Source organism: Myotis nattereri (assembly GCF_964212035.1).
Source record: "Myotis nattereri genome assembly, chromosome: 3".
NCBI classification, from domain to species: Eukaryota; Metazoa; Chordata; class Mammalia; order Chiroptera; family Vespertilionidae; genus Myotis; species Myotis nattereri.
In genome coordinates, this window is record NC_138077.1 from 134822120 (window position 1) to 134966298 (window position 144179).

Consider the following 144179-nt stretch of genomic DNA (forward strand, 5'->3'; position numbering starts at 1 on the left):
GCAGGCCGGGCTGAGGGACCCCACCCCCAGTGCATGAATGTTGTGCACCAGGCCTCTAGTATTCCAATGATAGGCTGACCTTTCCAACAAAAACATAAAATCCATCAGTGTGTTTTCCTGCTAACCAGCACTAGGAAGCAACAATCTTTCTTTTTACTCTTCTTGTATTTCACAACAACATTGATTTACAGATGACATTTATGAAACCTATAGGAAAAATGATATCCCGAGTGTATTTAACCTATGCAAATTCATCTATATCCATTTAGGGGAGAAAGGTTGAAAGAGGGGGGTTGTACACAGTGTGAAAGTAAGGAGAGAAGAGGGGAAATTTTCCAAAGTGGGCAATTCTACCCCCATTTTATTCAGTGAGTGAGTGCCCTAAAGTGGTCAGGAGATAAGAGAGGTGACTTACTCTGCCCCAAGACCATCATTGTTCCTGCTGATCTCTCAGAGACTCTTGCTGAGACACTATTGTCTAAAGGCTTGGTACTGAAGAATTAAATGTTGCTTAGATAGTCTTAACTATATACACATTTTTATATATACTATACATACCCATGCAGTAAACTATGTGTATTGCACAAAATGATATCAAGATATTTTAAAGGTGATTTTTTAAAATATAGATTCTCTCTTTCCATGGTGACCTTAACCCTTCTATATGGTGTGATCCTGGTGCATAGACACTGGGATTGAAAATTCAGTTGAGAGATTGGTAATGGTTCAGGAAGAGAAGAAAAGTAGTTTCACAGTCTACCAAAGCAATTAGCTTCAGAGGGAGAGAGAGAGAGAGAGAGAGAGAGAGAGAGAGAGAGAGAGAAAGAGAGAGAGAGAGAGAGAAGGTCACTGCTGGAAATCACTATAGTTGCAGGATTTATCCTCATCGGCTGTTCCCAGGACACCCAGCTATAGCTTTGAGATTCATCATATAACTAAACCAGTTGCTTCCTTTCTCTATACCAGCTATCCCTCTCATAAAATTAAGGCAGAGTATCTGCTTCTTGCCTATTGTCACAAAAGAATATATAGGGATTAGATCTAATTACTAGGAAATCCATTCTCCAATAATGAAACATTTAGCACTCAAGAGAATGCAAGAAGACAGCCAAAATTTGGTTAGAATGACCCATTCTGGTTCTATTTACCTCAAAGATGAACCACACTTTGATGTGTTGGCATAACTACGGTAGTATGAACATCACTTTGCAGGACAAACATCATAGTGATGCTCTTACTTAATGTAATGTATCCTGAGAAAGTTTTTCCCAACCTTAATCCAAATCATTTTTTTCCACATCCAAACCTGAAATGCTACAGCTTCCTAATCACAACTGTGTAATGTCCAAAATACATAAACAACCAACCAAACCCGGGAAATCTTATATAAGCTCCTGCAGTCTGAAAAGCTGCCATTAGTAATAAGCCTTCCTGTGTTCACCCTACCCTGAACTCTGGCCCCCTCAGTGCTCCACAGTACAGCTCTCTCTAACATGCCAGGTTAATGCTGAGAAGGAACTGAAACCACAAAGGACCAAAAAGCAAATATTTTGCCCAAAGCTAATGTAGCAAATTACATGCAAGATCTAAACTCCAAGAACCTTTTAAATGGTGCAAGCCTACACAAACACACAGCATCCAGTTTGCCAAGATTTAAAAACTAAATTAAATCTAAGTCAAGCCCCACTGGGGGATTTATAGAACCAGTTAAAAGACCAAGTTCTGCTCTTGGCAGGACCACTGGCTTACATCGTACCCAGGTAAGTAATTTCTCTCACTGGGCTTCTGTTTGCCTGTCTATGAAGCTAACATTTGCCTTGAGTGCAGAGGAGTGGTGAAGTGAGAGAGTAGGCAGGGTACTCACAACTCAGTGCAAGAAAGGTGTGTGTGCATAATCAGAAATTCATACAGAATGGCTTCTGCCAAGTACTCTGTTCCCCTAACTGGGCTGCCACGTCACTGTGCAGTCTACAAACTGCGAAGGGGCTGAGGTCCAGTCCTCTTCCCCACCTTGAGCAGGCTGCATCCAACCAAGGGCACTGCCTTGACTTCACACAGGATGATGTCTGCGTCCAGGCCCAGAAGGCTCATCTGCTTAGAGGGGGTGCTTTTTAAAATTCCTTTAAAGACACCAAACCAGGAATGGAGCGGCTATCAGAGTTGATGTCATTTTGAAAAAAGCCAGATGAAAGAAGCATTTATTTTGGCAAGAGTCATATTCACAATGAACATTTGTGGTCAGAGGCTGGAAAAAAGCAGACATTGAATTGGGAGGCACCTTTGCACCATGGCCACATTACCAAGCAATGGACTAGTAGTCACTAGAATCACCACGTTTTGCCCTCCGCTTGCAGCTGTAACCCCAAGAAGCAATGCGGATGAAACTGAGGAAGCTCATTAGGGAAAATAAGTGCGGTGGGGAAACTGGCCATGGCAGTATTGCCTAAGAAAACCTGGAAGTTAATGGACTGCATCTGGCTTTGTTTTGCTCACACACTCAATTGGACACCAGACAGCAGTGGTAGGAATATTTTGAGCACTTAGGAGAAAAATTATTTTTTAAGTAAATGTGTGCCATTGGTGCTTCATCATTTTCATTCCTCACTTTCTTTATGCTTAGATTTCAAACTGTATTTTAACTGGGTATGCTCATCCTCATCTATTGGTAGGAAAATTAGTTATTAACAATGACCACAACTCCTGTGGCTACAAATGTCACCCTGATAAAACAGGCTAGTAGACTCTTCTCCAGTGCCTGGAATGAACAAGAGGAATCAGGCCACCAAGAGAAAGCCCAGTGGCCTAATCCAGAGTCAAGTGCAGAAACCTGACAATGAGGAAAATCTCACTCACTTGCTGGCCAAATACAGTCACTCCAGTCAACATGCAGATCTACAAACAAACAATCTTTTAAAAAAAAATCCCATGGATTTGAGGGTTTCTGAGCTGGGGAGCAAGAGAAGGAAAGGGAGGCAACAAAGGAAAGGTATTCCTCACTCCCTGACATAAACCATTATCAGGAAATGAGCATTCAGGATGATACCTCTGACAATTAATCATCTTTAGGATCTCTATTCTTTTCTGTATTTTCATCATTTTCTACAATAAATGAGTGGTTTCTAGTAAGCAAGAAGAAGGAAAAGTACCCCTCATTATCTAAATGTATTTGATGAGTAAATTCTGGTAGTGAGTGTTTAGAAAGTGACTTTGGAGAGGAAAAAATCTATTGAGTTTCAATAAACAAGAATTAAAATTTCAGATTTCAGATAATGATGCATTTATCTGAATCAATTTGCTTCCTAAGTTGTGAGGGGAAAATTTGGATGGCCAGAGATCAAATAGCAAGAGATGACTATAATGAACTTGTAATAAGCTACCTTTTCCCTCCCTTTTCTACACGTAAGCACCAAAATTATACCTCAATGGGCAATCTATATATATAAAAGGCTAATTTTCTAAGTGTCCATCCACCTGTCCAACTGGTCGCTATGATGCGCACTGACCACCAGGGGGCAGATGCTCAATGCAGGAGCTGCCGAGCTGCACACCCTGACACCAGAGAGGAGGGAGCCCGATTCCTCAAGGGGCTGGGTGATTGCACCTTCGGCCATGGGTTATGTTGTTGCTGAGGCACTGTCAGCCCGAATCTGGTTTACTACACACTTGCATTTTCGTTCCACACCCTGTACAACAGCAACTTTGCAGAGTGCCCTCTTGCACTATGGGACCCCTTGGGGGATGTCCAAGAGCCAGTGTCTAGATATCCCACCTGCCAAAGGGACCCCGCTCAATCCACAGATGCCCTTCAAGCCATGGCACCACCCCAGGTGTGGCCAGCTGGGGAGGGACCACAGGAGGTTGGCTCCAGGGCATTCCTGGCCCATCTTGCCCAGTCCTGGCCCTGCTGGACGTCTTCTAACTAATTTCCTTTATATGTGCATGAATCCATGCACTGGGTCACTAGTTTTGAAATGTTTGTCTTTGGAAAACTTTTATGCCACAGTGCTTTCATATGGCACACTTCATCCTCATTTTGTTTGCTTTAAAAAGTAAGGAAGTTTCCAGGCAAGTCATAGAAGAAAATACATTGAAAACAACACAGGATGTTTTCTTTACAAAATTTACACAATAGAAATACTTAAGTAAGGATTACTTTCTCAATGTAAATCTGTGTTCTCTCAACTACTCTGTCAATGAATTAAGAATCTGAGATCTATAGGCCAAAAGTGTTAGGCAAGTATGAGTATGATTTCTTGACTTCAGCGCATAAAGCAGGAGTGGTTAACCTTTTCTCCTCCAAGGGCCATTTGGATATTTATAACATCATTTGCGGGCCATACACAATTATCAACTTAAAAATTAGCCTGCTTTACTGGTATTTGGTCAAACATTTAATTAACTCACCCCTAATGCCTTGGCAAGGCCAGACCAAATGATTTTGTGGGCCTTATATAGCCCACAGGCCAGACATTCCCCATTCCTGCCATAAAATCTTCACTTGAGTTTTAGACAAATAAAATTAGAGGAAACAAAATCCTGGCCAAACCCATGACTATTACAGGCTTTTTATGCCAAGGCAATAGAACTTATCAAGGAACTAGAAAATAAAACTTCACCCTACGTACAATACTAGAAAGGAAATAGCATAGTTGTCAAATGAACACAGTATTGCTGATATGCCTCAAGAAAAGATATAACCAGAGAACCAAAATGTTTTATATGAAAAATGAAAGGTGAGATCAGATCTCTTAGAGAATTTTGTCCCTTTCTTTAATAGCCTCCAAATATTTTTGAATTTGTTTATGCCTACACTCATTTAATTTTCCCTGATCTCTTTCCCGGATGCCTCAGGGACTGCGTGGTTTCGGTCCATACCTTGAGCCCATGAAGCTCCTCCACAGTTTCCCCAGCATCTCGGTGTTCCCCACTAGTGCTGCCCACTTCCCCCCCAGCAAAGGGCCACGGTACTCAGCACACAGTGACTCCTAATTCAGTTCATGTGGGAAGAGACGGTCATCACTGACTATGTGAATCTAGGACAGAAATATCCCAGCTGACCTGGAAGACTGTTGGAACTTGACTAACAGCCCCAACTCATAGGGTTAATTCCCTTGTGCTTAACAGCAGCATGATTAGCAACTTGTTAAAGAAAATACTGGCTTATCAGGAAATATAGTCAATAACATTGTAATGACTCTGCAAATGACAGTCTAGATCTAATGTGGTGATCACATCATAAGGCGTATAAATGTCAAATCACTATGTTGTACACTTGAAATTAACAGGATATTGCATGCCAACTACACTTTAATAATAAAAAAAAAAAAACTTCTAAATACTAGCTTTCTTCTGGTTACTTGGGCTCAGCTTCCATATTTCCAGTCACAAATCTAAGTAGACATGTTTACTAAGTGTGTGAAGAGTTGAGAAAGAAAAAGAAGAAATGTGGTAGAAATGGGCAGGACTGAAAAAACAACTAACACTGAAACTCTCAAACTCCTCTGAAATTCTAATTTTAAAATAACAATAATCCCCATAAGAAAGGTCTTGCTATTCCACTTTACAAGTGAGAAAATCAAGAGTCGAAGGTTGAGCCTGGTCAGTGTAGCTCAGTGGTTGAGTATAACTATGGAACCAAGAAGTCACAGTTTGATTCCCCAACAGGGCACATGCCCAGGTTGTGGGCATTCAATCCCCGGTTGGAAGGTGTATAGAAGGCAGACATTCAGTGATTCTCTCTCATTATTGATGTTTCTTTATCTCTCTCTCCCTCTCCCTCTCTGAAATCAAGTTTTAAAAAATTGTGCTTTATTTTTTTAAAAGAGTGGAAGGTTGAGCAAGTTGTACAACATCTCACAATTAAGAAATGATAGAGCTGGGTTTCCAAACTAAATCTAATCCTGCTATTTGTCTCTCATCCACTTCCTGGCTCCTTTCCCCAGTGTAACTGGTACAAACCTTTTCATGTCGACTTTAATCCTGGCCAAATACCTATCTCCTTCTGCTCCAAGTAACCAGGGACATACTAGAGTTAGTTTTGTCCTTGAGCCCTCACTTTACCTACCATACATCTTCCTCCTGCTTCTCCTCCTCCCTCTTCCCTTTCCTAGAAGGTACCTATTCCCCTCGGAAAGCCTGCATGGGATGTTTCCTCCCTCCCTGAAGTCCTGAAGCACTCCTTGTTTATAACTTTCATTTGCCTTTTAAGGTCCAATTGCCAAGTCTTTCTTATCTTTTTTTTTTTTACTTTGAATCTTTTAAAAATATTTTAATTTCAAAACAACAGTCTGACTTATCTTTTATGCACATATCCTGTCTACCCAACCAGATTGGGTGTCCTCCAATGCTCTGTCCTTTCCCATCTGCTTAGCTCCCGCTCTAATGACTCCCTGGGAGAGAGCTCATCTACTTGTAATGGCCATGGACGCTGCACATATTCTTGCCACCAAGTCCCTGCTCAGGTTCCCCAGCTTTATGGTTCTTTCCCTTTTTCCTTATCAATGGAAATCCACAGTCTTCCCAAGGCCACTTCAAATTCCAATGACCCTTCTCCAGCAAACACAGGTCCACGATTATCTGTTCTTTCTCTGAGTTTCTATAAGACTCCTGTCTATACAGACATTTTTAAAATTTGTCTTTATCACTGAAAGTATTACAAATGTCCCCCTTTTTCCCCATTGACCCCCTCCACCCTACCTCCCCTCCCTACCCGTCCCCCCAGGCCTTCATCACACTATTGTCTGTGTCCATGGGTTATGCACATATGCATATAAATTAATCTCTTCCCACCCACCCCACCTTCCCTCTGAGATTCAATAGTCTGTTCCATGCTTCTATATCTCTGGCTCTACTTTGTTCATCAGTTTATTTTGTTCATTAGATTCCGCATATAAGTGAGATCATACGATACTTGTCTTTCTCTGACTGGCTTATTTCACTTAGCATAATATTCTTTATTGTGTCTGTACCTCATATTTCCCTAAATAGACTGGGAGTTTCCTAAGGACAGTAACAAGTCTTTGGCTTGCATTTCTCATTGTACCCAGCACAGTGCCAAGTATTCTGAAGGTGCTTATTAATTACCTCCAACCTACATTTCAAAAGTTAAAATAGAACTCAGATCTTTTGTTTGTTTGTTTCAAATATGTCACAGTAAACTAAGGCAGTAGTAGCTCTACACTGAGCAAAATACTGAGCCCAAAGTGAGACAACTTTAAACCCTTAGAGGGAGGGGCTTTGTGCTTAAGAATCTCCTTTCCCAGGACACCAAGTTCAGTGATGGTGTAGACAACACCCACTTCACAGGGTTGTCTTGATTGGTTATCCAAACCCAGAAACACAGCACCTTGAAAGAGTCTGTCTGGATCAAGAACTCAGTCCTCATTTGCCCAGATGGAAAGTTGGTTGTGGCCAAGGAAAGCCGACCTGATGAAAGCCAGTATGTTCAGCTTCCTTTCCAATCAGCAACCATAATTGCCACTAGCATTTAATATGGCACCAATCACACCTGTGTTCTGGGGCCAGGAAAAGTAGCCAGCTCAGCACCTTCTGAAACCCGGGTGGCTGAAATCCAAGGCAAACAAGACTGAGCAGATGAATCACAGCAGTGAGACCCAGCAGTTGCCATTGTAATCCAGGGAGTTTACCCACAATCCAGCAGAAAGGGTGTAGCCTATAATATGCTGGATTTAGGGTTGATTCAACCTTCACCCCTGTAAAGTTGGGCCTCTACTAATTGCTAATGTTAAGAAATTCTCTTGACATTTCCTGTTCTGAAAATGTTGTTAGCCCTCCTGGATTAGGGAGGTAGGCTCCATCTTAGAAGTGAGGTATGGCAACCTACAAACAGTCCATATACAGATGACAACGAAAAGCCAACAACCAACATTCCCAAGTTCCTTCATTATAAATTAAGCTCATAGGAGCTGGTGACGACTTAGAATGCTCCATAAAGCTCTCAGGATCATATTCTAGTAAGGCAGCCCCTCAGTGTCTATTAGTTCAAAAGCCAGTCAGAGTAGAAAATAGGGTAAAGTTCAGATACCATAGACTCAGCAGCTTTTAAATTTTGTTGTAGTTGTGTGTGTGTGTTTGTGAGTGTGTGTGTGTGTGTGTGTCTCTGTGTGTGTGTGTGTGTGTGTGTGTCATATCTAGCAATAGCAATTGGGATAAAAGAGAGTAAAAGAGAAAAGCCCATGTGCACTGTGGGTGCTAACACTGCCAATCCTGCTCTCCCTCAAAACCTAGTGCAGAAAGAGCCTATAGTCATTTTCCTATGAAGCCAGCATCCTCTGAGGATGACACATCACTGGTGATCTCATCCAATCACATGGCTTTAAAATCCATCTATATGATGAGGGAATCTCAAATTTGCATCACTAAATAGGCATTCTCCTGAGCTCTTGACTTGGGTATCCAACTGCTGATCAACACCTCAAACCTAATGTGCCCCACTTAGAGCTTCAGAGGGCCCTTTCCCTTCATAAGCGTGCTCCCGCATAGTCTTCTGCCCTCTCTGTAAATTTGTCTCCATTCAGTTATTTAGGCCAAAGTGTGGGAGTGGCCCTTGATGTCTCTCTTTCTTGCACAGCCCACATGCAAGTCATCAGCAAATCCAATGGAACTAATGATATCCAGAATCCAACCACCTCTTCCCACCTCCACTGCTCTTTCTCTCCTGCTGTCTATTCTCAACACAGCTGCCAGAATGACTCAGCTAATGTCACCCCCTGTTCAAAATCTTTGGTGACTTCCTGTCTCAGCCAGAGGGTGTCAGCTATTGTCATTGCCTCTCAACTCCAAATCCATCCTTCCATACTTGATCTTACGTTGCTGGGGCCGAACCCCTGAAAACCGCTGTTCTTTGTCAGCTGGCCCCTGTAGGGCTCATCCAGTAGGGGGCGCTAGAGGGAGAGAATACCTCTGGAGAAGGAGAGATAGAAACATCCATTGGGTGCCTCCTGCATGCTCCACATTGGTGATTGAGTTTACAACTGGAGCATGTGCCCTGACCTGGAATAGAACAGGCAACCTCCTGGTTCATGGAGTTGATGCTCAACCACTAAGCTACACTAGCCAGGCTAATATTTCTTTATATTAAATTAGTTCTGTAGAAATAACTGGTGTGGCTTCTGTCTCTCAACTGGGCCCTGACTGATATTCTGATTCAAAGCCAAAGTCCTTGAAATGGCTGGAAGAGCCTTACTATTTTTAGTTCTAATAATAGCAATAACAATAGCAATTCTGCATAGCTTCTCCTCTACCTCCTTAGTGGCTCTCTGAAATATCACTGTCACCATCTGATAGTCTAAGTATTTACCTGTTTACTTATTAATTGCCTATCTCCTCCTGACTAGAATACAAGATCCAAGAGAGCAGAGACTTTTTATACATCAATGATTGCTATACCCCTAGACTTTAGAACATGTGCCTTGCACCTAGTAAATGTTTGATAAATTTTTGCTTGAATAAAAAAAATTAATTGAGGTTCTAGGCTCTCAAAACTAAGTCTATGTGCCCTGAGCCTGGGTAGCTCTGATGTGTCAACATGGCTCAGACTCACAGGCTAGGAATAAGATTTGGAATCAGAATGATGTAGATTTGAATTCAATTTTACCAGCACTGGCTATTCCCAGGTAGGTCTTTACCACTCTAGGCCTTGAATCTCTAGTCTGTAAAATGAGATGATAACCATACTGACCCCACTGGTCCTATATGAGGATTAAATATGGCAATTAAAGCCCTTATGCCAGTGCCTGATACTCATTCTAAGCTAGAAATGGATAGCAATCGAGTTTGTTCTTTTCAATGAGAAAGCTACGGACAAAGGAAAGTAGAGAAGGAACCTGAGTACCTAAGGTAAAAGAACTTTTCCTCTTACTTGTGAATATCTGGCCAGGGAGTAAGAGGTGATACCAGACAACCATCAGATATGAAGAAAAATAAAAGACAGATTCACACAAAAAATTCTCAAAAGAAAAAACTTAGTGATCCTTTAAAATGCCAAAACTGAGCAGGAGGGCAAGACCCACATAGAAACAAAATCCTTGGCAGGAGATGACCTATTGTGACATCAGTGTGTGCCTGTCGTGAGCTGGGTGAGCTGTGGATGAGTCAGGATGTGCATCACCATGACTCTCAGCCCCCACACACCAGTCACCACTTGCTCCTACTCAGCCTGGGAACAGAGCCCCATTCTCCTCCCATTAATTGTTCACCTCTCATTAAGCATTTTCACATGAGGCAGGCGTTTTTTTCCAGAGCTCAATTGCAAGGTTATGTAAGGTTCTACTGTATTCCTGGCCCAGGAACTGAGACCAGCTGCCTTCACAGGGAGCTCCCTTCCTAGGGGGTAGGTCAATTTAGGAAAGCAAACTGCAGATCACAAAGCTTAAGAAATCCAGCAATGGAGTAAAAGATGCTGACTTTCCTCAGAGCTTGCTCTCCTCAAGTGTACTAAGCACCCTGCTACTGCACCCCAGTGTGTGAATCAGAGCTCCCCCCGCCCCATGGCCACCTTGTTTGGTATCAAAAGCTCTTCATGTTATTCTGCTGACAGCAGCCTTTCCCACACAAGTTCCCAACACTTTTACAAAGTAAAAACAAAACAAAACAAAACAAAAAAACAAAACTCTACAGTCCAGGGATTATATTCCAGACAGCTGTTTCTGGACACTAGGAGAGACCCATGTGAAATAGTGATTCTCAACCTCGGCTGCAATTGGAGTCTCCAGGGGAGACTGTAAAAGTGTTGATACCCACACCAATTGTGATGGTTGCCTGTGTTTCCCCAAATGCATATGTTGAAGTCCTGCCCCCCAGTATCTCAGAATGTGACCATATTTAGATGGGGTCTTTAAAGAAGTAATTAAGGTAAAAATAAATCATTAGGATGGGACCTAATCCAATCATGACTGATGTCCTTATAAGAAGAGGAGATTAAGACACAGACAAGTACAGAGGAAATACTATGTGAAGATGTAGGGAAAAGACAGCCATCAGCAAGCCAAGGAGAAAAGCCTCAAGAGAAACCAATCCTGCCAACCTCTTGATCTCTGACTTCCAGCCTCCAGAGCTATGAAATAATAAACCCCTGCTGTCTAAGCCCCTCATTCTATGGTACGTTGTTAGGGTAGCCTTAGGAAACTAATATATCAATGTAATCAAAATCCCTGGCAATGCGGCCAGGCATCATTACTGTTAAAGTTCTTCCAGGTGTTGTGACTGTGCATCTGAATTTTAGAACTCACCGTTCTAGACTACGAATTCCTTCCAGTCTGCTAACATCAGTGCTGACCCTTAGGTTGTCTTTCTAAAATGCATCATGTCTATTTGGCATTAGCTTCTTTCTGCCTTTCTTCTTTCCTGCCTCCCTCTGCCCCTCTCTCTCCTTCCCTCCATTCTTTTCTTCCTCAACAAAATGAACAGGAGAGATCACAGCCCTGACCTCAGCCTCAGGATAAAGGATGCTAAGTCCCATCTACCATCTTTCCATTAAAATCTGAACCACTACGTGGTCCCTAAGAAAATCCCTAAGAGAGCTGAAAATCTAGAAAAGGACTTTAATCTGATGAAAGACTCCAAGTGAGGGAAAAGACCTTGTGCAAAGGTTAATAGGAAAAGATGAGGCAATGCCTTCTTTTCTGGAGAATTCCCCTGTCAGGCAGAAAGCCTTTTTTAAACTTCTGCCTCATTTGGCTTTTTGAATGGCCATTGTCCATAGCCACATCTTGCTAGGAATGGTCAAATGGTGGAGCTGCAGGAAGATACTGGAGACAGATCTATGTGAGTGGCCAGACCTCATTTTCCTGCTAATGGTTGGTTCAAAATAAGCCACCAGCAGTGACCTGTCACTGCATCTCTTTAAATAATGATACCAATATGGACTTGCGAGTTTGCAGGCCTCCTTTCCTTCCCTGTGCCTCTGTTTCCCTCCCTGTACACACACACGGGAAATCTAGACATCTGAGCACCACTCTGGTGAAGGTGAACAATTAGGGTTTTAATCATCCTCATTTTCAGCATCCAAACCTCTTCTACATGTGTTTCCAGGCACTTGCTTGCCTTCTTTTCTTATTCCTTCCTGATAGCTTCTATTACCTGCATGTGGTAAATTTTCAAATCAGCAGTCAGAGTTTTTAAGCTGCGTGACTTCTATTACAGCTAAGACGAGGCAGGTGACCAATGCCAACGCAGTCTCAACTGCACAGCTTACCTCCTTCATGCTCATTTATTTATCCTCATGGCATGTATCAAGCCTGGGTTTTAACAAAGCCTTCTCCGAGAATGGTTCATCTCTCACAGCGGGCCCAGCGGGGAAGGGAAGTGAAGACACTGAACTAAAAGAGAGAATGGAAGGACAGGGGTTTGCAGAGCATTTTCTTAGGCATTTTGTCACATCTACCAGAGCCAGCTCTGCTAGGAAGGGACTTGTGTTGAGATTGGTATCTGGTTCTCCTTCCATCATTCTAGGTTCCCTTTTCCCAGTCACAGTAGTGGCCCAAAGCATGCTTTCCACCCACTGGCAAAGCCATCCCTACACAGGGAGTTCTGACCCTTGTTCCATCAGCTCAGGAGCCCTTGTGGCTCTGCCTGTGTATCCACTGGAAGTTCTGTCTTGGCCCCCTTCACACCGGTCTCCCGGTTTTTCCTCTCATTTGGATCAAACATTCATTTGTGCTGCAACTTTGGTATTGGACACCATGTTTACACCCAGACACTGCCCTTCCTATGACATCTGTAAGTTAAGTAAGACCACCCTGTCACTTAAAGATTCAGGTAACCTATAGGCCACCCAATTCTAGGCCACTAATGTCCAAAGTCTTCCCTGCAATTTCAGCCAGTTTGGGAGACAATCCCCTCTGCTGCTGGTTCTCACACCTTCACATATTGTTTCTAAGCCACATCATATTGACCCCGCCCCCCCCCAGTTTCAGCAAAAACTTGTAGACACAAGTGTTCAGCACAAAGGCCTTCCTTTATGATGTCCCACAGCCTTTCTCTGAGGAATAGTCTCACTTCAGGCAATTTTTTGTTCAAAGGCCACTATAATACAGCAGGGTTCTGTCTCCATCCCACCTGAGTCAAACAAGAGTTGGCCAGTGGCCTCTAACGAGGTGGGGCCATGGGCCAGAAAACTCTGCCAAAGGGGGAACGGTTACACTGTGTAGTAATCAATCAGGTCCCACCAGAGCTTCTCTCAGGAAGCTGGGTTTGAAGAGTCAGTCACAGCCAGCAGCAACAGTGGAAGCAACTGGTGTCACAGCAAGTAAGCCAGGAGCCATCACAAGAAGAGGCAATAAGCAGAAGCTGGGAAACCTAGAAGGCACAATGAAGCATTCTTGTGAGGTGCAGAAGAGATAGGAACGTTTGCAGGAGGTTGAAGCAGAGAAGGAGAGGGACAGCCCCACGAGACCAGTCAAGGCACTTTGGAGTGAAAGGAAGCACCACCTTCCCAGTATAGCTCAGTTACTCAGCTGCGGACTCAATGTTCTGTGCCTGCTGACTCCCTGTGTAAGCATGCGATCAGTCCTCATTGCCACAGGAACTCCAAGGCCTTCTCTTCTCCTTACAGCCTTAGTGGATTTGGGCCCCTGCTCTGTGCAAACTCTGCTTTCCTGTACGAGGGTCCTCACCACCTCCCCAACTCCCTGCCCTTTGGTGCAGGGAATCTGTCTTACCCAGATTCATAATCTCATCTTCACAGCCTCGAGGACAGAGCTCACACTCAAAGTTTGACTTCCTTCCAGCCCAGCCCTCTATGCTATGCTCATTGTGTTAGCATGATTTCCTCTATAGTTCCTCATAAGTCATTAGGCAAAAATAAACACTGCATAAAAACTGTCCAAATCAAGAATTTCAACTTTCCTTCTCACTGCTGATAAACTGCAAGGGACAGTTTAAATTAGAATGGCATCTGCCGGGGCCCATGGAAAGAAAGCTGGAAAAGACTCTGTGGTAAAGATAAAGGCTATTGATTCCTTCCCCAACACACTAATGGTGCCATCTCATCTTTGCATCTGCAAATTACAGTTAGGTGACTGCCAGGTTCTCCCATGTTCAGAAAAATTAAGGAATGGTCAAGCTTAAAGTTCTCAAGTTAAGTAGAAATTTCCCAGTTCGGGGAAGAGATTTTTAGTTCTACCATAGCCATTCTCCACAAAAACAACACACACACACACACACACACACACACACACACACACGTACACACACGACTAAAAACATCCACAAAACCACTACAAAGAAGTTGATTCTGTGAAAGTCAGAGAGAGAGAAAGAATGAATCAATGAAAGCTATGGAGCTAGGAAAAGAAAGCCCCGGCAACCTGCAAGGGTGACCCTTTCTGTTGAATGTGGGTGATGCCAAAAACTAAATGCCAGCTTTTGCCTCCTGTCAGAAATGGCTAGATGTATTAAAAGGACAATTTTCAGCTATTTTCTCTGAAGGAGGCTTCTCTTCTGTTTTCTTGTTAAAATTTTCTGACTCGGTGGATAACCAATGTCTGAATATAGCTTACATACATCCACTTCACATGGCAATTATATATGTAATAATCTCAACTGAGTCTCAACTTCTGAAACTCAGATTATTAAAGTGGGATTAAAGTCCATAGACCCATACTTCACTGCCACTGCCTTTCTCTACTCACCACTGGTCCAGTAGGTCACTCTCCAATGGAAACCAACCATATCCTCTGAAGGCATGAGTAGGCTTGACTTCTCATGGCAGGCCTCTGTGGTTTCTTATGACCCAACTCTGTGGTTTCCTATGACCCAGCTCATAACCAGATGATGTTCACACCAATATGGCCCCCTAGGCATGTCTGTGGGCCAGATGTATACCCAGCCCATCCTCTCCCACTCAAGAAAATATATTAAAATGCAAGAATCTAAGAACAGCATTATTATGGGTTCTGAAATGCATTTTAATTTATCAACAAAGTAAATTATTGAAAAATTTGATATTTCAACTATTATTAGTTAACCAACTCCATGGTTGAGAAGATTGACTTCTCAGACACCTTAAGATGCATACCACTAGAACTGTTGATGTTTGACAACTGAACAAAAAGAATAAATGCTACTGTTAATTGACTCATAGAAGATTTCAGCACTACAGAAGGAATCAAGGCACCTGTTTCTCAGAACACATTCATGAAAATTCCATAATCTCCAGTGACAATAACAAGTGTATGTTTATCCAATAAAGGCTCTGTCAACCTAAAAGGAAATAAGATAATATATGACAACTTAATCATCATTATGAACTATTTTTATTTTTTGTGGTTTTGTATACTTTCTAATTTGCTAATGAACATCCATCACTTTTTAAATGGGATATTGTTTAAAATATTATGTAAAGAAATAAAATATTTTCAATACCAGGAGTGGAAAGTCATGTGATTTTAGGAAATTCTATAGGGCACTGGCTCATCTCCGTATTTACTTAAAAATATACCTAAGGCAAGGAGAAGAGGGATACCTCTAAAGGAAGGGGGGAGGATATCAATAGCTATTATTTTTTTACTAAAATATTTCTTGATGGCCTCCCATCATGATAGATATTAAAACAGCACTCTGCCCTTCTCAACAAACAAGACACCTTTCTAAGTTCCTATAACATGAGATGACCTCTAGGATCTGCTATTTCAAATACATGTTTTACAAGTCTTCCATTGGCTATATTTCTATGAATAAAAGACACTGACCTCTAAAAAATAATGTCCCATGCTCACTTCGGCAGCACATATACTAAAACTGGAATGATACAGAGAAGATTAGCATGGCCCCTGCACAAGGATGACACACAAATTCATGAAGTGTTCCATATTTTCTAAGAAATACTACGCTGCTATAAAAAAGAAGGAATTCTTACCATTTGCAGCAGCATGGATGGAACTGGAGAGCATTATGCTAAGTGAAATAAGCCAGGCAGTGAAAGAAAAATACCACATGATCTCACTCATTATGGATAATAAAGAACATTCTATCTACTAAAAGAGAAACATGGTAATTAGCGTACGTCCGCTACCCTTCCCATTGGCTAATCAGGGCGATATGCAAATTAACTGACAGCCAAGACGGTGGCCAGCAGCCAGGCAGCTTGAAACTAACATGAGGCTTGCTTGCTTCAGTGACGGAGGACTCCAACGTTCCCCGCCTGCCTTGCCGGCCTCTGAGCCTGCAGTTTGAAGCATAGTTACAAATATAGAAGCTAAAAAAAACCCCAGAAACCTGCTTTCAGCGAGCCAGGATCTCAGAGCTGGAGTTGATACAGTGTTTCGATTATAGAACCCAAACAAATCAGATACCTGCTTTCAGCAGCAGAGGCCTCAGAGCTGGAGGCAGAGCTAAAGCTGGCCCAGAATTAAAAAAAAAAAAGAAAAAAAGGTGCCCCAACCCCCGAGTCAGCCCTACCCTGAGGTGACTGAGGGTGGCATCGCAACCTCCCGATCTTCCCTGCTCTGTGCATGACAGGGGGCTGCGCCCCAACTCCCCAATCGGCCCTGCTCTGAGCCCAACCAGGGGCTGCACCTAGGGATTTGGCCTGCCCTCTGCCACCCGGGAACAGGCCTAAGCCAGCAGGTCATTATCTTCCGAGGGGTCCCAGACTGCGAGAGGGCACAGGCCAGGCTGATGAACCCCCCTACCCCCTCAAGTGCACAAATTTTTGTGCACCGGGCCTCTAGTCCTATCTAATAAAAGAGAAACATGGTAATTAGCGTACGACCACTACCCTTCCCATTGGCTAATCAGGGCGATATGCAAATTAACTGCCAGCCAAGATGGCGCCGGCAGCCAGGCAGCTGGAAGCGAACATGAGGCTTGCTTGCTTCAGTGACGGAGGACTCCAATGTTCCCCGCCTGCCGCTGCCGGCCTCTGAGCTGCAACTCTAAGCAACTATGTTACAAATATAGAAGCTAAACAAAACCCCAGAAACCTGCTTTAGTCCCGGGCTTCAGCCAGCAAGATCGCAACATTTTTTCAAATACAGAAGGTAAACAAAGGCCAGAAACCTGCTTTCAGCAGCGGAGGCCTAGGAGCTGGAGCCAAGCCTGAGAGCTAAAGCTGGCCCAGAATTTTTAAAAAAGGGAAAAAAGGAGCAGTTGGGAGCTTCAGTGACCCGCCAGCCTGAAAACAGCCCTCAGCCCCTCACCCAGCCTGGCCCGGCACCCCAGTGGGGACCCCCACCCTGATCCAGGACACCCTTCAGGGCAAACCAGCTGGCTCCCACCCATGCACCAGGCCTCTATCTGATATAGTAAAAGGGTAATATGCCTCCCAGCACCAGGATCAGCTTGACAGGGGGAAGAGCCCAAACCCCCTGATCGCCCTGCGGCTCTGTGTGTGACAGGAGGCAGGGCCACAACCTCCCTATCGGCCCTGCTCTGTTCGTGACAGGGGAAGGCGCCCCAACACCCTGATCAGCCCTGCTCTGTGCCTGATTGCGGGGAGCTCCCCCACCCCCTGATCGCCCTGCAGCTCTGTGTGTGACAGGCAGCGGTGCCCCAACCCCCTGATCAGCCCTGCTCAGTTTGTGACAGGGTGCAGCGCCCCAACGCCCTGATCGGCCCTGCTCTGTGGATGATAGAGGGCGACGTCCCAAATGCCCCCCACGGTCCCTGCTCTGTGTGTGACGGGGTAGAGCCATAACCTCCCCATTGGCCCTGCCCTGAGTGTGACAGGGTGCGGTGCCCCAACCCCCTGATCCACCCTGCTCTGTGTGTGACAGGGGGCGGTGCCCCAACTCCCCTATTGGCCCTACTCTGTGAGTGACAGGGGAGAGCTCCCCACCCCCCTGATCGGCCCTGCTCTGTGTGTGACAGGCAGCGGTGCCCCAACCCCCTGATCAGCCCTGCTCTGTTTGTGACAGGGTGCAGTGCCCCAACGCCCTGATCGGCCCTGCTCTGTGGATGATAGAGGGCGACGTCCCAAACGCCCCCCACGGTCCCTGCTCTGTGTGTGACGGGGTAGAGCCATAACCTCCCCATTGGCCCTGCCCTGAGTGTGACAGGGTGTGGCGCCCCAACCCCCTGATCCACCCTGCTCTGTGTGTGACAGGGGGCAGTGCCCCAACTCCCCTATTGGCCCTACTCTGTGAGTGACAGGGGAGAGCTCCCCACCCCCCTGATCGGCCCTGCTCTGTGCGTGACAGGGGTTGGCGCCACAACCTGCCCATCGACCCTGCCTTGAGTGCGACAGGGGGCAGTGCCCCAACCCCCCAATCGGCCCTACCCTGAGTGTGACTGAGCGTGGCATCGCAACCTCCCAATCCGCCCTGCTCTGTGCATGACAGGGCGGCACCCCAACTCCCCAATCAGCCCTGCTCTGAGCCCAACCAGGGGCTGCACCTAGGGATTGGGCCTGCCCTCTGCCACCCGAGAGCAGGCTTAAGCCAGCAGGTCGTTATCTCCTGAGGGGTCCCAGACTGCGAGAGGGCATAGGCCAGGCTGAGGGACCCCCCTTTCACCCGGCCTCTAGTCCTATCTAATAAAAGAGAAACATGGTAATTAGCGTATGTCCGCTACCCTTCCCATTGGCTAATTAGCAAGATATGCAAATTAACTGACAGCCAAGATGGCAGCTGGCAGACAGGCAGCTTGAAACTAACATGAGGCTTGCTTGCTTCAGTGACAAAGGAAACCAATGTTCCCCGCCTGCCTTGCCGGCCTCTGAGCTTGCAGTTTGAAACATAGTTACAAATATAGAAGCTAAACAAAACCCCAGAAACCTGCTTTCAGCGAGCCGGGATCTCAGAGCTGGAGTTGATACAGTGTTTCGATTATAGAACCCAAACAAACCAGATACCTGCTTTCAGCAGCTGAGGCCTCAGAGCTGGAGTCAAGCCTCAGAGCTAAAGCTGGCCTAGAATTAAAAAAAAAAAAAAAAAAAGGAGCAGTTGGGAGCTTCAATCACCCACCAGCCTGAAAACAGCCCTCAGCCCCTCATCCAGACTGGCCAGGCACCCCAGTGGGGACCCCCACCCTGAAGGGTGTGTGACCAGCTGCAAACAGCCATCATCCCCTCACCCAGGCTGGTCAGGCACCCCAGTGGGGACCCCCACCCTGAAGGGTGTGTGACCAGCTGCAAACAGCCATCATCCCCTCACCCAGGCTGGCCAGGCACCCCAGTGGGGACCCTGGACACCCTTCAGGGCAAAACAGCCGGCCCCCTCCCATGCACCAGGCCTCTATCCTATATAGTAAAAGGGTAATATGCCTCCCAGCACTGGGATCAGCAGAGCCGCAAGGCCTCCTGGCCCCAGATCAGTGTGACAGGGGGCAGAGCCCAAACCCCCTGATCGCCCTGCGGCTCTGTGTGTGACAGGGGGTGAGGCCACAGCCTCCCTATCCGCCCTGCTCTGTTTGTGACAAGGGAAGGCACCCCAACCCTCCCACCCCACGGGCCCTGCTCTGTGTGTGACTGGGTAGAGCCATAACCTCCCCATCGGCCCTGCCCTGAGTGTGAGAGTGGCGGTGCCCCAACCCCCTGATTGGCCCTGCTCTGTGGGTGATAGAGGGTGGCGCCCCAACCTCCCCCCGCCCACGGTCCCTGCTCTGTGTGTGATGGGGTAGAGCCATAACCTCCCCATCAGCCCTGCCCTGAGTGTGACAGTGGCGGCGCCCCAACCCCCTGATACTCACAGCAAGAAGAAGAACAAGAATTAAGATAAAGAAAAGGTGGAGGATAGAGATAAAAATGAAGCCAAGGAGGTGCAGCATTCTTCATGACCAGGGTTTGGAAGATGATCTAGGTCTGCTCTTCAAACTCATCTGGAGCAGGAGCAGTGACTCACAAACATCAAAGGACAAGGGGAGGCCCCTTGGGTCACCTAGACTTTGCCACAAAAATGCACCAGGGAAGCAGACATTTATGCAACAAAGCTGGGCGAAGCCTCCACAATCTTTCCCATCAAATGACAAATGTCTCTTTTATGTAAGGATCAAACAGTGTCGGAGACAGTAACATAAGCAAACTTCAGTGACATTGATTTTGCATGTTGGTAGAGTTGTTTCTAAAGAGGAACTCCCACGACTGCCAGAGAGGATCTTCACCTGAAAACTGTGACTGTGCCGCTACTTAGCAGCCACGCATCAGCCAAGGGAACCCATTCCTGCAGCCCTCCTGACAGCAGCACGTTGACACTTCAATTACCTGATAACTACACAATGTTTTCCCAGCCGAGCAGGAAAACTTCAAAAAGAGCTTAACCTTTTTTCTTCTCCAGCCTTTGCTAACCTTTCACCTCCTTCTGCTTTCATGGCTAAATCTCCACAATAAGGTTTTTTTTGAAACACAAAAAAGAGTTCCAGACTTGAATTCAAATCCTGACACCAGAGTGGCATGACCTTAGGTAAGTTGCCTAGACGCTAATTAACTTCAGTTCCCTGGTCTATAAAATAGAAATGGCTGTGAGAAATCAAATACAAATTGTTTGGAACACACAGGTGGTGTGATGACTGGTTGTAATGCCAATAATATTAAGTAAATAAGGATTCAGCTTAGTCTAAAACCCATTTCTTTTCTCCTAAATCAGGGGTGGGCAAACTTTTTGACTTGAGGGCCACAATGGGTTCTTAAACTGGACTCAGAAGAAGGAGCTGCGGCCGTGTTTCCGGACGTTGCCATGTTAACACTGCTGCTGGTGAAGGAGCGGAGGGGAGAGGAGGAGAACCCTCTGCTCTTTCGGCTCCGCGGGCCAGATAGAACAGCCGAACGGGCCGAATCCAGCCTGCGGGCCGTAGTTTGCCCACGGCTGGCTTAGAATCTTACTGCTCACTGTGTGTGGCTTTCACTCCCAAGTTTACATCTTGCCTCAGATTACTCTGAAGCTCCAGACATTATCACTGCAATCCAGGTAAAAATAAGTGAAGAAAGGTAGCATAGAGAGCAAAATGGGTGAACTGTGTCAAAAAAAAAATGCAATTTTTCTGCCCAGCCAGTGTGGTTCAGTGGTTGAGCATTGATCCACGAACCAAGAGGTCACCTGTTAGATTCCTGGTCAGGGCACGTGTCCGGGTTGCAGGCTCAATCCCCAGTAAGGGGCATGCAGGAGGCAGCTGATCAATGGTGTTTCTCTCTCATTCATGTTTTTATCTCTCTATTCCCCCTCCCTTCTTCTCTCTCTAAAATCAATGAAAACATTTTTTAAAATGAAATTTTCCCCTCAATATTCATTTTTCCCCCTTTCAATATAGAATATCAATTTTTATTCCCTCCATAATAAATACTATGTTCCCCAGTATTTATTATAAGAAATTTCTGGAAGTTTCTCCTCTTTAAATGGAATAAGGCTGGAGCCCTAGCTGCTATCTTGCACCATAAAGATCAAGCTTCATCCTAACAATGACAGACTAATAAACTAGAAGGAATCTGAGTATCTGAAAACCTCAGGAGGAACATACCAGCCCTGACTGCCAACTATGAACACCTTTTATGTAAGGCAAAATTAACTTTTATCTTCTCTATGCCACTATCATGTTTCTGTCTCATATAAAGCCAAATCTGATCCTAATTAATATAGTACTGAAGTAATTTTTTTCTCCACCTTCCTATCTACCAGTTACCAACAGCATTACTGTCCACCAACAATGGCCAGCACTGACTCTTCTTGCTCTATCTTAACCTTTCTCACAGGGAGTAGCAAATAAAGGACATACGGCACATAACTTTTATTTTTACAAACTATGAAAATTTTATAACAAAAGGAAATAAAACATGAACCATCAACAATTCCCTATACAGCCATTGTGAGATTTAAAAAAAGTAAAAAAATTCACCTCTAAAATCACAGAAGCACTTCTGTTGCCATTTAATATCTATGGCCATGTTCTCAGCATGTACTTGATAAGGAAAATAACATATCTCTAGGTAAATGGCTCTTAACTAGCTAATGTACTTAAAAAATAAACTCAGCAGGAAAAAATAAAAAGTTTTTGTTCTATATCAAAGAAGCAGATCAAGACCTCTTTGCCATTTGACCTAAAACTCAGATAGACAAGAAGACTACTTATATTACTTCTTGTAAATCCCTCTAGTAGAAGTTCAAGGCATGTACATTAGCAAAACAACATTATAAATAAGCTGGTGCCAACACACCCATGAATACTAAAAATATTTTCTAGGCTAACAGTTGTCTTCTCTAAGATTCTATTGGAGACATGCCTATTTCAATAGCCTCAAATCTTATTTTATTACTAGTGGCCCAGCGCACGAAATTCATGCACTGGGGGAGTGTTCCCCTCAGCCCAGCCTGCACTCTCTCCAATCAGGGACCCCTTAGGGAATGTCCAATAGCCAGTTTAGGACCGATGTGAGATTGAGCCTAAACCAGCAGTCGGGCATCCCTCTTGCAATCTGGGACTGCTGGCTCCTAACCACTCACCTGCCTGCCTGCCTGATTGCCCCTAACTGCTCTTCCCTGCCAGCCTAATCTCACCCCAACTGCTCTCCCCTGCCAGCCTGATCTCACCCCCAACTGCCTCTGCCTGCCTGCCTGATTGCCCCTAACTTATCTTCCCTGCCAGCCTAATCTCACCCCAACTGCCCTCCCCTGCCAGCCTGATCTTGCCCCCAACTGGCCTCCCCTGCCAGCCTGGTCTTGCCCAGTCTGTCTCTCTTTGTTTTTCTCAGCAGTCCTCCAGGCCTCCCTCTTCCTCTTTCCCAGCTGGGAGGGGGCGGGGCCCGTGTGGGCCACTCCACCTTCTGCCGGCCCTCCCTTCCATCCAGGCCTCTTCAGGCCCAGTCTGTTTTGTTTCCTCATTCTGAGAGAGGCTCCGAGAGTGAACTGGGAGGGAGGGAAAGAAAAGGAGAAAAGGCTGTGAGCTGGTGGGCACTGTGTGTGTCTGTGTGTGCATGTGGTTGTGAGTGAGCGTGAGTGCCAGCCCCGCCTCCCCCGTCCCCATCCCCACTGCCACAAGTCAAGTCCCAACCCACCAGAGCCTGCTGCACACGCAGCCTGGGAGTTAGGTCGAGTCTCTGGTCGTTGTGGATATGACGGACCCAGGGTTTTTATATATTAGGATGTATATTTAAATGAATTCAGAGTGTCCACAAGTCTAAAATTAAGAGGTTTATAACCTGACACCATGAAGAGATCAAGGTAAGTTTTAGGAAGGTGGTGATGTAGTACCTTCTCTGAGTCATTCTGCAAAGTGATGTCTGGTCTTCAAGATCACTGCATACCTTATGGTTCAGGAGAATTTACTTCTCCTCTGTGAATACAGGGTTTGCTTAAAAGACCTTAATTCTTGTCCGAAATCCATTTCCAACATGTAGTGTAAATTTGAACAATTGTCCTGATCTCCTCAGGCTCTTTTCTGTTAAACTAAAATAATACCAACTTTAAATAAATTTGAAGAGGTTCCACAATATGTGAAAGCAGTTTATAATGGTAAAGGGTTGCATAAATGTATTATCTGTATGTTTGTATTAATAAGTAGTGTTTGGGCGCTAAGTAGTAGACACTAAACTGTGCAACCTCAAGCATTTGTGTGTATATATGTATATGTACATATACATGTAATGTACACGGGCCTTCTGGAAGAAAAAAATCTGTTAAATAATGCTTACCCTTTGGGGTAGAGCTTTTTCCCCTTTTTAAATGTTTTAGGTGGTAGTCATATATCAGTTTTAAAATTAAGAAAAATTATGTACTGTGACTGACTTTTTTTCACCATGATTAAATGAGGAAAAGCCAGAGCCAAGGGATTTAGAATAAGTAGGACATTCATTTAGCAATAATAATAAGTCGTCCCAGCCCTGCCTAGATGGTTCAGTTGGTTGAAACGTCCTCCCATACATCAAAAGGTTACAGGTTTGATTCCCGATCAGGGCACATACTGAGGTTGCGTGTTTGATCTCTGGTTGGAGCAGGTGCAGGAGGCATCTGATTGATGTTTCTCACATCTCTATCTCTTTCTCTCCTTCTCTCTCTCTCTCTCTCCTCTCTCTCTCTCTCTCTCTCTCTCTCTCAGCAAATAAATAAAAACATCATCATCATCATCATCATAAAATAATATGTCCCCCCAAATCTATAGTCCCGAAGTCCCTACTCTGGTGACCTACATAATGCTACTTCAAATAAATGTCAATGCCAGGTTGGTCTTAGCAATAAAGTGTCAAGATTTAGAAAACAAATACTTAGACTTGCTTGAGGAAGTTCCTGAATATCCAATAGAAGGGTGCTCTGGCACTAGGGGCCAGCACTAAACCCACACCACATCACCATATTTCCAAGGACTATCCTTTCATTCAGGTAGCATCTTTATCCTTCAAATCTCTATTGAGCAAAAAATATATGGCTTCCATGATTGTTTTGATGGCTGCTATTTTCTTCACTCTTTTTCACTGTCTGTTCTATAAATATTTCAGCACTTATACCTACAGTCCCCCCCCAAAAAAAAAATTTGGAGGTGATATACTGAACAAGTGTTAGGCCTCTGAATATCTGGTAATCAAGAACCCACATGCCCTTTACTCTCCCACAAACTAAGGCAAAATCATTTATCTTTGAGAAAAATAAGTTATTACCACTCTATTTACTGGAGTCTTCAAGTATCCACCATGGATTGCCTTCTTGTCAGCCCCTCCTGCCTCATTTGCTCTAAATTCCCCAGGGCAGGCATATAAAGAGTCCAGACCACCGTCTTAACAATGGTCACCACCTCAATTCACACATCACACTCCCTCTAATGCCCCCAGGAGGCTGGTAAGGAATAAACAGTCCAAATGAAAAGAATGTCAGAATGGTGTAGCTGCTGTGAAAAACAACATGGCAATTCCTCAAATAATTAAAAATGGAACTAACATATGATCTAACAATTCTATTTCTGAGTATATACTCAAAAGAATTGAAAGCAAGAGGTATTTGTATACTCATATTCATAGCAGCATTATTTACAACAGACAAGAGATAGAAGCAACTCAAGTATCCATTGATAGATGGATGAATGGGTGAACAAAAATGTGGCCTATACATACAATGGAATATTATTCAACCTCAAAAAAGAAGGAAATTTTAACACATGTTACAACCTTGAGGATGAACCTTTAGGACATTATACTAAGCACAATCAGCCAGTCACCACAGGAAAAATACTATATGATTTCACTTACACGAGATATCTAGAGCAGTCAAGTTTAAAGAGACAGAGAGTACAGTGGTGGGAGGGAGAAAGTGTGTGTTATTATTTAATGGCATAGAGTTTCAATTTGCAAGATGTAAAGAGTTCTGGAAATTGGTTGCACAATTATCTGAATATGCTTAACACTACTAACATGTACACTTAAATATGGTTAAGGTGGTAAATTTTATAGTAGGCATATTTTACCACATTTTTTAAAAGGATACCAGACCCTCCTAGGTTCTCTCTTTGATCCAAAAGCCCCACACATCCAGCCTACCTGGGTCCAACCTCAGGAAGTCACCAGGTCACACTCAAATCCTGTCATGAGCTACTCCCTTCCAGTCAATGGGAACCTTCCGTCTCCGAACTTCTATAGCCATGCAATTAAGAACTAAATCTCAGTTTCAAACTGTGTCATAGAAGAGTAGTTTCAGATGTAATGGAGTGGCCATATAGGTAGAAGTTTAAGACGGTTCCAGCTGTAAAGTTCTGTTTTTTGATCAGGGTGGTGGTTACATGAATGTGTTCATTTTGTGATAATTAACCTAGCTGTATACTTAGGATTTGTGCACTTTTCTGTAAGGCAGACTTTCAATTTAAAAAATGTTGCTCTATTTTGTTACTCCTTGCTTTATGCATACAATCCTGGCCTCTCACAAGATGAGGAGCTCCCCGAGGCCTCACAGAGACTATCAGACTGTGAGGCTTCCATTAGAGCTTCGTATTTGCCTACTGACTTCATTGACATTTGGAGATCCAGGGATATCAGAGGAAACAGGGCAGTGCACACAGCAGTGGGATAGTTTTCCAAAGCCCTTTAGCATTAGGTAAACAAAAGCGTCCTGAGCCCGGCTGGTGTGGCTCAGCAGTTGAGCATTGATCCAGGAACCAAGAGGTCACTGGTTTGATTCCTGGTCAGGGCACATGCCTGGGTTGCAGGCTCCATCCCCAGTAAGGGGCGTGCATGAGGCAGCCAATAGATGATGTTTCTATCTCTCTCTCCCTTCCTCTCGCTCTAAAAATCAATAAAATGTATATTTTTAAAAAGCTTTCTGACCCCAAAGCTGAAGGTCAACAATACAGCCATAGCAATCAGCACAAGCTCACAGACGGAGGAAGCACAGTCATACTGATGATAACCCACACCCAGGGAAAGTAACACTTTTGATTTTTAAAAGATACATGCATATACATATGCATGAATGCATACATATACATATACATATACATATACATATACATATACATATGCATATGCATATACATATACATATACATATACATATACATATACCAAAAGCACAGTGTCAGTAGGGGTCAACTCTTGATTCACCACGAGAAGAATTAACATGATGGGGTGAAAGTTATTGCCTGTATTGAGAAGTGGCTTAAACCAAAACACATTTGCAAGTGGCAAGCTCTATTGAACCCTGTGATAAGTATGTGATCGCTGATTCTCAAGGAAAGTCAAAGTTTGAGCCAGAGTTCCTTGATCTTCAAAATGCTGATGATTACCATTTACTTTAAGAAACACAAGGGCTAGTCCCAAAGCAGATGGGGCGTGAGATGGAGCCTGTGAAACCATGGTAGGAAAGAGTTAGTTTGAGCCCCCAGCTGGAGATCTTTGAACTCTTAGATTCTAAGCCTTAATACAATCTCATGCCCTTGGGGTTATTTTCATTTCAGCTATTTCTACATGTTCCAGAGAGAAGAGCCCTGTCTGGCAGAGCCGGGCTAGCAATATCTAACGCGCTCCACGCGAAGCCGGAAGCCTCGCCCATGTGCTGCTGTGGTCCCTCTGTACATGGGTGGAGGGAAGCAGCAGGAGGATCTGGTGCCAGGGAGATGACTAAGGTCTGATGCAAACACCTCGCATGTGTGGGACTCATGACACAAACAGGTCTGGAGGCAGACGGGTGTCCTAGTCATAGTGTGGGGAGGCCATGCGGCCCCCGAAGCTCATTAGGAAAAAATATATATTCTGTGTCTCGGTCAGTTTAAGATGGAAGGTGAAGCGAGATGCCCTTTGTTCTCATTTTTTCACTCTCTTTCCGGCTTTCCCTTGTTTGACAAACCAAACAGAATCCCAGAGGAAAAGCATGGGAGGAGGGAAGGCCTCTTTCTCCAGGCCGATTTATGGCATTCTGGATGCAGCTTGCGTCTGTCAGGTCAAAATGGTTAGGGTGGGCTAATAGAGTAGAATTACAGCTTCCTATAATGGGGAAAGTTAAATAGACAAGCTCTCCTGCCCTGAGGAGAACGAAGCAGAGGTCAGCACTGCTGGCTTGGAACATGAATGGCCCCTTCCCCTCCATTCCCTTTCACATGTGGCCCGGCAACAGTAGCAGACAGATGCAACACAAAGACAGACACACCTGATTAACCATGAATACAACAGCTGTCGTTTCCCCACTGCCACCACTACCCACCCACACCCTGGTTCTTTCCGCTTAGTTTTTTCCCTTTCTTTCAGCTAGCGTGAGGAAATTAAACCTACCATTAAAACCCAAGTTAGTGGGAGGGTGTCAGCAGCCCGGCCTTTGTTTCTCTGCTCACAGGCTTGTAATAGGTACCTTCTGACTTGTCCTTTCATCTGGAGAGAGTTGCTGCCTACTGCTGAGCGTTCAGTCAACTCAGAACCCGAGCCCCCAGAGAGGCCCATGGTGGGTGGGGTGAAAAGATAGCACTGACTCAAATGAGGACGGAGAAAGTGGACTGAAAGCAGCACAGTTTTGTGTGCACCTAAAAGGTTTGTCTCTCTTCTCCTCCCTCCTCCTTTTCACTCTCTTGCCTCCAGAATTCCCTGCTGCTACAAACACCCACCGTTAAGACAAACAGGCAGTCAGTCATGAACTTACCGATAGGAAGTGGAATGCAATGTGGCATTGTCTCTCTGTGGAAACTGACTTATTTTGCCCTATTTTGAGCTGGCCTTAACAAAAAAGAATCGGGGCAGGCGTTGTTCTTTCTCTTTAGCTAGCCAAATCCTTAAGTTCATGCTAACTTCCAAGACCTTGAGAATCAGGTAGAAGAGGAATCTAAGTGTTGAAATGCAAAGGATTTCTAAAGACATAAACAATGAGAAATGTGATTGTGTGAGCTTCCAGAAACCCACAGAGCAGCAATTAGCCCTGAATGTAGCTCTGATGTTATTCAGGTTTGTTCTTTTTTATTTTAAAAAAAATATTTGGTCATTTTTGAATTAATCACTTGACCTCTGTAAGCCTGAATTTCTATTTCTTAAAATGGCTCTCTCAATTGTTCAAAAAGTCCCTTAAATGGTTACAAAGAGAGACTAATAAAAATGACCACAAATTACTCAGCAAACACAATGCCTTGTAACAACAGGGTGATAACTGGGTAATTTAACTCAATCTCACAAAAATTCAACAAAAAGTACCTTATTTCCTCATAAGTGAAAAAATAATGGAACAATTCAACTGTGTCTAATGACGCCCAGGTCCTCTGCATACTTCTGACTTCTACTAATAACTCCTGGAGAATCTCAGTCAAGGTAATATGGAAGAAAGCTAACTAAAGTGCCTAGAAAATTTTGTTTCAGATTACATAGTAGAAGTCCCAAGAGCCATATTTGTGTAGGACATTGGAATTTGTTCTAGAACACAAAGGTAGCCTCCAGTGGCTGGTAGCTTTAGGCTCATTGTTCGTCTCATTGATGAATTTCCATAATCACTATCAAATCAACCTAGGGGATCCACCTCAGAGCAGTTTGAAAAGACCCTGTTCACTTTGCCATCAAACCATCTCCAGAACACTTCTTCTAGTATTCAAACATCTCTTTTTCTTGCTTCACAGAGCCCACAGTTTAAGCAGAGTAAGCCTGTCTGTTTTCAATTCTTAACTTTTCACACATGGCAAACCAGTGGAACTTTTGAACACTGTGATCATCTGGCCGATGAGCAAGCTGTTTTCCATTCCTGGCAACAACTACTTCTGGCTTATCTTGATGGAAAGAAAGAAGATGAAAATATACTCTGGTTGGATATCGTTGATAACATTTGTCATCTTTGCAGCAAAAAAAAAAAAAAGAAAAAGAAAGAAAGAAAAAAGAAGCTTAGAAAATTTTTCCCTTGGTGTTGCAGAAAATGGCAAAAGAATTGACACCATCAGTGAGACACCAATTTAATTGAGTTGATAAATGAAGTAGCCTACTGTGATCTTTCCCATAACAAAGGCAGTATCACATCATACTGGGATGAGGACTTTAGCAGGAATAAGGATCTTTGGGGCCTGGACCTGGAGCTCCATTGGTGGAGTTAGTAACCTTAAAGGCTCACTTCACATATCTGAGCCTGTCCCTATCTGTATTAGTTTGCTAGGGTTGTTGTAACAAAGTACCACAAACTGGGTGACTTAACCCACAGAAGTGTATTTTCTCACAGTTCTGGAGGCTAGAAGTAGGAAGTCAAAGTATTGGCAGGGTTGGTTTCCTCCTAGGCCTCGCTCTTTGGCTTGCAGATGACTACCTTTTCACTGTGTCTTCACATGGCCTTCCCTTTGTATGTGTCTGGGTCCTAATCTCCTCTTCTTATAAGGACACTAGTCATACTAGATTAGGGCCTACCGAATGATTTTATTTTAACTTGATTACTTCTCTAAAGACTCTATCTCCAAATACAGTCACATTCTGAGGTACTGGAGATTAGGACTTCAACGTAAGAATTTGGGGCTAACATAATTCAGCCCATAATACCCTTTGTGGGCCTTATTCAACTGAATAAACTCAGAGCTATCACAACTCTGACACAATTTAGACCTATGGCCTGGGTCCACAAGCAAAGTGATTCACTCACAACAAACATGAAGGAAGTGAAATGGATGGTCATATTGTTCAAAAGCAGGGAAGTCAATCTCATGGATTCCAGGAGCCCTGAGAATACTGATGCCACCTCTCAAAATAATCAGAAAGACTGATAAATGAGAGGACTGCTCCTCTAAGTTGAAAGTATTTTATGACTGCATTCTCTTACCCTCACTGAGTATGCTCATTCATCAAAGCCCTTATCTAAAGGGCTTTTCCCCCCTCTAACATTTAGAAATGGCAAAAAAACAAAGGAATGAATCATCAGAAAGGCAGAACAGTCTTCCTATGACTCTTTTACCTCAGCCAAAACATTACTTCCTGAAAGAGTAAAAAAGTAACAAAAGATGACTAACCCAGGTGACTGAGCTGATGCAAAGGATTTTAGGACAACACGAACTTCAGAAACAGGCAAGGTTAAATGCTCAAGTGAAGGTGGCTGAGCACATGCCCGCAGGGAAATAAGACTGGGAGCAGGGGAGAATTGTGAGTAAGAGGCTCCCAAAATAGACACGTGTGCTTAATAGTTCCACCAACGTGCAGCAGTGGGTTGGCTGTGATGGTTCTAAGTACCCTGTGACGTGTATTTACAAAGGAACTGGGTAGCTTTATTTTAAGTGACAAGTTCTTATTCTTAGTCATCACCCCCTCTGAACTCCAGTTTGCAGCACTGCTCGTCATCAGGGTTCTTGGCAAAGCACTGTTGAGTCATGAGCCATGTGCTGGCAGCAGCTGGGAGGTGATGGAAGGCCAGCAGCTCACGACTACAGCGTTCCATGGAGAGGAAGTAGCTCATGACAGTATGTTCTATGGGTTGACTAGTGCTTCATAAAAAGTATGTTGAAGTTCTAGCCCCCAATACTTCAGAAGGTGACCTTATTTGGACACAGGGTCATGTCAGGCATAATTAGTTAAGAAGCCTTCCCTTTTCTCCACTATAAAGCTTTCCCGCTCCTGCCTGCCTCTGAGTCTCTGCCAGAACACAAGTCATGGTAGCTGATTCCCTTGCTAGAGCAAGCTCTGAATAAAAACCCTTTGATTGTCCATATTTGGTTGGTGTTTGTTTATTTTCATACTTCAAATAAATTATATGCTAGACTCCTGGAGAGTAGGGAAAAATATAAGGAGGTGTTAGACATGGTCCTTACACTTAAACTTTAAAACTATTTTTAAAGTTTGAAGTCTTTGCCCAGCCAGTGTGACTCAGTGGTTGAGCGTCAACATATGAACCAGGAGGTCACGGTTTGATTCCCTGTCAGGGCACATGTCCAGGTTGTGAGCTTTACTCCCAGTAGGGGGCGAACAGGAGGCAGCCAATCAAATAGTCGATCTCATCATTAATGTTTCTATCTCTCCTTCTCCCTTCCTCTCTGAAATCAATAAAATATATATATATATATATATACTAGGGGCCCGGTGCACGAAATTCGTGCTCTGGGTGTGTGTGTGTGGGGGGAGAGTGTCCCTCAGCCCAGCCTGCCCCCTCTCAAATACTGGGAGCCCTCAGGCGTTGACCCCCATCACCCTCCGATCGCCTGATCGGCCCCTTGCCCAGGCCTGACGCCTCCGCCAGAGGTGTCAGGCTTGGACAGGGGACCCCCATCTCCCCCCGATCACTGGCTCTGGCTCCCGCCCAGGCCTGAGGCCTCTGGCCCAGGAATCATGCCTGGGCAGGGGACCCCCATCTCCCTCTGATCGCTTGCTCCAACCCCCGCCCAAGCCTGATGCCTCTGACCCAGGCTTCAGGCCTGGGCAAGGGGACCATCATATCCCCCCAACCCCTGGCTCCGCCCCCAACCCAGGCCTGATGCCTCGGCCAGAGGAGTTGACCCTCATCACCCTCCGATCACCAATCACCGGATCGGCCCCTTGACCAGGCCTGAGGCCTCCGTCAGAGGTGTCAGGCCTGGGCAGGGGACCCCCAGCTCCCCGCGGTTGCAGGCTCCGCCCCTGCCCAGGCCTAACGCCTCTGGCTGAGGCGTCCGGCTTGGGCAGCGGGGACCCGCAGCTGCAGCGGCCCCGTGATCGTGGGCTCCGCTTTAGGCCCAGGCAAGGGACCCCTAGCTCCCGGGACTGCCAGCTTCGACCGTGTCCAGCTCCCATCGCTGGCTCCACCCCTACTTCCTGCTATCACTGGCCAGGGCGGCAAAGGCGCCTGATTCTCCGATCATGGCTGGGGGGCAGGGCAAAGGCGGCCCCAGGGCCACCTTTGCCCTGCCCCCCAGCTCTTAGCTCCCCTCTGGGTTTCTGATCACTGTCAGTGGCAGGGGGCTTCTTCCTGCTTTCCCTTTTGCCTCCCTGCATTGTGCCTACATATGCAAATTAGCCGCCATCTTGTTGTCAGTTAACTGCCAATCTTAGTTGGCAGTTAATTTGCATATAGCCCTGATTAGCCAATGAAAACGGTATTGCCGTACGCCAATTACCATTTTTCTCTTTTATTAGTGTAGATATATATATATATATATATATATATATATATATATATATATTTAAATTTGAAGTCCTTAAACTTTAAAACTTCGAGATTTGAGATAAAATGCACAAAGCAAGAACAAATACCACAACAACTAAGCAAATAATTAAACCAGTCACGCAAACTGTAAACAGGACATTCTTACCCAGTAAGCCTCTTAAGTTAAGTTTGTCTGTATTCCCATTCCAAACTCTCCCTCAAATTCCGAGCTACCCACCAAGAGTAGATCTTTATCCACACCAAATCATTGTTGGAGGCCAAGCAGATGAGCCTTCCCTGAAGTTGAGGTTTTAGGGAACCCAGTAAATAGCACCCTCTTCCCTGCCCATGTTCTAAACCAACTAAGAGGCATAACCATTTGACAGATAGAGATAAAAATATCATAATTTTTTTAAACTGACAGTCTTACTTGGAGACTATTGACTTCAGGTCTGTGGGTTTGTTAATATTGTACCACTGAACCCAAGTCACTTAGTCAGGGCCCGCCAGAGCTGGAAGACAAGAAACTTTGCCACATGGAGAGCTGTCCCTTAAAACTTAAGGCTTAAAGGAGCAGAGAATGTTCACTTTCCCCAGGCAATTCCCAGAGAGAGAGGAGAGATGAGGCATGCATGTTTAGTAGCTTCTGCGAGACTGACCACTCTTCTTCTCCTCCAGCGAGGTGGAGAGCCCATGGGATCCACCCAATGGAAGCATGTCCCCTAGAAACATGAGCAGTGGGGAATAAATGTTCCCATGCAACATCTGCAACAGGCAAGGCTAAGTCTCTGCAGGGTTAAACCCTCTAAGACACACACACACACACACACACACACACACACACACACACTCAGCTACCAATGTTGTAGTTCTGCTTTGTAGTTATGGGATCAGTGACAACTTTAAGTTTGAGGGGAATGAATGCACTCATGGAGCAAATCTACCAAGTGAGGGATTGCCCTCCTCATGGAAGAGTGTCAGAGCTGTAGACCCACACCAGGAGTCCAGAATTCCTGTCCTAGCACTGGTATTAAGTGGATCTATAATTTATCCAAGGCCACTTGCCTCCAGGTGTTCTGTCCCCAGTTATGCACTCAGGATCAGAGCACCTGTCCTGCATATGTCAAATGGCAGGTAAAGGGGGAAAGGGTCACTGAATAACTCAGCCCTTCTCCACAGAGGCACCAAGGTAGTCCCATAGGAAGACAAAATAGCTTTCCTTTAAAAATGGAATAAATGTGAAGCAGCCTTCTGTGGCCATTCAGAGCTTTTCAGCACTAGGGAATTCACTGAGGAGGGAACCACATGAAAGTAGAACACTAGGGTAATCCCTGAACCTGAGAGCTGTTATTGACTCCATTTGGATAGCACATGGTACGAGTTTGTAATTAATTACACTGATAACTCCGAAACCTGGGACAGATTCCCTTTTCCCCTCAGGCAATCTTTACCTGAATTATTCCTTAGGAACAAGAGACCAGAACATCCCTACTCCAAAGAGTTATTCATCAGAGAATGGTATGAATGTGAAAAGGCATCCAACTTTTTCCCCTGCAGCTTCTTAAAGAAGAGTAACTATTGTTACATTAGCCCTTGGTCAGGACCTCTTTGTAAATCATTTGGCAACAAATTGGCCTTAGATCTAGTTTGGAAACATGGTGTGGGAAAATAGAGGAAAGAAGAAAGTAGGTAGGGTTAAGGAAGAAAGGAGAGTAGAATGGAAGGTTATGCTTGCAAATAAAAGACAAGAGAAAAAAAGAAGTGCAGATTTCTTTCTACTCCTAATTAAAATTTCCCAAGGTGCCCCTGGGTAGAAGCTTTGTGGGCTCTCAAAGTCAGAGCTTTGTTTATTGGTGGATACACAGGAAGCTCGGTAGGAAATGTAACTTCAGTTGGAAGGGTGTAGAAGGACCTGTGTTATTTCATTTGTCTCATTCAATTTCTCCATCTGTTATCCTCTCTACTATCTGCTTCCCTTTCACAGGTACTCATTAGACACATACTAGGGGCACTGTGACAAGTGCTGCAGACACAAGAGAAATGATACACTGCCTCCTACCTACAGGGAGATCCCAGTCAGGTGGGGGAGACACTAGGATTGTGGTCTGTTTCAATACACTGGGAGAGGTGCTAGAGTACAGATACAGAGCATTGGAAGAGCCCAGAGAATGGGGCTCCAACTTAGGGAGTAATGTAAGGGATCACAGGAAGGGTCCTCATTATGTTTCCCAAGAAATAGACTCAGAGATAGATTTGTGTGCAAGAGGTTTCCTGGAGAGTATTCACTTGCAAGGGGCTGAGGGGAGCATGACCAAAGAGGCCTGGGCTGATGCTCCAGCAATGCTAAAGCTGTGATTGATTGAGACAAGGGGCAGGTGTTGGTGCCCTACACTGACCACTCAATAGATGTAGGCAATCTCGGGGGAGGGGCATGAGCTCAGGCAAGGCTGCTCCCTGAGCCAAGAGAATTCCAGGGGAGGGTATCATCTCTGAGCCAGTGACAGGCAACACCCTGATGGTGGGGATACGAGAGCTTCAGGTACACCACAGCATCCATCACAGGAGGCTTTCCAAAAGAGAGGAGAGCTGAGCTGCATTTTGGAGTCTAAAATACTGACAATGAGAGAAAATGTGTCCTAGGCAGGAAGAAGAACAATGTGCCAAGGCAGGGAGCTCCAGAAAGCCTTGTCCATTTGGAAAAACTACCAGGAATTCAGCACACCAATGAGACCAGTGGAAGGCAGGGTCGAAGGAGAGGCATGGGGAGGGATGAGCTGAGAAAATAAGCAGCCAGGTTATAAAGACCTCCATGTGCTGTGCTAAAGAGTCTGGATTTTAGCCTGGCCAATGTGGTTTAGTGATTAAGTGTTGACCTATGAATCAGGTTTTATATCCGATCAGGATACATGCTTTAGGTTTCAGGCTTGAGTCTAGTAGAGGGTGTGCAGTGTGCAGGAGGCAGCCAATAGATGATTCTCTCTCATCATTGATGTTTCTATCTCTCTTTTCTTCTCCCTTCCTCTTTCTGAAATCAATTATACTAATAAAAGGGTAATATGCTAATTAGATCGAATAGACCAGCCATCTTCTAGACAAAGCCACAGTGGCAGGGGCCGAGGCAGAGGCAGTTAGGGGCGATCAGGCTGGCAGGGGAGAGTGGTTAGGAGCAATCAGGCCAGCAGGGGAGAGCAGTTAGGGGTGATCAGGCCAGCAGGCAGGTGAGTGGTTAAGAGCCAGTGTCCCGGATTGCGAGAGGGATGTCAGACTGCCAGTATAGGCGCAATCCCATAGGGATCCCATAGGGATCAGGCCTATACTGGCAGTCGGACATCCCCCAAGGGGGTCCCAGATTGCAGAGGGTGCAGGCCTGGCTGAGGGGACCCTCCCCCCCCCCGCACAAATTTCATGCACCGGACCTCTAATATATATATATATATATATATATATATATATATATATATATCCTATCTAATAAAAGAGAAACATGGTAATTGGTGTACATCTTTCCCATTGGCTAATTAGCAAGATATGCAAATTAACTGCCAGCCAAGATGGCAGCCGGCATCCAGGCAGCTTGAAACTAACATGAGGCTTGCTTGATTCAGTGACGGAGGAAATCAACGTTCCTCGCCTGCCTTGCCGGCCTCTGAGCTTGCAGTTTGAAACATTGTTACAAATATAGAAGCTAAACAAAACCCCAGAAACCTGCTTTCAGCGAGCCAGGATCTCAGAGCTGGAGTTGATACAGTGTTTCGATTATAGAACCCAAACAAACCAGATACCTGCTTTCAGCAGCAGAGGCCTCAGAGCTAGAACCAGAGCTAAAGCTGGACCAGAATTTTAAAAAAAGAAAAAAAGGAGCAGTTGGGAGCTTCAGTCACCCGCCAGCCTGAAAAGAGCCCTCAGCCCCTCACCCAGACTGGCCAGGCACCCCAGTGGGGACCCCCACACTGAAGGGTGTGTGACCAGCTGCAAACAGCCATCATCCCCTCACCCAGGCTGGCCAGGCACCCCAGTGGGGACCCCCACCCTGATCCAGGACACCCTTCAGGGCAAACCAGCTAGCCCCCACCCATGCACCAGGCCTCTATCCTGTATAGTAAAAGGGTAATATGCCTCCCAGCACAGGGATCAGCGGAGCCGCAAGGCCTCGCCGCACCGGGATCAGCAGAGCTGAGAGGCCTCCCGGGACTGGGATCAGTGTGACAGGGGCCAGCACCCAAACCCCCTGATCACCCTGTGGCTCTGTGTGTGACAGGGTGCAGTGCCCCCACCCCCTAATCGGCCCTGCTCTGTGTGTGACAGGGTGCGGCGCCCCAAGCATCACCCCCCCACGGCCCCTGTTCTGTGTGTGACGGGGTAGAGCCATAACCTCCCCATCGGCCCTGCCCTGAGTGTGAGAGTGGCGGTGCCCCAACCCCCTGATTGGCCCTGCTCTGTGCATGACAGGGGGTGGCACCGCAACCTCCCCAACGACCCTGCCTTGAGTGTGACAGGGGGCGGTGCCCCAACCCCCCAATCGGCCCTACCCTTAGGTGACTGAGGGTGGCATCGCAACCTCCTGATCTGCCCTGCTCTGTGCATGACAGGGGGCGGTGCCCCAACTCCCCAATCGGCCCTGCTCTGAGCCTGACCAGGGGCTGCACCTAGAGATTGGGCCTGCCCTCTGCCACCGAGGAGCAGGCCTAAGCCAGCAGGTTGTTATCTCCCGAGGGGTCCCAGACTGCGAGAGGGCACAGGCCGGGCTGAGGAACCCCCCCCTCCCCCCCAAGTGCACAAATTTTTGTGCACCGGGCCTCTAGTATATATATACATACATATACATATACATATATATATATATATATATATATATATATATATGTATATATATATATATATATATATATATATATATATATATATATATTTAAGTGTCTGGATTTTATCTTAGAAATAAGGAAGAAGCCAGTGAAGGATTTTCAATATTGCTTATACATTCGTTTTCTGATTTATACTCACAAAGTATGGAAAATGAATTAAGTACAAAGGAGAAAATAAAATACACCCATAATCCCACCACCAGAGATAACCATAATTAACATTTTAATGGTTTTCCTTCTGTTATTTTTCTATTTAGAGAGATATATATATATAGGCAGAGAGAAAAAATTTTAAAAACACCAGACAGATTATATCACAGGCACAGTTTTGTATCTTGCTCTCGTGATTTATATCACAAGTACCATCACATCATGAAATGTTTTTCAAACACATCCTATATAATAAAAGCCTAATATCCTAAGTGTCTAGTCGTCTGATCATCCATTCAACCAATCAAAGTGTAATATGCTAATGATATGCTGAGGCCGCTCAACCGCTTGCTATGACTTGCACTGACCACCAGGGGGTAGATGCTCTGACCAATAGGTTAGCTTGCTGCTGGGGTCCAGTCAATTGGGACTGAGCAAGATGGGCCAGACATGCCCTGGAGCTCTCTCCCGGTTTCTGCCAGGCTGGCCAACATCCCGTGTCCCTCCCCAGCCCCAGTAGTGCACCAATGGGGTCCATCGGCCTGAACTGTGCCCTCTCACAATCTGGGACCCCTCGGGGATGTCGGAGAGCCGGTTTCGGCCCAGTCCCACAGGGGGAGCACTGCTCAGCCAGAAGCCAGGCTCATGGCTGGCTCCCCTGAGGGCTCCTGGACTGCAAGAGGGTGCAGGCTGGGCTGAGAGAGCCCCCCGCCCCGACCCCAGGGGAATAAATTTCATGCACTGGTCCTCTAGTGATTTAAATAATGGCATAGAATTCTATTAATTAGATTTAACCAATGCTTTTCCTATTATTAGACAGTACGGTTTGTTTTCAGATCATTGTCTACAATTTTTATCCCTATGATAAATTTCCAAAAGGAAATCACTGTGTTAAAAGATATGAACATTTTGCGTGGCTGAGGTGGCTCAGTTGTTGAGTAATGACCTATGGAGGAGGTCACGGTTCAATTCTTGGCCAGGTCATATGCCTGGGGGGTAGGCTCAATCCCCAGTAGAGGGCATGCAGGAGGCAGCCAATCAATGATTCTCTCTCATCACTGATGTTTCTATCTCTCTCTCCCTCTTCCTTCCTCTCTGAAATCAATTTTAAAAAAAGTATATATGAACATTTTAAGGCTGAGAAAATCATCAATGTAGAAGGTTTAAGAGCTAAAGTTAGATGCATAGAAATTTCTTATTTTTATTTCCTCTATGTTCTGTTAATTTACCTCTTTGTCTTCAATGGAGAACAGGGGGGAAAATACAAGCAACTATCAGGTGTTTACGTTAATTGAAGGTTTGTCACGATGACTATGAAACTACGACACAAACCCATGGGAATTACACGGATGCTCTGACTCTATCAGTGTTGCAAAGATCACGTGGGGTAGTGCCTACTCACCTACCCAGCCTGGCGTCTGTCCTGACCCTCAAACAACTGAAGTATTCAGATTTCCCTTTTTCCTTCCTGTTGGAGAAAACCCAAATGTTCAAAGCCCCAAATCAGATGACCTTTAAGGTCCCTTTTCCTGCTAAAATTCTCTGAATGAACATGTCCTCTCGGCAAATGTTCCTCACAAGTGGGCTACATTATCAGCAGTGCTTTCAATATAATGCTCCTTCCCTGTAGGCAGACAAATGGAAGAAACTTTAGGCCTTCTATGGGCCTAACAGAAATTGTCCCAAATGCTCTCAAATTTATCTTTATTTGTGCTGCTGCCTATAAATTACTTTCTCGTGGGATGTGTATGGTTTGAATTACAGAAATAACCCATTCCTTCCCCCACTGGTAGCCAACCCTTCCCCAGGCTTACGGAATACTTCTTTTTGATGTTCATATCCTAATTTTAATCCAACTGTTTTGTTCTGTTGATGGTCCCTGGAGCCTACATCAGACATAATTCTCAGGCAATGGGAAGCTAATTTCCGGGAATGCGACCAATTCCGTTCGTTAGAACCCTTCTGACAATGGGCTCTCTCTAAACAGCCTTCCTGCCATGTGTTTATAATCACTTGGAGTTATCTACATGGCACTCAAGTTGCCCTCCCATCTGAAGTGGCCCTTGGGGTAGTGCACATTCATCTAGCCTGCCCTGGTTTTGTTGTTGTTGTTTTAATCTAACATCTCAGAAGGCAGAATGGCCTAATGAAAAAAGCACCAAATTTGTATCAAGAGGTCTAGATTCTTGGCATAGTTCTGCCACTAACAATCTAGGTGACAGAGAAGAATTTGCTTCCCGTCTACCCATCTCTCAGAGTTGTCATGAAGAAAAAACAAAGTAATATTCTTCAGAGCAGAAAACAACATGCACACTCGCCCAGATGACAATGGTATTTTATTGCAGTAATGTCGTTTATATGAAAGGAGCAAGAAATAATATAGTCCACAAAGAAAATGCAGTAATTCAAAAATGTTTATTAAGCCCATCAGAAACAAGAGCAGGCACTTGGAGAACAGAGGAAAACAGAGTACAATGCATGCACTGGAGGGGTTCAAAGACTGGTTGAATAACAGACACACAGGAACCAATACTTGTAGCGATGAGATGTGTGCATAATGTGGCCAGGGAGCACAGAGAAGGAGACAGCCCAGAAATGGCAGCAAAAGTCAACAGGTGACATTTGAGCAAAGACTTGAAGGATGAAAGAGACAATGCCTAGGCGGATAAATCAGGAAAGAGAGCAACACTTACAAAATCCCCAAGAAGAAACAGAACACAACATACTTAGAAAACCACAGGTCTGTCAGGGTGTGGGGTGCACAGTGGGTGTCAGGACCTAGCAAAGCTGAAATCTCATTCACCTCCGGTGGGATGCTGCATTTGTCCTCTGGGCAAACAGAGCCAGTGACATGCTTCAAGAATGGCTATATCAGTCATCGTCCAGGCAAGAATGAGGTGGTACACTGAAATCAGTAATTAAAGAAGTGTTTACAGAGGGATTATGTTCAAAGGTGTGGGCAGGGTGTAGGGAACCATGAGGAGGCCTGTTGCTATCTTTAGATCTGGAAGGGTGAGGGGAGGAGCAGTACTGAAACTTGGAAGTGGGAGTTGTGTGGAGAGGGCTGTGCGATGGGTGCTGTGAGCATCAGTTGAGGGAGGCAGTCAGTGTGCACTGATCTCCAGGGAATGAGTTAGGAGATAAATGCCCCTTCTCGTTGCTCCCACCCCCTCATCTCATCAGTTCCCCCACATTGGCCAAAACCAGCAAGAAGCCAGAGTGCAAAGGAGCTTTGGGGGAAGAAGGCAGGGAGAAGGATGGTTCTAGAAGGACAAATGGAAGCCATTAGGACTGAGCCAGTAATACCATATTAGAATTGTATGAAGCTCATCAGGCAGCAATATGGAGAAAGGAGCTGTGGAGAAAGTGGGAGAAGACAGACATAATCCAGGTGAGAAATGATGGGGATTTGATAAGATGGAGAGAGCAGCAGGGAAGGGGTGCAATAGATTCAGAGAATGTTTAGAAGATACATTTAAGAACTTTATGGTTGCTCACTGATGGATCTAAAAAGTTCTTTCTCATACATGTACAGTTCACCAGGCAATAAATAAAACAACCAAGAAACATGGCAATTCTGTGAGATATAGCTTGTAATTTCTGATGTCTAAGATCTGTCTTTTTTTTGAGCAGTTCATTTTGATGGTAGTACCAATGCTTGTATTTGGAAGCCAAGAACATATGAAAGGTGTTTCCATTCTTGTCAAATATCTCAATATGTATGCAGCATCTAAAAAAACATGGTGATTGGCCCAGCAAGTGTTGCTCAGTGTGGTTGAGTGTCAACCCATGCCTGGTCAGGGCATATGCCCAGGTTGCAGGCTCAATCCCCAGTAGGGGGCATGTGAGAGGCAGCTGATGGATGATTTTCATCATTGATGTTCCTATCTCTCTCTCCCCTCCCTTCATCTCTCTGGAATCAATAAAAACATATTCTAAAAAACATGGCAATTGTAGTGGGCTCAGTGGTGGCCCCCAAAAGATATGCCCATGTCCCAGAACCTATGAATATGCCCTTATTTGGGAAAACAGTCTCTGCAGATAGATGTAAAGTTAAGAATTTTGAGATGAGTTTATCCTGGGTTGTCTGATGGGCCCTAAAACCAATGACAAGTGTACTTAGGAGAAATAAAAGGGGAGACTATGTGGAAACACAGAGAGGGACATATGAAGATAAAGGCAGAGCTTGGAGTACTATAGCCACAAGTGAACGAACTCCCGGAGTCACCAGGAGCTGTAAAAGATAAAGAAAGATTCTCTCCTGGTGCCTCCAGACACCTTGATCTAAGAGTGCCAGCCTCAAGAACTGTGAGTGGACATATTTCTGTGTGTTAAGCCACCCAGTTTGTGGTCATTTGTAATGGCAGCTGTAGCACACAAATACAGCAATGAACCAAGGAAAACCATATTCTGATGGCATGTCTGGTCTATACACAAGATGAGGCCAAACTTCAATTCATTTTTATCCTGTGTCAAACCTATTTGGTGAGCTGAGGTAGTGCTTGGTTGAAATGGTACTTGTTTTAGATTGACCAAAACCAGGTGGCAAAGTTTTTAAATCCCACATTTACACCTCTAGATGTGTAGAACACTATGTGACATTCATGGCACAACTGGGTGAAACCAATTTACCTGCAGAAATTATGCCTTTATCTTCGCTTGCTAAAACGTTTGCCCCAAAAGAAAAACACAAGGATAACGTTTGCTTATTTGATGTCGCACATTCTGGATGCTGCAGTTGGCCTCAATGAAATGAAATTGCATTAAAGACATGTCAGGGTAGACATCTTAAAACATGCTTCAAAGTTGTACCAAGAATGTTAGTATTAACTTTCAGTTTGCCAATTAAGCTTCATCCCTGTGCATGAAAGAACTTCTGAGACCCTGTGGCATATAGAGGTAGAAGAGGTTGCGAGAAAATGTTTCAGTTTGTAGCCTGGGTGTACACATGGTGGCATCACTGGACAAACCAGAGGTTCCAACAGTAAGAGCATATTTGAGGAGGTGGAACGAATGAATGGATGCCGTTCTGAACAGATTGGATTGTAAGATGCCTAAGGCAATTTGAAATATGTCTAAGCTTAAAAGTGAAGTTTGAGAGGACATTCCAGATCATTGCTATTTTCCTACAAAAAAAGCAGAAATTGTTGTATTTTTTTTAATATGTCTCTTTCTAAATAATAGCACCCTATAAATCAAACACATGACCTATTTTCACTTCTATACAGCTCAGGATTTGTTCCTTTTTATCAAGAGCAAGATTTCCACTTTAATACATCTTGCCCCCATGCAGCCAGTTGGGCCTGTTTCTAGATCCCAGAGTATGCCCTTGTTAGTCTAAACCTCTAAGGGTAAGTCCAACCTTCTTATTAGAGTTGAAAATCGGCCATGTGACCCACTTCTGGACAATGGGCTGGGAGGCTAATGGGTTTCTGGGAAAGGAGGTTCATTGCTTTTCTGGACGAAGTACTGGAAACCAGCTCTCTGGACAGAATAAGGGAGCACTAGCACAGTGCTACTGGCCATCTTCCTGTACCCACCAGGAGAGCCAGCCCTGGGATCCAGTTAACACTGCACACAAAGATGGAGATAACTGGGTTCTATGACCATCGCTCAACCACGGCATCCACCTCTCCTGAGTCAATGCATGTCTATCACTTAGGCCACTATCACATTTTCTATTAACTGTCAATGTAAACACCCTAACCCATTCCAGTGTCTTCTGACACTTTGTTCCTAAACCCAATTACCCCAGACCTCCCCTGGTGAGGCTCCTGTTACTTGTCAGTTGTCATTTCTGTGTCACTTGTTAAAGCCCCTGGCCTGAAACTTAGCACACAATGGGCACCAGGTAAATGATAGTTCCTGGTACTTCATCCTGCTTCTCAGCTCTGAGCAATCTCTCTCCCAGATCCCACCACTGTTTCTGCAATGCCCTGTGCTAGAAGCTAGTTCCCAGCAGCCTCCAGCAGGCTGGACGGTGAGAAGTCTCGTTGCCCAAGAGGGTTGTAACTGGGAATCCAGTGATCCAGAAACACCAGCCAGTGAGCTGCCTTCTTTTTCAGACTGCCCCCTTGGCTAGTCACAGAGAGTCACTTTTCAAGGGATTCAGAATCAGTGGGATAGCACCAACACCACCACCACATAAGCTCAGTAAAATTTGGTTTCCGATCATTCAGAGCCAGCTCAAGATATTTCACACCTGAGTCATTGTTGCCAGTATCCATTCTCGCATTGCCGATGTGCAGAAAGACTGATTAATAAAGAATTCTCATTACTAGAACATTCGCAGTATTACTAATGGAGAGGCCAGAACTCAGACCAGTAAGTTCTTTAGAAAAAGAGACTGTCGGATTTCCCCTCCCTTTTACCTGAATGTCTTAGTTTTGGGACTTGGCCCATCAGAAGTTGCACAAATCTTCATTTAGAGCATGTCTCAAACTTTCTTGAGTAATGACACTGCCCTAGAATGGTCTATTCTATAACATGTCCTAAGTGACCTTCTGAAATCAGTTTTGTTTTTGTCCTTTTGCCTCTTTGGTTAAATTTGATATATGACTCTTACAGTAATTTAAGAGACACTGGAAGATACCTTGGGGCATTGTGAAAACGAATGTCAGAACGCTGGTCTGAGAACACTAGGTGGGGTGGAAAGTGCCCGCCCCTCTTGCTGGTGACTCACTTCTGTGACTCAGTGCTTGTCACACAGCTCAACAGCATCCACTGGGCCTGTCTGCAGCTCACTGTCCTCTGTTACCCAGAGGGAAAGTAAGGATTCATCGGATAAAGTATACGGCATGCTTTCAGATCTTCCAGATCTTCCGGATGCAGGTTACATCAACACAAGGCATTATCATCTCCCATGTGTTAAGGAGCATTTAGATGCAGGCAAAGGAGGGTGGGGAAGTTAGGGGTGAGATCTCAGTTTCACAAAGGTGTTAACTAAAACTGGATGCCTCAACAAAGCCAAGCCCTAGAAGCTTCATAGAATGGAGGAAATTCTTATTGTTGATTTAACTATTAAAATTCAAAATTTACCACAAACTTAAAGAAAGAATTGATGTGCCTGTCCAAATTTCTATTAAGTCCCCTTTCAACCCTGAAAGACTGTAAAGTAACTGGGGATATTTTAATATTTACACTTTCATTTCCCTGCCACATAATCACTTCAACTTGGACTTTATGCAAATATGTGAAATCTTCAAACATAAAAATGAAGCCAAGTTACTCACAGAGGGAAACCCTGTGTCAATTTTCATTACTGGACACCAAAAATGCCAGGCAAATCCAGTGATTTACTAGAACCAAGACAAAACCTGCCCACCAGAGCCAGGAGCTCCCTTGAAAACAGGTGCAGGGCTAACAGTATACTGAACCTCAAACTCATTTGGGAAATGAGCCTGTGAATTTTTTTCTTTAGCAAATGCCACTGGGTGACCCACCTTCAAGTTAAACAGTTGAAACTCAGCCTGTTCTGTTTTCCTTGAGTTCTAAAGACCACTGGTTTCAACACATTTTGCCAGAAATAACTTAAAGGTTTTCCTGAACGGGCACCAAAGCCCTTGTAATGATGTAGTCATTTCAAATTAACATCCCAACTTAAAGCAACTAAATCTGATTTTTGTTTGTGATCAAAATTTATATTGGAACACCTCTGTGGAATGTACTGGAGGTGAAATCCAGTACATTCACCCCAGGCAGGGCATTTACTAACAAGCATGAATGGGAACAGAGGCTTAAGTCCAGATGTCAAAAACCCAAGGCTGTTTCTGAAAAGGAAAGTTTATCTACATTGTCAATCACTCTGGCTTGGACCTAAGCCTCAAGTAGGCAAGAGAACCAATGGGTAAGTCTTTCTCTTTCAAAAGATTTTCTTTTCCTGAAAACATCAGCTAGAAAGTAGCAACCTGTAAGAAAAATGTCAAAAGAGAGAAAAGATTATTGGTAAGCCAAAAACTGAAAACCAAAATGTCCCTCTAGGTATGTGTATATTAATGCCTCACAGTACTACTCAGAGCTAAATAGGAACCAACTATCAACACATATAACAATTCGGATGGACTTCAAGGGCATTCTGGTGAATGAAAAAAGCCAGTCTCAATAGGTCATACACTGTACAATATCATTTGTATAGCACCCTCAAAATGGCAAAGTTACAGAATTAGGGGACAGATTAGTGGTTGCCATGGGGTTAGAATGCTGAGTGAGTATGATTGTAAAAGTAGCACGAGTGAGATCTCTATAGTGATGGAATTGTTCTTTATTTTGATGGCTACAGAAATCTACACATGTGATAGAATGGCACAGAACTCTATTCACACATTGTACTAATGTCAATATCCAGGTTTTTATATGGTACCATGCTTATGTAAGAAGTGACCATGAAGGAAACTGGTGAAGGGTATCCAGGACCACTCTGCTATCTTTGTTATCGTTGGAACTTTTTGCAAATCTAGAACTATTTAAAATATAAAAGTAAAGAGAGCAGAAAAGAATGAAGGAGGAAGTAAAAAAAGAATGAAAAAGAAACAATTTGAAATGAATACAGACAACTTGAGAGATTAAAGGTGACAGGGAATAGTTGGAGGAAGTAACAGCAAGAATAAATACTAGAGGTTACAGTCAGGCAAGTTGACAACCAGAAACTGTTTGGATTGTAAATTGCAAATGAACTCAGTGAACAGAGAAGGGGGAAGTTCATTGAACTGTTACTCCTGAATGACCAGTGTAGAAATGAAGCACAGTGAACAAGAAGACAGGGAGTGACTGTGGCAGCAGTAGCTGCAGGAAGGCTGCATGGTGGGTGGGGGGCTGCAGAGGGGGTGGATATAACAGCTGATATTGCTTAGGATGTGACACACATCAAATGAGAAAAAGAAGTGTAACTGGAGGAAATGTCTGACCTAGAAAGAAGTATTCATAAGGAAAATGCACCATAGAAATTAGTAAGTTGAGAAAGAAGAGACAAAATTCTTGGGCAAGAGCAAAATTACTGATCAAATAATGAAGAGCTAATCAAAGAACAGTTAAGTGAGTGAGAGGAGAAAATAACTCACTCAGGTTTGGAAAATTGACAGAAACCAGGTTTTCAGAAAATGTGCAGCAAAACCCAATGACCTCTGTGTTAGGTTAGGTGGCTCAGGAGACGGCGCAAGAAATAGAGTCCAGTGAATCAGAAAAGAAAGGAAAGGAAAAGGTTTATTCTGCATCCCCGGGAGACCCACGTACCCCAAGGACAGGGCACGTGGATTCACGCCAACAGAGAGGGGGGCGCTTTTTTTATACTGCTGCTGGGTGAGGGGCGGGGACATGAGCTGAGGGATTCTCTGCTGCAGGGGATAGGCGGGGGTATGTGGATTAAGGGAGAAGAAGCCTGTATCTGTGTCTGGCACCTTGATCTGTGAGAAATTCCAGGGGAAGTCCATTATCTTGTCATGTCTGCATGTATCCGATCCTGGGCTCTCTCCGACCTAACACTCTGGAAAAGTGTCCCCCTACACCAGTGATGGCGAACCTATGACACTCATTTTTTTGGTTGATTTTTCTTTGTTAAATGCCACTTAAATATATAAAATAAATATCAAAAATATAAGTCTTTGTTTTACTATGGTTGCAAATATCAAAAAATTTCTATATGTGACATGGCACCAGAGTTAAGTTAGGGTTTTTCAAAATGCTGACACGCTGAGCTCAAAAGGTTCGCCATCACTGCCCTACACGGCTCTAAAACCAACACATCCTGAATTTTTCAAATTGATTAATAAATAGCTTTGATAGCCTAGTACATACATGTCAAGCGTACATCCAGACTGAATTTCACTTCAGAAATATGACCTTAATGACCACTGTTCCTGTAAAAGTAACAACTGCAAAAGGGTGAATTGCTGTAAGGGAAGAAAGTTTGTAAGTCAGCTTTTGCGCAAACACCTTAGAGTCCACCAGGGCTATGGACCATATGCAGGATCAAAACATCCCAAGAAGCTCTAGCTGGTTTGGTTCAGCAGATAAAGCATTGGCCTGCGGAATAAAGGGTCTTCCATTTCAGCCAAGGGCACATGCCGTGGTTGTGGGTTCGATCCCCAGTAGAGGGCATGCAGGAGGCAGCCAGTCAATGATTCTCATCATTGATATTTCTATCTCTCCCCTCTCCCCTCTCCCTTCCACTCTGAAATCAATAAAAATATATTTTAAAAAAATACATCCCAGGAGCATAAGCAACCAATAATATTAAAATATGGAAATTAATACAGTGATTCTAAGATCTTAAAATCTGAAATTTAGTGTAGTCATAAAGGAATTCTTACCATGCATTGAAAACCCGAGTTTATGATTCCTATAAGAGCCACTGGAAAATTCCCAAGAAGGGCAGCCCCTAAAAGAAGAAAAGAAAGGAAGAAAGATAGTTGGCCACTCTTCATGGATGGAAAAGTTAAAAATCAACATAATGGTTTCTATTCCAGCTACTGGGTAAATATCAACTCAGATTTCTTCGGAAACACTCTCTCCACAGTAGGGACAAAACTGAAGTCATCCTGAAAATGTGGTTGAACAGGAACCTGTTTATCTCCACTGCCACCAAGCCCACCCTCTAACCTTGGGCAGGAAGTCAGTCAGCAAGTAACCTAAAAATTAAGAAATGCAAAGCACATGGTAAACGTTGCCAGATAATTGTTTTCTGATAAATTATGTTCCTGCAGCAATACAAAGAAAATCTAATTTTCTGTAACAGTTTTACACAAATCCCTTGCAAACAGCAGAGATGTGCACTTTTTAGAAAGAATGCTTTCATAAACCTGATTGAAGGGCCTGTGGGTGGCTGGTGCCAAGGACTGAGAGAGTGAGGAAAAACTAGTTTTTTCTACAAAAGTATCATGGTGGCTGGAGGGGAAAAATTCCTGAAAACAGAGAATTTGAGATGCTACTCTGTGGAACGATTAAAAGACCAACAGCTGAGAATAGAACTGGGAGAACTGGGAAGAGAAAGCTAATGGCAATTTGGAAAATAAAGCCTGAGCATTGTGAGTTATAAATTTCCTCTTCAGTCTCGCCTATAAAGTCTTCAGTAAAATCTGCATTCTCTACCTGGTGGAGTGAATTTTCACAGAGAGCCCTGCCTGCTTCAAGGCCGTGCAAGGGCAAAACCAGGGGCGGTAGTGGTGACCTTTTCATTAACTATTCATTATTTCATTTAAGATATGAAGAACCCGAGGAAAACAAGGCACAGGGGAAGAAAAGAGAGGGGGGAGAATGTAGGCTGAGTACCTTCTTTCACTAGATTTTTAAATTCTTTAGTCACTTACTCTTTCTTGGTTTCCAAACAGGCTCTGTTGGGAGGGCATTCTTACCTAAGAATATTATCTGGGTGTTATCTGATTCATTCCCTCCAAACCCTCATGCAGCTTTAAGTATCACGAAGATCCTTTTCAACTCTACTATCCTTCTCCCCTCCCAGTGTCTCAGAAGCCTTCTCATCCTCTTTGGAAACAAATGCAAGTGACATTAAAATGATTACCCATGTTGCTGTTGTGCGGTTGCTGCTTCTTCCTATAGGTTATCATCTGATTACTGTTCCTCTCTTTGTAAAACATTATGGTTAACTATTATCACCAGATAATCTCTTTGCTGCTGCCTTAAATAACTTTTTTTTTTCCAGAAGGGTTGGCCATTCTAGAAAGCTGAAAAATGGAAGTGAATCTGTGTGTTTATCCCTTTGTAAATAAATTATATCACAGAGACAGATTAGATTCTTATTATTTATGCTGAATCCTGACTGTAAGTTTCTTTTTGAACCAAACAGTAACATAAATAAGGTACAGTGCACGAAAGCAATAGACTGATGTGTTGGTTTCATCATCTCATGCAGCTGTGACATGGGAGAGGCAGTTTGCAGAGCAGCTTTTCAACACGGAGACAGCAGGCTGGGAAGTGAAACTGGAGCAAATCTTGGAGCAAGAAAGGCCTGTTCTCCAGTTCTGGCTCTGCCCTTGCTCCTGGACACTTTTGAGAAAGTGTCTTAACTGCTTGAAAAGTCATTAAAGTAAAGATGAAGGCTGCCTTACAGATAACAGAAACAATCATACAAGCACATAGCTCCTTATCCCCAGCCACACAATATCAATTGATCAGGAAAAAGAAAATTGACACACTGCTCCCCCCCAGCTCATCTGTTTTCTTCTCTAACTCACTCTTTTTAATGTCCTCTCTCTGCCACAATTCCATCTCTTATTTTTCCCATACCTTCTTCCTCCCTTATATACTCATTCTCAGAAGAAACTGAGCTACAGTAATCCTATCTAATAAAAGAGAAACATGGTAATTGGCGTACGACCGCTACCTTTCCCATTGGCTAATCAGGGTGATATGCAAATTAACTGCCAGCCAAGATGGCGGCCGGCAGCCAGGCAGCTTGAAACTAACATGAGGCTTGCTTGCTTCAGTGACAGAGGACTCCAACGTTCCCTGCCTGCCGCTGCAGGCCTCTGAGCTGCACCTCTAAGCAACTATGTAACAAATACAGAAGCTAAACAAAACCCCAGAAACCTGCTTTAGTCTGCCAGCAGGATCGCAACATTGTAAGCAAAGGCCAGAAACCTACTTTCAGCAGCGGAGGCCTAAGAGCTGGAGCCAAGCCTCAAAGCTAAAGCTGGCCCAGAATAAAAAAAAAAAAAGAAAGAAAAAAAGGAGCGGTTGGGAGCTTCAGTCACCCGCCAGCCTGAAAACAGCCCTCAGCCCCTCACCCAGACTGGCCAGGCACCCCAGTGGGGACCCCCACCCTGAAGGGTGTGTGACCAGCTGCAAACAGTCATCATCCCCTCACCCAGGCTGGCCAGGCACCCCAGTGGGGACCCCCACCCTGATCCAGGACACCCTTCAGGGCAAATCAGCTGGCACCCACCCGTGCACCAGGCCTCTACCCTATATAGCAAAAGGGTAATATGCCTCCCAGCACCGGGATCAGCGTGACAGGGGGCAGCGCCCAAACCCCCTGATCGCCCATGGGCTCTGTGTGTGACAGGGGGCGGGGCCACAACCTCCCTATTCACCCTGCTCTGTTTGTGACAGGGGAAGGCACCCCAGCCCCCTGATCAGCCCTGCTCTGTGCCTGATGGGGGGAACTCCCCAACCCCTTGATCGCCCTGTGCCTCTGTGTGTGACAGAGTAGAGCCATAACCTCCCCATCGGCCCTGCCCTGAGTGTGAGAGTGGCGGTGCCCCAACCCCCTGATGGGCCCTGCTCTGTGTGTGACAGGGTACAGAGCCCCAAGCCCCCTGATGGGCCCTGCTCTGTGCGTGACAGGGGGTGGCACCGCAACCTCCACATCCACCCTGCCTTGAGTGTGACAGGGGACGATGCCTCAACCCCCCAATCAGCCCTACCCTGAGCATGACTGAGGGTGGCATCACAACCTTCCGATCGCCCTGCTCTGTGCATGACAGGGGGCGGCGCCCCAACTCCCCAATCGGCCCTGCTCTGAGCCCGACCAGGGGCTGCACCTAGGGATTGGGCCTGCCCTCTGCCACCCGGGAGCAGGCCTAAGCCAGCAGGTCGTTATCTCCCGAGGGGTCCCAGACTGCAAGAGGGCACAGGCCAGGCTGAGGGACCCCCTCCCCCCCCCCCCGAGTGCACAAGTTTTTGTGCACTGGGCCTCTAGTCCTATACAATAATAGAGGTATATGCAAACTGTCTGTTATAGCGTCATGTCACAACCGGATCAGCAGGCTGCATCCCCACCTCAGGCAGCTGCAAGGCCCAGGGTAGGATAGGATATGATAGAGGATAAGAAAGGAGAGGGAGAGGAAGGCAGGCCTGCATGCAGACAGGCCGAGAGGAGAAACAGAAATACAGAAAGGGAATAATAAAAAGACGCAGGAATGGAAAAGGGAAGGAAACATGGATTGCATGTGAGAGGGGGTGGCAACCATGGTGGGACGGAGCAGGTGCTCCCAGAAAGGGGTGGGGTGCAGGTGGCTCAGAACAGGGAGCCCCACCAAGACATGGGAGGAGGGCAGTGGCCCCCGACGCAGTCCATTGGCGGGGAGCTGCCCAAGGGTCCAGGACAGGGTGGTGGATGGTCCGAGGCCTTCTGGGCGGAGGCGCTCCTGCTTCATGGCAGCAGCACCCGGGCCGTGTGGGCCTCGGCCACCCTCACTGGGCCGGGCGTCCCAGGCAGGGAATGGGAGCAGGACAGTAGGGAAGCCAGGAAAGGGGGGGACCAGGGCTGAGCCCTGGGCTGGGGGTTAATGCCCCCCCACCAATGGAAGCTTTAAGAAGGGAAGGAGGGAGTGAAGAACTTTATAAAGGAGTCAGTAGAGAACAGAGTTAAAGAAGGAAAGAGGATGTATGAGTGAACTGTAGGAGCTACAATGAAAATCAAGTATAGTTGTGTACTGGGGACAGATTTTAAAAGTAGGAGTCAGAAAAGAAAAAAGATAAATGATAGTGAATAATTAGGCAGGTATGATAGATATTAAAACAGTGGAAGTAAGTAGAGAAGAATGTATGAGAAAGGTAGGATGAGAGAAAAAGAGGGAGGGAAGAAAAGTTTTAAAGGGGAACTGGCAGAGCTTAAAAGGAGAATGGGAAGAAGGAAGAAATGGGGGAGGGAGCAAAGTAGGTCTGAGGGAAGAAGTGAAGAAAAAAATTAAGGTGGGAAGGAAGGAAAAAGGGACGGAGGGCAGGGGTAAAGATAAAGGAAAGAAAGAATGTGGGGAGAGAGGGAGAGGAAGTAGGAGAAAGATGGGAAGAAGGATGGAACAGAAGTAGGAAATAAGGAGGAAAGAAAGTTTATAAATGATGAGTCAGTAGGAAAAAGTGTTACATAAATGAGAGAGAAAAATTGTGTGAGAGGGAGAAGCCAGTAAGGAAGTCAGATACAATTGTGTGTAAAGGGGATAAGATTTTTTTTTAAAAAAGTTAATAGGGGTGACCAGGCCGGGTAGTTAGGGGAATCAGGCAGGCAGGCAGAGTGGTTAGGGCAGGAAGGCAGGTGAGCTGTTAGGAGCCAGAGGTCCCGGATGGCGAGAGGGATGTCCAACTGCCAGTTTAGGCCCAATCCCACAGGGGATCATGGCAGTTGGACATCCTCCAAGGGCTCCCAGATTGGAGAGGGTTCAGGTTGGGCTGAGGGACCACCCCCCAACACACACACACACACGAATTTCATGCACTGGGCCTCTAGTTTGCTGTAATAATCATAAGTTCTCAAGGCACCCTGAGCTCTGTGATGCTGGGTTATTGGGTGAGGAGGGATGGCAGTGTTAGCTGCAGATACTGAGGCAGGAACCACCCCATCAGAGTAGAGAGCTGATTTTTCTCCCAGTTATCAGAAGGGCTGTAGTCTCCATGTTCTCCAAAATAGTCTTGGTAAAATATCTTTCATCACACACTTGTTGATCGAAAATTTGTCAGTCATCCAATCCGTGAGTACCTATGATTGTTTCTCCCAGGCTCTTCCTCAATCATCAAGATGATGTTTGCTACCCCAGCAATAAAACTCTAAGGCCAGTGCTGTGCCACAGCTGTTTTTGCCTGTCAGAGAGCTTTTTTTGCCAGTCTCTCCAGCCTTTTCTGGAGCTGAAGCAAGACCCTGATTGCAAGAAGTCAACACAAAAGACTATAGATAAAGAAAACCACTAGAAACTATTTTTTAATACTATTTTGCTTTTCTATAGTTCTTGAGCCAAACATTTTGCACTATCACCGTAGTCTTTCTCTGGTCGGTGGCCAGTCTTCTGTTCAATTTTCTCCAGGTCTGTTTGCATCTCCCACAGCTGTGAGCACAGCACTTGCAAAATACCTCAGCTCAATATAGATATATTGTCTTGATTTGACTTCTCCCAGGATCTCAGTAGTTTGATTGGCTGGATTCATAGGCTTTTGGCTCACCTGATGGGTAGGATTGCCAGATTTGGCAAATAAAAATAGAGGAGGCCCAGTTAACTTTGAATTTCAGATAAAGGGTAAAAATTTTTATATGTTCCATGCAATATTTGGAGCATTTATACTAAAAAATTAATTGTTTATCTAAAATTCAAATATAACTAGGCATCCTGCATTTTATCTGGAAATCCTAATTATATGTCACCCAAAACTGAGCAAGGGAGTGATGCATATATTCAGTGGGTGGCACTTGGACAACAGAGATGGCTTCTATGCAACACAACTCTTAACAATCCCTGACTGAGGAAGACAGAAGGGAAGGAGAATATAGCAACTCTGGCATCTTAGCACATAGAAATAATCTACATGGCAAAGAGAGCTTCGTCCCATTCTGTTGAGTCAAGATGGCCAATGGCATTTTAGTGATGGTGCAAGGTGGTAGGGTAGGAAGGTATAGAGGTGAAAATTATTGCAAAAGAGTGGCATAGAGCAACTGCTGCCCTCCTAAGAATGTGAATTCCTCCACAAAGACTCCACTGGCTCTGACTTGCAAACACGTCTTAAATCAAGGTTGAGTGGAGGCAGGCAAGTGGTCCAGTAGGCTCCCTGGAAAGCCGTCACTGCCCACTAAGCCACCCCACTGGACAGAGTCACGGCCTTGGGTATTTTTAGACAATAGAAAAATAAACACCCATGCCCAGAATTCAGTAACATCTCCAGAGATTCTGGGCAACTCCTTCAGTAGCCAAGCAAGTTGGCAGCCCATTTTCCACCTAGCAAATACGGGCACTTTTTCCTTTGTAATGTGATATCTGGGCTGGAGAGGAACTATTAGGCATCCTGAGATGCTCTGTAGAAATGCAAGATGATATTGTATTGTATTAATGTCACTTAATGGTAGCTGTCAATGATAGTGATGGAATAAATATGGAAAAGGAAATTACTGTAATTGATTGACAGTCTGAAATCGTCCATATTTGACCTAATGAGAGAAACCTATGAGCAGCAGCTTCCAGTGCAGGCTATTAATGCAAATCATATGCACCGTACTGGCATGCTGAATTATGCAATGGCATGTGAATGTCTAATCCATTTCACGAGGCTTGTCTTTATCCAGAAAAAAAAAAATATTTCACTGACATGCTGATTAGTATATTAGGAGAGTTTAAGAAGTTTGGTGCTAAAGTAGGTGCCATCATGGTGTTATTAATTTAGTTCTGAACAAGACAAACAGCTCTGCGCAGCCATCAAAATCACTACATGAGTGTACAAGATAACTTTGTCAAGACCGATGGGAATTTACGGAAAAGACGTGATATGTGGAAGGAATTAGCAAACAGATAAGGAGCACATCATTTTTCTAGAAAACCACTGTCAAGGACTCGGAAGCCATGCAGAACCAGACACCTGCCAAGACATCTACAACGTCCGCGCGGTCACTTTCTCAGATCTTCAGAAACTTGCGAAACTTAGAACCAGATGTGGGGGGTCAAGGGAAGAACGGGTGCAAATACGGTTCAGGGCTGCCTCTGGGGACTCCATGTAGATTTAAGTACCGCTCAGGCATTTCTTAACAAACACATCAACAACAACAAAACATTCCCTGTGGGAATTTGTTTTACATGGGAGGGAGTCTGTTGGGATAGAAAAGTAAGTTCCCAATTACCCATTACTTACACATCCCAAGAATTCACAGCTTTGAGAATTCCATAGCTCAGAGCTCTTGACTCCCTGCACACATCAGTTCTTAATTTGGATCAACAGAGGAAGTACCCAGACTCCTAACTCTGTATCCTACAGCTTCCTCAGAGCTCACGGTGCTCTGCTTGCTAACACGTTCCCCAAATGTCATTGAGGAAGGGGTGCTTAAGCCAGCACTCCATGAATATAGTTTTTATTTTTTGAATTTGAATGATCATGTAGTAACATTGTCATTATATATACTGATGCACATTTTTTTCCTTTTCAAGTAAACCAATTTAAATTTAAAAGTGAGTTGATTTAAATAAAATAGTAAGCAAATAATAGTGCAGTGGGTACTCAAATATTCCAGTAGTGCATGAATGACTGAAGTTTGGCAACCCTATATGAGGTGAAGGTGAGAAGAAAGTTGAGGGGCTGCTGGGAGGTGAAGGGCCTCAGGCAAAAAGTTGAAATAACAAAATAAAGGAAACAAAAGTGAGACAAAAAGTTCCCCAAGTGCTTTTACACGTATCTCTCATTCTTTCACCATCGCTAGTCTCCTGTAGTGTAATGTATTCTCATCGAATTTTCTATAGAGTAATTGAAGCCTTTACAAGGTTAAGTAAAACACTAAAGGTCATCCAGCAAATTAGCAGCAGAGGTAGAATTACAAGACAGACCATCTCTCACCCAGTGGAGAACTGCCTCTTGCCTCCAAGGTTCCGAGTGCATAGCAAGATGGAAAATGAAACTTCATACTATAAAGCAAACTAAGTGAAATAGAGGACTTCAAAGGGAAAAAGTAAAAGTACAACTGGCTTGAAAAACATAGCACTGTTTCTGTTACTGTTTGTCGTTTCAAATGACTCTGTTTCAAGGTCCGTGTAGAAGCTTGCTGAATGTTTGTTCTGTATCTTTTCAACAAAGTGATAAGCCTCTAAAAGCAAGAGTGGCCACACTTGGGAAGTCCTTGTCTCATTCAGCCCAATGCCTGGCTCTCACGGAGACCCAAAAGGGCATTCCATGGAAGGTGGGCTTGTCCTTCTTCATTTCAACTGCAGTTGGGTTTTCTCCGTCTGGCTCCCAATTATCCTGAGAACTTATTAAAAGGCAATGAGTTATCCATCATCCGTGAGTTCCTCTAAACCAGAGGGAAGCTAGTTCCACTGTGCAGTCTCCATCATTCTGAGGATACTGGTGTCTACAAGCCTATCCCATGCGGTATGAAGAAGAAAGAGTACTCCACCAAAAGCTCTTCCAGGAATGGTGTGCTCTTGTTTCATGGTCTGACAACAGCGTGGAAAGTCCATCTGCTGTTGCATGTGCTGCCCTACCAGTGCCTTCACATGTCTCCCACCAGATTTTGCCAACACCGTCTTTTCTCCTGCCCTGTATTTCCCCTATATCTTCACTTCATCTCCTCCTGACTCCTAGGCTTTCATGGATTTCCAGCTTTAGGGCTCGTGATTCATTCATTCAATCAACATTTCTATATGAGTACCTACTATGTGCAAGGCTCTGCTCTAGATCCTGGTTATACAACACAGTCCTTGCTCTCATAGAGTTTACATTCCAGGGGAGGAGAAAAACAAATAAATTAATAGGATTTTTTTAAAAATCAAGTAATGATGAGGAATACACGGTGTCCCAAAAATATATATAACACTGTAATAGCTGATAACTCAATTTTGAAAATAAAATGTATTTTAACAAACACTGCCTTTATAATTATTCAAAGTGCATGCATACATTCTTGGGAGACACCCTATATTTTTAAAGACTGATGTGAAAGTAAATGAATAAGTGGGAACTCTACAGTCTGGAAAAGCCTCTCTGAGAGGATCACATATAGGTTGAGATCTGAACTATGGGAAGAGCAGGTGGGGAGCATTCCAGGCAGAGGGAACAGCTTGTCAAAGGTCCTCGGCTGGGGGTAATGAGGGCAGGTTCATGGAATTCAGTGAAGGCAAGTGAAGTACAGCAATTCTCACTGGGGCCATTAGTGGCAATATTGCGTGGGACACTTCCATGCATTTGAGGATTTCTAGCATCTTTGGTCTCCCCTCTATTAAATGCCTCTGGTTCTAATTACCTCCCCCGCCCACTTTTCCCAGTTCCATTTGGGCAGCCACAGTGTTGCTCTAGTCAGGAAGCAATAAAGCACAGTGGGTCAGGAGTGTGCATAGTTCAAGGGATGCCAGAGAGGAAGGTGGGCCCACCCAGATCTCACTGGCTTCGTAAGCAGTTGTATTAGTTTCCTGGGGCTGTTGTAACAAAGCACAGTGAACTGGGTGGCTTAAAGAACAGAAATTTATTCTCTCACAGTTCTGGGGGCTGGAAATCCCAAATCATGGTGTTGACAGAGTTGGCGCCTTCTGAGGGCTGTGAGGGAGAATCTGTTTCATGCCTCTCTCCTGCTTCTGGTGGTCTCAGGTGGCTTATTTATGGCTTTCTCCCTATGTCTTCACATCATCTTCCCTCTGCCTTTGTATCCAAATTTCTGTTTTTATAAGGACATGAGTCATATTGGATTAGGGCCCACCTACTGACCTAAACTTGATCATTTGCACAGACCCTATATCCAAGTAAGTTCATATTCATAGTACTTAGAACTTCATCATCCTTTGGGGAGGGCACAGTTCAAGCCATAGCAGAGGACAAGGAATTTGGATAATATTCTAAATATAACTTTTTGGAGGATTCTAAGCAAGTGAGCAATATGATTTCTGCTTTCAAAAGATCACTTGGGTTTATGTGTTGAGAGTGAATTATTTGGGGCAAGAGTAGAAGCAGAGACACTAGTTAGGACAAAAATTTAGGCAAAAGATGATGCTGGCATGGAAGAAGGTATGCTATTACCTGTGGTCAGGATTACGCAGCACCTAGCCAGATGTGTCCTCTCAAAAAGCTGCACCAGGGTATGGGTTGACATTCCCCTGGAGAAGGGGTGCTCAGTGTGGGAAAGCTATTTGGGGACGGTCCACCAAAAGAGGTCAGTCGGAACCTGAAGACCATCAGCCTTCAAGTAGAGACCAGAATGTGACTTGGACGGGTTTTGAGTTCATACATCAGAATTAGATGGTCTTTCAAGCACCCTTCCAACTTCAGGGGTATATAGCTAACAATTTCCTCATCATAAGTCAAGAGAAGGAACTGCCTCTGCCACCTGACCACTCAGGCTATGAGAGAGCAATGGGGCCCCGGCCTCCTCATCGCTCCATTCCTCTCTCCAGTCCAGGATGGTGTATGCCAGGGCTGCACACTCCCACTTTCTTTCCACAGCTGTACTGATACACATCTTCTCTAGTAAATTAATATTCACATCTCAGTGAACAAATCAAGTTAACACGCCGACAGTGTGGGCTACCTTCCAAGGTTTGTGTGCTGACAGATTAAAAAGTGTGTCAACATGGTTTTATGTTAACAAATACTGTGAAGCAGAAGCCTTTGTTTGCTTGGTTTTGCTTTGTGTTCCTGGTTTCATGGTAATGTTGGTGAATCCACGGCTGCATCCATGCAAAGGTAGATGGACCATATGATGTCAGCCTGGCCGGGACCTTGATATGTGTTAAGTGTCAGCGGATTAGAGCAGTCACTCATGCCAAGTGACTCAGCCAGGAGAGCAGCAGCAAGGTGAGTGGGTGTGCAGTTTCTTATTATGCAATTTGGGGTGATGACATGGCTGTCGTAAGAAGCACTTTTAAGTGCCTGGATTTTCATTTCAATATCAAAGGAGGAAGTTGGCAACAAAAGGACTGAGGGATAGGAGAACCATTGGGCAACTTTTCAAGAAAACTTGTAGGTTTTTTTTAAAGGTATCTTTTAATTATTTAACTAAGGCACTACCTCTGGACCTTTTCTCATTCTCCATTCCCACTGTTGTCGGTGTACAAATAGTGATTATGGGCTGACCTTGATCCAATGTCAATGGGTAGTCAAGGGTAGAGGGGTGCTCTAGAGGAGGGGTCAGCCAACCACACCCCGAAGGTCAGTGCTGACCCACCACCTGCTTTTGCACAGCCCACAAGCTAAGAAAGGGTCTCATAATTATAAATAGTTGGAAAAAATCAAAATAATCATATTTTATAACACATCAATCACAGTTCATGACACACAAAAACTAAAATTATATGGAATTCAATTTTCAGGTTCTGTAGATAAAGTTTTATTGAGACACAGCCATATTCACTTGTTTACAAATCATCTACAGCTGCTTTCCTGATACAATAGCAACACTGAGTGATTCTGTCAGAGGCCACATGGCCTGCAAAATCTGAAATGTTTACTACATGGCCCTATACAGAATAAGTTTACCAAGTACTGCTCTAGAGGTTTGAGGAAGAAGCCTACTGGGTCCTATAACATGGTCTCTCTGCATTTTCAATCACTCCCCTAACTCTTTGTGCAGTACTATTTTATCCACTTGAAAATATATATTGAGCTCCTACTATGTGCCAGGCACTGTGCTAGGTCCTGGGGGTACAATTAAGAACCGTTGCTCTCAGAGCTCAAGAGTCCAGCTGGAGAGCAGGTATTAATCAAATAGTCATCTAGATGCAGTGTACTAAAAATGATAACCACAGCAAGTGGTTTAAGGAGGAAGCACATGGAGCTATAAAAGCACAAAATGGACTTCCTGTTCTGGGATATCAAGTAAGATATGCCAAAGTATAGATTAATGATTGATTTGGGATTTGTAGGAAATGTTGAAGTTAACAAGGAGAAGGGAGAGAGAAAGATCACCTATTCCAATTTCTTCAACAAACTCTTCTTATTTTCTTCTACTTGTTATTGTACCTCTGCCTGGGATGGGGTGACAACAGCACAGAAAAGGAGGAAAAGGAGAAATGAGGTGAGGACGCAGAGTTTGGCAGGGGAATATTCATAATATAAAGTCATTAAAACAAATCTACTACATCTGAATGCAACAGTATGAATGAATCTTAGCAAGATATTATTAAATGAAAAAAAGCAAGTCCCAAAAGATAACAGGTAGGATAACATTTTCATAATGTTTAAGGTAACTAAAACTTAACAGGACACTTTTAAGGAATACATTTAAGAAATAACGCCCTTTTTAAATAAAGCAGGGTAATAATTAAATATAAGGTTCAGAACAGTGAGTTAGCAACATTATGGGATGGAGCTCAATGCATAAGTAGCCTAACATTCTTGTTAATATTCCAGTTCTTATGGGCAATGAATTCATTGATATTCATAATACTAAACATTTTGAAATTGTAATGAGAAGTGTGAGATAATAGAAAATATATTTTTTTCTATATATATTCCTGACACAGAGCTCTGAAACCCTTATAATTTTCTGGGTGATAAAAGTGTCTTTTGTTCTAATGAGGTAGCTCTGGGTGTGCTCCTGGGTGGCTCCTGGATAAGGGCTGGTCACAGGAAAGATCAAGCCATGATTATAAGCTTGGAACTCTCAGCCCCGCCCCCATTCTCTTAAGAAGGAAGAAGGGCTAAAAATGAAGTTAGTGATCCATCATACTTATTGTGATGAAATCTCCATAAACCCCAGGAGTATGGAATTCGGGGAGCTTCGGAGTTGGTGAGCACATGGAGGTGCTGGGAGGGTAGTGGACCTGGAAATGGCATAGATGCTCTCTATGTCCCTTACACATACCTTCCCCTATGCGTCTTTCCCATCTGGACGTTCCTCTGTATCCTTTATCATGCCCTTTTATAATAAACCGGTAAATGTAAATAAATTGTTTTTGTTTTTTTCTGAGTTCTGTGAGCTGCTCTAGCAAATTAATTAAACCTGAGCGGGCGTCTTTGGAACCTCTGATCTACAGCTGATTGGTCGAAAGTACAGGTAGCAACCTTGACTGGCAAGTAGCAGCCCAAGTTGAAGGGAGTTGTTGGAATCTCCAATCTGCAGCCAGTTGGTTAGAAGCACAGTAACAACAGTCTGGGCTTGAGACTGGTATCTGAAGTTAGGGAGTGGGCATCAGTCTTGTGAGACTGAATCCTTAACCGGCGAATTCTGACGCTACCTGCAGGTAGATAGTATCAGAATTGAGTTGAATTATCAGGGACCCTGCTGGCACCTGAGAATTGCCTGGTGGTGTGGGGAACCTTGCACAAACATGTTGGAAGTTGGATCCAGGGACCCAAAAGCAAAGCCATTACAGTAATTTATAATGGAGTTGTGATATCTGATCTGCAATTCAAAACAGTTTCTCTGGCTGAATTGAGGAGACTTTTTTGGAACAGGGCAAGACTGGAAGAAAGCAGGTCCATCAAGAGGCCACTGTAAATAGACACTGTAAATAGACTAGGCTCAAACTGGGGAGATGGTGGCAGAGATGGACAGTGTCATCCCTTTGCTCAAACTGATTTGAGACTGGTGGGGGAGTGGTCATCAGTCTGTTTTTACATTTAAGGCATCAGCATTAAAGAAACAGCAACTCATTTTATTAAATGGGTGGTAGGAATGGCAGATAGGCAAGAAATAAATCAGGATGGTGCCTTTAACCAACAAATTTTCAAGCCTTCTCATATCAGATATGACAATTTAGAGACCATTAGAAGCATTATCAGCAAGGGCATCTGGTTTAGAAGACTTCATAGAAAACCCTTATATTTCCTAAAAATAAATAAGAGAAAATCACAACAAAACTATATCTAAACAATGGCCCACCCTACCCCCACCAAGAGCAGTTTTCTCCCCTCATTTGTACTGTACCTACCTCCACAAATGTACTCAAAGTTCTCTATAGTGCCAATTCTGGGAAACTGATTTCCCAACTGGCATGTTTAGTTTGGCTAGCCACTCATTTGTGAATGCAATTTGAGGTTCAAGGATCAAGGTTAAAGTCCAGTAAAGGCAAATGATTCCATCCTCACAGGAATGCTTTGCATAGCTAATAGGGGCTGCCATTTCAGTAGGCAGCTGTTGGGACTTCAGAAGGCAATGAATTTGAGGCCTTTCAGGTGTAGGCTGCTCCATCTCTCATGTGTTCTTTACCATGAGCAGTCTAGAGAAGGGGCTCTGACTGGCTAGGGCCCTACGTGGGTGCTGACCTGTGAATTTGACAAAGCCAAGCCCATGAAGACCTATGAGCCTTGGTCACCCGGCCCTAAGAAGCCATCTCAAAACACCTCTACCTATGTTAGTGTACTCTGTTCTCTGTATCATTATCAAATTTCACAATAACTTCAACTTGTCAACCATTGGAATTACTTCCTCTTCAGACTCAAGACCCAGACAAGAGTAGAAGCCAATGGAAACTATCCTTGGAGGTGACGAACTCTGTTTTTATGCCCTCATGCACCTGCCAGTCACCTAATGAGTTAAGGACAGGTCTTATCCTCTTCAGTTCTGAGTGGCTTCCCTTTGTCTTCCCTTCCGCTTGGCTTTTCATGTCTGATGGCTTGCTGACTATTACACTTGTAAATCAAACAACTTAAGGAAAAAAGCAAAAGAAAGTTAATGGGTGAGCGACCCTTCCTCCACCACACTCCACCCCCTTCACCAGCAGGCCCCTTCTTTTCTTTCTTCCCCCTGCCCAAGAAATAGCAACGACAGTAAATAATTTTTAAAACATGCTAAACAGGTGTCAGTGTCAAACTTTCAAGGCTTTGACTCTGAGGAATGTAAGATAAGAATCTGCCCCTCGAGTAATATGAATAATAATTATGGTAATCTTTTAAACTTGCTCATGTTACAAAAAATAAAACAGTCCCAGAAATCGCAAGTTACTGGCCCAGTTGCACCCAAGAGCCGAGCTGGGACTCAGATTCTGCTCGCCTGGCTCCTGGTCCAATCCACTTTTCTCACAAGCCCCCATTTGCCTCTGAACTTGAGCGAAATGATTCTGTTATCTCACAACAGACTGAAAAGCAATGAGGGAAACAAGATGAAGAAAAGAAATTGAAACAGAGAGGAAAGGATGAAAGAGGGAGTGACAGGAATTACAGGAAGGACTCTGTCTGCCCATCTGTCTTTATCTTCCTCTATATCCGCCTGATCCCATTCTCTTCTGTAGTCTGTCTCTAGCCTATCTCCCACACTGCTGGCTCCTGCAAGAGCACAGTGTTATTTAATTTATTCTAAATACTTTTGAAGAGGGCTTGCAAATGAGTAGAATGCTGGTGGGGGTGGAAGCAGTCAGAACAAATTTTTCAGAAGGTTTGCATCATGCTCATCTCACGCCCATTCTCCTCCACTGCCAATGCGGAGGTGAGAGCTGATCCTGAAGGCCTCCAACTGTGGCTCCTGGTTCATCAACTGAAACTTAAAAGTGCAGAATCTTGAGCTCCATCCCAAACCTAAGGGATCAGAATCAGCATGGTAACAAGCTGCCCAAATGATTCACCTCACATTAAAGTTTGAGAAGCAACTAGATGTGGAGAGCATTAAAAATGTTTCTTCACAAGTATTCCTCTTTCAGTCACAAACTCCCTTCCAGGCCCAGGGAAGAAGACAGGACAGAGAATTAAAGAGGACCACATTTTTGTCTTCCTAAAGCTGCCTTGTGGGAATATTGATTTTAAGCTGGTTATTAAAGCAAGGGGGGGGGGGGGGTCAGGAAGAACCTTTGATCCCTCCCCTTTCCTGCCTAAGACATAAAGGAAAGAGGACCTACTCCAGGGAGGAAATACTAGGATGTTGGCCTTAGCAGCCTAATTTGAACTGAGAATAGTGGATGGGAGGGCAGCAAGCAGAGGCCTGTTTACTAGGACCTCATCTGTCTCATTGTTTCTGGGTTGCCTAGCAGAAATGTACCTGCCATGTATGCTCTTACTCAACTGCCTGTAAATTGCCCACTTCATTTGAAATCTCAGACCACTAACTCCACTTTCTCCCTCATCCAAAATGACATATATCCCCAATTTTATCTCATCCTCTGGAATTTTCATGCTTTTGTGAATCTTGTGTGCATGTATTAAAGTTGAATTTTCTCCTGTTTATCTGCCTCTGTTAATTTGATTATTAGCCCACCTAGCAGAACTGAGAAGGTGAGAGAAAACATATTTTTTTTAGTCCCAACAAAATTTAAAAATTCAGTAAGACTTGCAAAGTTTTTAAAATGCTCAAATATATCTTGGGATATGCTTCTGGAACACATACATTCATTTTAAATAGTTCATTTCACAGCAGAACTGTGGGTTTTGGTCTTTACTCTTCAGGCTAATTGTCATCTGTGACAAATTCACAAAAATTTCTATAGCAGGTTAGGTTTTGCGAAATCCGAAGGGATGTATATTCTCAATATTTCTAGCCACTCCTGAATCAGAAAAGTATGAATAGCAGAAATGATTTAAATATTTTGACCTTGCCAGTTCTGTAGCACAACCAGTCTCCTTCTGTGCCTTGCTGGGGAGGGGGGTCTTGAATAGCGCAGAGCTGGGAGACATGGTGGTTCCGGTGGTTAGGGTAAGCAGCTTTGCAGCCAAGGTTTTCTAATGAGCAGCCTCATGCAAAATCACAGTATGAATTTAGCAGGAGAAATTGCAGGGTCCTTTCCAATCAGGAAGTAACAAGAAACAAGAAGCATTTTACGTAAAAGCATTTCCAGCTTTGAAGCTGGTAGGAAACTATTGACTTATATCCCGATTTTTCACAAGTGTGGTGACATCCTATGCGTTACACTGACACCAACAAGGATTTCTTGTTAAATAATCCCATTGCCAACATCCGAGAATAGCAATACCCTTTGATCTAAACCAGCCGTTTTCAACTGGTGCGGTATGGCACACCCGTGTGCTCTGAGAATTTTTAAAGCACACTGTCCCTGACTATTTTAGGCAGAGGCACTAATAGAACAGCAGAGACCTCGTTTTCTTTAAATTGCCAAATAAAAAGATGACAGCAGCCAACACAACAATAGTCACCCAGTGTGAATGAATCAAAATTATATCTTTTTTTGTTGTTGGAGTGGCAAAAAAAAAAAAAATGTAATTTTTGGTGTGCCGAAGATTTTTTGGCATACCATGAGATATAAAAGATTGGAAATTGCTGATCTAAACAAATATGATCTTGAGAGTGACCCTGCTTACAATATCTCCAGTAGGCTGCTGCAAGTAAGATTTCTGAAAGGGGAAAGAGGGGGAGGAAAGTACACATAAAAGTAGAATGAGCCGAAACCGGTTTGGCTCAGTGGATGGAGCGTCGGCCTGCGAACTGAGGGGTCCCGGGTTTGATTCCGGTCAGGGGCATGTACCTGGGTTGCGGGCGTATCCCCGGTTGGGGGATGTGCAGGAGGCAGCTGATCGGTGTTTCTCTCTCATCGATGTTTCTGGCTCTCTATCTCTCTCCCTTTCTCTCTGTAAAAAATCAATAGAATATATTTAAAAAAAAAAAAAAGTAGAATGAGTAAGCTTGAATGAGAGAGAGGACACATTCTGGAATGTGATCCTGTGAATAAACACTGCCATGTGTAACGTGTACAAAGCATTCTAACCCTTTACAGATTTCACTTAATCTGCAGTGTTGTCAATCATGTACATCTTTATAGCTGTACACAGCTCTTCATAATGCAAAAGCTAAAACAAAGACCAAATTTCTATTCTGAAGAGTCTGAATTCTGTTTCTTATCTTTCTTCTCACACACACACCACCACCACCACCACCGCCGCCGCGGCCGCCGCCATAATAAAACTCTCCTGTGCTTGTACAACATTAACATCATGTCGTGTCTTTACCGGCACAATGATATCAGTCACCAAGACTGAAAGCCAGCCTCACGCCCACATCGTTCTTCCCCTTGTCACGTAGAAAGGATCCATTAATGCCACATAGATTGGAAATGCTTGGGAGTTGGGGAAAGGCTTCAGGATGGAAACATGGGGGGAAAACAAACTTTCCTCTACCCTCAAGCTTCTTCTGGCTGGCCTAATAATAAAATAGACATGATATGAGCAAGAGGAAATTATCAAATTTAATACATACATATGTATGGGAACGCCGCATACATGAGAGAGTCAGAGACCCCACATGCACGAAAGGTTCAGATATAGAAAGAGGGGTTGAGGTATATAAGACACTGAGCTAGGAATGAGGTGATGCACCGTGGGGGTTATAAAAGGTAACGGAGGGTGATAAGAACAGACATTTAATAAATAAAGTTTACCCTGCCCTTTAGATAGGAAGGAAGGGCCAAAGTTTCACTTGAGCCTAAAGCTAAAATTGCCTTTAGCTCAAAGTAATCTCTGTACCACTGAGGCACATCTTGGGGTAGCTCGTCCCGAACGCCTACAGCTGCAAAACTCCGAAGTTCCCCATCGCTTCCCTTGTTGCAATGTAACCATAAAATAAGACACACACTCATACCCCCATATGTTTCCTATGCCCTCACAAGGTATATTTCTCTATTTTTATTGGACTTTGGATTCAGCACCATGACATTGAAAGTCTGATGATGTTTCAATCTGCTTCATGTCTGAGCTGGCTCCAGGCAAGACAAGTGAATTATTGGTCAGTTCCATCCCGCTATAGAAATCAGCGTGCTGGGCTCAGTCTTGTTTCTATAACGGGCAGATTGGTTGTGGCTGGGACCCAGTCCTAAACATCAGGGATATTTTGCCTCTTCAGAAAAAGTTTGAGGAACGTGAAAGGAAAAACACTTTAAGTAGGGAATCAGCCTTCTGCAATGAAAGGCAGCGCGGGGGAGGGAGTATTTGGCTCCCTGCCATTGTGCCAGTGTGTTTTCAAAACCAATTAGGGTGCCATAATCAGGCGGCATATCTGTTCCTGCACCAGACTGCTCGCACCAATAAGCTGGGCGGGGCTTTCCTGGGCTTGCCTCAACCCTGGGAATGGGGGCAAGGTTTTCTGCAGAAGCCTCTTGAGAGAAAAAAGGATTTCATTTAAAAAGGACCTCTTTTCTTTCCCCATCTGTTTCTTCTCACAGTGCAATTTGGAGTCAAATCAGGTCTTACAACATTCTGAAGGATAATTTGGCACTTTCCTTCTTTAATTTGAATATGTAGACAGAAAAAGGCTTACTTTACTACCTCTTTCACCATGGAGCAGAACAGGGCTGAGGGGAAACTCCCCCACTGCCTCTATGGAAGAATCTGGTATAAATCGATGGGTGAGTGACTTTTGAAGGAAAAAGGAAAAGGATACCCCCAAAGAAAGGGGTGTTAATTGAACTTGTTTTCAAAAACCGCAAATCCCTGTATCTTCTTAAAGCAAATGAGGCATTGATGCTGCAAAGACCTTCCTGCCTGTTGCACAGAACCCCCTCAGTGGGAGGAGCGTGGACAGCCTCGCTCACATGCCTACTTGTCTTTAGAGATGGTGAAGTTTGGCTCCTCAAGTTCAAGCTACCGGGATATGGTCTGAAGTTACTGTGGACACTCGTTCACAAACATCTTGGAACTTTTATATAAATTCAAGAAAAAAGAGGAGAAAAATAAAACAAAGAGACTTTTTATCCAGCTGCTAAGAAAATGAACTCTTCATGCTGAAGGCCTTCTTCCCCTCCTCACCTTAGCCAGCCTCAGAGGGGTGAGCACCTTGAATAGAGAGGTAATCAGCTGATGGTGTGCTGGTTACCCAGACCTGAGCCACCAAAGGAGCCATGCAGCCTCCTGAACCACCAATGCATGCCCCAGCATCTCCCCAGGAGCAGGTCTCCCCTCCTCTTTTTCTGCAAAACACAAGGCTACAAGAAGCAACCATTGCTATAAGCACAGTCCAGTGTTTGTTTGTTTTTTCAAATACACTCTAAAGAGAAATTGAAAATGAAATAATTTACAACAAAATGGGCCTATGAAGAAATAACTAATTCTACACAATATTTTCTACCACCAGGGAAAAGGAAAGGGGAAAGAGATACAAAAGAAATTGGGATTTGCTTAAGTGAATAGGCAAGTTTTCCACATAACATCAAGAAAATTACTTTGATGAGATAAAAAAGTTAAATTTTTAAAACCCTAATGACATGAAATTACATTACATATTATATTAGATGTTAAGTTAATATCATGAAAAGCTTTATTTAAAAAAATGTTTAAGTGCAATTGAGAGGAGTGGGGGCTGGCCAACTAGAAAACTCCAGTACTTGCTGATTTGGTTCAAAATCAAAGGCCAGTACATTTTTGTAGAACGGCAGAGCCCTTGAGCTAGCTTTCTTAGAAAGTACTTCTGCCTGCCTCTCCATTCAGTTCATGTAACTATCACCCTCCCCTGGGATGCTGGTCACACCAGGAAGGGGAGTTTCCTGAGGCTGGACCTGACCCAGCACGGGCAGCTATTGGCAGGCTGGGCATTGAGAACGTCCCAGCTACCAGGGTAATATGAGGTAAATGTGATTCTTCAAATTATATGTTAAAGGCCTAACCTGCAGTGTGATAGTATTTGAAGGAGGGGCTTTGGGGATGTAATTAGGTTTAGATTAGGTAATGAGATTGGGACTCTTATTATGGGATTAGTGGTTTTATAAAAAAGAAAGTCTCTCTCTCTCTCTCTCTTCTCTCTCTCTCTCTCTCTCTCTCTCTCTCTCTCTCTCTCTCTCTCTTCTCTCTCTCTCTCTCTCTCTCCCCACCTCCTCCTATCCCCCTTCCCATTCCTTGACCACCAAGGAATGGCCATGTTAGGACACAGCTAGAAGGAAGCCATCTATCTACAAACCAAGAAGAAAGCCCTCAGCAACCAGGACCCCATTTGTTGGCATCTTGATCTTGGACTGCCAGCCTCCAGATGAGAAATGGATATCTTGTTTTTACTGATTTGAGAGAGAGGAAGGGAGAGGGGGAGAGAGAGAGGAAACATCGATCACCCAGCTGCCCCCACCCACCCTCACACCAAACCCGAAACCTGGGCATGTGTCCTAACCAGGAATCGAACCAGCGACCTTTCGGTGCACAGAATGATGCTCAACCAATTGAGCTGCACCCGCCAGTGCTAGATATCTGTTTCTTGATCCCTGAGCCTGTGGTATTTTGCTATGGCAGCCTGAGCTGACTAGGACACATCTAATCTTCCGCCCCTACAGCCAGCCAGTTTCTCCAGGTCACCTTCCTCCAGCTGCTAAAAATAATCCCTGCCTTAACCAGGCCCAACAGATCTTCACTTCCTTCCTTCTAAAGATCATGGCATTAAGCTTCTGACTTCTGCGAGGAAAGTGTGTATGTGTGTGTGTGTACACTAGGCAGAGAACACCCTTTCTTTCAAAGATCCACTAGAAAAATTTAACAGCTACAGGAGGGTTTTCACAAACACCAGAGAGCGAGCAGTGCTTTCTGCCTCTTCCCAGCTGTGTTTGGCCTCCTCTCACGTTATCTTTCTAACATGTGCGCTGTGTCTGGTTCTTATAAATATCCTCTTGAAGAGGGTGAAAAGGTCATCCTGATTCACATCGGCAAAAACAAGAGGGCATTTGGTGGAGCTTGTCTCCATCGGTGATATATTTTCGAAACCTCCTAGCAAAAACAAGCCTCTTTGTTACAGAAATGAAATGTTTTTGAAACAGGGAGACACAAAAAATACACAAAGTCTGGGTATAAGCAGACACACGGAACTCCTGCACTTGACAACAGTTACATTTCACTGAAGCTAGCACGGTGAGAGCTGGCAGGGCAGAAAACAGAAGGACAGAGCCCAAGCCGAGATACAGCTTCCACACTACGTTCCCCGTTAGCTGGCCCAAAGTGTGGCCCTTTCACACATTCTGGAGATGTCAGCTCTAGACAACACAGGTCATGAGCCTTGTTTCCCAAGCTTTCCCAAGGTCAAAAACATCATGAAGGATGTTATTGTAATTGAATCAACATTGTCATCTTCCCCACAAACTGCAGTAGAATGTGAATATAAGAAACGGAGGTGGGTTGGCAGAGTTGGAGGATTAGAGACGAGCAGAGAATTCTGGAAGAGTTGAGTGCTGAGGAATGGTGGACAGGCCCCTGCCCTGCAGGGAAAGAAACAAGAAGGCTTGCTGAGTAGATGGGGAGCCTGGGGAAGGTTACAAGTAGCCATAAGGAGCCATAGCTGGATTGGCTCAGTGGCTAGAGGGCCACCTCGAGGACTGAAGAGTCCCAGGTTCCATTCCAGTCAAGGGTATGTCCCTCAATTGCAGGCTCCATCCCCCACTCCACCCCACCCCTGCCCTGGTCAGGGCGCATGCTGGAGGCAACCAATTGATGTGTCTTCCTCACATCGCTGTTTCTCTCTGTCTCTCCCCTTCCCTTCCACTCTCTCTAAAAATCAATAGGAAAATATCCTCAGTGCATGAAAAATAGCCGTAAGGAGACTGAGGCCTTCACAAGATCCAGGAATGTACACAGGAAGGGGTGAACGAGAAAACATAATTCCTTAGACAGTGAGTGTTTGCTGTGTTTTTCTTAGCAACCCTCTCCTGGGACAGGAGGCCCCATGAACAGTGTCCTGCTGTCCAAATGGGCCTGTAGAGTGTCCAGTCAGGGTGTTCCTCAGGTCAGGTCTATTGGGAATTGCTCACTTCTTGAGTGACAGAAAAGTGAAAGCAGGGCAAGGAACTCTGGTGCAGGGAGGGATTATGTCCCACGTGCTCAGTGACTACAGCGTAGTAGCCAGCCCTTCGTAAGCCTACAGCCCTTAGATACTCTCATTTCCTTCTTCTCTGTGGCTCATTCCCCTGTCATTGTTGGTCGCCACACTACACCCTGCCCCCCAGTGTCCTCCTGTGTCTGCCTAGCTCCCTCTACCTGCTGCCTCTACTCAATACCCCCGACCAGGGAGGGAATCATACTTCCTGCTCTCTCCTCTATAAACTGATTTTTAAAAACTTTGCATCTAAGAGTGGCCTTGTTTCTGCCTCAAAGATAAGGAATTCACTCTTACTGCCCCTCATGATTGGAGAAATTTTTCTCACTACTGCTCCAACCCCTGGTGATTCCACCCACTGATTCATGGCTAGTCTGGTGCCAGCCCCTTCCCAGATTATTCTCTCTCTTTATCTCCAAAAATGTCTGGGGTGGTGGACATCGGTCCTCAGATACTTCCTGACTTATTGGTCTTCATCACCCAACTCTGATGAGTAAGGAATTTCTTACTGGCGGGTCAGTTAAACCTTTCTTTAACCTTAGATATAGAACAAGCACTGTTGAATATAATCATACTTGCTAGCTCTTGGGCACACTATCATCTTTAGGCCCTTCTTTTTTTAAAAAAATATTTTTTAATATATTTTATTGATTTTTTACAGAGAAGAAAGGAGAGAGACAGAGAGTTAGAAACATCGATGAGAGAGAAACATCGATCAGCTGCCTCCTGCACACCCCGCACTGGGGATGTGCTCGCAACCAAGGTACATGCCCTTGACCCCAGTAAAACCTGGGACACTTCAGCCACAGGCCGGCACTCTATCCACTGAGCCAAAACGGCTACGGCAGCCCTTCTTTTGTCTGTCTGTCTCTCTGTTGTTTTGTTTTATCTATCTCCTTTATCCTCATTTGTTACTCCATTAACTCTTCCCCATAGGCAATTATTCTAATGTGCTTAACATCCATCTTTTCATCTGTATGTTTTCTTGCACAGTGTTTATTGCTCTTTGATGTGCATGTATTTTAAATGGTTTGTTGCACATTTTATTCTTTCTTACTTTTTTCAATCAGCATTATGCTTTTAAGAGAATCCATGTTGTTAATGTACATTTAATCCATTGCACCTAATTACTGTAGAGCACTTAAATAAATGGTGTACTTCTACCACATTTTACCTGGTAAGTCTCCTGGTGACAGACAAATACTTTCTTGGTCAACACAATAGTATGTCAGCATATTAATAAAAATATTCTTATATATTTCCCTATCCAGACCAGTGTGAGATTTTCTTGGGGATATAGACTTAGTCATGGAATATCTAGGTTACAGTTTATGCAGATATCTATTTTACATAAGTAGTGCCAGATTAATCATGAAAATAATTACACTCTAATCTCGACTCAGTCAGCAGGGTATGAGAGATGCTACCCAAACTCATTCTCCACCATCAGTAGACATCTTACAGTTTTCTAATTTTTTCAAGTCTAAATCGGTATAAAGCAAAATTTCATTGTTCTTATTATATTTCTCTGGTTATAAGTACATATGAGCATTTCTTTATATGGTTATTGCCTTTTAGGTTTTCTCCTTCCTGAAACGCCTGTTTCTATTGTTTGTGTGTTCTACTATTCGATGGTCTGCAGGCCTTCTTTGAATATTCTACATATCAATCCTCTGTCAGTTTTAGACATTGCAAACGTCTTCTCCCACTTGGGCAGCTTGGGTCTATCTCTGAGCTTTGTATTCTACTCCATTTGGTCTATATGTCTGTTTCTGAAGACTATTTGTGTTACCACAGCTTTGTTGTATGTTTTAATATTCTAATAGATAAGTCTCCCTTTTTAATTTTTCTGTTTCTTTCTTAATATGCACTTATCTATTTCTGAATCTTCATTCTGTCATAAATTTATTGAGTTCCTGAGAAAAAAACATCCAATGGGATTTTGATTGAGAGTACATTGAGATTATATATTAACTTGGGGAGAATTGCAATCTTAATATTAAATTGTTCATCCAAGAACATGACATTTATTGAAATCATTTTCTATGTCTTTTATTAAAGTTTTAAAGCTTTTCCCCATGGAGGTCTGATGTAATCTTGGTTAAATCAATTCCTAAATACTATGTTGTTTGTTACTATTGAAATGTCATCTTATTTATTATTACATTTTCTGGATGCGTTAAATGTGAGAAGACCATATAGCACAGCAGGAACTGATGTTGTAAGTTTGTTTAACTTAATTATTCCTTCTTACTAAGAAGGGAAAGCTGTCTTCCTGAGCTGAGCCTCCACAAGGAGCATGCCCCCTCTGGAAGCTCCTTCTCGCACATTCCTCCCTCTCTCCAACCCCTCCTTTTCCACAGTCCTCTCATTCAAGTCTCCCAACCTGGACAGCCAGTCCTTCTCTCTTCAAGTTCCAACACTAAACCAAAGAAGGGCTCTATCACTTTGATTTCTTCTAGTTTCTTGCAAATGAGCAACTTTAGCTGAAAAGAGTGAAGGTTGGGGGTGTGCAGGGTTAAGGATGAGCTCCAGGTCTGAACAAAACGGAGTGCCCAATTCCAGTATAATATATTCATCTGCACCAAGAAGCACTCCAGCCAACACCCAACTTGTTTCCTTAATAATCACAAGGAATGCCTTGCCAAGTCAAGCACTGATTTTCCTTAGAGACATCACAATGTTATTTTGTGTGAAGAAAAGACATCCCTATAGTAAATGTCACTTTGACCTTCACTCTTTCAAAATCATTAACTCTGGCATGATAGTGTGATGGGGCCTTTTACTCTTTCCTGTGCTTCTATATTGCAACCATCCTCACAGCACCTATCAAGGGCTCTCTTCCCATCATCCTCAATGGACAGCACCAGCTCCCATTAAGTTTCCTGGTTTGTTTTGTTTTGATGCCAAAGAGTGCTCTGATAGGTGGGGTTAGTGTTAACTAACAGAGACAGTTTAACTGCCAGAATCCCTCTCCTGACACTAGTAACACTATGAAAATTATGGGATCCCAAACTTCCTTTCTCTTTGCCATACCAGGATCAACCTAGGGAAGACTGTCTGTTCCCTGGATAAACTTCTACAGGTATGCAGGGGCCAGTGGTGAGAACACCGAACATTCCAGGGTCAACGCGTCAAAACGAGGTTTCCCTTGTAAGGGAAGTTGATTGTTGACAGTTTTACCAAATTCCGGGGTATTTGCTTGTGAGCTGGGACCACTCTAACCCAGGCGACCAGCTCACTTGCGGAAGACGTCAGCTTCATTCACTCTCATAGCTGTTTCGTGCTCCTGTGCCTTCAGTCAGACTTTTCTCCATTTCCCCTCCTTTAACCAGACTCCCAACCCTCCATATTCAAAAGTACCCCTGGTTTGAGAACCACTGACTTAGTGACACAACTAATTGTAAAGTTTACAGTGAAATTCAGCTGATTTTTTGAAAACCGACTCCTGCAGGGCCTTTTATATGCCCATGTTTTCACAACAAAATTCCCTGCTTCCTCTACTCAATCACTGTGTGGCTCACAGGCAAACACACCCAACTAGGCAAACACACACACACACACACACACACACAAAAAAAAAAAAAAAAAAAAAAACAATTCTCTTCTTTCCTTCCTCTTTCATTCTGAACTGTGGCTAAAAACAGCACTCACTATTAGTGATACTTATTTGGTACGTAATTATCCTCAGCCTCACATCTTTCCTTAAATCTGTTGACACTTCACCTTTGCACTTGGGCTCCAGAACTGGACTGTGAGCTCCATAGACAGGATCTCTACCTGGTCGATTTCTCCTGGTCCCCCACAGGAGATCCAGCATTAGGGGCTCTCAATACATATTGAACTAATGGGCCACCTTCTAAAACCTTCCGTGCGGATCTAGGGTGTGATGGCAACCTCCTGGGCAGAGAGGAACGGGGCAGAGGTAGTGTCTACCTAAGTTAAGTCATTGGAGCTGAACATTTCCTGTATCCCCTGGGTTTGGCCTTTTCTCTTTGAAGAGAGGATTCCTGTTTCGAATTTTACTGTCACATAAGAATTTACTGACCTCCGAATGTGAGGAGGAGACCTGCTCTAGCCTCCGTAAAGTGTGCCGGGAGGAGCGGATATTGTAGCCCCAAGGATTTGTAAACACACCATTACACATTCACAATGGAGAGGCGCATTGTTAAGTTTTCAGCAGCCGGCAAGAGGGAGGCCCTGCTGAGCAGGATGCAGAAAGTGCCCGCAAATTAATTGGTCGAGTTGAATTGCTAACATTCTCTCAGTTTTCCCCAGCACAGGGCTCTAGACTGGACGGCTGGAGGAAATACCTGGGGGAGGAGAACAGGAGTGGAGGGTGGAGTAGAGGAGAAAAATCTCTCATTAAAACCCCAATCAAGGCATTTTAGCACCCCCTCCACCCAGGCATTTACTCTGAGCCCAGAATGATATACTTGTTGAACACTATTATCATAACAGATCTCTGCTCTTTCCTAAAACCTGACATTATTTGCTTTCCAAGGGAAATTTTTGTGTGGGGTGTGTGTACTGAAAAGCTCACATGCTGGATCCTCAAGAGAGCACATGTTTGTACTTTAGCGTCTCTGACAACATGCCTTTCTGTATATGGGCACACACATGTACCTGCCACGTGAGACAGAAATGTGTTAGATGTTCTTCCTTCCTTTCTTTATTCTCTCCTTCCCTCCCTCCTACCCTCTCTTCCTACCTTCCTCCCTTCCTTTCTGTGTGTATCTTGGGATGAAAAAGAATTGGCTATTTCTCAAAAGTGGGCCTTAGGTTAGTGCCCAGAAACCCCTTTCTTATATAAAGATGGCTGTGATAGCAGACACCTACTAGATTGCATATCCAGGGCTCTTTTCTGGAACTACCTCTGTAACCAGACAACCAAAGGGTCTGGGCTGCCTGCCACTACTTGAACTAAGCAGAGACAAGGTTGAATCATGTATGAGTGTCTATTCCAGTAATGCTGGCAGAATGGGAGGGCAGCAGGTCAGCCACAAAAATCTGTTCCGCCTCTCCCCATAAGCTAGTTGCTTATATGGGTGGAAGGACAAAGATTATGTGGGAAAGTAGGAATTACAGGCATGGGAAAGTAGGCACGGGATAATCATTACAGGTTACAAGTCATGCGGGCTTGGGGGTGGGGTTGCAGAGGGTGGGACCAGATTACAGGTAATAGGGGCTGGGGTTGTAAATAGCAGGTGCCTCTGGAAGTAGATTGTTTCAGCCACGAGGTTGTAAATCTTTCCATAATGATAGGCAGTTCTGAGGAAAGGATGATAGACTGCATTCCGATGTTAGCTCCCATGTCCCAGGTCATACAACTCTCAGCCAGGTTAGAATGTGCTTTCTCTAATCAGAACAGAACCAGCATAGTTAATAGAGTATGATTAATATTTCTTATAATTGTAGCTGGTCCCCAATATTCTATTTCTGACCCTAACACTTGCCTTGGTCGCAGGGAGCTCCCAGTAGCCACGAGTGTTCAAAGTGGTTATTTAGCCTCAGCCAAGTTGACTGGGACAAGCATAGATGCCAGACTCATTCCAGACCAGTGAGAATCCCAATTCCCAGACCCCAAGACATTGGAATTAAGAGGTGGACATCAGGGTGTGGCTGTGTTTTCTGCCATGTGAACTGAGGTAACAATGAACTCATCCTGTGGAAAGAAAGAGGAAAATAAAACAAGCATGCAAAAAGGAATGGAAGAGCAAAATGGAAGGAGATTGCTGTCTGGATACCCAGTGGCCCAACAAATGAGCACTCTGTCTCTGGGCTTGTCTGTCTGACCTCTGCAAGTGTGGAGCCAGGGCCCTGGCATGGACATTCAGGGCGGGAAGAAAAGTCAGAAAAGAAAGCCCCCCTGAGGATCCTAAGAAAGGACTCTTCTTGGGAGAAATGTTCCTATGCCTCCTGTATTATTTCTACCTCCTCTGGCAACAAAGTATATCATCAAACACATCTTATTCGGGGTAAAAGTATCAGTGTACAGCTATGATAAAATTTAACCCATATCAAAATAGCTACTCAGAAACTCCGTGTGCTATATCTTTATCTGCCCATATTACTGAGAAACCTGTAAGTATAAATCCTGGGAGGAAAGGCTAACTCTGTGAATATACCCCACACATTCCTAAATATTGATATTTACACAGATGAGATCATTTGAGTGGCATTGGAAGGACTGCCTGAACCCAGATATCCTCAATCCTTTCTAGCTGCTATGCTGCTATGTGTAAATTCCATTATTATAATCACCCCGCTATATTGCTATGAATTCTCTGTTTCCAGAAATTTCCTCCTGAGATGTGAATATCACATGGACGATTTTACACACTAAACCAGTAACACAACAGCATGAATTTACTCATCAGATTAGTTAGTTGATATTTTCAAATCTTCAGGATCTGGGGTATGAGAAGATTGTATTTAATGTGTGAGAAAGCAGATTTCCCTCATGTTAGACACTGTGTGTCTGAGATTCTATTGGTGATACTTAATGAACATGACCCTGTTCCTCTCTCAAGAAGCTCTGTTAAGTGGGAGGTGGGGTAGGTAGGCACATAATAAGTATAAGACATCTCAATATGTGTAATAATTGAGGTAATTGCCCCTGGGATGAGATAGGGGTAGGGTGGGTATGGGATGGGGGTGGGGTGGAGAGACACCAGTTGGTGCTCACAAATGGCATGCTTAGGACAATTAAAAAACAAACAAACAAACAAACAAACAAAGGACACCATGAACAGAGCTAAAAACATTGGAAGAAGAAAATTGCAATGTCAAAGCTGACAAGGAACTACAATCTGAAGTATATCTGAGGAACTCCTGCCAACCTACAGATCCAGGCAGCCGTTCTGGAGAGTCTGGCAGTCCTCACCCAACGTAGACATGTATCTGTTGTGACCCAGCACTCCCGCCCCTGAGTCCTGTGTATACCACAGCCCTTAGGGAGTCTCCCATCAGACAACAAGGGGGATGTTTGAGGGTGTTCATCCAGAGTTTGTGGTAATGGGGAGTAGGAGGCAGTCACATGCTCATCACTGGGAATAAATGAGTAAAACAGGACGGCTGCACATACACCCGGCGCTTGTTAGCATGCAGAGTGGAAAAGAAGCAGAATGGGGTTTCTTATATACCATTTATGTAAACTGAAAACACATGTTCACAACACAGAAATACGTGTTTTACAAGAAGACAGACAAATAAAATGATACAGGCAAATACGTTAAACTGGGTGTCTACAGAGGACAAGCATGGGGGTGGGGAAAGGAAAAAGGAAAACACTCAATCAATCGAGAGAAGAGCCTTGAAGAGATCAATGAGTATGGTGTGCCATGAACTGGCCTTCTGCACCTGAGGTGCACAAACAAGCCAAAAAACGGGCGAGGGAAGCCATTGGATCATCAGGTCTTTGAGGAGAGGATGCAATGAGTGCCTTTCTGAATCCCCAAACACAGCCAGCATCACATCCTACCATTGGGCAATGTCTATTATTTGGGCAATAGATGGATGCCTAAGCATGGGTGAATAGAAGGAACAAATAATCTAATGGAGGGTCCTTGGAGACATAGAGTCACTCTACGTAAATAAATAATTACTGAAGCTCTCCTATTGCCAGGCGCCATTCTAGACCTTGAAGATGAGATGAGTGAAGAAGGAAATGGTCCCTGTCCTCATAGAGATCTGCTAAGTGGGGAAATGGATGAGTCAAGTAGCAATTATGACACACTGTGTTGACAGCTATGATACAGATAAGCAAGGGGGCACTGCAGAGGGGCTCCTAATCCAATGGTGGAAGTTCAGGGAGAGCATCCCAGAATATACTGATGCCTGGCTGAGTCCCAAAAGATAAGTAAAAGTTACACAAGCAAGGAGGAGGGAATGAGGGGGGGTGCATAAGAGGCAGGAGAAATCGGGTATGCAATGGGGCCTGTGGTAAGAACTTCACTATAATAACTCTGATATCTGATTCAGGAGGGCCTGTCTGCTTAGTCTTAAGATGCAACATAGCAGTTACTTTAACAGGTGAAACTGCACACATTTATTAGTGTTCTTGAGGTACCTTTATCAAAGAACTGATTCCTTGCCTTCACTTCTCTTCTTAGAGCAAGCAAGTGTGCACATCCAAGTCTGTATTGCCTAGAACAGTCCAACAGGAATCGAGCATGCATCACTGTCCTGTGAAATCATTTCATTTTGACTAAGAAGGATATAGAATTCTGAATGGAAAGGCTTTTAACCTGCCGAGATGGTTCACCTTCCTATAGTTCATCCCGTGATTATAATTCTTCATTTGTAGGTCTGCAAGAATGCTCACAGCTGACATACAAAGCCTTTTTGAAAGCGTTATCATGAGTGTGTGGGTTAGGGTTGAACTGGCTTGGTAAGCAGAATCCAGCAGTCACACAAATGCCAGGGCTAGGAATATAGTCCAGAAGCTCTCAAAGTCAACCGTGCATCACATTGACATCTCCTGGAGGGCTTGTGAAAATGATGCAGAGTGTTGGCCAACTCAGCGGGTCTGAGTCAGAAAGTCCCAGTTGGGGTTTGAGAATTTGCATTTCTAACAAGTTCCCAGACAATGCTGATGCTGTTGGTCGGTGGACCACACTCTGAGAACCACTGAACTACTCTAATTTTACTGTGGAAGAAACTGAAACTCAGAGGATGTAAGTGCAAAGAAAACCTACACTGCCCTTCCTATGTGTCTCCTTTACCTTCACACCACTACCACACTCACAGCACTTCTGACACCGGATATGTGTATGTGTGTGTATGTGTATCAGGAAGGGTTGGGGGAGGGCGTTCCCACACCAAGGAATCCTGCAACACCAGGTGAGGTCCTACAGTGTAACTCAATTCTGACACTATCTACCTGGAGTTAGTATTAGATCCCACAGGTTAAGGGCTCAGTCCCACAAGACTGCTCCCCCCTCCCACTTCAAATACCAATCACCAGGCCAGGTTGTTGCCTGTGCTTCTGACCAATCAGCTATGAATTGGAGGTTCCCACCACCCCCTCCTCAGGTTCAATTAATTTGCTAGAGCAGCTCACAGAACTCAGGAAACCAGTTTACTTACTGTTTATCAGTTTACTATTAAAGGATATAGATAAATATCCAGATGGAAGAGATGCATAGGTCAAGGTATTTGGGAAAGGGTGCTGAGCTTCCATGACTTCTTCAGTGGTATTGTTTTCCCAGCACCTCAAAATGTTCACCAAGCTGGAAGCTCTCTGAACCCAGTATTTGGGGATTTTTGTGGAGGCTTCATCCCATAGGCATGATTGATTATTAACTTCATTTCTAGCCCTTCACTCTCTTTGGAAAATGGAGGAGGGGGAGGAAATAGAGGATGAAAATTCCAAACTTGTAATCATGGTTTGGTCTTTCTGGTGACAAGTCCCCATCCAGGAGCCCACTAGGAATCATCTCATTAGAACAAAAGAAACTGCTATCACCCAGGAAATTCCAAGAGATCTAGGAGCTATATGTTGACAACTGAGGTCAAAAACCAAATAATAGAACAAAAGACACTCCTAGTCCTCTTATCATTCAGGAAATCACAAAGGTTTTAGGAGCTCTGTGCCAGGAACCAAGGGCAGGGGCCAATGTATACATTTTTTTCTGTTATCTCACAGCAAGAAACTTACATAAGATCATACAAATTAATGGTGACCCAACCCAGATCTTAGGGGAATATAATTGATAGGAAATAAATAGCTACAAAGATTTCTGAGCCAAGGACCTACCAATTATTGCCTCATAGGTACATATGAAAGATCCTAGGACCCTCTTCCTTCTCCATTAATTCAAGACTGAGAGGTACCACCGAGTACTGGGGGAGAAAGGAGGTGGGTGGCAAAGGATGCACAGCAGCAAAAGAGGTGGAGGCAGGTCCTGATCATGAGCAAAGCCTTAGAGGTACTTGCAAGTCAATGAAGGTAGAACTTAGCCCTGTGTCTCCAAGCACTGTGCACAGTACTCAAGTCAAAAGCATGGGAACCAGTGAGAACTCTGCCAGAGCCTCCTTAACCCAGGCTCTATGACACTTGAAAAGGGCAAAAATGTGTTCCTGCAGATCAGCTGGAAAGAACCTGCTCCACCTGTCAGCCCTCAGTACCTATGTGGGGGTGGCTGCCTCAGCCTCACAAACCCATTGAAACCTTCCGAGGCACAAAGGAGCTGCTGCCAGCCTCCCTCTCCCATTGTCACCATGCCATTGTGCAGGTTGTATTCTTGGAGAATGATGGCCCCAGCAGTTGTAGGACTTTCAAAGCTTTAAGCAAATGGGGGAAGGGAGAACTACACAAAAGCAACAGCAGGCCTGCTTGCCAGGGAAGGCTTAATGGGTTTAAAGAGAAAGAGCAGGAAGTCTGTGCTTTCATTCTCATTTGTTTGTGCTGAGGTGAAGATGGATAAAGTCTCTGGCTTGTCACCCTTGTTTTGTTGTCCACACCCCTCCCCGCTTTTATGAGGAGTTTAATGGGAGAGGAAAAGTAAGTCATCAGCCCAGGAGCCCTTGCCATCAGCAATGTCAGTTATGGAGTTGGAGGTGCATTGTTTAGGCATTAAGAGTTCAGAGGTCAAGTGTCTCTGACTGTTTATCTAGGGCCTAGAATATCTGAACATCTACAATTATTAGTTGAGATTTTATTTAAAACTTATTGTCAATGGACCTTATAATGCTCTAATGATAAAGATGGAAATGCCCTACTTTGCAAGAAGTATGATTTTGAATTCTACCAAAAAAAATGACAGTTCTGTTCCATGAACTGTTCTGCTTAAAGAGACATCACAAGAAAATCATTCCACAACTGCTTAACAGCTGGTGTTACTTCAAAGCTACAACTTCTAAGTTTGCTTCAGGTTCTCTTTCAAAGCTACATAGACGCTACATGATTTTTCTCCAGAGACTTGGATTACAATGTGAATTAAGAAGACAGTGTAGGTATTTCATTCCAATAAATCCTGGCTTTGGTTGACTAGCTGATAGTCCAGCAAGCCATGTAGCACATATTTCATTTTATCAGAGAGAAGATATTTTGTGAAATCTCACAGGCTAGTATTTAAACCAATTAGCAACCTAATTTTGAGAGCTGATTGCTGTGGGGATAATCATGACAATCTGACCACTAGCCTGAGCTGAAGCTCACCTGACCTCTTGTTGCCACTGCTGAAAAGGCGGGAGGACTCGGGACCAATCTACTAAACCCACAGAGGTCTTAGTTAGAAAGGTGTTGGAAGCCAGGTCTTCCAAGATTGGGTCCAGAAGGACGAATTCTCTTTCCTTTCTGAATAGCCTTGCTCAGTCTTTAGAATTTTGAAAAGTGGGGGCTCCCAGAATAGCAGCACACACCATGATAAACCACCTCCTCTTGCTGTGCTGTAAAGAGAGTTAAAACCTCCTCCAAATTAAGTCCATTCTTGTGGTTTGTATCTTTCCCCCTGTCCTCCTGCCACAGCAACATGCACGCTGGTAGAACACTGATGTGGTTTGGGGTTTCCAAGGGTCATCGCCTAACCACTCAAGACTTGGGTAAAAATACCCCCATAAAACTCTTTACACATTTGTTTTTAAATTGTGGGAATGGCTGATTTACTTCCTAAGAATGTTCTGAGATCCTTAGAGCTGTGCAAGGATCCATAATCATCAACAATTGCTAAGGCAGCTTAACCCTTCTGTAAAATATTATGCATACAAATAGGTTTATTTTGAACCAGTTCACACTATTGAACTTGTGCCTGGTATGGGGTTTATCCCAAGGAAATGCTCAATAGCAGTGGCAAACACCTAGGGCCCCTTGAGTGTGGCTCTTCCACAAAATACCACGTGCAGGTGCACACGTACAGTGCGATTGAAACTTCGTAGCCACACTCAAGGGGCCAAAGAGCCGCATGTGGCTCACGAGCCGCAGTTTGCCGACCACTGACCTAGGCTATATGTCTTCCTGTTTGGTTGGCTCATTTTATATCTTTGCATGTTTATATAGGCAATGGGAGTGCTAATTAAAATGCAATCATGCAGATAAATTATACTATGTTTCTAAAAGGTAAAATGAAAACTCTTTGATTTCAAAATCTTTGTGATTCTCAAGGTAAAAGCACAGTGTGATTCTGAACACAGAAAAAAAAAAAAACCTGCATGACTATGACATGTTTAAAACTGAAATTCACTACTGTTTTGTGTTTTAGATATATGGAACATTTAACAAATTAATTCGCAGTCATTTCTTATGGGAGTCAAGACTCAGGTGTTCTCGTACAAATGTTCAAGTCATGAATCACAATGAATAATTGGATCTGAGCTCTGTCTGTAAAATAGGAAGTATAATGTATATTTCATAGCCTCCTTCAGTCTAGGGGCAAGGGCAACCCCCAAACCAATGGTCAAGGCTCCCTCGTGGATTCTCCATTTTACCTATTGCCTATCAGCTCTCAGGTGAACCTTACTGTCAGCAACCAAAGATAAAAACAAATATGCTCCTCAGTCTGAACCTCAGTTTCTTCCCCTGAGCCTCCATAGGGCATTGTTGACTGCTTTTGAGATCATAGACTTATTTGAGAATTTGATGAAAGCCATTTACATTGTTCCCAAAAAACCCCAGCAGTTGTACACATTACCACAGAATTGCGCACATGCACCCACTGATGCTCTGGTGCATATCCATGGACCTCTAGTTAAGAACCCTGAGTCCCTGCAGCAATGAGATTCTTCATTTCTTCATCTGAAACTTCGTTCTGGGCTCTAACTTGCTCCTTTCACTTACACTGTGCACTGAAAAATTCATCTTTGCCCAAAATATCATATAAAAATTAACCTTTGTTTTAGCATGAGGATATTCTTCTGTGTATACCATTTACAGGCCAGGAAATAACTAGCAATCATTTAGATTTGGTATAGTTGAAAACATTAGACAACCTGGAGTTCTTATTTACCCTCTCCCTCCTTTGAGAAGGCATGTATGAACTTTACCCTGGTCCCTCACTTCAAGGTCAAAGTCAGCTTCTTCCACAGATTATCACTACTGCGAAGTTTCCAGCCCCTGACTGAAATATGCTCTTAGCCCACTTCTTTGCCAACAGCAGGACCCCTGCTGGGTGCCTGGGTCTCACCTTTCAACTTTTGAGCCACATCCCTCCAGAGGTTTTAAAGTATCACCTGGGAGAGAAACTAAGATGGCGGCATAGATAAACACCGGGAAATAGTCGCCTCCCACAACAATTGAAAATTAGCCCAAAGGACGGAGCAAACATCGTCCAAAACAACAGGAAGGCTGGCTGAGTGTAATTTCTACAACTAGAAGAAAAGAAAAGCACGCTGAGAGCCAGAGGAGCTGCGGAGGCTGAGTGCAGAGGTACGCGGCGGCTCGCGCGCGCGGAAAGGGGGTGGCACCTGAGGACGCGGCTGTCTTTTTGAATCACAAGCTCCCGACTGCTCTGATCTCCGGTTCCGGGAAGTCTCTGGGGACCCAGGTCTCATACGGGGAGAGGCTGCTCTCTCAGGCGGCAGCGGGCGAACTTGGGGGCAGATTTCCCTCGGAGGTGCTTGCAGCCATTGCCGGGACACTGAGACGCGCGACTCCGGGCGCGGAGAATCAGCCATAGCTTCTTTCTCCGGCCTTTTGCCTCCCTGAGACCCCGCCCCACCCGGGCTGCGGCAGAGGCTTTTGCATGTGAATGCCCCAGAACTTTGCAACCTGATAATTACCTAACTGCAGCCGGGCCAGCCAGACCCGGAACTTCCAAGAGAAGACCCAAGGCCCCGCAGCGGCTTGCATTGCTTCACAGCTGAGCCTCTTCGTAGTTCCTGCTGTGTGGCCTCAGGCAGGGGCTGAATTAGCACCTCCTTAGATCCAGGAGCCACTGTACCCAGTGGTCAGAGGGGGACCATTCTCCCACTTCAGACACAGCTGCTTCCCACAGCCAATTGGCCTGGAGGTCAATTCCTCCCAGTGATCCTACAACAAGCGAGGCACCAAGAGTGCACCAAGAGTGTCCACCCCGGGTAACTGGGGAGGCTGAGCCACTGGGACCTACAGGACACCTGGCGCGCAGGCCACTCTATCAACACAGGGAAGCAGCCAAAATGCGGAGACAAAGAAACAGGTCACAATTGGCAGAAACGGAGGAGGCCAGACGACTGGATATAGAGTTCAAGGCCACGTTTATAAGGTTTGTCAAGAATTTTATGGAAACCGCCGATAAATTTAATGAATCCCTCAAGGAGTATGGTGAGACCATGGAGGTCATGAAAAAGGACCAATTAGAAATTATGCATACACTGACTGAAATAAAGAATACTTTACAGAGCTCCAACAGCAGACAAGAGGATCCCAAGAATCAAGTCAAAGATTTGAAATGCAAAGAAACAAAAAATACCCAACCGAAAAAGAAAAAAGAAAAGAGATTCAAAAAATATGAAGATAGTGTAAGGAACCTCTGGGACAACTTCAAGCGTACCAACATCAGAATTATAGGGGTACCAGAAGGAGAGAGAGGGCAAGATATTGAAAACCTTTTTGAAGAAATAATGACAGAAAACTTCCCCCACCTGGTGAAAGAAATGGACTTACAAGTCCAGGAAGCGCAGAGAACCCCAAACAAAAGGAATCCAAAGAGGACCACACCAAGACACATCATAATTAAAATGCCAAGAGCAAAAGATAAAGAGAGAATCTTAAAAGCAGCAAGAGAAAGACAGTCAGTTACCTACAAGGGAGTACCCATCCGACTGTCAGCTGATTTCTCAACAGAAACCATGCAGGCCAGAAGAGAGTGGCAAGAAATATTCAAAGAGATGAATAGCAAGAACCTGCAACCAAGATTACTTTATCCAGCAAAGCTATCATTCAGAATGGAAGGTCAGATAAAGAGCTTCACGGATAAGAAAAAGTTAAAGGAGTTCATCACCACCAAACCAGCATTATATGAAAAGCTGAAAGGTATTCTTTAAGAAGAGGAAGAAGAAAAAGGAACTCTTACCATTTGCCACAGCATGGATGGAACTGGAGAGCGGATAAATACCACAAGATCTCACTTATTTGTGGAATATAATGAACAACATAAACTGATGAACAAGGACTGATCCAGAGACAGAGAGGCATTGATTGGACTGTCGGGCCTTGGAGGGAAGGTAGGGGAGGGTGGGGGCAAGGGGGAAAGATCAACCAAAGGACTTATATGCAAGCATATAGGCCTAACCAATGGACACGGACAACGGGGGGGTGAGGGGGTGAGCGGGGAGAGGGGGGGGTAGAGGGTACACATATGTAATATCTTAATCAATAAAAAATATTAAAAAAAAAAAAAAGTATCACCTGAACTGTCCTCTCCCCTCTCCGGGTATGTTTTAGAGCAGCATTTCCCAAGGAAGGTGCCAGAAAACAGTGTGTTTCATAGACAAATGAATCTGGAAAATTCTGCACCTTGGAGACTCCCAAAGCATTTTAGCATATCAAAGGCATGAGAAGTCCTTCATAAAGAAACTAATTTAGTTTTCTTTTCCCATTATTTCAAAAATGTATGGGAACACAGGATAATTCTTTCCCATGATATTATTGTAACACACTTGGAGAAACTCAATGATTTGGTTTCTGTCATGTCCTCAGCCAATGGGCTTTCCATGAGCTTAACCTAGATCAGTGGTTCTCAACCTTCTGGCGCTTTAAATACAGTTCCTCATCTTGTGATCCAACCATAAAATTATTTTCATTGCTACTTCATAACTGTAATGTTGCTACTGTTATGAATTGTAATATAAATATCTGATATGCAGGATGATCTTAGGTGACCCCTATGAAAGGGTCTTTCGACCGCCAAAGGGGTCACGACCCACAGATTGAGAACCGCTGATCTAGATTCTCTGTTTATCAGGTCCATTGGTCATTCCTTTCATCTAAATATCACATTGTTCAAAGACCTCTCAGGTCTTTCTCAACTTTGCTTGCTGATACTGTCAAGCCACCTGGGTCCATTTTCCTCCACTAGCAGTTCATCAACACCCTCCCTTTTGGAATTTACCATATATTTGCATGTGAAAAGACAGTCATCATCCTGTCCAGGATACAGCCCCCACTATCTCCTCTTTAAATAGAGTTTTAGTAATTTGGAACTGAGACAAGGTACTTAGAGATCCCCCAGTCACTCTTTTAACTTTATAAATAAGAGAACAGAGAAGTAAGAGCAGAGCCTGCGCTTTCTGATTCCCAGTCCAGTGGTCCTATGAGGTGGCTCAGGCTTCCCAGAGGCACTTGAGATTGATTTATACCAGAGAGTAAATTTAATAATTTGCAATGAAGAGTGAGATGTGTCTGGCACAAGTCTGGTTATCTAGAGAGAGATCTACCCAACTATTAAATTGCAGTTGGATGCTTTCTTGACAGGTTTAGAGAATGAGAAGTTAGATTTTTCTCAAAAAAATTGATGTACTGGAGAGAATATTAGATTGGGAGTTAGGAGGCTGATTTTAATTCTAATTCTCCCACCCCAAGATCTTACTGTCATTGGACTTCTGTTTCATCATGGACTAAATGGCAAGAGATTAGATAATTACCATTTGATCTTCTCAGCTTCATGTGTTAGGATTCTGTGATTCTGAGTTCTTCCCTTTAAATTACTCTGCCTTTGTATCTTCAGCATCCTTTTCTATACACACACTTTGGCCCTTGGTCTCAGGTTCTTTTCATCCATAATCATCCAGTTTTTGGAGTGGGTCCTTTTCATCCTATCTTGAACATTAGATAAATTTTCTCAAGATTCTTGAATAAAAGGTTCTTAAAAAACAACAACAAAACAGGTATCCACAGCTGCTGATTTGATCTTGAATAAATATTAACATCCTGTCTCTTCCTGGACTCTCTGAATTATTGTAGTTCCCCCACAGTTACCAATATTTTTCCATTTTATTTCCACAGCAAGACCTAACGCCCTGGGGAAAGCAAAGCCACGTAGTGAAATCTAGACTACTCCTCTGATAGTCACAGGAGCCTCCTGCAACACCAATCGCAGTGTCATTAGCTTCAGATTATGATGACAGGGTCTCCTAATTCAGGTCTGTGAAAGCATTTTTAAATCACTCACACTACTAAATTGTTTCATTTGTTTAAAGAATGTCCACTGCCCTCAGGGCCTCTGAGCATGGGTACAAAATACTGCTATCAAGAGGGGTCCACAGCAGTCTTCAGTATGCTCATTATCACACTTTCACCAGCAACACTGGTACATCAACAAGGATGAACTATAAGAAACATATGATTCTTGTTCACACTTACACAAAATAGTGACAATGCTGTTAGTAATTAGTTACCAGATCCTCAATTGCTTTGTCTTTTGGCATTAGTAATATGCCACTTGAAGGTTTACACCAAATTAACATTACCCACATTTGACTGTTTCCAAGCCCCTTGAAAATGTGCATCCTCTTTAAAAGCAAAGATGATGCTCCTGACAGTTAGACGTGAACTTTGAATTGTTTGCTCTTTAAGAGTGTGCAGAGTAGCCTGGCTGGTGTGTTCAGTGGTTGAGGGTCAACCTATGAACCAGGAGGTCATGGTTTGATTCCAGGTCAGGATTACAGGCTCAGTGCAGAAGGTAGCCGATCAATGATTCTCTCTCATCATTAATGCTTCCATCTCTCTCTCCCTCTTCCTCTCTGAAATCAATAAACATGTTTTGTAGGTTTGGGTTTTTTTTAAGAGTGTGCAGAGTAGAATCCATTTTGGAATGGGATCAGACTGTTCTGATGTCATTAGCAATTGTCTACCATGATGAAAGATTATTTCACTATTTGAAGCTACCTCACATGATTGGAAATAAATTTATTAACATGTAACTCGGTCCAACCTCCAATTTTAAAGGGAGGGAATGTAAACTCTGAATATAACCAAGGCACTTAGCTCAACTAGGACTCATTCTGGTTCCACAGTCAGCTCAGAGACAGAAACATATGCCAGAATTTTAAGGATTAAATAGTTTTATAATCAATGCTGCTAAGTCCCTTAAAATTCCTTTCTGCTTTTGTATTTGCAGAACGTGAATAACATCTGTTGATACCCAAATTCCTTATGATGCTGAGTGAGATAGTAATGACATAAATCACTTCCATTTTAAAGAAAAAGTGCTTCTGAAGGGAAACGTATTATTGAAGACCAGGCAAAATCCCAAAACCAGTCTCCAAATTGTGTTCCAAAAAAGTAAGCACCTATATTCTCAAAAGACAAAAAACAACTGACTGTAATTCCATTTGGAGAAACTACCCCCACTTTTGTCTTATAAACAATCCTACAGACAGTATATAATTTGTTTTGTTTTGTTTTCTACTGACACTATAAATCAAATGTTTTCAATTGACACTGTAACTAGAAAACTGAATCTAAATGCCTCACTGGTTAACACAGCCTTACAAGATCTGGAGTCTTCTGGCTTCTCTTCCAAATCCCAGATCTTTGACTACATATTTCAAATTGAAATATGAGTGTGTCAATTAGTGGCTGAGAGGGTTCACATTGAATCCAGAAACTCCAGATTTTTACTATAGGATTATAGCTATTAAAGCATGTCCTAGAATTATGGTTAATCTTTTTCTTTCACATATTCTACTTTAACTAAATGTGATTATTTTCGTTGTTGATAGGTTAATAGTGCTTTCATGTATGAAAGTTCTGATTCATCAACAGATAGAAAACCATGCTCTTGAGACTCCATTATTTCATCCTTCATTTCACAAAATCCCTCTTGCAACCATTAGAAAGATGACTGGTCGAACTGAAGGGGCCCTCTGTTAAACTAAAAGAGGTTTTTGTCTGGGGAGGAGGATTTGCATTAAGTAATATGAAAGAAATTTAAATTCATGATCTTTGATTCTTAATATCATGGTCTAATAAATTGAACTAACCATTCCAAATATTACAAAAATGTGATCCAACATTTATTGGGAAAATATTACCTTCGGTATTTAGTTAATGAATGTATTCTAGATTCTAATGTTTTTACTATGTTGGCAAGCAAGAAAAGACCTATAGGATTGGTAACAAATGTTTTGCTCCTGCAAGTAATTATTTCACTTAAAACAAAATACTCAACTTTTTTTTCTCTTCCATAATATGAATTCTTCTATCCTTTTGGATAAAAGGCTCAGATGATCTGTTTTCTCTAGCCAGAGTGACTGCATATGTTCAAATAATATATCAGTTTCATCAGCCGCTATAGAATAGGCACATATGACAATAAATCATTTTGGGAACTTCCTGAATCCCAGCCAAGTTGTAGACAATAAAAGATTCTGCTTGTAAAGGCAGCTATAAAAGTTAATTTCATACAGGTTCCCCAGCACACATGCTACGGTTCAGTTCCAAACAGATGTGATCTTAGAACAGTGATGGAAAATGGCATGAAGTATTTTCACTAATTCTCTTTATCAGGAGTGTTTTGTGCAACCTTTGGTCATTAACACATTGCAGCAGGTATGAAAACTAAAATCATGTTTCTCCTGATTTTAAACAATAGCTGGATTCATCAAAAGTTGCATGTTTGTCTGAATTTTTGTAATTTGAGCCATTCTCTAAACACTACCAAAGCTCCCTATTAATGGTTTTCTGGAATTGATTTGCAACAATAATGATCAATCCTTTGGTTTATCTTTTGCTGGAATAGAGATTTTCAAAATGTGGTAAAGATATACCCTCTTCACAAAATCCCTGCTGAGCTTGAGAGTACAAAGTGCAATTGGAGTCCAAGAAATTGTAAAGCAATTCAGTGCTGAGGGCTGAATGAGAGCATCATTAACATTACTCATACACCTGAAATTAATTAAGGCCAACCTAAGGATTAAGGTGCTCCAGGCCAACAAAGAAGAAAAGGTAATCCTGATGATGTTATGTGGTGGATATTTATATAATCACACTTTATTCCAGGAGATTGCTTTAAAATTATATGCAACACTTTCCATCCATTAGTTCATGTGAACATCAGACCAACTTATAAATTTATGAGGGCTTCTTATTTTGAGGGTTTGAGGAAACAGCTGGCTTAGTGACATTAAATGGCAATCCCAAAAAATGGCAAAGGAAATAAAGGCCACAATCCCAGGTGCATGGCCTTGAAGGCCAGTAAAGTAGGAGTTCTAACAATTTCAAGGGGTCCACTGGCACTGCATTCTGGGACTGAGCTCCAGGAGGGTATTCCCACTGAAGACACAAGGAATAAGTTCTATCAGCTCAGCCACTGACCATCTGTGCCCTCCCTTTTCTCATCTTTAAATGTGAGAAGGGTAGACTAGAAAATGAATTCTAATTTCTCTTCCATATCCGACCTTCCCCCACATGGGTCCTCTGGATGGAAGTGGCAGAGATGAACTGTTATTTATTGGCAAAAGGCACTAGGAAACATGCTTTGTGAGACTTATTTTGATGCTATCTCTGTCCCTTAGCCATGTTTTATCATAAGTGCTTTGCATTTTCAAGAAATACGCAAAATGTGTCAAACCATGAGTTGGGTGACCTCAAAGCCAGAGGATATATGCTTTAGTACCAGGGTGAGAGGCAGAGCAGAACCCAGGGCAGACAAGTCAGAGAGCAAGAAATAGTCAGTTTCACCAGCCACTGTGAAACTTTCAGTTAGTCTTACCAGGGATTGGATCTAAATTTAGTAATTGGTTTTCTTGGAACTAAGAGTAGGTGGTTTTGCTTCACCAAGCAGGTCAGAAACCAATTATCTTGACTGTGACCAGCCTAATCCTTGCCTGAATAACTAAGCTGATTGTGGTGTTTCTCTCCAGATTCCTACAACTCCCACTTTTGACCAATTAAGCTAGTGCCACAAGCAGGAATGTTCTATAGATAACATAATAATGCCCTGGTCGCACATCCAGGTCAGTAATCTTCCCTTCCTCTCCCACTTTGCACTTCAGAACACAGCAGATCTTTGTTAGCAGTCAATCTATCAGTTGAATATTAAAGGTCCCAATTGTTAAACCTCTAATCTGAGACATTCAGTAGAAGTAGGACTGGTTTGATGTCCAGACTCTACAATGAGAATGATTCTTACATTTAGCAATCCTATGAAAGCTACAGTCCTATGTTTACAATAACAAGAACATCTATAGCTCATAGCAATTACATTCTATCATCATCTGTCATAGAACAGACCAATTCACAAGATAATCAAGCTGATTTTGTTTTATCTTACCTAATGATCAAAACAGCTCTTTGGAAACAAACTGAGTATTCTATTAGGTAGTAAATAGTACATTAGTGGCAGGAAGAGTTTGCATCTGGCTTGCAGGGCACAGCTCTTTACCTGGCAGGGTTTGAATCATTGGTTTTTAGTTCATATTACTTTCTAGAAGGTATTTGCTGCAAAGGAGCTCTTCTTTATATATTTCTGTGTTTGAAATATGTCTCTTTTAGCCCATGGAGGGGTGTACTCCTCTGGAAGTGTCTAATCCAAGACCAGGTGGTTTTGAGCAACCTCCACCCTGAAATGCCTTATAGCACCTCCACAGAGCAGCCTGATGAGGTAGGAATCCACAAGTGGGCTTCCCATTTGACATAGGAAGAACCTCACATAGAGAAAAGATGAGCCATTTGTCCAGGGACACACTCATGGTGTTCAGACTCTTTTTGTTCTGTATTACCAGCTCTGGAAGACAATCACAAAAGAGCAGTTCAAAGGAAGAGCCTCTTAGATGGATTTTTGTATTGACCATGGATTTCCTTTTATCTTGAAGTTATTCTATAGATAACATAATAATGCCCTGGGCAACTCCTTCAAGTAAGTAATCCTTGAACATGATTATTTGTTTTAAGACATTACCACCCAAATACAAGATTTCTACAATTTGGCTTCTTGTTGAGGGAAAAGGAAATCACATATAGGTACTGTTAGCCAGGAATCCCCCCCACGGTATTTTCACCATCACTTGCAGATTTTTTTTTCCAGTTATAAAATACATTTTATTACAAAAAAAATGCATAAATCTTATGCTTTGAGAAAGAAAATGAACCCTGAAGACATCTTAAGATAATTCCAAATACTCTAGAAAACTTGTTTTCCTGAGTAGAGATTATTATTGTCCCAACCCAAACAGTGAAATTATATTTGTAGTTTTATATAATTAGTGGATAAATGTCAAAATACCCAAGCAGATATCTGGCCATTCAAAGTTATTTAAAATTAAACTGAGCCGAAACCGGTTTGGCTCGGTGGATAGAGTGTCGGCCTGCGGAATGAAAGGTCCCAGGTTCGATTCCGGTCAAGGGTATGTACCTTGGTTGCGGGCACATCCCCAGTGGGAGGTGTGCAGGAGGCAGCTGATCGATGTTTCTCTCTCATCGATGTTTCTAACTCTCTATCTCTCTCCCTTCCTCTCTGTAAAAAATCAATAAAATATATTTTTTTAAAAAATAAAATAATAAAATAAAAGTAAACTGATCATTTTATAAATAAGTAAATAAATAAACAAATTAATTAAACATAATTAATTAATAAGTCATAATAAAATCTACCATCTGTACAATGCTTGAGAGTTGATCAAATGCTTTCACACCTATCACATTAAATCCCTATAAATTTCTCTAAATTGACTATAATCCTCCTTTCATAGATTAACATTGTGGCCAAAATACTCAAAAACAGGATTCATACTCAAGTCTTGTGAATCAAACTCTAAAGTTTCTTTTATTTTACCACAAATAAATCTCAGCAAGGCCAGATCAATTTACAATCCAAGTTGAGGAATTGTTAGTTGAATAAAGAGTAATTTTACATTTCTGAAATCGTACATGAACTAATTTTAAAATGGATAAAACATCATAAGCCTAAGAGGATTAAGTACTAAACATGATGTATTAGGCAGTTCTCCTTTAGCTTTAATTCTTTGCCCGATACTGTGTCCATTTATAATGTTTTCCCAACAACCAACTAAGATTAGTTAAGTTCTCATGGGTAAAAATCTTCTTGTTCTCTGGTGGTTTGATTCTGCATCCTTTAGAGGATGTCATCATCTCATTCCATCTCTCTTTCTAATATGCCTCCTGAGGAGAAGGATTCAGATTCTGGGTGAGCTCTGTATTGTCAACATCTACAGGGCAACAGGTGCTTTGCAAATAATGTTCAGCAACCATAGCTTCTGCTCCCTGAAAACGCCTTGAAAAAGAACAAATTACCTCACTGATCACCAAGCAAATACCATTGAGAGCTGTACTGTTATGAGTCTAGCAAGAGAAAGGGTTCCGAATAGGCCTCCCCAAGATGTGCCACTTGGGTGTGTGAATTATTTTGAGCTAAAAGCAATCGAGACCCTGTGGGCTTATGAGAAATTTTTACCACTCCTTTAAAGAGTTTAAATTTGGGGCCTTGCCCATAGTAAGAGTTATCAGCAGAGATAACTTTTGATGCCCTATCTACATGGCAGGGCAAACTGCTCATTACTGAACATTTGCTCTTCTTACCATCCTGCAATGAACTCCCTCTCCTCTGCACTTCCAAGGTGCCTTACTTCATCCTTAGCTCAGAATATCATGTATACTTCATTTTCCCTTTCTGTCTCTGAACCTCTCATGTATGCAGGGTTCCCATACGTACACATGTAATTAATTTTTTTATTTTTCTCTTATTAATCTGTCTCATGTCTATTTGATTATTAGACCAGCCAAAAGAACCTAGAAGAGTAGAGGATATATTCTTCCTCCCCCACAAAAGGGAAGGCCAGAAATAGATTTGGCCCACAGAGACCAAAACTGTTTGCCAGCAATTGGTGATTAATTATTTGTTTCTTCTATTAGAATTTTAATATTTTGGTTCATGGGTGTTTTACTCAACTCCTAGGAAAGTATCTGTAAGTAATAAGGGTTGCATTAATGTTTATTAGAAGGGGAGGGAAGGAGGGAGGCAAAGAGGAAGGAAAATAGAGTAGGAATGGAGGAGAGAGACGGGAGGAGGAGGAAGAAAGCAGGGTTAGAGGGAGGAAAGAAGGGAGGTAGAAAGGGAGGAAAAGAAAGAAATAAGGAAAGGAGGGAAAGGAGCTGGGGACAAGAGAGGAGAGGAGAGAAAGCTCTGAAGGAAAATTTAGCTTAGGGACTATATCAGAGGTTACTTGTCCACCAATATTCATTCTCCCCATATTTAATAATGCAAGTTCTAAGTTGTACCTAGGCATAGCCTCTCAGCTGAAAACTCTATTTCCCAGCCCTCCTTGAAGCTTGGTAAGTCCATGAGCAGAAGGGTATGTACTGCTTCCAGGTCACTCTAAGTCTCCTTTCCTCCCTGCTGACTGCAGCTGTAGCTGCTGCCCTGCCTCCAGACCCAGCCTGCTGGCCTCTGGACTGTCACAGAGGAGAAGAAGCTTCAATCCTGATAACGTCAATGTATTTTAGGATCTTTCTGTTTTAATAATTTAGCCTGTTCCTTAACAAACACAGAGACTCGGGGCTTTCATATTGTAGTATGTAGCGGGCACCCATCTAAGCTGTGATTTAATCAAGTCTCCTGTTTAAGTGAGTTTGTAAGTTTATGTCAATCAATTTACTAACAGTTAATATTTCTCTGCATGTGCTCTATTCAAGCACTCTGCTTGGCACTATAGTTATATGTGACATCATCCAGCCCCCAAGAAATTGACAATCTAGCCATAAAGACCAGACAGATAGAAAATGCCACAAAGCAGCCCTGTGCATTCCTCCTCTCCACACCAGTGGCATCAATGACAGCCCCACTTCTTCCACCTTCATCAATAACACTCCTCTTGGCCCGAGGACACTCCCAACTTGAAATAAGATTTGATGGTGTTTGAATACGTTTTCCCTTCCCAAATCACTTCATTTTCCTCTACCTCAAATTTTCCAATTATGAAATAGTCCCAGTGTGACTATCAATGTCTTCATCCGTTCGACTTTATGACTTGAGCTTCCCAAACCCCTCCAATTGGCCTCCTCCTCTCCAGTCCTAAGGCACATGGAAGTGGATCTGGGGCATTGCATAGTATTTTGTTTGAGTCATGCACCATGGATGTTGAAAATAATCACTCAATGCCTTTCGTCCCGCGCCCTGCAAAGAGCACACCTCGCATTGCTATGCTGGCTGCTGCTGTGCCTAGTGCTGAGTGGCTGCCTTCCAAGGAGCCAGAGAAGAGTAGCTGTGCAGACTGGCCCAGACGCCCAGGACCAAAGCCAGAAAAGGAAAAGGTAAGCAGACTGCACAAAATCAAGAGGTGGATTGATGAGATGAGAAGGAATATGGAATGATTCTCATATGCCATTGGCAAGTGCGTCTAAAGCTGTTTCTTAAACGAATCAAATTGTTTCAGTGTTCACCACAGGCGAGAGTAGTATCTGTGTATGATGTTGACCAACATTAAATGAAACACACACATGAAGTGGAGTTTCATCTATTTATTTTGTTTTATTGTATTGTATTGATTTTTTACAGAGAGGAAGGGAGAGGGATAGAGAGTTAGAAACATCGATGAGAGAGAAACATCGATCAGCTGCCTCCTGCACACCTCCCACTGGGGATGTGCCTGCAACCAAGGTAGATGCCCTTGACCGGAATTGAACCTGGGACCTTTCAGTCCGCAGGCTGACACTCTATCCACTGAGCCAAACCAGTTAGGGCTCATCTATTTCTTTGGATTAATTACATCTCCAACCTAGTTATGAGGGAGAACTGGAGCAATTTCTAACTGTTAGGTGAGGTTGAAAGCAATCTCCAACCTCCTGGCTATGAGGGGAACCATTTGAAATATAGAGAAGAGAGTTGTTTTGTGTTAGAAGAGCTGCTCAACTAAATCTAACTTATTGAGTGACAGTATTTTCATGTATAAAAATTAGATAGCAATGCAGGATTTCTCTGAAAGTTACCGATAAAGAAAGTGCCCAGCACGCTGCCTGATCCAGAGAAATTAATCAGTAGCTGTTAGCTCGATCAGAAATGAACATTTAAAAAAGCTAACATTTGTTCCAAAATGAAAATAAGAACCTAGCGACATGAAGGAAAGGGCTGCCAGAATGTGATATGAAAAAAACTAGGAAAATAATTCCTGGGAGGAAACTTATATCCCCTGAAAAGGAACGATTTTGAAAAACTGGCAAAGACACAGCATGAAGTGACAGAGAAATGTGTAGGAATGTTCTGAAACTGGAGGGGATCTCCAAGGATCTGAACCCAGGAAAGAAAAAGAATGATTCATTGAGCTTTCCTAGAAGCAGGACAGCAGAGCAGGTCTAGCCTAATACAGACTCGAGGGGTGCACGCGGATTATTTTCAGCCACACATAAGAGGGGGCCTTGTGGAACTTCCGCTGAAATCAAGGTTGAAAAGAAACAAAAGGAAAATCTTTTGGAGAACTGGAAAGAGATTCAAAAGCCTGAGATACATGGAATAAAACAGTAATGTGAGATTCTATATTCCTGTCATTTGCCAAACTGTTGGAGTGTTGACCTCAGGAGACTCCCATATGTTGTGTGGAATCACTTTGGACGCTGACAGCATGTGTGGTGTTTCACAGACACAGGCTCTGAAGAGGGGGCGGGGCTGCCGGGGCTGGACCCGAAGCTGCATGAGGAGAGAAATGTGCCATCACTGCAAAGGCAGAAAGGTGGGCCCTGGGAGCCTGTATGCCTGGCCCTTTGTCCAGTGATACTCCGGTGCCTGCCCACTGTTGCCCACGCTGAGCCTGAGATGTCATTTGATTTGCCCCTTTTTTCTAACAGAGTAAAGGATCGGGTGTCTGGATTCTACCAGTGTCCCCTCAGCCGGAAGGAAACAGCTGTTCTGTCCCGGCAGAAGCATCCACCTCTGCCTGACAGGTAAATAGCCCACAGAACAGAGAAGTGACTCCTCCAAGGGACACAAGAGCTCCTGGTAGTTAGAGAGGAAGAAAGGGAAGGAAACCCATTCCTGAACCTCTAACCACATTCACAGCCAAGTCCCACTATCAGGTGTGGTTCTGCTTTGCTTTCAAGAAGGAGGCAGAAACCCTACACCACCCACCCCACCAGCCTCCAGCTTGTGGGCAGAGCTGGGGCACCCGCCCTGTGCCCGCACCTTGTGGGCAGGGAAGGGCCAGGAAACGCTCAGAACACTGAAGCCTGGTTTCCCATTGGATGCACCTGCCCTGCCCTTTCATGTCCCTTCAATCCTGCCCCCCACGCAGCACCTGCACCCTAGTCGTGGCCAAGCCCATCCCTAAGTTCCACACCCCAAAGGAGAAGAAACAGGGAAGACAAACCCAGGCAGAACTGCGGTCTGACCCACATGGCAGCCAGATGGCTCTCTTTCTGCCTAGGAATGCATTTCCCTCAGACAGCTCCAGCTCCAAGGTTGTGAGAGGGCCTGTCGCTGCAGGCAAATGTCAGCCTGGTGCTTGCCCCGACTTCAGCAGGAGGGAAAAGCAAGTGCACCCTTGCTTCCCTGGGCCCTCACAAAGTCCAGAACCATTTATTTTCCTTTGCTTAATCTCCCCTCCTGCCACCAGGACGGTGTGAGGCCTGGAAATCTGTGCTCAGCACAAGACAAAACAGAGGAAGAAGCCGGCACAAGTGTTTTCTCCGCCCTGCTGCCTGTGGAGCCGGGCCTTGCCTTTGACATGTGCTGGAGGTGTGGGGTCCAAACTAAACCTTTGAACTATTTTTTGGAACCTCCAAAAAGACCCTGCACATCAAAGGGGATCTGATCCCTGCTCCGTGCGTTGCAGGCATCGTTAAGCATTTTGCATGAATCAACCACCTTCTGAAAAAGAAAGAAAGACCAAACTCAAAGCACATTGCCAGGCCTTGGACCCAAGCGTGGCCCCAAGCACATGCTCACCACATGGCTGCTTCCTCTGGTTCAGTGGAATCAAACCCTGCAGACACGCCCCGGGCTCCTCCATTGCTCAGCCGTCATCACAGAGCCTCTCGCTGCAGCCTCCCGGGTCAGGATACAATGGGGCCATTTGTTGGAGCAGCCTCATGCCCCTCGCCCATGCCCACCTCGAGAGAGTCCACATGAGCTCTGACTCTAGTCACGAGGGGAGCCCTGCTGGGCTGCCCACCCCAAAAGCCAGCACAGGATGCAGCCTGCAGCTGAATAAGGAGTTCTGTGTGAGCTCCTTGGCACCATGCCCAGAAAGCCACATCGTATGCAAGCACCGGCATTGGTGGGCATGGCAGAGAATTCCAGTTTCTGAAAAAAGGCCGAGTAGGGAGCAGATCCTGAGGCTTGAGGCGCTTCTGCCATTTACCTTCCGTGGAGTTCACTCGGTTCCCCACAGGCAGCCAAGGTGATGAGCAGGGGTGAGCCGAAGCTGCAGAGGCCACAGTTGCCCCAGTAGCTCCTAGAAATTGGTAAGATATTCTCTTCTGACCAGTCTCAGGAGGGAAACATTCTCAGGCCCTCACCTACCAGCCATGCTATCTACAGACCCACAGCTGAAGCCATCATTTGAGGACAGATGGGAGTGGCCGGGAGAGGCCACTTATGTCCTCTCCAGCCCCTCACAACTTCAACCCAGTAACAGCCTTCAAAGCATCAGGAAGATATCTGACCCTATGATTTCACTAGAGGTACATATACAGTTTTTAAGACAAGATGCTGTCATTCTTGGCAATTGTCTTTTCTTAAAGTCATTTTCTCTTCCAGGTTTAGGAAAAGAAAAAAGGTTTAAAACTGCTAATGCAACCTCACTGGTAAGAGTTTTAATTAGCAGTTCAAAAACTGCCCACGTTCTGGCTTTTTAATTAATAGGCACAATTTCTGTTGAGTTCTACTTCAGTAGGTGCTATATAAAACCAGTGAGTGGGTGACATTATTCCATTCAAAAAAGAATTATAGAAAGAAGGGGGGAAAGCTGAATTAGAAGGAACAGAGAAGACACATGAACTGTTTCTCTGGGTTATAACTTTATACATAAACATTCTTACCTAACACCTCTTGCTAGAAGCCCTTAGCCTCATGGCCAATCAACCCCTTGAATCATTTTAACACCTTGATACCCTAACCCCTGAGTCCAGATACTGGAGATCCCAGCCAGATACCCTCATTCAACAAATACTGACGGAGCATGTTACCTGCCAAGCACCAGGCAGGAACCAAGTATTCTGAGATGACAGAGCTGGTCCCACTGTCCAAGGGCTCATAGTCTTATCAAAGATAACCACCTGAGGAAAAAAAATGTTGTACTAGTATGACTAGATTATAAGCACCCAAGTGCAGATATGCTGTCTTATTCATTTTTATCTTCCCATGATCTAGACAAAGTCTAAACACAGTAGGAAATTATTAAATGTTTGCCAAATGACAAAGACAGGGCGAATAATGGGTGCCTCCACATGTACAGTGGCGACACAAAAGCAGGATGATCAGCTCTGCCAGGGTGGGGTAAAGCCAGGTGACAGTTACCTGGTGCATTGAGAGAAGGATTTCTCCATGGCATCTGTTCTAATTGCTGAGAACCCAAGCAGACCAGTTGGTAAGTATATTGGTCATCATCATAGGGAGAGCGCCGAGACCCTGGACCTGAATCTTAAAGACCAAGTGTGAGTTTCCCAAACAGACAAGCTGGAAGGGCATTCTGGACAGAAGCAGTGATACAGACAAAGGCAAATAAACCTGACATTTACCAAACAAGTTGGAAAGTCTGAAGAGAGAGCCTGGGCTAAGACACAGGAGCAAAATTCTTAAGAGTGTCATGTATCACTTACAGGAAGGCAGCGTTTACCCTGAGGGTGATGAGAAGTCATCAGAAGACTCTAATCAAAAAGAGACCTGATGGCCCTAGCTGGTTTGGCTCAGTGGATAATGGATTTTGGTGTGTGTTTTTGTTTGTTTGTTTGTTTGTTTGGGGGTTTGTTTCAATTTTTTTTTCAGTCTCATGCCGTCTCTGTCTCTCTTCCTCCCCTCCCCACCCCCCCGCTCTTTCTCTCGCTCATGCACGCTCTCGCTCTCGCTCTCGCTCTCTGGCTCTCTTTCCCCTAAGATTTCTGTATGTGTTATACCCTGATGCTAATTCAGAAGATGCCACAGAAAGCAGTGCACAATCAGAAGGTAGCTCTTACATTGATGAGCTAAAGTTATGATATAGCAGACTCCAGGAACATTTTCAAATAGGGAAAAATGCTCAAACATCATTTCTCTTACATATTCCAAAGAGGTCGGAAAGAATCCCCAGTGCGCTCAGCAACCTCAAAGAAACTTTCCTCCTTTAAAAAAAGAAAAGAAATAATAAATAGAGAATCTTGCTTAGCACACATCATCAAAGTCTTAGCTATGCTCAGCTGCTTGGTCTGAATCACAAGCAGACTTCCCACACACAGTGATGGTCCCACCAGACATCTACCTGTTGATTCTGAACAAGAAATCCTGATCATTCTATAGACTATCTCCTTCCCTTCAGGTATTTCTCTTATAGTCCTGGCTTCCTCAAAAGCCAAATAGTACTTATTGAACCTTCACACCAATTCATCTGCCCTCAGTTCAATGAATCCACTTCTATCTGGTGCACACTGTAAGTTCCAGGTGACAAATAAAGCCAGGAAAATGTCCAAACCTAGATGGCTGTGGCATAGCCAAAGTCTCTTCCTGATCACCTTGATCTTCCACCTGACCTGCCTATGAATTAAGTTAATCCTATTGGTCACTTTACTACCTGGCTTGGGCCATAGGGAGAATAAAAGACTTTCATGAGACTATACTAGTACAACAAGTTGGTTGTAAGAGCTCATCCTTAAGATGATGATGGTCAGGAATCCCTGTTATTAGAGAAATGAGTTCTAGCCACCCCTGCGAATAGGGCAGTTTGCACATGTGTTACTGCCCCAACTTTTAAACTACCTCCTGTTCAGATGCAGTCTGAACCCTGAGGCCAGCCCAGGTGAGCTGCCCAGCAAGAGGCACAGTGAGGAGTTCACAGGATCTTGTAGGTTACAAGCAGCATTGACTCTCATTATTCATCATAGTTATGTTCCATGATGTCTCAGTGAACACTGACCCATTGCTCCTGGGGAATTTCCAGGTTAGGTTCCTGAAAAGGTCTGGTCACAAGCTCCATCAGCCAATCAGTTCCATCAGCCATTGATAGGGTAACCTTGTTTTATGTGTGTCTCTGTTTAAAGACACATCATTCAATATATATATTGTTGATTCATTAACATGGAATTCACAGCCAACGGCACTATCATGCATGCCTGAACAAAGATTCTCTAACACATGTGCTTAAAGCACATTGTGAACTTAGGAACATTAGACAGCACTTCAGTACTGTACTTGGAGGCCATTTTAAATGGTGAAATCACCAACGAAAAGCACAAAAGTGTGGAAATGTAGCACAAATAGACCATGAAAAAGACATTAGTTCACAGTATGAGAGCTGAAACCAGAGGCAGAGATGGCCTTGTTCAACAACTGGAAACGTGAGTGCTGGGTGACTCAAATTTTTCACCACTCTGTGCATGTCCACAAATGACTGTGAAAGCACTGTAATTATTGACTTAGCAGTTACACATACACTTTAGCCAGTATGCACATTTGAAACATGAATCTGTGAATAATGAGGATAGCTGTACATGGTATTTTAACTCTTTCCTCTAACCTAGATATTCTGTAGGAGATCTAATTCATCTGCAAGGTTATTCAAGCCATTTTCCCCTTTTTTAGATTTTAGTATATCTTTTAAAACAAAAATAAAAATGAAAAAATGACCAATGGGATTATTAAAATTTCAGTATTGTAGACCCCCCTTTATCCATGGGAGACACGTTCCAAGACCACCCAGTGGAAGCCTGAAAATGTGGATAGTACTGAACCCTACATATACTATTTTTTCTTATATATACATACTTTATTTATAATAAAGTTTAATTTAAAAATTAGGCAAAATAAGAAAACAACAGTTCTATATAATAAAAGTCCAATATGCAAATTGTCCCCTCAGGCAGTCATTCCACCAGGAGTTCAACCGGGAGACCTAAAGTTTCACCATTAGCTATGATGTGTGCTGACACGGAACATGGCGGGCATTGGTGAAACACCATGACCTCTCGCCAGCTACCTAGGGGCGGGGGTGACAGGGATGGAGGTGCGGTGAGAATGCGGGGTGTCCCCCGAGCTCTTGGTGGAGGGTTGCAGGGGGAGTGAGACCGAAACACCAGGGCTTGTATGCCAGGGAAGCCCCCACGCTCAAGTGCCAAGTGCCTGTGAGGAGCCCGCCTCACACCCGTGCAGCTTCTTCTGGGTGAGCCAGGCCACAGCCACGGGGACCACAGGAGCTGGGCGGGCTACCTGTGAGTGCACAGGAGCCTGTCTGCGAGGCCGGCCAGGAGAGAGCACGCTGCCTGCCTGGCTTCGATGCGGCACCACTGGGTGACCCAGAGGCCCACATTGTGCCCTGGCCTGCCATGTCCAGCCACACTCACCACATCTCCACATGGGGACTCAGGTGCTATAACTCAGGCAGAGTGTTGTGTGCAGGGCCTAGGGGCCCAGGTGCTGCCCACGGTCCATAGATCAACTGGAACCTACCCTTCCACACCAGATGCTTGCGCTTCGATTGCCAGCCAGGCCTAGGGACCACACCTGTGCATGACTTTTGTGCACCAAGCCTCTAGTAACTAATAATAAAATAAAACAATTATAACAATAACTGTAATAAAATTTATGTGAGTGTGTTTTCTCTCTCACTCTATCTCTCAAAATTCTTTATTGTACTGTATTCACCTTTCTTGTGATGATGTGAGAAGACAAAATGCCCATCCTACTCCTGAATCTGTGTAATCATCCCTTACTTGCAGTACATGGCTTGGTGTCACTCATTTCGGGAATCCCTTGCAGAAGTCTTCCACCCACAGAATTAATGCCTTTTCTATCTTAACTAAGCACTAATCACACACTGCAGCAGTAAGTTTTGCAATTTGAGATGCAACAGCAAAACTAGCAGGAATATCTTGTTCCTTCTTCACAATTTCACAGATAGCAGATTTGTTCTCATCATAGATCTTAGCAACCTCAACATTTTTTTTCTTTCCCTGATAAGTCAAGAACTTTCACCTTTTCACATAAAGGAAGCACAGTTGTGTTTTACTCCATCTGGATTTCTCTTGGGCATGTCTGAATTGCCAGCTCCACTAATCTTGACGTGAAATAAGGGTTTCTTGAACACAAGTACTGGGAAACTTTGACAGTGGATCTGATAACCAACCAGACCCCTTACTAAGTGACTAAAGGGTGAGTGGGATGCACAGCATGGCTACGCTGGACAGATTCACATCTCAGAGGGGACAGTGAAATTTCATCGTGCTACTCAGAATGGCATGCAATTTAAAACTTAATGAATTTATTCCTGGAATTTTGCATTTAATATTTTCAGACCACAGTTGACCACAGTAACTGAAACCACAGAAAGAGAAACCACTGATAAGGGGGGATTACTGCATATTGTAAACATTTACATTTGACAGATTAATGCCTATGACTCATGATACCAAAACAATGCAATACATCTGGCACTAATCTTAAGATAATTAAAAATTTTTAAAATATTACTTCATGGATCATCACAGGCAGTGTGGGCTGACAGAGGAACATGAGTTTTAAGTTGTACGATGACAATCGACTTTTACTCCATCTGGGTATTTCTGTCTGTAACCTCATTTGAAGAGAATCCCAGTGTCTGTATTTACTGAACAGGTGGCTCCAGCAGATGATTTTCCTGAACCTACTTGGGACAGGCTCATAAACCAATGGTGATCAAGCTTTCTTCAAGGAGTTAATCACTCTCCAGTTCACAATACAGTTAAAGGAACCCATTGTTTTACCTCCTGGGTGAATGACAACAGAACCCTCAGAAGGAAAGAGCTCAGGACACAATAAAGAAACAGGTTGAACAAATACCAGAGGTCAGACAGATCTACCACAGGTCACTTTCTGGCTCCAGACCTCAGTTTCCACAATTGTAGTTAGAAAATGCTTCAGACCAGAGGTTGGCAAACATTTTCTGGAAAGGTCTGGATAGTAAATACTACAAGCTTTATGGGCCAAGAAGCAAAACCAAGGATATTTGTAAGTACTTATATAACAAGAAAGAAAATTCATTTTCACAATTTTTTCTCAACCATTTTAAAATTTTACATTTTAAAATGTAAAAGCCTTTCTTAGCTCCTGGACTATACTAAACAGACAGTGGGCTGGATTTGGTGGGGGAGATGGAGTTTGCTGAGCCCCACTTTAGGTCAGATGGGTGTTGTCCAACAGAACTCTATGAAGATGGAAATGTTCTTTATCTGCGCTGTGGCTATTGAACATTGGACATGTGGCTAGTGTGACTGAGGAATTGTATTCTTAGTTTTATTTCATTTCAGCGAATTTAAATTGGAATAGGCACACGCATCTAGTGGTCAAGCACAACTTTAGAATTTCTCGCCACTTCCTTGGGCCCTAATATTTTATGTTTCTACTAGAGGCCCAGTGTACAAAATTTGTGCATGGGGGGTAACTCAGCCCGGCCTTCACGCTCTCCAATCCAGGACCCCTCAGAGGATGTCCAACTGCCAGTTTAGGCCCAATTCCTGCATGATGGGGCCTAAACTGGCAGTCAGATATCCCTCTCACAATCTGGGACCTCTGGCTCCTAGCCGTTTGCCTGCCTGATTGTCACTAACTACCTCTGCCTGCTGGCCTGATTGCCCCCTAACTGCTTCCCCCTGCCAGCCTGATCGCCCCTAACTGCCTCTGCCTTGGCCCCTGCCACCATGGTTTTGTCCAGAAGGATGTCCAGAAGATGTCCAGAAGAAGTTGGGTCTAATTAGCATATTACCCTTTTATTAGTATAGATAGTCCACTGCCTTCAAGAGCATCTGTTGTATGAAGTTGACAGATATGGAGATTCCTTGGAGATTTTGTTTTCATTGATTCTTAGAACAACATTGATTTTCACTAGACACATGGTTTTCTACAGTGTATCTAGTCTACCATACCCATCCTAATGCTAAATTCCAATGGTGCAGAGAAGCACCATGAGGGCCACAACAAACTCAAAGGGGTGCCACAGAATATTTCATAGAATATTTTATATTTGAATAAGCCATGCCATATTCGGCATCTATCTAACTATCTATACTAGCTCAACATCTTTCCAATAGTCTGTATAATGCTACTAGTTCATAGCTTCATCAGTAGACAGTGCTGCATTCCTTTCAATGGAGTCATATCTTTTAAAGTCTGGGTTTCAGCTGCAGTGATAAAACACAAGAACCACAATGCTCTCTTAGTCCATTCAGGCTGCTATAACATAACAGTTTCACAGACAGGTAACAGAAACAACAGAAATTTGCTTCTCACAGTTCTAGAGGCTGGAAGTCTGAGATCATGGTAACTGCCTGGTCACGTTCTGATAAGAGCTCTTCCAGGTTGAAGACTGCTGACTTCTCCTTGTGTCCTCACATGGTGGAAAGAATGAGAGAGCTCTCTGTATTCTCTTCTTATAAGAGCACTAATCCCACTTATAAGGGATCCACCCTTATAATGTAATTATCTCCTAAGGCCCTACCTCCAAATACCATCACAGTGGGATTAGGGTTTCAACATATGGATTTTGATCCATTGCAGGTGTCCAATCTAGTTCCAAGATTTTTTTTTAATCCTCACCTAAGGATATTTTTCCATTGATTTTTAGAGAGAATGGAAGAGAGAGGGAAAGACAGAGAAATATATATGTGAGAGAACACATTGATTGGTTACCCCTTCTGCACAATCCCCAACCAGGGCCTGGCCAGGGAGGAGCCTATAACCAAGTACATTCCCTTGACCACAATCAAACCTGGAACCCTTTGGTCCAGAGGCCCACATTCTATCCACTGAGCCAAATCGGCTAGGGCTAGTTCCAAGATTTTTAAAAACACAATATGTATCCCTTTTTTTCCCATTCTACCTCAAAAACTATAACTCTTAATTTTTCTAATCCACAGGATTTACCAACTTACTTGATAAATTTTCCAATGCTAGTTAGTCCTAACAAGAACAAAATGAACTTTCCCTGCCAAGATCTGGCTAAGGCAAGATTTTGTCCAAGGTTTTTGAGAAAACTTTATTGAAGTACAATTGACCTTTAAACAACATAGGAGCTATGGTGCCACCCCCCGTACAGTCAAAAATTCACATGTAACTTTTGACTTTCCCAAAACTTAACTATTAGTAACCTACTATTGACCAGAAGCCTTACTGATAATATAACATAATATATATATATATATATATATATATATATATATATACTGTATTCTTACAATAAAGTAAGCTAGAGAAAAAGAAATGTTAAAAAATCATAAGGAAGAGAAAAATTTATCAAGTTTACAAGAAGTAAGTTTACTAGAAGATAAACATCCATAGTATAAGTTGACCCACCAAGTTCAAACCCATGTTATTCAAGAATCAATTGCAGCTGTAACTGGTTTGGCTCAGTGGATAGAGCGTCGGCCTGCAGACTGAAAGGTCCCAGGTTCGATTCCGGTCAAGGGCATGTACCTTGGTTGTGCGCACATCCCCAGTAGGAGGTGTGCAGGAGGCAGCTGATCGATGTTTCTCTCTCATCGATGTTTCTAACTCTCTATCTCTCTCCCTTCCTCTGTAAAAAATCAATAAAACATACTAAAAAAAAAAAAAGAATCATTTGCATTTGTCCAATGTAAACTGGGGTTTTCTAACTCACCATTAGAAGTATCTATTTATTTGTAGGGCCTTCAGTTCTTATTTTGTTTGTTTCTTTAATTGATAATTCCACCTTCCACCCCCACTATTCCTGCTTTTGCAAAGAATGGGAAGGGGATTGGTTCTGCTACTGATCAACATTCTCTCTGCCAGAGAATAAGAGCCCATTACATGATTATCTCTACAAGCCAGCGAGCAGCCCTGTCTCCACTTGACCTGCAGACACAGAAAGTTTAAGGAGTGACTTGCAATCTTTATAATGTTCTTTCCAACTCCCAGGGTTCTCTGGTGTCTGGCTGCCGCCTGCTAGAACAATGAATCTGAACCTATTAACATTTTTTTTCCATTCTGATCATGGGGAAAAGTTGGGAAACATAGCAAGGGTCAGCATGAAAAAACATATATAATCCGTGCCCTGTTTTTCCTCTAGAACATCGGTTCTCAACCTGTGGGTTGCGACTCCTTTGGGGGTCGAACATCCCTTTCACGGGGGTCTCCTAAGACCATCGGAAAACACATATATAATTACATATTGTTTTTGTGATTAATCACTATGCTTTAATTATGTTCAATTTGTAACAATGAAATTGGGGGTCACCACAACATGAGGAACTATATTAAAGGGTCGCGGCATTGTGAAGGTTGAGAACCACTGCTCTAGAACCTTCATCAAGAATCTGAAATCTAAGGAGGGAGCTATGTGAATGGTCACCCTCTGCTAATTATTGAGGCAGCTCAAGGGTTTCATCCAGGTTCATGGTAAAATCTCTACAATTGGGGCTGCCACTCCCCACCCCCAAGAGAGTGGGCCACACAAATGCATTTCACCCTGGGGTCCAGGGTTTGAAAGTTCTGGCTTTCAACCCTACAATTTCCCTTGGCTGAGATACAACCTACTTTACTTACTTACACTCTACTTTGTCATCCTGGCACAAAATCTCTCTTTCCCATTGAAAACATATTAGATCCATATCAATAAAGTACAAAAGGTCAAGGTCCTATCTAAACACCTCTGAGTTCTAGCAATACCTACTGATGGGCTAGTGGTAGCAGCAAGTGGCAGGGAAGGTGTAAGCCCAGCAAATTTCTCCTTTACAAAAACAAAGTGCTTATATTTAAAGACTAAATGATCTTCTCACTTTGAAATTTCATGATTCTATGGAGAGCTCTGAGGGATTTTGTAGGCTCTCTTTGCTATACAACTATGAACAAATTCTATAACCTCCTTGTCCTCAAATAACTCCAAGAAGATGTTAAAAATAAGAGATGTATAAAAAATAATATCTTCCAAGAACAGGGAAGTCAAAGACTCTGAAGAGAGGACATTACCTGGGAGGCTGAACACCCTTGTCCACTAGGGTTGAGCAAGAGCATCTCAGACAGTAGGAAAGCATGAGCATGGGATGGACACGAATAATGCATTCAATAAAGAGCAAAGGTTAGCCTTTCTCAGCCTCTCAACTTGTCTCCCACCTCTAGCATTTCCCTTTCCAATCCATTCTGACTTCCAAACCAGAGAAATATTTCTAAAAATCAATTATCTTGGTAGATATGCTTAGCATGCTTGAAGAGCACCCCTGGCCATTTCTTATCTCTCCAGCCTCATCAACTGACCAGTTCCTCATAGCTGCAACTCTGCTCCAACCACCACTGCTTGGCTAACTCTACCTGATCTTCAGGACTTAGCTTAAGGGTGGCTCCAATGAGAAGTTTTTCCCTCTACCAAGGCTGGTTTGGGCTTTTCTTCTAAGTGTCTACAAGTATCCAGCAGCACACATCAGACTATTTCATAACGACCTTCTTGCTTGTCTGAACCCCCCAGGACTGTGAGGTACTTAAAAGTAGAAACTCGATAAATATTTGTGGAAGAAAGAAAGGAGGGAGGGAGAAATGGTGGGAGAGAGGATAGAATCCTGGAGAAATCTCAAATGTGAGAAATAAAATAATGAAGAACTAAGAGCCAAGGGAGGAATAATGAGAAACATGAAAGAAAGCTACTATTGTGTGAGCAGAGGAGAAGAGAGCTTTTAGTAAGAAGCTCTTCTCATTGTGAAAGAAATACTCTGGCCAAATCAGGTTGCTGATGATTAAAACTGGGTTCTCTGCCCTTTTTTGTTCCATGAGCCTTTTGGCAGTATGGTGAAACCTATCGGCTCTTTCTCAAAATAATAGTTACTTATACAAGATAAAATACATATGATAATAAATAAAACTACATACATCAGCATGTTAAAACATATTGTAAATCATGTTTATGCTTCTTTGCTCATTTATTAAGTAATAAGATCTAGCAGTTAATATATAAACCATTGTAATTTCCCAATAGTAATAAAAAACTACGTCCAGATATCTATATTAGTTGTAATGTGATTTTGAAATACTTATGGCTACTACTAGTACTATTGTGGTTTGCTGCCTACACTCAGAATTGAAGGAAATGCTAAATTTCTGTTGAAGATTAATATTTCCCCATGAAAAATGATAGATCCTAACCAAGTCACTGAATTAGCCATGAGATCCTAGCTGACCTTTGCCAGACCAATTTCAGGCAGTGATGGAGCACGAGCCAGAGTAAAATTAAGTCATGAATGAATGGGAGGAGAGAAAGTGAAGGTCATGATTATAAGCTCCTCTTTCCAGATGTTTCTGTGAAAGAAAAAGAATGAAAAGACTTGGAGTAGCCTAAGGGGGGAGAAGTGTCAAGGGGATAGAGAAATTGAACATCTTCTTGTGACCCAAAAAATAACGTCAGGAACACAGCTAAATCACTATTGGAAGCCATTCCCCCATCATGAACAAAGGACAACAGATGAGGACAGGGAGTTATTAGCACTGTGTATAGTAGTACAGGGAGATCAAGAACTGCACAACCTCACTGTCAGAACTGCAGGAAAAAAAGACCATCAAGCCATAGCATTCTTTTTCGCTGAAAAGTAACCAACTCTTGTTGTTTGGAATAGGACAGATGGTCTTTGGAGTCAGTCTGCAATATCCACTCTCCATGTAATACTGATTATAGAAAGGACCATGAAAATAATTCTTCTAGTCCATAGAGAAGACAGAATCTCCCAGAAACTTGCTCCAGATACAGTCTTTCTTATACAGATGAGAGATGGTCTCGGGGCAATAAAAGTTATTGAACCTATTTTTTTTTCTGAGTCAAAATTGAACACTATCAATGCCTGTTGATATCTGAGGCATCAGATGCTTTGTAAAAGAATGTGTACATGAGACACATACAAAATTAAAGAACATGGCAGAACAAACCCAATGGTTATTAAGCATAGAACGCAACTGAAACCAAAATTGAGAAAGTCTGGCTTTCTTAATAACTTCCTTTTCCTAGCCAAAGTTAAAAAAAGAAAGAAAAAAAAAGACTCCTGAAATTTGACGAGCTATGCAGTAGGGCCTTCTGAGAATTTGGGGAGACCATGAACAGAAGGAAAGCTGTACAGATATGCAAATACCTTATGCAAACCGAGGCTTTGCTTTTTCTGCAACTGAGGGTAATTAAGTGGTTAGAGAACTGCCTTTGAGCCTCTTCTCAGAAGCAATGGTGGAACTGTTGGCTAGTTGACTTCATCAGGCCTTAACCAAACTGAGATAAGTCACATTAAATGTCCACTGACACAAACCCAGGGCCTGTCGGACACTGGGAACCCCTAATACAGAGCCTGTGGGTGGGGAAGCTGGCCATCCCTGGGCCTGAAGCTCAGGGGCTGCAAGGCAGGAGCCTAAAGAGAGGTTGTTGGACCTTGTTAATTGTGCTTTTCTGTGTAAGGAACCCAAAGCCCTTTACAGAAGTGACCTCCACCAGGCTCACCTCACTTCAGTGAGCTCCTCCTGCGACCAGGGTGTTTCAGCCCACACACCAACTCCAGAGTGAGAGAGAAAGGGATTTATTCAAGGTCACCCAGCAGATGGAGGCCAAACCTTGGGTAACACTAACTCCTAGCCCTGTGTCTTATCTTTCAGGCACTCTTTATCTCAGCCTGTGGCTTTTAGGGAAACAGAAGGGGGAAAAAAAAAACAAGCAAACAGTTCTTTTCCAAGAGCAGTCAAGACTGGCCTTTCTGGAACCAACCTGGAGTTCTCAGAATACCTAACACAGGAGCTAAGAGAAAAAGATCACATTTTCCAACCCTAAATGCTCAGGTTTCTAACACCCCACCCTCTGTGCACAGAATAAACTACCTCTGAATCTGTGGAGGAAGTACAAATTGAACACAGTATGTCAACTGAAGAGTTATAGTACATTTCTGAGGAATATGAGACTCCATCAACCCTCAGCTTTGGGTACCTCAGATCTCAGAGATGCAAGTGCTGGTGTACTTCATGCCAAAGATGCCCTCAGAACCACCCCGCTCACTTTGGAGATTCAAGACTCCCTTGCCCCCCCCCCCCCCACTGCTGCCCCCCCCCCCCCCCCGGCTTCCAGCACTCTCCTCTCCACTTAGTAACCAGATTGTTCTTCAACAGCACAAACCATTGAAGCTCCTGCTCCTAGAAGCACCTCTCTGCTTGGAGAAGGGGACACGAGGCTGGCCTGCCATCCAGGGAGGCTTTCGGGGAGAGCTGTCTCAGTCTTGGCACAAATGCTGGTTTCCAGAGCAGAGGGTTCTCGAAAACTCTGACTCATTTGCCTGTGCAGGTTTGCTCTGTGTGCCCAGGTAACTAATGAGAACCTGAGAAATAAACACATTCTATTTATTCTCTCCTGAATGAGGAAGGGAAGGGGCACTCATGGGGCGGTTCCACCTTCTACTGTTTTCTCCCCTCCCGTCTCTGCTGCGTGTTTTTCCCTGACAGTAAATCAGAAGCCACAGTACCCAGGTTCCACACCTATGTCATCCAGCCACCTGGGGACCCCTCACATCTAGTCAGGACACAGAAGCTCTAATGACTCAGCTTTTAAAAGGCACCTTCTATATCTATGAGCTTTGCCATTTCTTGAGGCCAATAACACCTTGACCATGTGAAAATGCCTGTGAGGTACTTTATGTCAAGACCTCAAATTGAATTAAAAGAAAGAATAAAAAGAGGCTCTGGCTACTTCCCAAACACACAGATTGTGAGGCACACAATTAGAGTTGGGCCAAGTTATTTATTGCCACATTTAGTACCTTAGTACTTCTGCAGCACTTAACATATGCCATAGAATCCACAGAGTCCAGTGGCTGAAGGGAACCCTGAATTCACCATCTGCTCATGTGAAATAAAATGTTCACCTGGAGACATTTATGAAATGATAATATGTATTGTGGAATCCTTTCTAAAGAAGAAGTGGAAGTGGGGACCTCCACATCACCAAGAGACTTCTTTGCCTCTAGGCCCTGTCAAGGTCAGCATGCCTATCACCAATGCAGGCCATCGCCACACTTATCTCCCCCACTCCTACTGAGGCCCAAGACCCCTGATGAATAAACAGTAATGCAGGCAGCCCTGCTCCCAATCCCAGATGCACAGTCAATAGAAATCACTCCTCTGCTTTACCATGTTTGACGCCTGCCTGTCTCCCCTCACACCTCCCCATGGGCGTTCCAGAGCTCCCTCCACACCTGCTAACCCCACCTCCAGCTCCAGACTGCTTCTCTCTTTGCTTGTCTTGTGTCCTACAGGCCCCAGAAGTGCAGATTTCCTCCTATCTAAGGACAACCAGCCCTCCTCTGATGTTTAAACCCCTAACACCTGAGGGACTTTACTATTCCCTCCCCACATCTTTCTTCTGGCCCTTTCTACAGCTGATGTCTTTCTGCCTTAAAACATGTAAACCTTGCCCTCGCTGGTTTGGCTCAATGGATAGAGTGCGCCGGCCTGTGGACTGAAGTGTTCCAGGTTCAATTCTGGGCAAGGGCACATGCCTGGGTTGCAGGCTTGATCCCCAGTGTGGCATGCAGGAGGCAGCCGATCAATGATTCTCTCAACATTGATGTTTCTAGCTTTCTCTCTCCCTCTCCCTTCTTATCTGAAATCAATAAAAATAAAAAATAAAAAAAAAGCATGCAATCCTCCCCATCTCAGGGTGTGGATGTAGGGGAGTTCCCTTCCAACCACATCACCTCCTTTCTCTCAGCCAATCTTTGCAATCTCACCCCCTGTTGCATTTCTGTAGAGCTCATTCATTTCTTACCCTCAGGCAGGCTGGTCCATGTGGCTCCCTTGAAACCATGAGCTCTCAAATGTCAGCAGCAATCCTTGACCACATCGGATAATAACCTCTCCTCATTTCTCATTCATCTTTAATTCTCTGGAACATTTCAAGATTTGGTAATAACCGCCCTCATTTCAATTTCTAGCACTCTTCCCTCCTGGATTTATGGCTACCTGGTGTTTCCCTTCTGTGTCCTTTATGGATCCTCTTCCAAAGGTGGGAGCAGGGGGATGATCCATCCCCAGGCCTCATCCTCATACTTTCCTCATCAACCGCCTGCTCTGAAATAGCCCATTGATCCTCATTGTTGATAGAACAAGGTACTAACTCTTATTTCTAGCCATTGAGGTCTTCCACTTGACCTCACCCCACCAACATTGTCTCTTACTCTTCCCTTCAGCACCAGCCAAGCTGCTGTCCTCCTCCCTGGACAGTAGGTATGAGTGTGTTAATCAACTCCAAAGTTCTACCTGGGCCACATGCCTTCTACTTTCCTCCTCCCTATGCAAATCTTACTCCTATTCCAAAGTCTAGCTAAATTCTCATCTTCTGTCACTTGTATTATTAATGCACAGAAAACAGAAAAGGGGTCTTATCCCCTCATAGTCTATGATAGACATATGGAAGCAGAACAAAGCCAAATATATTGAAGGTATTGAATAAATCTATTTCATAAATATACTTAACCTCTACATCCTTTTGCCATGACCATCATAGCAGCAAGCAAATTGTAGGACATAATTTTTGTTCAAATATTGCTTCCTTTGCAGACATTGGTAATCATAAAGTCTATTATTATACATTATAATTTTTCATTTCATAGGTTTAGCTTAACAAATTCAGTACTAAGTAGACCTATTTGTTTCCTCCTACTTATTGGAAGGGTTCAGGTAGGTTGTTATTAGGTAGTAGCAGTATATCACACTTGGCTATGTGGTCTAAACAGGATGGCTTATGCCATCAACATGGTTTATCTGAAATAATGAGAAGTGGACTTTTCTTATTTTACAAAATAGAGCGCTTTGTTAAAGCATCTAAATTTAAACAACCAATAATACTACATCAAATACTGTGCTTTATTTTTTTTCAATTAAATCTTTATTGTTCAGATTATTACATTAGTTAACTCTTTTTTTCCACCATAACTCCCCTCCACCTAGTTCCCACCCCACCCTCCGCCCTCACTCCCCACCCACTGTCCTCATCCATAGGTGCACGATTATTGTCCAATCTCTTCCCTCACCCCCACACCTCTCCCCCCCCAAGAATAGTCAGTCCATTCCCTTTCTATGTCCCCGATTCTATTACAATCACCAGTTCATATTGTTCATCAGATTATTTATTCACTTGATTCTTAAATTCACTTGTTGATAGATGTGTATTTGTTGTTCATAATTTGTATCTTTACCTTTTTCTTCTTCTTCCTCTTCTTAAAGGATACCTTTCAGCATTTCATATAATACTGGTTTGGTGGTGATGAACTCCTTTAACTTTTTCTTATCTGTGAAGCTCTTATCTGGCCTTCACTTCTGAATGATAGCTTTGCTGGATAAAGTAGTCTTGGTTGTAGGTTCTTGGTATTCATCACTTTGAATATTTCTTGCCACTCCCTTCTGGCCTGAAAAGTTTCTGTTGAGAAATCAGGGGACAGTCGTATGGGTACTCCCTTGTAGGTAACTGATTTTCTTTCTCTTGCTGCTTTTAGGATTCTCTCTTTGTCTTTTGCTCTTGGCATTTTAATTATGATGTGTCTTGGTGTGGTCCTTTTTGGATTCCTTTTGTCTGGGGTTCTCTGCACTTCCTGGACTTGTAAGTCTATTTCTTTCACCAGGTAGGGGAAGTTTTCTGTCATTATTTCTTCAAATAGGTTTTCAATATCTTGCTCTCTCTCATCTTCTGGCACCCCTATAATTCTGATGTTGGTACGCTTGAAGCTGTCCCAGAGGCTCCTTATACTATCTTCATATTTTTGGATTCTTTTTTCATTTTGCTTTTCTGGTTGGGTGTTTTTTGCTTCTTCGTATTTCAAATTTTTGACTTGATTCTTGCGACCCTCTGGTCTGCTGTTGGGAGTCTGTATAATATTCTTTATTTCAGTCAGTGTATGCTTAATTTCTAGTTGGTTCTTTATCACAACATCGAGGGTCTCATTAGATTTCTTGAGGATCTCACTACATTTATCGGCGGTCTCACCAGTCTTTTTGAGGGCCTTATTAAATTTATTGGCGGCTTCTAGACAGTTCTTTAAAGACCTTAAAAGTGTGGTTATCCTACAGTTTGCTTTCCTCCAATTCTGTTGTTTGTGTCCTGTTTCTTTGTCTTGGCATTTTTTATGCTTCACTGTGTCGATAGAGTGCCTTTCTGTGCTAAGTGTCCCAATTACCTGAGGTAGACACTCTTGGTGCACCCCCTTGTGGGCTTTGTGCACAGTCTTGTTGTAGTTAAGCCTTGATTGTTGTAGTTATCACTGTGAGGAATTGACCTCCAGGCCAATTGGCTGTGAGAATCAGCTGTGTCTGCAGTGGGAGAACTTCTGTGCTGGAGACACCCCTCTGGGGCTAGACTTGCTTCAATGGGGCTTTGGTGCTCACTGAGTCTGCCCCCTGAGTGTGTCTTTTATGGTTCCACGGAGCTGCAAACTGGATGGTCTCACTCTGACCTCTGGGCTTCCTGGCTCCTGGATCTCTAGGGAGGTGCTAATATAGCCTTTGCCTAAGGCTATCCAGCAAAAGCCTCCCTGCAGGGCTTGGGCGGGGCGGGTCCCACGGGATCAATAGGGCGGGGTCAGCAATTATGGCTGCTCTCAGTCTTGCCCTCAGAGGCTCTGCTTCTCAGTGTCCCAGTAATCGCTGCAAGCCCCAGAGAGAGAAAGCTGCCCTAGGGTTCTGGGAGATGCCAGACAGTCCCTCTTCTCCCGTATGAGTCTGGGTCCCTAGAGACTTGCCTGGAACTGGAGCTCAGAGCCTGAGACTCCCTCCTGATTGACAACGACAACCGCGCCCTCAGCCGCCAGCCCGCTCCGCATGCACTCCGCACCTTAGTATTTTACTTCAGCACTGCACCTCCTCTGAGTCTCGGTATGTTTTTCTCTTTCCTCCTAGTTGTAGAACTTCCACTCAGCCAGCCTTCCTGTGGTTCTGGATGATGTCAGTTCCATCTTTTAGTTGTATTTTTGAAGTGGTTGTTTGAGGCAGCAAACTCTGGTGTTTACCTATGCCGCATCTTGGTTTCAAGGTATATCCAAATACTGTGCTTTAAAGATAACACCGGTGTATCTTACTACTAGAGAAAACAAGCACCTAGGGAAAAAGTAATATCTTTCTTATTCATTGTTAATTGTTAATAACTTAATCTAAACTTTTATTATTATCTCACACATTGATTAAAATATCACTTTATAAACCACATCTACTTTATCAGAAACAGCTAGTCACCCCCATCCACCCCCCCCCATTTGCCTGTTTAGTAGTGCACCCAGTTCTTAGCTGCCCACTGCCCAGCCTGCCTTTCAGCTAGATATGGTCTGTGATTATGTCTGACGAATAGGATACAAGCAGAAATGTCATGTACAGCATCTGAGAAGTCTCTAAAGGAAAAGAGTGTTCCCTTCTTTTCCTTTTCTTCTTTCCCAATGACTAAATACAGATAAAAACCATGGACCCTCCAAGGCCAGGAGTGGAAGCCTCTGTGGAGGCTGGTGGAGTAGCCAAACAGAAGTAGCCTGGTCCTTGATTTTTTTTTAAACATTTGAAATTCTTTTGCAGGGATGTAGCGTTCTTACATTTGTAAATGAAAAAAGAGTAAATAGATTGGCTTATTTTTGTATGTTTAGCATTCATCACGAATATTCTGCTCAAATATATATATGTGTGTGTATATATATACATATATATAATCTAAAATAAAGATATTTTGTCAAGCCCTAACCGGTTTGGCTCAGTGGATAGAGCATCAGCCTGTGGACTCAAGGGTCCCAGGTTCGATTCCAGCCAAGGGCATGTACCTTGGTTGCGGGCACATCTCCAGTAGGGAGTGTGCAGGAGGCAGCTGATTGGTGTTTCCCTCTCATCGATGTTTCTAACTCTCTATCCCTCTCCCTTCCTCTCTGTAAAAAATCAATAAAATATATTTTTAAAAAAAGAAAAAAGAAGATATTTTGTCAAGACAAAGCACATATTTTTGTTACTCAAACTTTGAATTTTGCCCTTTAGAAACAATCTAAACTCTATTCTATAATCGGTCTTAATTTCCTAAAATAAGATTGTATACATATAGGTTTTACAATTCTTCTCTACAAAAAAAAAGAGAAAATAAAATATTTATCTTGGGGAATATGTTAAACTTTCTACTACATAATCTGCATACAAAATTGACAAAAAAAAGTCCCTGACCAATCATTTTAAATACCCCTTTCATACGATTAGGTTTTTCAGTGTGTGTTTTTTTCATGACTAACACACATTACTATATCTTAACTCAGTATTAACAACCTTTCTTAGATAAACTAAATAATTGTTGCAATTATTTTGCAATTTTGGTTATTATTATTTAATGCTTACTCCCTTGTAGGAGCTGAAAAACGTAGCCTGGTTCTTGGTTTTTGAAGACCAGACATGCTTGCCCTGCAGTACCTGCCTCCAGAGTTCATTTCACAGGAGAGAAATAAGCATCTATTCTATTTAACTCACTGTTATTTGGAGCTTTCTATTTGTTGTGTGCTGCTGGACCCAATTTTAACTGACATACCTGAGAATCAAAACTCATAATTCAATTTATAACTTCCTGAAACTCCAAAACAAAATCCTGACAAGCACATAAATAGCTTTGCTTCCAAAGTCCATGTATATGCCAATCCCTTCCTTTATATATTAAATGGATCCATGACTCATTTCAACTAAGTGGTCTGAAATAAGCATTGTTGTCTTTCCTTATCTTCATTCCTTTGTGACTTTCTTTATGCAAAGACAGGCTGAGTGGTGCTGTGGAATGAGCATGCAATGTGTGATACACGAAGCTTAAGTTGACTTTCATCTCTGCCCTTTATCAGCCATGTGACCCTGAGTAAATGACGTCCTGTACAAAAAAAAAAAAAAAAGGAAAAAAAAGTGAATAATTTCCATTTGAATCATCAAAATCCCCACCAGGGTTGCTGTGAGAATTAAATGGCACAAATAAATGGCCTAAAAAGCCTGGCCAGTGTCTGACATTTGGAGGGGCTCAATAAATGCTTGTGAAATCTAAAAAAAAAAAAAAAAAAAAAAAATCTTAACTACAGAGCATACAGCACCAAAGTAATTGCCTTCTAATCAGTAGTGATTTTCTCTTCTAAGTGGAGAGAAAAACTGTACCCCTTACAACAGGGATTATGGTCTTCAGTAAAGAGCTAGGTACTGAGACTACTATAGTCGCTCTTCCATAGGCATAAAAATTCATGGGGAGTCCAAGACAAAAACCTTCATTTGGAATTAAACAGTGCCGTAGATCATCTGCAAAGATGGCAGCCAACCAACCTCTCAACTCCATATGCACACGCACACACCATTCCTCACAGTAAGAAAACTCTTTTGCTCTCTCCTTGAGATTTGCTTTGACCAATAGAATGCAGCAGAGTGGCATCTTGTGAATTGTGACAGGCCTAAGACATAAGAAGCCTTACTGCTTGTTGTTGCCTTCTTGGAAGCCAGACACCAAGTAAAGAAGCTGAGGCTAGACTAGCTGCTGAATGAGAGATATCCTGGAGCGAGCTCACCCTTTTGGAGGAGGAGGAGGGGAAGAAAGAAGAAGAAGAAGAAGAAGAAGAAGAAGAAGAAGAAGAAGAAGAAGAAGAAGGAGGAGGAGGAGGAGGAGGAGGAGGAGGAGGAGGAGGAGGAGGAGGAGGAGGAGGAGGAGGGAAAAAGGAGAGAAAGGAAGAAAGAAAAGGAATTCTATTACCCTAGCAAGCCATCAATTTTCTTTTCCTTCATTCTCTGAAACAGTACTGGATGAGAATTGGGAAATATTGATTTTAGTTCTAGTTGTACCATTTGGGTAGGTCATTAACCATATTAGCAGGTATATAAGAACATCCAAATATTACAAAGAAACGTTTTAGGAAACGTTTAATCATGCATGTACTGAAAGCAATTGTATTTTTATTTATTTGTTTGTTTTTTTATATTCTTTTTATTGATCTCAGCAAGGGATAGAGAGAGAGAGATAGAAACATCAATCATGAAGGAGAATCATTGATCAACTGCTTCCTGCATGTCCCCTACTGTGGTCAAACCCCAACCTGGGCATATGCCCTGACCTGGAATTGAACCTTGACCTCCTGGTTTATGGGTCATCACTCAACCTGAGCCACACCGGCCGGGCACTGAAAGCAATTCTAAAGTGGCTTGGTAAGGGGGGAAATGTTTGTATAAACACACCGTACTATGCAGTAAAATTAGATAGAGTATAAAAAGTCATATGGCTACAAAGAAACATTCTAAAAAAGACCAAGCAACAAAATATACTAAAATTTACTGGTAAATGAAGTTCCATACCATGGTGAAGCCAGGGTGAGGACTTTGGCTGTATTCTGAATGAGAAGGGAAGGCAGTTATGGGCGGGTTTTGAGATCCCATGTTTAAAGAGTCACTCTGTCTGCCATTTGTACAGATGGGGAAGGAGGGGTGGTTAGGAGACCATGTAATAATCCGGATGGAATATGATGGTGCTTGCACCAAGGTAGCAACAGAGGAAGTGGTGAGGAGCATCAAGCTTCCAGAAGCATTTGGAAGGCAGAGAGAACTACATTAGTGTTAGCATTATTATGCCCATTTTACAAATAAGAAAAGTAAAGGTGGAGTAATATTACCCAAAATGATACAGATAATAAACGCAGAGCCAGAATCAAAGCAGGGTTTGATTTGAGAACTCAACCTCTTTGCCACGCTGCCCTACTGCCTTAGTTTGAAAACCTCTGAGCTTCATAAGTCGAAATTCCACAGGTCAGACTGTCCCAGTTCTACCCCGCCCCATCCACAGATGAAATAAAAATAGGCCAGATCCCAGTGTCAATTTAGCAGATTGTTGAAAGAGCATTGTGCCTTATGACTCAAAGAATCCCTCCCCTTTACAGGAAAGAATACCCAAAGCCACACTGTTGGACGTGGACAAGCTCTTGCCCCAGACACAGCAGGCCTTACCCATCACCCACAATTGCCTAAAATCTGGGTGAATGGCTTTCTCTCTTACAGAGCTTGCCAAACAAGTCCTTATAACTGATTACCTAAAGAGATCAGAACAACAATGTCATAAAACAATTATAGAGGGGACTTACGAAATAGCAAGGTATGTTAAAATGATTTTATCATAACCTGCCACTCAGTAAAATTAAATGGGATCTTGGGAACAGTTTCCATGAAGTGAAGAGCTCTGATTCTCCTATTCTACTTGAAATTCTGTTGCTCATGACCTTCCACAGTGACACAATATGATCCAAATATGTTTGTGTGGGTGCTTCTTAGAAGAGACGTGTGTACACACAAAAAAACACGTCACTGTGAATAATCAGATGGTCATGACCTAGATGCACTCTATTTTGAAATAAATAAAATAAAAAATTCTTGCCCTGGCCAGTTTTTCTCAGTGGTTGGAGCGTCAGCCCTGGGACTGAAGGGTAGTGGTTTCCATTCCAATCAAGGGCATGTACCTCAGTTGCAGGCTCGATCCCCAGCCCAGGTTGGGGCATGTGCGGGAGGTAACCAATCGATGTGTCTCTCTCACAATGATGTTTCTCTCTCTGTCTCTCCCTCTCCCTTCCACTCTCTCTAAAAGAAAATTAATGGAAAAAATATCCTCGGGTGAGGATTAACAGTAACAACAACATAAATTATTAGTAGTTTAAAACCTTGTTAAAATTCTCTAACATAAAATATATTTAATAAGAAGAGCCAAGCTGTCTTCTCCAATTTTCAAATGTACTGTCACCAAAGTTGAAAACAAAAGGGCCTTCTCTTCTCTGAATCTCTCCCCGACCACCACTGCACCCCTTTCCAAAGCAGAAGACCCCAAGATTTTCAGCTGCAAAGCCTTGGAGACCCCAGAGGTTCAACTCTTAAGATCACCAATTTCTGACTGAGGAATCACATGCAAACACAGTGAAGTTTAACTGACATCACAATTTATTGTCCCCAAAACAATCTTCCCAACTCAAAGCAAAACCGTAATTACTGGTGAGAAAGACACTGCCTGTTAACTGACTGAAAGAGTAATTTACAGCGTGTCTCCCTCACAGCAGAAGTCCTCCTGGCAGTCAAAACATGGGTTTTGTGTATTCAGAAGCAAAGCTCAGAGGAGCAGAAGGGAGTAAAAAGGATGCGGCATGGGAAGTGTGCCCTTTCCCCCATTTACCCCGGAAAGTCACAGCACCGAGAGCTCTTGGAAAATTCCCCATTAGGAACACAAACTTGCACCATGATAAGGACAAAGACTGAGCACTTTTTTTTTCTTTCTCTCTTTTAAGTAGTTTCATATCCATTGAAATCTCCCACTCCGTGTTTAGGGCTTATAAGAAGATCGCACTAACACAAATGAGGAAAATGCTCATACAATTTTCTTTTTTAAGAAAGAAATATTTTTTTTTTATTGATTTCAGAGAGGAAGGGAGAGAGATAGAAACATCAGTGATGAGAGAGAATCATTGATCAGCTGCCTCCTGCTTGTCCCCTGCTGGGGGTCAAGCCCACAACCGGGCCATGTGCCCTTCACCGGAATCGAACCCGGGATCCTTCAGTCCACAGGCCAGTGCTCTATCCACTGAGCCAAACAGGCTAGGGTTGCTCAGAAAATTTTCAATCACAGAATGACGAGACGACATAAAATAATATTAAATTCTTGTATCTGCGAGAGCTGTCAAGCATTAAGGTAAAACAACACTAGGAGATAAGCAGGCATTACCAGAAGAAAGGCTAGTTAAGAGAGATTGCGGGCGGGAGAATGAAAAAGGTGGGAGAATGGAAAGGAGTCAGGAGGAAGGAGAACTGGCCCAGGGAAACAAGCTTCAGGGGAAGTGCCTACAGAAAACTGCCTGGCGGTGGGGCCCCTCTTTTCTGCAGTCCCACCCCAGGTAACATATTCCCAGAGGGCATGGATCAGGAACTCACTGGCCTGCTCCCAAACTTGGAGAGCTTCTTACCTGTTTGTCCTAATTTTTCCAATCAAAACAGGTGGCCCCAATGAAGAAGCATAGGACTCATTTCTCATCTAAGACAGACACGATCTCCAAATAAGATCTACCTTTGGAAATTTCCTCCAGAGGTTTGGGAAGTAGTCCATTTTAGGACAAGTGGGAAATGGCTATATATAAGAGAGAAATGAGTGGATTGCAATCGTCTTTTCAGAGGTTTCTTTAGCAGACCTGAATGTGTACACCCACAGAGTGAAAACCTATGGAATTCAGAGCAAAAGAAACTTGGGGTTCAAATCCAGCCTGTCTCCAAGGAAATAACTTACACTCTGATTCTTATATGTGAAATGGAGTTGGAATAACTATATCAAGATGTGCTGTGACTATACCATGAGATGATTTATCCAAAGTGCCCGGTACAAGGCCACCACTCAGTTGGTACTCAGTGAATGGAGTGTCCCTGAATTAATCACCCTCAACCCAGACACTGGCTCTGGAGGGTCACGGAGAGCTAAAGATCAGTTGGCTGTTTTGGTTATTTAGAAAAAAATAAATAAAACATCTAAGGAAAAGAAATATTATGTCCCCTCAAGAAGACTGGATTTTATAGAGAAAGGAAGGAGGCAATACCTGCCAGCTTATATCACAGAAGGGATTACCAGAGAAGGGTCCAGATGCCTTTGAGTTGCAGGTAAATAAGGAATAACTTCTTAGTATAAATATGTCCCAATTATGGCAAGGGCATACTTGTACTAAAAATGTTATTTGCTGTTTATCTGATGTTCAAATGTAACTGGACATCCTCCATTTTTATTTGGTGAACCAATAACAACCTTATCATTGGTTCACCAAAGCAATTGAGAAAGAGGTCCAAAATATTGTTCATAAAGTCAGAAAAAAAGAGAAATTCAGGGAGCCCATCATCAACTTAGCACTGACTACAGAATGTCACCCCCTACCTCTCCCATTCCTAGGCAGTATCAAGTGGCTGGGGAAGAGAGAGTCTAAAGGAACAAAAGTGTGGGAAAGAACAGAGCCAGGATTGGGATGAAGGTAGGGAGTGAAGAAGGAGAAAAGGAAATCAAGAAAGAAAGCAGGATGGAAGGAAGAATAGCAGGACTGAAGGAAAGCAAGCAATCAACACAAAGAATTCCTTAGCTAGTTTTGATACTATTGTAATTAGCTAGTTGTTAATAATAGGAAAGAAGCAAAGGAAAGGTCAGACATTATAGACATGTCATTTGGGCAGCTTCACCAGGAAGCTGCAACTTTGCACTCCCCAGGGAACCACCAGTCTATTCTGCAAAGCGTTGGGTAAAGGGGAATAGACAATGGGGAAATAGACACATGCCCAGTAAAGTTGGATGACATAAAGAAGGTACTTGCCTGTCAATCACACTTGGGGACAGAGATGATTGACCAGAATGGGCATGGCCACTACAAGACCTCAAACATTTGGGGACACATAATCTGCTAAATAAAGGAGTTCTCTCTCTTGTTGCTCTTGATTCTTGGCTTACGGAGGTTTTTTTGCTCCTGTTTCCTTGCATTTGCTGTGGACCCCACACTCAATGAACTAATGGACTGCAAGAGGAAATACAAGATAAGCTAGGCTGACACTGAACTGGACCTGGCTCTAACATGGAAAGGAAACTCTGGACACTTACTCTGATGTTAGTTCTACTGAAGCCCCAGCTATACGTCTTCTATGATTGGACAAAGGAAAATGGGATTTTGAAAGCTCAGGTATATAATCCTACAGAAATAAAGCTTTCTACCATATCTCATCCTCCCATGGGGGCCTCTGGAAATTCTTATTCCTGTGGTACCCCAAGAACCCCACTTCCACAAACAACTGGGGGAGATGAGACCCTCTCTTACCTGATAATAGTTTAAAAAGCTATCTGAGCATGTGACACATCTTACACTATTTCCTTATCATTTACGAATGGATGTGAAACCCATTTCCTGCCACCAGGTGCCAGGGGTGGGTGTCTGTCTTCTAGGAGTACTTTCCAGCACACAGGGAGTTAAGGATCAAGATTGCATCATCATTGCAACATCCCTAAGCCTCTCAGGGAGCAAGGTCACTGCTCAGGTTCCACAACAAGAGCCTGGGCTCTCTGCATTCACATGATTGCTTTTCTCTAGACACCTTATTGCATTTACCATAATTGCTATGTCTCTCCCCACCTGAGGAAGGAAGCACACATCCCCCTCTCCCTAGTTAGGTCCTCCCATCATTCAGAATATAAATCATACCTGCAAGTTGTCAGCAGTGATTCCCTTTTCCCCAAAGCCTGTATTGCAGGCAAAGCTGGGGAGAATGTGGGAAGTGAAGAAAAGAACATTGGAGTAATGAGACCTTCCCTCAGGGGTCCATGGCCACAGGGCTGAATGGACACACTGAAGAAGGCCTTGAAAACTTCAGAGGGTAAAGTCCAAATGCATACAAGATAGAGAAGTAGATTTGAAAACACAGCCTTTCGTTCCTCTAGGCCCATGGAATATTCAGCCCTTTGTGACATGTTCAGGCTTTCCCCACTCAATAAAGATCAAGGAAGCTGGACCCAGAACTAGTGTGAGACAAAGAAATCCAGGGGCCCCAGCAACAAGCAAAGTGTGGTTTGTTAGCTGTAAAGAAAAGACCAACTTTTGAATTTCCTTCTTCCTGCTCTGTGAAATGCATAGTTGATAAAGCCCATTCCATCATGCACGACCCACACACATCATAGAACGGAAAACTCACATCTGAACGTCAAGAGGAAGGTAGGGGAGGAAATTGCAAGGTCAACGTGACCTCCTGGGGAAGTCTGATTACTCAACATGTTTAAAGCATTATTAGATGGTCTGGAAGTAGTAGGCACAGAGTGAAAGGGGGAGGGAGCCCAAAAGCTGTAGGAAGAAAAGGGGCTGTAAACTTGAGAGTCCCTCCTGGAGCTTTACTGAACCGCCTGCAACACTGCTGGGGTAGAAGTTAAGAGAGGGCAAATGGGTGAGGAACCAGCCAGCCAAACACAAAAGGAAAGGACTGTGGAGTTGAGGTTAATTGTGGCCGTCAGAGATGAGTGGTTACATGGGGAGATTCATTTAAAATTAATGAGGCGTTGGTTGCATTTTATAGGTCTTCCTGGGTAGGAAGATCATAAGCCAAAGGGGCAGAATGGAAACTTTTCCCAACCCATCCCTTCAGGCCAAGTAGACAGACATGGGGTCTCCACACCAGAGAAGCAAAAGGTGGATGGATGCCAAGTGACCAGAATAGGAGAGGATCCCATCCAGTGTGCCCAAGAGAGGGCACAGCAGTGCTGTGGGAAGGCCTGAGCATGGGCATGCTTAACACTTGAAGCGGAACCTTTGCTCTGTCCTGAGATTACATGAAAGGAAGAAAACCTCAATACCACTGTGTAGGAGCTTCTGCTTCTTACTCTCACTACCCTTGGACCTAGAAACAGCGGGAACAGGGCAGGGGAGGTATGTTTCTTTGATTCATCCAGGCAGTGCCAATAACTGCTTGTCACAGGTGTTTCTAGCATCTGACTTGGTATGGATGTGAGGATGACGTCTCTATCAGCATGATCCTTATTCAGAAAACAGGCTAAAAGTTGCTTCCTCTGAAGCCCAGGCTGATTTTTTAAACTACTGTTTGGTTCAGGAGTGAGAACTTTGTCTCATTTATCTCCATTCCCACCACAAGGCATAATGAAAGCTTAATAAAATTGTCCATAGGTAAAGGAGTAAAAAGACAGAGTGGGTTTTTAACTATGATGATTAACCAGAAATGAGGATGAAACAGAAAAAGAGGTAGGACTCAGGGGAAAATGAAATGAGCCTGTCCTATAGCTAGAGGCTCAGAAGGAAAGAGGATCATGGTCATGGGCAAGACATCCAGAAATAGTCCATTTGACTTGGAAGCATGAAGCTGCGAACACTGGCCTGGGGAATGAGCAAAGAGAGGACACTGAAATAAAAAGACAAAGCACCCATCTTTTTTTATAAGATGAAAGTTTCCCAACACCAGGAAATAGATACTCGTAAGCCTGTCAGAAACCAGACTGGTCACAGTCTGATCTAGCCCCAAGATGCTTTTGCCTTTTGGGATACTGATTTTAAGCTGATGATTAAAGGGACTCTAAGAACATTTGACATTCTCCCTTTCCTTCTCAAGAGATTCAGTCAGAGACACCTGCTTTGGGAAGGGACAGTTGGCTTAATCATCTTAAGAATCTTCATCCTAGCATTAGTCAGAAAGCCTCCAAATCTGTTAGCTAGGTACCCTGTGTCCTATTGTTTCTGAGTTGCCAAACAATAATTTATCTGCCATGTATGTCCCATTCTTCCTCAACTACCCGTAAATCGCTCGTTCTTAAGATCCTATTCAATCCCCCCTGTTTTTCTCCTTTGTTCAAAATGCCTTATATACCCAATGTTGCCACACAATTATTGGAATTTCATGCTTACGTAAATTCCCTATGCACAATTTTCTCCTGTTAATCTGTCTCTGTTGATTTTATTATTAACTCAGCTTAGAAGAACTTAGAAGGTAGCGGGAAAAGTATTAATACTTTTTTTGTTTTTTTAATCTTCTACAACTTAATTTGAATTAAGTGTGGTGGATAGGAAGGCCCCAGGCAGAATTCTGTTTATTAGATGGCCTTATGTCTCATTGTTTCTGGGTTGCCTGGTAAAATTTTACCTGCCATGTGTGCTCCTGCCCTTCCTCAACTACCTGTAAGTTGCCCGCTCCCTTTGAAATCTCAGGCTCCTAGCTCCTCTTTCTTCTTTGTCCAAATGACATATTTACCCAATTTTAACTCAATGTCTTTGGAATTGTTATGCTTCTGTGAATTCCTCATGCACATGTGTTAAAATTTGATTTTCTCCTTTTAATCTGTCTTGGTTAATTTGATTATTAGCCCAGCTAGAAGAACTTAGAAGATGGGAGGAAAAATTGTTGTTTTTTTAAGCCCCTATAGCCCTAATGTCAAGATGTTAAAAATAGTAACTGATGGTTCACCAGTAAGTTTCTCATCAAATCCACTTTGTGAAGAAATCTGAAATAATGGAGGGAGAATCATGATATAAATTGACCAACTCACCCTTTTTCTCTCTAAAGAAGAGAATCTGCAGAGTCTTCAGGTAATACCCACAGAGAAGAAAATTGGAAAAAAGTTGTTCAGGTGAGACATCAGGATTCAAAGTAATAAACAACAAATTCAAGCTGCATGTAAATTTTAAGCTGCATACTGGTCACCACTTTCTTCTCCTTGGCAGACCTCACTATCACTGCTTTGGAAATTTCAAGCACAGACCCAGTGGCCAAAGCACCTTCTTCCTCTTTATTCAAAAATAAACACATTGCAAATCTCCAGGGTAGAGAAAGTCTGCCTTATATTCCTTTTACAAGTTTCCTCTCCTCTGAATAATGGATAGGCCCATAGTAGCTACTCCAGGCTGCAATGAGAACGAGGGAAGACAAGTGGTTTAGGACCATTATTATGAGTGTAAAGGTGAAAGTCAACAGGAACTGGATGGAGAAGGCCCATACAGGCCGCTTAGAAGCTTTGTCTTAACGCTGTAAGAAACAGGGAGCCATTAAGGAGTATCAGAGAGGAGTCATGAGGCCTTCATCTCAGATAAGTGACCCTGCAGAGGTAGATTTGAAGACAGGCAGCCTAGAAGTCATTGCCATAGGGCAGGCAAGGGCTGAAAAAGAGTTAACTGGAGCCTGCGGAATGAGGAAGGAGGAGAGGCATGAAGGTGGTGTGTGCCAGGCACTGCAGGAGACAGAAGGCAGATCACACAGTCCCTCTCCTTGGACTCTGGGGAGGGACCAGACTGAGTTACTCATGGAAACAAATGCCATCATTGAGATGATTGGTGGACCTTGTAGGCCAGACTTACCTTGTGGATAAATATAAAACTTTCTTATTAAGGAAACAAATGTCCCCATTGTCAGCCATATCAGACCACAGAGACTGAGTGAACTTTGAACTCAGGGAAGGCATCAAACTATACCCAACATTTGTTTTAAAATGGCTGGACAGATTTTATTTGAGCTACTGCAGTAGGGGAGAGAGACCTCAGTATAGAACTCAACTCAGCTCCAAGCAAAGCAAGGACAGCTACAGATACATAGCCCATGGGCAGAGTGAGGGAGGTCAGTGGATGGAAAATTACTAAGAGGAACTTGATCAGATATTCAGTGTGTGCCAGGGATGGGGTATATTCTCACTATACGAGGCTCAGCCGGCCAAGGACAAGGCCTCGTTGAGAAGAGGGTTCAAAGGAGCCTGACTGAAGTTTGGTCAAGGAGGGAGTCTTTGTCAGAGGGGAGGGGGACCATCTCTGCTCCACAGGACAGAGGCCCAGTGAAGGGCCCAGCGAGCTCTCCACAGATACATGGAAGCAGCAGGTAAGATATGTGGAAATGTGCTGGAAGCCAGGTAAGGACCTGAAGCCAGGCTCAGGGACTCTAAGACCAGAGAACCCACTGCTGGGGTGAAGGAAAACCAAGTGAGCATGCGACCTGGAAAACTCCATGATTGAGGAAAAGAGAGGTCAGCAGAGCATAACGGCAGAACCAATAAGAGTCTGTTCATATATTAAATTTAAATGACAGAATTCCACCAGGATAAATCTGTAGAACAAGTTGGCATTCATCAGATACCCAGAAACTATAAGAGGAACCCTTAAAGAAACGCTGAGCTTCCTGTGTCTGGATATAATAGGGTTCTGGCTATCGCAGATTTTATCTGTGTAAATGTCCTATGTTCTAGGGGCCAATTCCACCAACACAAATTAGTAATGTTTTCTGTTTTTTGGGTGGGAGAAAGCAAAGTCAGCCTGAACTCAGAGAAATATTTTCACCTGAGGACTCAGTAGACTTCTTTGTCCACCCAGGCCCAGAGATCAACAGCACAATTCTGGCCCAAGTGACTCTTCCAGCACCCAAGCAAAACCTCAGAAGCTAAGGGCTCAGCTGGATTCAATTCATCATGTTCCAATCCCTTTCCCAGCCCCACACTCAGCTTTATTATAAGATCAAGTGAGTTTGAATGAAACTGTCTCCAAGTCCTCATTTTTATTTCATACTGACAATATTATTTTTATCAAGCTCATATTTCAAGAAGCTTTATTCTACTCTGACTTTCCTGAACCAGAGGAAATTATCTTGTTCTTTCCCTTGGGTTTGAAAGAAAACCTTTCCATAACTAATGTTTATCAGCAGCACAATTTCTTTTGCAAGAAATTTGACATAGCAAGGAAAAGAGCATCAGGCTGGAGAGAGAGACACCAAGCGAAGCTTTCGGAAAGGGAAGTCCATCTTCCAAAAGACCGTCCTCTGTGTTTTTTTCCTGGGCTACATGCTCTCAGAGTGCAGCCAAGAGTGGTTTCAAAACAGATAACACCCAGTGCAGCCTGGTAACTGACCAATTAGAACAGAAAAGCATCCCTGACTGGACTCCTGTTAGGTGAGCTGTAACGCTTTCATGGGAAGATCTCTGGAAAGGGCCGCAAAGAAGGTACATCTATTGTTCAGGGGTCTCCAGAGAAACAGAACTAATAGGAGAAGCAGAGGCAGAGAGAGATTGCGATTTTAAGGAATTTGGCTCCTGCAATTCACAGGGGCTGACTAGTCTGAAATCTGTGGCACTGTGAAACTCCAGCAGACTTTGTTGCTACAGTCCTGGGCAAAATTCCTTTTTTAGAAAACTCTTAAGGCTTTTACTCTAAAGGCTTTCAAGTGATTGCATGAAGCTCACCCCTTAGTGAAGGAAATCTCCTTTTCTTAAGTCAACTGTTAGTAAATGTTAGGAGCATCTACAAAACACCTCACACAGCAACACCCAGAAGAGTGGTTGATTAACCGAACACTAACTATGGCCTATCCAAGTTGAAACATAAGAATAACCATCACAGTGAGGAGGGATTTGGGGGAGAGGAAAACGGGGAGATCACTCAGGGGATTTGAAGCAGCTGCTATTCATTGCCACATTTTAATTTTTTAAATTAAACCTCCCTAAATAGAGTTTCTATAAAAGCTCATCAGCCCAGCTGGTGTGGCTTATGGTTGAGCATTGACCTATGAACCAGGAGGTCACGGCTCATTCCTGGTCAGGGCACATGCCCGGGTTACAGACAGGCTCAATCTTCAGTGTGAAATATGCAGGAAGCAGCCAATCAATGATTCTCTCACATCATTGAAGTTTTTATCTCTCTCTCTCCCTTCTTCTCTGATATCAGTAAAAATATATTATTTAAAAAAAGAGCTCATCACCCTTTAGGGGTTGTAGCTACAACTGCTTCTCCTGGTTTTGTGCCTGTAGCCTCACAAGGGTTGCTGGTGAGGGGAGCAGGACAGAACAGGGCAACCCCAAAAGAGGCCACCAGGAGCAGCTCCCAGGAGGACCTACACTGCAGTGACAGTGGAAAGTCAAAATGTCATTGGTCTTCATGACAAAATTCTGCCCCCAACCTTCATCCTCACTCTCAGGTCATTGGAGGAAACTGTCACCATCACCCTAAGAGGAAAAGGAAATTTACTGCTGTTCTCACAGCAATGACAGCTCCTCATTATTGAGAACCTGCCAAACAAGATGGTATGAAATCCTCAATAATAACATTTAAAAGGTAAGCACCATTATACCTTTCCTACAGATGAAAAAACTGAGGCTTCAAAAGACCAAGTAGTTTATCCACTTCCATGCAGGTAGTACGTGGGAGAGCTAGGATTTAATCCCATCTTCTGTTCAATTCAAAGTCCATGCTTTTGACACAAAGTTATGGAAGCAAGTAGATATACTGACTGGAGGTTAGCATTGGAATATGGGTTGCTTTAGTTTAGGTCATCTCATAAAGGACGCCCAAGGTTAAAGATTGGCAGCTTTTTGGTGTTGTGTGTGTGTGTATCTCTGTGTGTGTGTGTGTCTTTTTAAAATATATTTTTATTGATTTCAGAGAAGAAGGGAAAGGGAGAGAGAGAGAGAAACATCAGTAGTAAGAAAAAAATCATTGATCGGCTGCCTCCTGTGCGCCCTACACTGGGGATTAAGCCCACAACCTAGGCATGTGCCTTGATTAGGAATCAAACTGTGACCTCCTGATTCATAGGTCAACACTCAACCACTGAGCCACACTGGCCGGGCAAGACTGGCAGTTTTAACCAAAGAGGGCAAGTAGTTTTCACCTTTGCTAGTTCATCTCTGGTAACCAAACCTCAGACCCTAGTGGTAGAGCTAATTTTCCAGATGATCCATGAATCCTTAGTTTTGCTTTGGTTCTGCCAAACTCTTACATTTTCTTCCAGTTCCATAAATCTAATGCCAAAGTTTCTAAAAGTTAGAATGCAAACATGGTCGATACTCTAACACATGTTACTTTCTATTAACAATGTGGTAACTAAAAAAATTATCAGCATGTTTTACTGCTATATTATTCTGAATGACATCCTCCTTGCCCCCAAAGCAATAATACTTTGACTGCAAACTATTTTCCTAACCAAATATGCTCTTTCCCACAGAGACCCACTACCATGGAAATCTATGCAATAAATCCATTTTTGTGGCATTGCATATCAAATTTGACAACATAAGTTTGACATTTGGTAAAAGTATATCTTTGTTTACATCCTCATAAGACTTCCTCTGTAGCATTTCCCCCAAATGTTCCTATGCTGACATGAAAAATGGGAGGAAAAGTTATCTTGCTTCTGGTTTTGCTTTTTTGTTTATGTTTTTTGATACCTGAAGGAGTTTTCACAAAGTTAAAAAGGTACCTGGAAATGAGGTTGTGATGAAAACTGATTGGCAAGTCCACGGAGTACTCACTGTTAGAATTCGGTACTAATGCCCCATCCCTCCTTTGCAGCGCCCCTACCTGCATGCTTTCCTGGACGTTCTTCTGATGCCAAACTCCTTTGGAAAGATTACTCTGAATTGGATTCATGGGAAACAAATTGGACTTATTTCACTGCAAGAAATTGGACCACATATAATAAAGTAATGCCAAATTATGCTTGGAACTAGAATATGCTTGGTTCCGATTTCTTGTGACAAAAGAGTTCCAGTTTACAACGGGAGTGTACAGTGAGAAATGAATCCCTTCTGATTTTTAGATTATAAATATCTCTAGAACTGTGTTATTTGCAAAAGAAATTCTTAATTTTAGTCAACTTAAACATATTACTGTTCCAAAAAGGGCAGATTTTTATAAAAAGAATGTGTTGGACACTATCCAAAAGTATATATTTATTGACGTTGCAGAAAGGGCTTATTACAAAATGGTCTCATAGTTTATTCCAAGGCATGAGACTTAGGTAATGTTTCATAGTGAGGCTCTAGTAAATTCCTTTTAAATATCTACTGAACTCAATGTTAACAGCTTACTATTGACAAAATAATCTGTCATTTTACTCTCTCTTCAAATGAAAAGTGCCTCAAGGTTACTGCTGTTTTAATCTCATCTATGAAGAAAAATAGAGAGGGAAGCCCTACTTTCTGGTATGTAGATGAATTCTTAATGCCTCAAAAACCATATTTTAATCAATGATTTTTAAAAATGTGTATTTGAACGTATATGTTTAATTTATATATCCCGACTCATTCTCTAGTATTCTCCGTCATTGCTTTGAGCTTAGACAAAAGGCCAACTAGAAATTATATCCTCCATTTGTTTCTGCCAAAATATTTGCAGGGCATCTGCTTTGCCTGTACCTGTGTTAGGAGCAATGATGGCACAGAATTGCATTACAGTGGTCCAGTACTTGAGAAGTTTAAATGCCATTGTAAGATGATACATGCCTTTGTTTAACAATTATCAACAGTAATTGGACAGTGAGCACTCTAGTTCATCACACAGTTGTTTATCAGTCTCCTGATTTATTCAATTTCATCTTATTTTTTAATGGATTTCAAAGTAAATTGCAGGCTTATCCCTAACCACATAGGCATTTAAAACATCAACTAAGTTCAATACAACAAAGAATGTTGAATATGATCAAATTGGGGTGTGAGAAGGAACCTACTGATGTCAGTGGGTGGCTGGGGACAGTCAGGGAGGCCAGTCAATGTTCCAGAGAGAGAGAGAGGTGTGGTCCTGGACCAGGGCAGAGATAGAGGGGGTGAAGAGGAGTGACAATTGGACTATAGAATTGATGAGTTTTGACAATTTATTACATGGCGGGGGCAGGATGAGGGACTGGGAGAAATTCATGGTAACTCCCAAATTTCTACCTTGAGCAACAGATTAGAACTGACTTTAGGAGGATACAACATAATTTGGGGGGATGATCCTAAGATGGACTTTGAATGTAATTTTGAGATACTTTTGAGACAACCAGATGAATTAGCCAATAAACAACAAGATAGAGTGGCCTCAGTTAGAGAGACAGATTGGAGAGTCAGCAGCATTTGTGATGTTAAAAGCTTTTGTCTAGAGAGGTAGAGTATGCAGCCAGAGCCCAGAACAGAACTTGAGGAAGCACATGGATTTTAAGGGCTGGCAGAGGGGAGGTGCCTGTAAGAGAAACTAAAAAGAAGCAGCTGGTGAGGAAAGAAAAGAACCAGAGAGAATAGGATCTCAGGAATAAAGGAAGGAGACAGTTTCAAGATCAACTTGTCAATGGTATAAAATACTGAGAAGTCAAAATGAGGTGCCTCAAGAGTCTATGGGATTTGGCAACTTGAGGGTTGATAGTGACCTTGGTAGAAAACAGTTTTCATGGAGCTGGGGAAGTAGAAGCCAAATTTCAGTGTGCTGGGAATTTAATAGAAGATGAGGTCATGGCGAATGTAGCTGAAGACAAATTGTTCTAGAAATTTGGGCATGAGAGGAAGGAGTAAGGTAAGGCATACACAGTTAGAGGAGGATGAGGGTCATGGGAAGATCTGCCTTATAAGCACAGACATACATGAATGTCTGTACTATGCAGTTACCTGAAATGCATGGCCATACATACATGAATGCCTGTACTATGCAGTTACCTGAAATGCACGACCTTGCATTAACAAATTGTGTGCATGTATTATCTCTCTGTTGGACTGAAAACTCCCATAAACAAGTGGACCATATACTGCATTCAGAGTCTTAAGAACATAAAAGTTTGGATGTGTCAGAGATCATTTACTACAGCCCTTCATCTCATGGTTGGAGAGTCGCTCAAGGTCATGCACAGAGTGGTTGGTAGGAACTCAAGGTCATGCACAGAGTGGTTGGTGAGGAACCACCCTTGGCATTGCATTTTGCAGTAAGGAGAAAGGTTTTGTTTCCCAACACGGTTGTCTGGAAGTTTCAGTCTGGGAACCAAAGGTATAACCTCAATAACGTGGGTTTCTTTCACATGCCGCATAGCAATGTGGTCATCTTTATGTCAATAGCACAAAGCCAATTTCCACACATGCCCCGAGTTAGAATTGATTTGTTTGTACAAAATATTCGGGCTGTGTACTCTTGCAATCCTTATTACCTCTTTATTTTGCTTATATCTACCCTATTTAATGTTAAATAGGAGCATTTGTGTGTTGCTAGAAAGGGACTATTTCGATTTTTCTGGCCCATCAATAGCAGATGTATAGTCCTGCCTTCATAACCCCACATATTTTCAGGCATAGTGTTCTATGAGTTAATTTTAGATTTCAACTAATAAATAAACTTGGGCCAAAACTTTTAACCTTCTCAATTATCTACTCTTGCTTCTCCAGCTCTCTCTTCAAACTCTTTTAATTAGCTAAATTTCAAGCCCTTAGAATCACCTAATGTCAGGCAAATGTAGTTGCCCTATGCAGAGAAAAAGAAGAATGAGATAACCCACTTTCAGGGCAACTGATTTATTACACAGAGAGAAATGTCTTGTTAGTTCCCCAAAGTTATCTCTTCTCTTGTTGTTTGGAAAGCACGGTAATTTTCCACTAATTCTCTACTGATGTAAAACAGATTTTTTTGAATCTTAGAGGAAGCTCCATTTTGCATTAGTGTGTGTGAGTGTGTGTGTGTGTGTGTGTGTGTGTGTGTGTGTGTTTTCCTGGTAGGCCTCTATAATCACTTGGCTGTTCATGCCTATACCAGACTTGGTTACAGCATTGTACCACACTTGTAATTTTTTTTCTAGAAATGGCAAAAAAAAAAAAAAAAAGCATCTAAAGGCTGAACTAATAGCATTTGCCTCTCCAAAAATGCCTTAATTGTATTGGCAAAAAGAGCATTTCTTATTTTTTAAACCCTCTTTTAACTGAGTTGTTGGAACAGCAGCATTAAAAGGATAATGACAATGTTAAACTCAAATAGATTTTCTTAAAATAATTGCTTTCCCCCACCAAGTGCTGACCTGGCCCGAGTGAAATTCTGAGGGGTCAGCAGGCTCTCTCTGATGCTGCCCACCAAAAGACTGTGTCATTCTCACCCATTCCTTTTTTTTCTCATCCATACTCACCCCAGTTTTATTAGCTATTGAATTTTGTTTTCCTACCTGTTTCACAGCCAATCCCTCTTTTTATGGTAAATGTGTAGTGTTCTCAATGGGCCAGCAGTTGCTGTTTCCTTATTTTGCCTTGATGGAAATCTTTTCATCCTGAGAGTCAAACAAACAAAATCAAAAAACATTGATTTCAAGAGCCTCACCATCCCAGAAATAGACAGGTTGTCCATGAAAGTCACAGGTCTGCATACTCTGCTTCTTACCTTGTGTGACCCTAGGAAGTGTGGCAATGGCCTGCATGAAATAGGGGTCATCCAACCCTTGCTGGGAGGGAGGCTGAGTCAGGACAGGCCATGGCGCCTGCCTGGACTATTTTCCTGGGCCTTGGTTGTGGCAGAGAACTTGGATTGTGTTTGGGTATAGACGAGGCTGCCATGAGACTGAATATGAACCAATAGGGAACTGACAGCTCTGTCTCCAAAAAAGAAAACCTCTAGAACCAAGGGGACATCTAAAATGTGAATGCAAGAACTGAGGAGAGAGAGAGACAGGACAGAAAGGTAGAACTTCAAAGGTTTCCTGGCATATTACAGTTGCCCCTTGCTCTTACTGGGCAAGGAGAAACTTATTTGAAAAACCAATTTATACAGGAGAAAATTATATTACATAGTCATGTTTTATGTTCAATTCAAGCTGAGGGGGCTCATAAACTAATGCAGAATAGACTAAATCTCTGTGTGACTATGGCAGCTCAAGAGTGGTATAAGTACAGTCAGAGGCTGAAAGGCATTGGCTTAATTTTGTTGGCATTGAATTTCAGTTCAGCCAATGTCATTGGACTGACAGACTACCTCCGCAAACCTAGGCTAATAGTTTAAATCATGTAGTATGAAGTTCTACTCTCTTTCCCTCTATTTAGAATTCTGTTCTACATACACAATCAAGCCTGTGCATACTCACTTTCTTTCTAAGTGATGCATGGGGGATGGTTGAAGGGAAATTGAAACACTTTTCCACTATGTTACTTTTTTAACCCATTTGCTTACAATTTATCGGCCACTTATGGGCTACAAAGAAAATTCACCACAATTTATTGCTTGGAAAGATGATGCAGAGAGTTTGAGAGAGAGCCACTAATAAATTGATGGTGAAGTGCTTTGTTAATGCAGAGTGCAATTGAAATGCATAATGAGGAGTGGCCCCTTTAAAGTCATTCACCCAAGAAGAGGCTACCAGGGGTGGGCAAACTTTTTGACTCCAGGGCCACACTGGGTTCTTAAACTGGACCGGAGGGCCGGATCAAAAGCATGGATGGAGTGTTTGTGTGAACTAATATAAATTCAAAGTAAACATCATTACATAAAAGGGTATGGTCTTTTTTTTTTTTAAGTTTTATTCATTTCAAACGGGCTGGATCCAGCCCGCGGGCCGTAGTTTGCCCACGGCTGGCTAGACCTCTGGATGTCTTACTCTTCAGCTAACAGACCCTGGTATACAAAGCCCAAATAGAGCGTGTATTTAACCCTGCTTGGCTACTCCTGGAAGGGGTCCTCACTTATTTCTCCCAGATAGTGTGGGAGAGGTTAACAAAGTAAAGGGAAAATAGAGCAGTGCTTCTCAAGCTTTAATGGGCAAACAGATCACCTGGGATCTTGTTCAAATGAAAGCTTGAATCCCCCCTGGGGAGGGGCCTGAGATTCTGCATATCTGTTAAGCTTCCAGGCAATGGCAATGCTACCCATCCAAAATGCTGCTCCAATCTAAAGCATTTGGCGAGGTACACAGATTCTTTTAGTTACTAGGATTTCAATGTGCTGGAAAAGACCATCTCTGAAGGAAGATAAAGGGGTGTGTGTGTGTGTGTGTGTGTGTGTGTGTGTGTGTGTGTGTGTGTTTTGTTTGTTTGTTTGTTTGTTTGTTTGTTTGTTTTAGAGTTTAAGATATGAAAACAAAGACAACCAGGTAGAGGTGCCTAGAAGGCAACTGGAGATGTAGGATGGAAGTTTAGGAAGACAGTAGATAATGTGGATCATGTTTTGGAAACCGTCCACATAAACATGTCAATTGATGCCAGAATAAATAACTCCATAGAGAGATAGAGCCATATGTACATAAAATAAACAGAGGGACCTCCAACTCCTCAGTTCATGGTACATTATCACATTGGTTCAGGCAATGCCCCATTTTTGTTTGATGTTTTAAAATTATTTCATTCAATCACTCATTTCCTTCCATCCTCATCCTCCCCACCACAAGCAATTTTCTAATGTGTTTGGTGGGTAGCCTTTTATTTTGGTAATGTTCTTATCAAGGTATCTTAGTTTGTGTGCATGATTTTTTACTGAGGTATAACTGCATGCAGTAAAGTGAAATAAGTAATTATATAGCTTGTTGAATTTATACACATATATACACCAATATAATCAGCACCCAGATCAAAACATAGATATTTTCTGCAGCTCTGTGCACACATTTTTAATTTACATAAGTGACATTGTAGATATTATCCTGTTTCTTACCTCATTCCACAGAACCACATTTTCAAGGTTGATGTATGCATCTGTGCTTCCATATTTGCTTCCAACTACTTCAGAGTCCCCCTTGTGCACCTGCCATAATTTATTCATCATTGCCCAGTGAAGGACATCTAGGTTGCCTCCAACTCTTTCTACCACAAGCAATGCTAGAATGAACATCTTCACTTATTTTCTCTTATGGATTCAGATGATATTTTTTTTCTGTAATAGATAGCCAGGAAAGTGATTACCGAGTCATGGTGTGTACACATAGTTATCCTAACTAAAAGCTGACAGAATGCCTTCCAGAATGGCTCCACCAATCTGCACTACAAATACTTTTTTCCTAGCATTAAATTTATGTTTCTTTTGAATGTTCGCTTTGTTAAACTGGACTCAAGGCAGCCAGGTTTTACTAGGGTTACATTTATATTCTGCTTATGAATGGCAATTTATTCATTCACTGAATATTTATTGAACAGCCACAATATGCCAGGGCTGGGAACACAGCTGAGAAGAAGATAATTTTCAACCCATGTGAAATTTGTGTCCTAGTCATTATAACTTTAAGTGGGTGGGATCGCTTAGAAAGAGACTATAGAGAGTAGGAGAAAAAACAACCACCACCCAAGGGCAAAAGATTACATAGGGATACCTAGAAAAGGGATACATAGAAAAGAAACCTGGAGGAAGATAAAAATGTTTGGAGGGGTAACAAGAGAAAGTGCCGATATAAAAGCCAAAAGAGAAGAGCATTTCAAAGACAGCAGCCTACAAACGGCATAGAGGAGGTGATCTGTCATCAGGAGGCGTTGGCTTCAGTCACTGGTGGGGAGCTGGAGAATGATGGGACAGTACACGGCCTAGAGCTCTCAGTCATGTCACCTCTGAATGGCAATAATGTCCCTAGACCAAGCCCCTGTCCTCCACTGTTCTGAAAGCTTTGGGACCCTTTTTGCTCCCTTTGGTGTGCATTTTTTCTAAGAAACTCCTTTCTCTCTCAGTAGACAGACCTGGCTCTTTCTCCCTCTAGAGCACAACATACATTTTGAATTCTGACGTATACACTGCTTAGTGATGAGGATAAAATTTGTCTGATGATTGCAAAAAGTGCGACTCGGGTCCCATCCAAGAATCTTGCAAATCAGTGTGCATTTGACAAAAGGAGTCCATAGAATTAAGGAAGACGAAGGTTGGGGAATGAGTGGACATGTTTTCACCTGACCATTGAAAAGACAGCTTCAGATGTTTTATGACTGCTATGCAGGGCATATTCTTGGCTTTATCTTTGTCACATTGCGTTCACTCATTTCCTTTATCATTGCATAGCATGTACAGTTGATGTTTTCCTGTAAAATGTCTGCCCTGTGTGATGAATCTTTTATATTCTCACAGCTTCCCTCTACAGACTTGGACATGATTCTCATCATTCCCTCCTGTATGAGTCATGGCAACAGCTGAGGATCGCCGCTCTGACTCAGCTGCCCCCTGAGCATCACCATCAACTGGCACTCCCAGAATTGTCGGCACTTTCTCACCCTTTCCAGAGGAACCTCATGTGCCAAATCCACACCAATTCACAACCTGGACCCACACCTTCCTGAAACTTTGATTTTTTTTATTGCTCCACAACCGTGAATTTCTGTTCTTGTACTTGGGCCTGCTTTGAGCTTTTCCAAACACACCACACTCTTTCGGCCTTCATTCCTCATTCCTGCCATTTAGCAAATGTGGAATTCCCTTCCCACTACCCACAGTCCCTCAAGTCCCATATCCTTAACTTCCACTGCTCTGTCCAAACTCCAGGAACAGCAATTTTCAAGCTTTCTGTCTAAGGATCCCTTTACATACAAATGAAATTATTAAGGACCACAAAGAGTTTTTATTTTATGGATTATACCTATCAATTTATTATAATATAAATTAAAAATATTCAATGCTCAGCCAGCATGGCTCAGTGGTTGAGCATTGGCCTATGAACCAGGAGGTTATGGTTTGATTCCTAATCAGGGTACGTGCCCAGGTTGCAGGCTCAATCCCCAGTAGGGGGTATTCAGGAGGCATCCCATCAGTGATTCTCTCTCTCATCATTGATGTTTCTCTCTCTCTCTCTCTCTCTCTCTCTCTCTCTCTCTCTCCACCCCCTCTTCTCTCTAAATATCTATATCTATATATATCTATATATCTATATATATAGATATATATAGATATATGTAGATATATATATCTATATATCTACATATATCTACATATCTATATATCTATATATCTATATATCTATATATCTATATATCTATATCTATATCTATATATATATATATATATATATATATATATATATATATATACTAGAGGCCCAGTGCACTGGGGTCGGGGTCCCTCAGCCCGACCTGCACCCCCTCACAGTCTGGGAGTCCTCAGGGGAAGTTCTACTGATGGCTTAGGCCTGCTCCCCATAGGGTCGGGCCGCCCCCATCACCATTCCCTCCCTTTGCCCACTGGAATGCTGCCTTGGCTGGCCTGGAGCCACTTACTCGCCCCCCGCTGACTGACTGTTCCACCGTTCAATTGATTTGCATATTACACTTTTATTGTATAGGATATAGGAATATATATATATATATATATATATATATATATGTAAATTATTTCCAAAAAACATTATGTGTTATCATAGAAAGAAATAAGAAAAGAATAACTATTTTACAAAATGGAAAAAAAAAGTGTGCCAATGCTTTACATTTTTGCAAATCTTTTTAAATATCTGGCTTACTAGAAGACAGTGAGATTCTCATAACTGCTTATGCATCAAATCTTCTATTATAGGTTGTTTGGGTTGAAGCATATGCAGAAAATCCAGCCTCAGAGAGATTGTATTGGGTTCAGGGAGGAGAATTTTAATAGTCTTTTCAGATCATTGTAAACATTCCTTTTTCATACTATTCAAAACTGAAAAAGTCAGTTTCTCAAAAGCTAACTGCAATGTGGAATCTGAAACCTTATTAATAAACTGTCATACTCTTTTATATTAAAATTCATTGGTCTTTCTTGTACTTTGAATGGATCTTTTATCTATTTATAATTTTATTGCATTAAACATTGACCATTTGGAAAATATTGGTTCATGGAGTTACACAGAATTTCCAAATAGTCACACATTTCATTAAAATAGATATGTATGTATATATATTTTATTTTTTTTCCTTTTTCTTTATTATTAGTTAAGGTATTACAAATGTGTCCTCATCCCCCCCATTAACCCCCAACCTCCCTCTCCCTCCCCCCCCCCCCCGCCCCGCACACTCATGCTCCCATCCCCCTGTTGTCCATGTCCATTGGTTTGGCTTATATACATGTATACAAGTCCTTCTGTTGATCTCTTCCCCTTACCCCCGCCCTCCCCTACTTTCCTTCTGGGGATTGCTGTTTCTCAGTCTTTGGGTCTTTGGGTCTATCCCTTTTCATCCGTCTATGTTGTTCTCTATAATCCACAAATGAGTGAGATCATGTGGTATTTATCTTTCTCTGACTGGCTTATTTCACTTAGCATAATGCTCTCCAGTTCCATCCATGCTTAGAAAACTGTGGTGCATATACACAATGGAATACTATGCTATGTATATATATTTTAAAAGCCCCATACATTCATATCACCATCAATTGCATCAGAAAAGCCTTCAAGAATTGAGAAACTGTCAAGCTTATGGTGATGAATACAAGTTTTCCAGAATTCTACCTTTTACTTGAAAGCTCAAATTTTCTAATTGGTAACAAAAATGTCAGTTGCTTTCTTTAAAGTGATAGGCTTACTTTGTTCATTCCCAAGAAAATGTTTGGCAAATACCCAAGTCTGAACAACTATAGTTTATCTGTCAGTCATTGTGGTACACAGAAAAAAATGCCCTCCCTGCACCAAAGATATACTCACTTCCAATCTCTGGAACCTGTGGATATTACTTTATATAGTAAAAGTTGTGATTAAGTTAAGAATCATGAGAAGAGGGTCATCTAGGTAGGCCCTAAATTCAATGACAAATCTCTCTTCTTTTTTTCTTTTTTTCAAGAAAAACAATTTTAAATATGTTACATGCAATAAACATTAATATTTCAAGAAAAACTATTTTAAATAATAAATATAAGAATAAATATATGGAAGCTGCCAGTTTTTATACTAGGAGTGAGTGGCAGTAAAGAACACTGTGACTACTGGTATAGTGGGTGCTGCCACCTAGGTCCATGCTAAGGCACTAGAGTTGTACCTACTCTCGCTTTGTCCCACAGGTGCAAAATCAACACAGAAGAAAGACATATAACATTTTTAGCATTATTATGAAAATTGTTCTGACCCAAGGATTCCCTGAAAGTGTCATGGTGCCTCCAGGGCCTGCGCCCCAAAATTTAGTGAACTGGTGAAGCAAATAGAGCCGGGGGCTAATCGTGAAATGTAGGCAGTGGGTATATTGGTGTTCACTGTGCTACTAGTAGTCATCACGTTTTTCTATTTTCATAATAAAATGTGTGTGTGTATGAAAAAAAAAAATGTTAGCTCACTTTGTGTTGCCAAAACTGAAGGTTGCAATTACCATTCTTGGCCTGTTGTGTTCTGGCTCTGGGCCCCCTGTCCAGCCTCTTCTCTTGTCCTCCAACCACTCTAATCACCTAATGACTTACAAACGTGGTAATGCTGAAATCCAGCTCATGTGCCACTATCTTCTCTGTCCCCACACTTTTTCCCATGCATTTTCCTAAGCAAGAATGCTACTCTCTCCACCTCCTCCCTCTCTATCCTTCAGGAAAATGCAATACAGTCTTCAAATTAGGGCTCTAATACTCCCTCCCCGGAGGAATCTTCCCTTCCTCCCCTCAGACTGACTGCAGGGCTTCTCCTTCTAGAGCTGGATTAAAAAGCAGGGCAGCTGGGCAGCTGGGCATCTGCTCAGGACACCAGCACACATGGGATGCTAAAACGTCACAGGAATAAAATTGGGTGGTTAATGGTAGTTAACTCAAGTTTCTACAGGCAACTGTTTATATAACAGGTGAAATATAAATTAATAACGGCTGCTGAAGTACACAGTGATCCAAACAGAACCATTCTACTAGCTCACCGACCTGTCTCTCATCAGCGCTTTTGCCTTGGACATGAGAAATTACTTGAAACCAACACGGCCATTTCTGAAGTCATAGCTAGAACTTGCAAAAACTCTGGCCCACAGGAACAGTTCGATCATATTACTATATACATCTTAAGCACTTCAGTCTGCAGGCCAATGCTCTATCCACTGAGCCAAACCGGTTAGGATCATCTTAAGCACTTTAATATGCCTCCTCAAAAGTTGCCTGGCTTCAAATCTGCAGAGCCAAAAAAGGCTAACGTCCTGAGGTGGTCAGTGTACATCACGAATCTTATATTCTGAAAAAAAAAGGAAGAAAGAAAGAAAAAAAGAAAGAAAGAAAGAAAGAAAGAAAGAAAGAAAGAAAGAAAGAAAGAAAGAAAAAGGTAAACAGTTTCTGTTAATAGAGAATCATTTCTCTACGTCCACATCAGTTACAGGTTGAACATACATTGAAGGAGTATCAGTTTGAAGAATGTCAAATGCTTAGCCTGCCTGGGATACCCATGTATTTTCAGCCAGCCCTGCCTTCTTCCTCTTACCTTACTCATCCTTCAATCATAGCATGATTTCCTTGCAACTTAATTATTTAAATTTCCAACCCCCAAGATGACTATAAGCTCCTCAAAGGCAGGAACTGTCTATCTTTGTGTCCCACGTTCTAGCCTGGTGCCT